The sequence below is a fragment of the Diadema setosum genome, chromosome 22, assembly GCF_964275005.1.
Source record: "Diadema setosum chromosome 22, eeDiaSeto1, whole genome shotgun sequence".
In the NCBI taxonomy this organism is placed as follows: Eukaryota; Metazoa; Echinodermata; class Echinoidea; order Diadematoida; family Diadematidae; genus Diadema; species Diadema setosum.
The window spans coordinates 293,403-437,581 of NC_092706.1; the positions used below are offsets into that span (position 1 = coordinate 293,403).

The window sequence follows — 144,179 nt, forward strand, 5'->3', positions numbered from 1 at the left end:
TCTGAATAGGACCAATGAAAGTCAATGCTTCGGGCAGGCATGGGTCTTTCTTCCGCTTGAGTCTCCTCTCTGGTATGGTATTTGAATTTGGTGTACACTTTGTGTACACATGACTGTGAAGGGCGTGCACATAGATGCCGTAGTGCATGTCCCTGATGAGTTTAGCTCCCATTCTGTTTTGTTGAGTTTCGAGTGGAAAATCGATGTTCTTTCACGAGATCAACGTATATCGGCCCAGACCCTCCCTGGATAGGTCCCCGAACGGCTCCGGTGATGAGGATGAGCGTGAAAGGTCTGGACGGGATTCATTCATGGTAATGGTATCTTCTCGTGTAGTCAATATCTATCTTAACCCGTTGAACGGTAATCCCGATGACACTGTGGCAGGTGTATTTGTGAAGTGCACGGTACAGGAGATTCTGCTTGTCCTCAACGGGTTATGGGTGTTTTGGTAATAATGAATTCGTAAGGAAGCATTCCTTCTGTCTGTTACGTTTGATCTTACATAATCCACGTGGAAAGACCTGCCTGCTAATGCATGCAGTGTATAGAATATAGAAAACATTTGTTTATTTGCATTTTTCTGATTCTGGAGCCTTAAATAATAAAGGCACATAATGTTTATGGGTACTACGGGGTTTTCTAGTAGAAAGCTCCTATAGAGCCTGATCTAAGAATAAAGCTACATGTAACTATTATGCAGACGTCTGGACGTGATGCTGATGACAACGATGTCCGGTCAACTTTCTGAAGATTCTGAGGACGGACGAAGTGTGTGCATAGAATTTGACATGTAACGCTCCTAGGAAGATTGCTATACGTACATGACTGTTTATTGTTTGTTGATTGCACTGATGCCAAGTTTTTTTTTTGTTGCAAACTTTGCCCCAGTGAGATGTTGCACTTAACTGATTGATGTAGAAACTCAACCGAAGTCATGCCGATGATGATTTTGAGGGTGTGTTTTTGCTTTCGTATCACGTTGCTACATGTATAATCAGTGATAGTACAAAGGCCTTTTGTTCAAGACTCTTTATCTCCTGCTATATAACGTGTCAAAGGCATTCTTCATAATATGTGAATACTCTTTATATAGAAAGAATAATGACATGAATGATACTTCTCACACTGCGTACAAAATCCTGCACGTTTAGGAGACGTCGCCAAGTCGCCTGTTGCCTCATACTCACTTGCGTACATTTATTTGTTCACATGCCTTGTGGAGTTAACAAAAATCATACTGAAAAGTAATATGACGTCACATCTTGTTAGGCAGGGAAAACACACAACTCTGACATGTGGCACTCTTTGAGCATCTGCTCTTCTCTTCACCTTGTTACACTCTGTGTAATTTTGACTAGATCAAACTTTATACATGTATTACCAGATCCATCTTTCTTTATTGGTACAATACTATGAAGTTTATTTTCAGTTCCATAGTTTCTTCCAAATTAATGTGTGATCAGAGTATCAGGAAAATGTACTATGGGCTAGAAAAATATATCATGGGTATAACCATCCTGAATAGTCCTTTTGATTGATGCATTCAGCCAAATGTATGTCATATGTCCAATCAGTTCTAACTATACAAACCTGTATACAATGTATGTCATATGTCCAATCAGTTCTAACTATACAAACCTGCATACAATTAGTATTTAAAATAAACTTCCTTGAAAAAAAGGACGGACCCGTGGATGCCAGAGATCTCCCTCCTCGTCGGCTATTCCCATCATCACTTACATGTATATCCACCTCAAAATGGATCAGTACGGATCGATTATGGAATTAGCGATCAAAGAGGATTGGTGAATTTGCCATCGAAACGAACTGTGATGAATGAAAAAATATATATTAGTAGAGCTGAAATGAAAGTAGATTTCATCCTATCTTTTCCTCCAACAGGGACGGGGATTGCTCCAAGAGAGTCCGGTCACCAGTCGAATCAGGAGGACAAAGGGCAACATGAACGGCCCAGCAGCAGAAGACGATGTGGTGGTCGATGCCGGGGCAGTGCGAGGTCGACCTGTCGACGACTCGGCGATTTCCAGTGAGTTACCTCCTTGGTGTAACGCTCGCTCTTTTCTTTCTTTCTTTCTTTCTTTCTTTCTTTCTTTCTTTCTTTCTTTCTCTCTCTCTCTCTCTCTTTATATATATATACATATATATATATATATATATATATATATATATATATATATATATATATATATATATACATATATTCGTCTGCCGTCAGTATTGCCTTACTCTGTTGTTTCGAAAGTTGTAGAATAAAAAAAGAATATCATAATACCAGTGTTGTTGGAAGAGCAAATTTGTCATCTCACTTCAAAAAGGTACCTGTACTGTGGTTTGTAGTTATATCATATGGTGTTTAATTATAAGACAAATGTTTACGAAAGGTGTCTTTGTGTGTTTGTGTAATCGTTTCTTTAAATTAGATATTGCGGAGGGGAGGGAGGTTTAGGAGAAGAAGAAGAAGTAGATCGTTTCCATGACAAACACACACACACACACACACACACACACACACACACTGAAAGGAATTCTCAAGACTTGAATATTTTTTTACGTCCGAGCGAAAATTATTTTATAAAATTTGTAATAATTCTTTCTTAGGTCATAATCTTATTATGTGAACGGAAAAACTAAGAAGTGTTAGGACATGCTGATAAGGAATGGCATGACAAGAACCAATTTCAATGTGATGTATATTCTATACTACTGATGCAACTTTTATGGAAGCATTCAATTTGTATTATCATTCCTGATTGGTCACTGCATATCCGCTGGCATGGTAATGATAGTTTGCCGCGGATCATTTAACACTCTCATTGCGCGACCCGTGGCTCAATTTCTCTGGAACCTCACCCCAGCCCCTCTACATGCATACTATGTCTAATGGTTTCGTTATTTATACTTTCCATTTGCTCCCCCTTTCTCGGAAATACTTTGTGAAGAATCCTCTCATTAACCATAGCAACATCAGCACCTGGCCACGATTTCATCCTTAATCACTTGTAGATTAGAAGTCGTGGCGATAATCCCACCAAGCACCGCCCACTGAGATTAGCTTGGAGACGCGATTACACTTGAAAGCCCCGCCTAGTTTTAGAAGCTGTCGCAAACTAGCCTATGTACAATTCGCTTTCAAACTGAAGTCCATTCTGATTTGTACTACGGAACACTATTAGCGTAGGATTTGGAGTTCCGGCAAGTCATTTTCAAGAACGGCTCTCTTTATTCTGCCTTGTGTTTTCACTCCTTTTCAATTCTTTTGTTGTTACCATTCGAAGTTATAAATCCACGCACTTACTGATCTGGACCATCTTACTGAACGGCAAAGGCAGCATACATGGCAAAAAAAAATTATGTGTGGGACTGTTATTTTTAAAGCTTGCTCAACCTACCGAATGGTTGGTTCGGCCCTAATGGATATCCGCTGTCGATGGATAAAAAATATATCAAAAGAGGAAGGAAATATGCCAACTATAACAAAAGTACCATAACTATGACTTTACAACCACCAACAGCGAAAATTCACCAGAAGAAACAAAGGGGGTAATAGGCACTTTGATGAACAGTTAGAACTCAACTCGTGTGTTCGTAGAATTGAACGCGTAATATCATACACCAACTTCCTCTTTGTCGTATGTGAACGTTGAGCACGTTGCATATTTCATTGTTACATCATCCTACAGAAGTTGGTGCATGAGATTTTAGCCTTTGTCAAAACCTGTCGAAGACAACTAAGTAATTCAAAGTAAAGTCCTGATTCTCTTAGAGATAGATCAGGTAATATCATCAGCTGTCTATGGTATCTGAATTTGTTTTTCATTTCACAACTGCAATGTTGCAGCATGGACTTTTCCAAGGACGTTAATTCTGGAGCACATGAGATGTGACATAATTACAACACAATGCATATTTTAGAAGCTTATTATTCATAATTCTATGATTAAGGTTAGATGAAGGAGGAGGAGGAGGAGGGATCAACTTTAATGAAGAAATGAACATTCGTATTTGGGCTCTTAAAGGGAAGGTAAACCCAAAAAGCAATGTGGATTGAGTGAAAGCAGCAACATTAGTAGAACACATCAGTGAAAGTTTGAGGAAAATCGGACAATCGATGCAAAAGTTATGAATTTTTAAAGTTTTGGTGTTGAAACCGCTGGATGAGGAGACTACTAGAGGATATGACGTATGAGTGGACAACAATTCAAAGAAAATATAAAGGAAATTCAACAAAAATTCACTTTTCTAGAATTATGAAAGAGCAATGGACCAACCTCTTTCAGAAAGCAGGGGGAATAATTGCTACCCCTAACATATGTCAATATCAAGTTGATGGAATTTGTAATTTTCATGAAAAATGAATTTTTGTAGAATTTTCTTTGTATTTTCTTGGTATCGTTGTCCACTCATACGTCATAACCTCTAGTAGTCTCCTCGTCCAGCAGTTCCAACACCAAAACTTTAAAAATTCATAACTTTTGCATCGATTGTCCGATTTTCTTCAAACTTTCACTGATGTGTTCTACTAATGTTGCTGCTTTCACTCAATCCACATTGCTCATGGGGTTTATCTTCCCTTTAAGAAAATACATACAGCTGTATATTGATGTTGATATCAATGCTGGAAACCTGCAAATGTCCATACAGTATAAGGTTATGATCGTCAGGGTAAGAAGAATGGAAAGCTACTGAAGGTCATGTAGGCTAAAACGTAGTCAACACAGCTGCGGATAGATGGATCTGATTACTGGCATGTCTTTAACCATATTCTTTCATAAAAGCGTCAAAAGAAAGCACAGAATCATACGCTCTGATGATGATACTCATATTAGTTGATATCTATTGCATTTTACACTGGATACAAAGCGCCTAGAATATTTTTCTCTATACTATAATATAGGTGGGTCCTTTTCAGTCTGAGCCCATTAGTGAGTTTCAGACCGCAGCAGGATAATATGATTTCCATTTCTTTTCACTTGTCGCAAATCATTCAGACAGCGATGACACTAAGAAACAGGGGATAAGGGAGAAACAAGGAGTAATTCAAGCCACCTGTATTACCTGTTTCTTTGTTTTGAGCTTCCCTGTAGAGACGTTCGCACTGTTTTCGATATGCTCAATTTTAAAAATAGTGAGGCAGCGGCGACTGCACCGAGCGGTCCGGTAGCGGCGCATGACGCCAGAGGTTTCCCGTTGTGAGTCACCTATTAACGCTTGCATCCTGTCGACCAACCTTCCTTGCACGATGCGTTTTTGTTTTTTGTTTTTTTGCGAGCATGCATGTCCAAATACTCACCAGGAGAGGGCGATTTTTACGTTATTGCGCATGAGAGGGAAGATTTGTCGCTGAACTTGTCAACCATAATTCTGTGACTAGCTGTAGCTTCTAAAATCTAAATAATTGATCTTGTAGCCAATATACATTTAAAAGAAGAAAAAAAAAGGAGTAGATGCACTGAACCCGATTCGGTCTGTCCAGTGGCTTATGGGAATCTACATGTGAAATTTAAGATAGTATCACTGTACCACAGGAGAGCCTTTATAACGTTAGGGATGCAGGTTGCATTTTTGCCCGTTATGTCGTCAAATTTCCTTATTATCCATACTAATCGATAAGACTTTTAGTAACAGAACTGACTGTGGATACTGAATCATAAGCGACCTTTGGCATACATATCAACGGCGACGTACATTATAAAGGTGGCACCAGCTGATTGTCGAGATGATTGTGGTAATTATCTCTGATTATAACATCATTATTGCGCGTAATGGCTGTTAACCATAGTCAGATTTACATTAATCACGGTTAGTCAGTGCAGCGCATTGCTTTTGGTATTCAAGCGAGGGCGTTGGTGAAGAAGCACCAAACGGAACGACCGGATACTACGACAGACGTAACGGTATAGCAACTAAGTACACTCCCGCTGAACGTATCGGGTCAGGGTTTCTAGCCCGTGGAGAAGTGAAAAACACGCTAGTTCACGTGCGCACAGCATGACTTCAGAGATGATAGTGTGATGACGGGAAGCCGGCAAGAGGGCAAACGCAACTGACCACTTGACGGCAATTAAAAGTATTTCCTCCAGTAATTCGCGATCGATTGCGGCAGGAGCTCCGGCTGTCAGGGGACATTAGCGAGACGTCTTGACAGTGTGCAAATCAATCCCGTGGCGCAGTAGCGTCAAAGAGGGCGACAACTTGTGTGCAAATAAATTCTCATCGTCTGGTTCACACCTTAGCGTCAGTTGGCAGTCAAAAAGCCCCACACCTTTGCATCGTGACATGACAAATGCCTCACACATAGGTTTACATACAGAAACATGAAATCGCGTATCTTTACAGGAAAACTGTCGATTCAAGCACATATCACTCTATCGTCATGATTCAAGAAAAGAACCCCGTTCCATGTTGTGTCCTAATAGGCCATTGTGCAATTTTAGTAGTACTTCAACATCTACATATGAAAGTATTCAGCATCTTCATGCATTTAATATTTCCGTTCAAACAGAAAGAGTAGTCTCTAGCCTTTTTCTTAGCATGAATTTTGTGTGCCTTTCTCCACTATCAGTTTAATTTCTATCTCTTCAATATCGTGTCTATTTTGGGATTGTCTTGTCTTTTTTTTTGAAAACAACTAAAAATTTGGATATTTTAATTCAGTTATAAAAAAATGCTAGTTATGGTCGTAAAGAAGAGATCCTTTTTAGGTTGATATCGCTATGATTTCATGTACAAGTCATTCGCATGATTTAAAACTAGTTAAGAATGAAACAAACCAATTTCTTGAATTAGTAATAGTTGTATTTTTTTAAAACAGGACATATTTGTTCTATGACATAACCCCTTAAACCTTTCCTTGTGTCTGCCTTTGACGATGTTGATATTGACAGACCTTAATTCAAAATGAGTTGTAAACATTGAAAGACGCAGGAAGATTATTCTAGACCAGACATGAAAAATAGTGGAAAACTATAAAGATTTACATTTTGTTTACATTGTATTACCGTTGAGTATCGCCGCTTACACGACCCTGTCACGAAATGGTGATTAAAACCATATCCTGCTTCGTGACGAACTGGTGAATGTTCACCTGATAACATTTTCGATTTCCAAAGAAGGTCTTCCAACACTTCTGGAAGTAAACTCTTTTTATTGTGGAGCCCCTCCCCTTTTTTTCGAAGAGCCTAGGAAGAAAAGAAAAAAAAATGAGCCTTGTTGCACCCGATAAAAAAATCCGACTCAAATATGAGTAAAAAAAAAATCAACATAAGTCTTAAGTGATTTCATCGCTCTTAATTCCAGAATCCTTTTTTTATTGCCTACATGTATTTACATTTAAAACTCTTTTACATCTGGTCATTGAACTCAAGTAGATTAACTCAATTATAATGGGCATAGTCTGTGTGCACTCTGTTCATCTGATGTATATAAGTTCAACAGCAAGGCAGGAGCAGTTTCTGCTTTCTTTAACATGTTTAAGGTCGCTTCTTCCGATAATCAGAAGGGAGGGATTGCCAATTCGGAGTTAGCTCGTTAAAGACATCTATTTATGGGGGTTTTGGTGAATGCAGTCTGGGCAGAACCGCTATAACCTTTGAGGGTGGTCATGTGGTCGTCACGCAGCCGTTGGTTGAGGAAGCGAGGTCACGCGGCCCGGGCCCGACATTAAATAGGAGTTTTCCTGGGTTGTGTACTCAAGTGCATGTACTCAGTGTCCCGCGCCATAATGTGTTCTCTTCAATCTTTGGGTTATTGATGAGGGCGCTGTCCGTGGCCATTTAGTGTCGACCGTCGACAGTCATACCTGCCTTAGTGGACACATGTCTATGACGGCCACGTGTCTATAGTGGCTACCTGCCGCATATTGCCATTAACCCCCCCCCCCCCCCCCGAAAAGTCATGCTAATAGCCCTTTCTGTAGCGGTCACCTGTCTATAACGGCCGCTTTTATCGTCTCCCTTGGGTAGCCGCTTGCACAGCTTGCACTAGGATGCTTCTCATAGATGTACGTGTTTGAAATTTTGTCACAGAGAAACATGGGAATGTACGTTGGATTAGAAGCAAAATAATTTGTCTGGATTGCCGTAGAGTGTTTTAATTTCCAGTCGTGAAGATTAAGCACACTCATCTCCTGATAATCATTATTGGAGAGCGATACTTACGACTTGATCATCCCAAGAGCTAGACATGACGAAAGGTCCACGAGTCCAGCAACCCATGAACTATTCACCAAGTAAAACAGGCCCATGAACTAGGCATTAGATGAATTAGGCCCATGAGCTTGACACTGGGCAAATAAGGCTCACGAGCTCAACACTACGTACGTTCATACCCGTAATGCAATGTAGAGCTCGTGCCTAGTGTCTAGCTCTTGGACCGTATAGCTCATGGGCCTATTTTAGTTGATGTTAAGCTCATGGGTCTTGTTCTCTTAGTGTCTAGCTCGTGGGTTGTATGACTCTTTGGCCTATGACTCGTGGGCTGTATGGCTCGTGGGCTGTATGGCTCGTGGGTGTCGAGCTCGTGACGTACACCCCTTATGACGGGTACTAAAATCACTCTTGACATCAAGCCTTAACGCAACTGATTTCTCCTAAAAAATGTGCTTCACAGCGATTGTGGCCGCTCAACGTCAGGTAACCATGGTAATCAGCGGTCAGTGGCTAAACAACCAGCGGACATCCTTTCCCCTAACATCTTAGTTACTTGCAGTATCCGCAGAAAGTTTAAATCTTGGCAGATTGGGACGAAAGCAGCAATAGGAAGTCACATGTTGCCAATAAAGATAAAGAAGAAGAAATAGAAGGAAAATTAGAAACATTCTTATCAACTTGAAAGGGAAATTAATATTTTGATTTAACGATACACCTGACAGATCAAAAATAGAAGGGTGGTCACATGTCGGTGATATCTTCGCTCAAGTGGGAATTTTAAATGACAGCTTCTAATCATCTTGACACCATTTGTGGCAAAGCTTGTTCTAAAACGCGTATACCCTCTTGCTCTCTCAATAACGACTGAAGCTACCGACCAGTTGTTCTTGTAGTTTCATATACGGTAGCCTCAAAGCGTCACACCCCAAACAATAACTAGCTGGCTTCCTCTCTCTAAGACACATTTGAACTTTTCACCCCTCTATGTTCATGAGAGGAAAGAAATTGTCGGAGGGGAATGATTGGACGCTTCAAAAGATCGAGACGACGACGCAAAGTTAATGATCGGTATTAACTACAGACGCTACTCGATAGCTTGTCTAATACCTCTCCACTGATATGTTTACTCCGATTGCATGACGAAAGTCCTTTTATATTTGATCTCTCTTTTACTATTATTTTCCTGTTCCTCTATTGAATTAAATGTAGTTCTGTCTACTCAGCAACACTTAGGAGCGACACGGTCTGAAATGGCAAATCAATTTAAACGACGCCTAATTATGTTGACGTCATTCTCATAGTTATGATGTAATGTTGAATTTCCCCCTAGCGTTCTCTCGTTTTATCTTCCATGCGCGCGTCGCGTCGGTCATGTGCGCAACTGTATCTTTCCTGCCCATATTTGGAAGAACGCTTGATTTTGCCGCGCGGAATACGCTGTCGTATTATCGCGGTGTGTCACGATGCGATTCAGTTCCGTCTTATCCACAGGGACGACAAGTGTCTTATCCGTTCTGTCCTTTCGACACATTAACTCTGCCTTCTGTCAAAATGCTGTCAAGCAGAAAGATAACATCGATTCGTCACTTCATTGTGACGTCAATGAGCAAAGAGAAACCAAAAGATGTGTATTACTACCACTTGGCATCCATAATACAAACACATCCAGTCATTCGAATTTGAAAGGACAGTGAAATCGTTCTGTGGCGACCCACCAAGCCCCCTCTTTTAAGAACATCTTATCTACAATTTGTAATGTCATGTCTCCATGGTAACAAGACGAGATGTCCAAAGTTGTTTGCATCTTCTTGCAATGTATCTCCGAGTGAATCTCATAGATCTTCAGAAGGAATTGTCTCTTTGCTATAATTTGCATATTTCCTCTTTGTTAAAATGCTTCTTGACAATTACACATTCTTACTATAAAGGATAGATATGGGTGAACTGAACATACCGCATTTATCATCTAAAATGTAATTGTCAAAATCTCATTCTACTTTAGTAGCAATGCTTTTTGTTATCATTTCGGTACTGAGGACGCACGTAAGAGGTATAATCTCTTGCGCTCATATATTGAAACAGCATCAATCGTAGAAGTGGAGGGGGAGAGAAAAGTCACCCTTTTACGAGTTAGTTTGTCTACTGTACTGAGACGTAGAAGCACGACCTCTACGACCACTCTAAAAGCATTCTTGCGCCGACAAAGCCCCTCTGAAGTAAGCTCTGGATTTCGTTGGTGTTTTTTATTTTTATTTTGGCACTGAGTGAGCAATTCTCTACGCGTAGCCACGTAATGGGAGTCGACTGTTTGTGGTTAGGGAGCAGATAATTATAGACTTTGCAAGTAGCGCGATAAAGTCTCGCTCACATGCTCGTTTGAAGAAAAAAAAATTATGGATGTAGATTTTTTTAAAACCTTGGTTGGAGGCGACTGACAGTCGGATTGCGAAAGAAAAATTGATTGGAGCAGGCATGCGCATGAGAAACAGCAAGTCAGTGGTATTTTGTGCGAATATGTGAGGTATACTAACGTATGGACGTGTAAGAACTGAAAGCCTTATCTACAGCACATAAATAGTTCGACTGTGTACTTATTTACTTATTTTCTATTTAATGTTAAAAAAACATTCGCATTGACTTATGACTCATATTGTCTCTGTTCCAAAATTAGCTTTGATAATATCCATCAAAGTTTATGTGGTGTGATATAATACCAGGTCAACAATACATGGGATACCAATCTAACAGTGAACTGTTCATCAAAGTCAATCTTATATTTATATTTTTATGACCATGTATAGCTATTTTTGTCATTTTTAGATCAGATACCCCTTGGACCCCAACATGCGCCAATGAGTTTATTTAAGCGTCCAACACATGCCGAGTTTAATGTTCCTGAAATAATTTTTCTTAGACTATCTGATTGTGTTTTATGGTAATATTTCCGTGCTATCTTTTTGTTTTATAGCAGGCCTCTAAAAGAGATATTAAAAACTCGGGTGTATCTACAAAGAGGAAAAAAGAAGTGATATGAAGTCTGTTAAAACAGCTGACTAATTCAAGGTGACAGGACGCGGTCTGTTCTCTTCACCTGTATAAAATGATTTACGGGGGTTAATAGGGCAGCACTCCCATCATGTGCAGATAAACTCGTAGCAGAAGATTTCAGAGTGCGGCGTCACGCCAACTGGTGTTGCAGCATTGCATTATGGGCCTTAGCCTGGCGCCACCAATGAAACTTAGGGTACTAAAGTATCCAATGGCTTGACACAACAATCCAACAAGCATAATGTGTATGCTAAGGCAAAACGTCATCTACAGATGGAAATCAAGGAAATCTAGGATTTTTTAAGATTAAAACGAACTACCTTTACAAAGACCTATTCCCTCGAGATTTGTCGACTCAGTCAATGTACATGGTCTGCGGGGAGGAAATGATTGTAGAAGTCCCATATTTTAACGGACTAACAGAGGAAGGATGTCTGTCAGCACTTGGTATAAGTTTGTCTCACGGATGACTTCGATATTTTGATGAGTAACCCTTCCGCTTAAGACATGCCTCGGTTTTTACCTCCTCTAACTTCGTCTCTTTGTCGAGGAGTTTATCGTCCTTGACTTCTATGTAAACTCCAGGGGGATCATAATTGTTAACCTAGCTGCCTACTCAGACAAAGCATCATTCATGTCCTTTCTCTTGGCTTCTTTTGGAAACAACAAAAGATAATAAAATGATGAACTCTCAATTTTCTAGTCTCTGGTCTTCCCTCCCTTGTCATTGCTTGTAGATCTAAATGACGTCATATCTTCTCATTGCTATTACTATTATCATTATCATTATCATTATTTTCTGCCTTAATTCATCAATCCATTCATCATTGCGTTGAACTTTGTTACGCGATATGAAATGAAGATTATGTGATAAGTACAAACAAAATATACGAATAAAAAGGTCGAAATGAAAGATTTCTATATGGCATATTACGTGATGATGTCAAGTTTTGATGTAAATCAATCTAAAGTGTGTGTCATTTTGTGTTTCTTCTCTTTGCAGATGTTTAAACCTTTTTTTAAAATTAGATTTGTCATGTCGTTTTCTGACGTAGTTCAAGCTAACCTCGTGACGAACTTGTGCGACGAACCTTACTTCCGGTTTGCTTAGTCACATAATGACACATAACACATATTTCCCCTGTCAAAATTAATTGATTATGCCGAGTAGGAAAATGCAAATCTTGTTAAGACAATTTTTCCTTTGGTAAAGCTCATACATTATTTTTTTTCCCTTTATTATCCCCTGTTTGACGAGCAGGCTATCCCACAGTCACATGTTTGTACACGACTTGCTGAATTTAACTTTTATTCATCTTCTTACAACACTCGGTATCTTTTAGCGGGCCACGGCTCCTTTCTCCCCCTCGGGTATTGGGGGAAGGGGCCCAGTAGAGATATCCGAAAGTTGTGAGATGACTCACGGGCACGCTTGTCTCGAATTTAGGGCAAAACCATTCAAGTACAAAGTCATCCTGTTGGAAATCATGAACTTGACGGCATGTAGCTAAAAATAAAAGCACGTGGCGTGTGCATGCCTCCTAGGGCGTCCCGTCTCACAACCCCGTAAATAGAAGTTATCTTATTCATTTCTTGTTGTTTCTCACATTCGCAGGTTTTTGGTGTCTTATGTAGATCCGTAATTACTCTGTATGACGTACACTCCTTCCATAACATCGTCATAGTTTATCACAAACTCATGAGGTAGGTTTATGACTTGTAATTAATGATATATAATTTGATTGTTATTTGCGTGTTCTTTTGATACTGGCCTGACTGGCTTATACCCGGCGCGTAGTTCACCCTCGTGTCTATGTTTTTATCTCCTTGCATCGATTCCAACAGACCATAGATCAGGAGAAATGTTCGTTGGTGTCCACATTCCCAATGAAGACGAGCGCAGGCGCAGTAAGAAGGGGCAGCAAAATGGGCACGCCAGCCCCGTCACGAACGGACCCACCACGCCCTCTACGCCCATCAACCACATCATGACCTTTGAGAACGGTACGAAACAAGCAATAAACAAGTACACGTTGTACTATATGTACTTTATTTTTCCCCTTTACATCAACTCTCTTATTCATTCCCTTCCTTTTGTTTTTCATGCTTCTATTTCCTTCATGTTCTCGGAATTTACACACATTGTACACCAATTTGCTTAACGTGCACAGCTAATGCAACCAGCAATAATGATGCCGAATATTTCTAAAACTCTGCATTCCTTTACATTTCGACAGAGCTTGGCGAGACGCCCTCACAGCGAGTACATTTCCTACTGGGCGGAGATGGGGAAGGAGATAAGGTCACGCCCCCTGTGTACTCCGAAATGGAAGAGCTGTTTTACGACCAAGAGGGACGCCTCTTGGAGTGGAAAGAGACCGCAAGGTTTGTGGGCCTTACAGCCTTTCATAGCCAGAGTCCAATCTTATCAAATATTCTGCCATACTGCACGAAGCGAACTGGCACTAAAAGCCTTTCATAGCCAGAGTCCAATCTTATCAAATATTCTGCCATACTGCACGAAGCGACTCGATTTCCATTCACTTTTCAGGCTCGATTATAGCTCTCTACATCCTGGCTGCACAGCAGCATTTGGTGTGGGTTAGGTTTAGTTCTCCATTCAAAGTGGGAGACGAACGACTTTCGACAGCCTTTTGTTTTTAACTTTGCTAAAGTTGTAAACAATCTCATGAAAACGATCTCACAGTAAGAAGAAATGAACGAATCAAGAGAAAACAATCTGAGGAACAATTTGCCGCTGAAATCTATAGTTAAATCGTTAAAGGTAATATGTAAGAATCATAAACAGAGTTAAAGTTAAGTTGTAGTAAAGTCATGAACTTTGACAACCTCTGTTTATGTTCATAGATGGGTGAAGTACGAGGAGAACGTGGACCATGGAGCCGGGAGATGGAGCAAACCTCACGTGGCCACACTATCCCTACACAGTCTCTTTCAACTCAGGAAGTTTATTCGCGATGGTAGCGTGCAGCTCGATATGGAGGCAGAGGATCTGGAGCAGATCATTGGTAAGGTCGCCTCCAAATTGGCAATATAATCATAAGATGTTAGCATGTGTGCTGTTACATTAAAAATGCTGGAATATCTCTTGAACGCCGGGTGGGGGTCGCTATCAATGTAACTTGTTACACATCCATGTCACTCCGCCCCCACCCCCCCCCCCCAAAAAAAAAAAAAATAGCGTTGAAAAGGGTCTGTTTATAGACACACTGCATCGTCGACGTTTTACGGAAAGTGTTATTTTCCGATTAAATTGTAGCGTAAGAAGCATAAGTTCAAACGCCATGTGGGATATTGTAGGCTACTTGATACCATAAAGAAAGAAGCCAATTTTGGATATGCGAAGCCCCTAGAGACGCCATGTAAGGTATACGTTACAGTAGTGATGCCATTTATGGGTGCAAGTTTGATATGCAGTAGTATGCCATTTCTATAAGGTGTTAGAACGCGGATGGTTCCACATTTTCCAGAGAGCTACCCCCCCCCCCCCCCGGCCTTGGATTGACAACATCAGATGGGTTTTCAGCTTGACAGCTCGCGAAAATATGCGACAGAGCTGAACATCCTTATCTATTACATATTAATACACACATCAACTTTATCAATTCGTATGATGAACATCTATTGTGTTCTTGTACACCATGGGTCCGAAATCTTTGAAATATTTTGATTTATTACTTTTCGTGCTATCTGCTGATCCCACTTCATGCAGACCTCACACTGGATAACCTCGTGGCAACGAATGTCCTGGAGGAGGACCAGCGAATCATCGCCCGTGAGGCCCTGCTAACCCGCCATCGACATCACAAACAGAAGAAGAAGAAGGAGCCAGAGAACAAAGCGTACAACAAGGGCCGCAGGAAAAGCAGCATGTTCCCTGGCATGGACCGCACCATGTCAGAGATAGGCCGCAGCCAGTCTACGGGCAACACTGGCGGCAGTATGGAACAAGGTACGTTGAGACAAAATTCAGATCGAGTAGCTTTTCACGTGACAAGCTTTTATTGATAAAGCTTATGTAGTACATTGTAACAGGATGCAGAGGAAGGGGCTTACAGGGGCGTAGCGACAAAACATGAACCCTATTGATGGCAGGAACAGTGCTGAGATTACAGAGTGGGGCTAACACAATAACCGAAGCATGGCTCTTTGCTGCGTGTGTGTGACTGTGTGTGCTAGTGTAGGTGTGGCTGTGTGAATGAGAGATGGAGAGACAGATGACAGACATTTCAAAAACCCTACTGATTGAGGATTGCTATCGAACAATATCACAGATATCATTTGCATCAATAATATATTTAGAAAAGAATACATGTTGTTCTGATCTAACGGTAGGTATCGGACACCGACTATGAAATGTGCGTGCATGATTATTACCTGACAGCATCCGAGGGATGCAATATCGTCAAATTATTATGCTGAGAATGTGTTATCTGTAGGCTATAATCGATACACAAACGTTTTATCAGTTGATGAAGAAATACGTCTAAGGTTATTCTGTGCTGCTTTGTCACACAGACGCTGCAATGAAAGAAGGTGAAATGAGGAAAAACTCCAGCGCCTCTGGTCTGGCCAAGATGTCAGAAACTGCCCGGCAAGATAGCAGAGGCTCGGTCGGTCGCGTCGGAACATCCGACAGCCTGGACCAGAAAGACAAAGAGACGAAATTAGAAAAGGTGAGAAGGAAAGGAAAAGAGTAAAAAGAAGAAGGGTACGAATAAGAGCAGATGGAGAAAATAGGAGGAGGAGGAAGAACAAGAAGGAGAGGAAGATGAGGGTTAGAATGATTAGGAATAAAACAGAGTGTAGGCAGTTTAAAGAATTTTAAAGAAATGCTGTGACAACTGGAAGTGCAATGTAATGTGTCAAGAATGATCTTTAAGGCCTTGACAGCGGTAAACTGAAGACCATAAATTAATGGATGGCAATAATACACAGATATGCACATAACGAATAAGACAAAAAGAAAATAAACTAGGTTATAGCACTGAAGACCGATGGTAGCATTCATGCTAGTACTCTTACATACATTCATTCATGCATTTTGTGGCAACAAGGCTGCGTACTCTGCCACATTGTGCAGTATGCATGTATATTATGGACTGATAAACATTCAATAGTGTCTAGTTTTACAGGCCTACCGCATGGAAATGTCTTTTCTTAAAGAACCGGTTTAATCGTGTGCTTGAATTCAGTAATATATGGTCAAAATACACAGTGAATTTACCTTCATGATAAATGCAACCAGTGTTCTAATTGTTGCTATTTGTCATCCCCAGGCCAAGTTCCTTCGCAAGATCCCTGCCGGTGCCGAGGCGTCCAACGTACTCGTAGGCGAGGTCGACTTTGTCGAGAAGCCGATGGTCGCCTTTGTGCGTCTGTCACAGGGCAAGATCCTGTCGGAAATCACCGAGGTGCCGATCCCTACCCGATTTGTCTTCCTCCTGCTCGGCCCGCCCACGCAGGACAAGAAGAAGTACCGTGAGATCGGTCGTTGCATGGCAACGCTCATGACTGATGATGTGAGTAGAAAACTACGCAAAACAAAGAAAAATGAGAGCTATCTGTGCTGCTATCCCTCGTTTATGTTTATAATCCAGCTGGTTAATATTCTCCTTGAGTTGTTATATTGACTTTTCTTCTCTTATGGAGTATCTGATATCTAATATCTGCTCAAAACATCTCATCATGCAGGTCTTTCACGAAGTGGCTTACAAGGCAAGGAACAGAGAAGATCTCCTAGCTGGTCTCGATGAGTTCTTGGAACAAGTTACCGTCCTCCCACCAGGTGAGATCTGCAGAACCTGACAGATCTTGTTCAAACACAAAAATAGAAAGCAATAAGAAAACAGAAACATGTTTAAACGATTATCAATTTAAGTGTTCCGATGTTTACAAGCATGCAGGCAACACAGTGTTCTCTTACTGTGTCTATCTCTGATAATAGGTGAACGACACCTGCAATTCTCAGATAACCAATAAGACAACATAACGCAGGGATACAGTGAAGTTCTTCTATCAACGACATCAGCCAACTGTAGCTCATACCGCATTTTTCTTTCTTTTTTTTAATACCCTAGGCACATGGGACCCCAACATCCGAATCGAGCCTCCCAAGTCGACTCAGTCTTCCGAGATGAGGAGGCAATCCCAGCACTTCATGCATCCATCGGATCTCATCAAGCACGAGGACGATGCCAAGTTTGAGCTTAAGAGAACCGGCAGGTGAGGACAGGGTCACTATTTTGAGAGGGAAAAGGGATGACAGACAAAATTTAATTGGTCCAATCAGAACAGGCAGATACCGTATCGTTCGATACGGTATGCGAATAGATTTATAGTTTTTGTCGATCAAGTTAGGAAAACGATTTACTGAGTGAGTTCGTAATTTTCCCGCCTTTTCCTCTTCACGTTCCAGACTGTTTGGCGGTCTGATCAACGATATCAAGACGAAGGCGCCATTTTTCCTGAGTGATTACCTTGACGCCCTCAACCTTCAATGTTTGGCCTCTTTCATCTTCATGTACATCGCCTGCATCACACCCATCATCACCTTTGGAGGGTTGCTAGGCGACGCCACGGACGACTACATCGTAAGTTTTTCGGAATTTTGTTAATTACCAACTCCCATGTTGTGTTAATTTTCACCGATTTTATCTTTTCGGTTGTCGTTCTGTGATGCCCTTCTCACGCGTCTACCCTGGTCTCGTTCTTATGCAAGACTTTTTATCAGTTTCTTGAATGGTTTTATCGTTATCTTGGTTGCTAGGCTGCCTTTGAGAGTCTGATTGGAGCAGCCATTTGTGGAGTGATCTACCATCTCTTCTCTGGCCAGCCTCTCACTATCATTGGGAGTACAGGCCCCATCCTCATCTTCGAAACCATCATGTACCAGTTATGCAGGTAGGTCCAGATTCCAGAATATCAAATCTTTCCTGTAATGTCAGATATTAGCCATGTTCTGTATTAGCAGACATATATGAATGAAATGTCGGTTACATCTTTTGCGGTTAGGTTTGTTTTTCTCCTTTTAAGAGGCAGGATTGCACCAGATAAAATGTATTGGAACGGAAGGGCAAGGATTTCTGGTTTATTGAATGATCTACAATGGTTCGTTTAAAAAAAAAAAAAACCAGTAGATTTCTTACGGTAAATAAATGATTAATCGTTTATCGTTCTCATCAGTAACTTCGGAATCGACTACATCTCCTTCCGAGTTTGGATCGGGTTCTGGACCTGTGTGATCTGCGTCATCCTGGTTGCTACGGATGCCAGCGCGCTGGTGCGGTACTTCACTAGGTTCACTGAAGAGGCCTTCTCCTCTCTCATCTCCTTCATCTTCATTGTTGAGGCCTTCGAAAACCTGATCGAGATCAACCACGAGTACCCCTTGAAGACGTGAGTTGCGCAAAGAGAGAGAGAGGAAATTCTAACCATGCTGAATGTGGTGAAGAGATTGCTACTTTGTTACCTATTCTTCCTAAACGTTATTAAGTTTTTACACTAAATACCAAACAAAAATTTCATTTTTCATATTCTACCCTCCTTTTCCGGTCATAAGTAATTTGTGTGTGTGTGTGTCTTCAGTTATTGATTTGTAATACACGCATAGAAGTTTATACATGAAGACACCTCGGTGACGTTCAGTCGCCTTTAATCAGGCTTGCTTGTTGACGATACTCTCGCACTGTCTTCTGCTTTTCAACGCGTACGTGAAGCATAGCTATTGCAGATATACAAGGCTTGTGTAATCCATACCAAACCCATTTTGTCTCACACAGTAACGTTAAGGAAGGTGAATACTTTGTGGTAGACGATCACCACATGGCCAACGTGACCGACTGCGTGTGCGAGGTGGAGAATATGACCGTCGACCCGAACATGTACAACTGGACCGAGATCACCGAGGAAGACTGTAGCGCCATCAACGGTACCCTGTCTGAAGGCTGCAGCCATCACCCCGAGCCCACTCCCGATGTCTTCCTCTTCTCTTGCTGTCTTTTCTTTGGTACCTTCGTGCTTGCCTACGCCCTCAAGAACTTCCGCTTCAGCGATTTCTTCCCAACTAGAGTAAGCCCTCTATTGTAGAGCTATGCCTCTTGATTGCACACAAAGAAACCGGCAAGCCTGGATCCATCGCTGTACATCCATTATGTCTATGACTGACAGTCAAACATAATACTTCAGGAAATGGTTTATCATTTGAACGGTTTCGGCGTAAGGTCTCGGAGTATCTCATTTTGGGACATTGAATTTCTTAATCTGTGTAGAGCCACTGTCTCTGTCACCCGTTTTGAACGTACAAGATTTTTTTTTAACACATGTTATGTATGGACCGCAATCTAAGCACAATGACATTATTATATGCAAGAATGACAAACAATAGCGTCCGTATATGTGAAGACCTCTCTGCATCGCGGACCACAACCCAGTTTTTCAGAGTTCTCGCTAAATCTTGGTCATTCTTTAGCCTCCCAATCTAGCTACGATTTAGTTGCCCCAAATTGTCAGTTTTACCTTAAGCAGGAAATTAGGAACCGGGCATCTGCGATTCCTTTGTACCTTCCGTAAATTCCTTTATATTCATGTTATTGCTGTCACCTACTTTGTAGGTGTTTTGTAATGTGAGTCCCTGACATAGCCTTTTTCTCTGTACGTGCGTAGGTCCGCTACATGATCAGTGACTTCGGTGTCTTTATGGCGTTCATCGTCATGACTGGTATCGATATCTGGATCGGTATCCCGACTCCTAAGCTCACCGTTCCCGAAAACTTCCGCGTAAGTATCGAGGGCGTAAATCTAGTCGTGTTGCCAACCGAAAGAGAAATGATTCAAACCCGTTAAGGCACATCATTGTTTTAATTTATCGGTCAATGTAATCAATACTATGATCCTGCTGCTTATTGGATTGCTAACATTAGAGTGATTGGACTGCAGCAGAGAAAAATATTCTTAGATGTTGGTCACGGTACCTGACAATTGTGGTAAATAACTGCGCTCATCGTCATTCATTCTATTTGTGACACAAACTGATCATGCATAGGGGCAAATCACACAAAACTCAAGGAATCATTCGCAGTTCATTTGTTTTGTTTTTATTAAATATTTGTATCAAAGGTTATGCGTTTGTTAAATCTATTGTATTCCCTGGGCAATCATGTTGTGCGAAGAGTATAAAGAAAGTTATTGTAGAAGAATGCCATTTTTGGAAATGGTGTAAAGCGTATAATGTATTGACCGTTAACAGTAAAAGCCTGCAAAGAAAAAAGAACTCATAGTACATAATAGTTTGTAAAAACACACAAAGCGGTTCCCCTTGTCCTCCAAACAATCATGTATCCACGCTTGTGTCTCAAAACAGCCAACTCGTGAAGACCGAGGCTGGTTGATCCCCTTCTTCACCAACCCCTGGTGGACCTACTTTGCCGCCATCGTCCCGGCCCTTCTCTGCTCCATCCTCATCTTCATGGACCAGCAGATCACCGCCGTCATCGTCAACCGACGCGAGAACAAACTGAAGGTACGAATTCGACGTTGATGAAGCAGGGTGTTTTTTCTTTGCCATATATTTGGTTTTGTGTGTGTGTGCGTGTGTGTGCGCGTGTGTAGTGTTAAGTGACTTAGTAAGTGAATACTGAACAATTTTTGCATTTATAGACACATAAGACAAACAAATTATCCTAAAGGATGACTAAACTACCTCTTTTTTTCCTTTCAATGATAAAAACCCACCAATATTCAAGCTCGACATATTCCTTTTCATGTAATCCTTTACTGTCAATGGTTTGCTCTGTATTTGGTCTTCAGTTATGTGATCATTCTGAGTCATTTTCCCCGTAATCACCATTTGCAGAAAGGATTTGGTTACCATCTGGATCTGCTCGTCATCGCCATCCTGCTTTTCGTCATGTCCGTGCTCGGAATGCCGTGGTTCGTCGCAGCTACCGTCCTCTCCATCAACCACGTGGACAGCTTGCGTGTCATGTCCCAGACCACCATCCCTGGTGAACCGCCAAAGGTCGAAGGTTGCAGGTAATTACAACACAGTTACCTGCAATGGGTCATGGTATGGCTTTTACCGAAGCACGACAGTCAAATTCCACGTCATGACAGCATACATGGAGACATTTCAAGCTGTACTGACACAATCAATTTCGTTATCATCATCACACAATTGCGTCTTGAATGCAAAGATCTTGCACACACAAATGCTACTTGTCTCCTGGAGTAAGTTGTCAAATAGTAAACATAATCTTGCGTCTTACCTTCTACTAAAATTGTACCTCAATGTAAAGCTAAGAAAAATTAGTGATATTCCGAGTCATGTCACATTGAAATGAAATTCAGTGGCAAATGCACGAGCCTGCATAAAGTGTGCATAACATCCGGACGCCATGTTTGAGTATTTGATTTTTAACCTTTGACATGTACTTCCGTTTCTCTCCCAGAGAGCAGCGTGTTACTGGTATCCTCGTCTTCGTCATGATCGGTGTATCCAGTCTGCTGACCACTGTCCTCAAGGTAAGGGGTTACAAAGCTAAAAATAGAATCTGACGTCAAAACCTCTACCGTGTCTCAACCTTCAACATGGCTGTCCTTAAGTGCAGCTAAGTGTTAGCTAGTTTCTTTTAATAATAAAAAAAAAATCTTTACATGGACCAATAAGTGATCTCCACTTCCTTCGCCAATCGTTTGTACTAGCTATCAAAGCTGAAACTAAAAGGTCATAAAAGTGATATGAAGGCGAATTTTTCTTATCTTGTTATAATTTCGTACATAATTACATACATGATTATTCAATTCAATTCAATTCAATTCAATTTATTTCCACAAATCTGATAAAAGAGGCAATTACATTGTACATGACAGCATACAAAGGACATCATAAAGGCAAAAAAAAAAAAAAACAACAACAAAAACATAAAAAACATAGGCGTTATATCAAGAGAAGTGGAGGAATCAACATAGGCTTAAACCAGCCTTTCAAGGTCAATCCCCAAGAAATATACATTCAATGATACATTGACAAGAAAAAACACACATCATAAAAACTTAAACAGAAGACATTACAAAGTACAAAACTGACAAGAAACAAAACAACAAGGCAAGTTAGCGTAATATGTTAATCCTTATACATAATAATTTGATTAAAAATCATACAAAAGCAGAAAAATTATTGACTTAATAAATGTATTTTATATCTTTTCTTAAATAAATTCAAACTGTGGATACACTTTAAGTCATTTGGCAAAGCATTCCATAAAAAAGGACCAGCATAACATATTGTTCGTCTGGAGTGATTATATCTATAATTTGGGATATACAAATGATAAAATTGCCGAGTATTGTATGTATTTCTAGCCTGAGTAAAAGTAAAATAATTACCGAGAAATTTGGGGAAAATATTATTAAGATAAGAGTACATAAAAATACAAACAGCAAATTTATTAATATCATACACTGTTAATAACCTAAACTTTTTAAAAATGGGCTGTGTATGAGTTAAGGGTTGAGATTTTGTAATAATTCTGATTGCACGTTTTTGAAGAACATAAATACGTTTAAGTAGATAATTGGCACAATTTCCCCAAATAATGTTACAATACAAAATATGAGGTAAAATCATAGTATAATACAAATTTAAAAGAACATTTGAAGGTACTTTTCCACTTATTCTATTGATTGCACCAACAGCTCTAGATATCTTACAGCAAACTTCATCTACGTGATTCTTCCAAGTCAAATGATCATCTAGTATTACTCCTAAGAATCTAGCTGAATGTACAATGGGAATAGTAGTGCCTGCAATACATATATTTACATGTTCCGTATCAATTATTCTATTTTTGGTTCTAAAAATCATACATACAGTCTTATCAACATTCAATTTCAGCTTGTTAGCTAAAAACCATTCGTTTACTTTATTCAATTCAGTGTTTAATATTGCACATGTGTCCCTGAAATCTTTCCCAGAAATAAATAAATTGCTATCATCAGCATATAAAATGGCTTCTAAAATGTTACTAGCATATTGCAAATCATTAATGTACAATATAAAAAGCAAAGGGCCTAAATTACATTCTTGATAGTTAATATGTTGTCGAGAAAATGGCTTCATTTGTGCACCTTACCATTCTTGATGATAAAATGACGGTAAACGTTCTTTATCTTTGTTATCAATCTGATTTGTGCTCACAGTTCATCCCCATGCCTGTCTTGTTCGGAGTTTTCCTCTACATGGGTATCTCATCGCTCCGTGGAGTCCAGGTAAGTCCGACAAAAACGACATCCCTCTGAACTCTTGAATAATTCCCTTGTTCAGTCCTATTTATCGTGATTCCAACACCGATGAATTATTTCGTAATAACTATTGCTGTTTCGACGTCAATTTGAACAGCCACTTTAACTTTGTAACTTTGTTAAGATTTCGTTTTACTTTTGCCTACATGGTTTTTTATTTTTCTGTTTTGGTCTTTATAATCCACTGGTTGGCGAACCACCTTACTTACAAAAAAAAATGAACAAAGTGCTGTATGCTCATTAGATATTCTCAAAAACCCTAATTCTATCATACCACATGCACACGCATATGTACAAATAAGAAATATTGTAGTATAGAAGTACCGAGACGGTCATGAGTATATAAATAACACTTTTAGAAGCCAATGATCGATTTTCCAACGTATAATACCAAAACATTTTTTTTTTTAATACAAGTCCTTACTCCTGCGTCTTTTTGTCTTCATCTCCTACGATGTCATATACTGTAATTCTCTAGACGTCCATTGTCATTGGCCATTTCATCAGTCTCCCTTTCATTCTTTTTTCCACTCAGTTTGTTGACCGTATCCTGCTGTACCTGATGCCGACCAAGCACCAGCCAGATTACATCTACCTTCGTCATGTCAAGCTCTGGAGAGTCCATCTCTTTACCCTGGTCCAACTAACATGTCTGGTACTTCTCTGGCTCATCAAGACCTCCAAGGCATCCATCGTCTTCCCACTCATGGTAAGCTCAAAATGACCCTCCTCCCGAACTTTGAACGTTTAGTAACATTTGTTTATATAGGGGCGTCTCTGCATAGACTACTCTAAGAGTTGTGAACAGTTTAGATGTATGTTTGATATGAACTAATTGTAGTTTACCAACCTTATCCAGCATCTTGATGAATTACTTTAAAAATGTAAGAGCTACAAACGTGTACTAGCCGGGAATTTAGGTCAATCGTCGTTCAAGATGTGGGCTAATAGAGGCAGAAATAATGCTTTCATATGCCTTTTAAAAGTATTTTCGTATGTATAATTTCTGTTGATTTCAAATTTGCTTAATGAGCACAGTCACAACACTCATTCTAAAACTTTGACTAAAAGCGAAGTTTCTTGTCAAACTATTCTTGCACACAAGTCATATGTGGCATGTTATTTTTTCTTTTTGCGTGTGTGTTCCTGAGAAATACTTGTACAGCCGATGCTTTTAATTGAATGTTGACTCACGCAACACACCGCTTGTAGGCGACACTACCACTATTTTGTGAATGTTCTCCTGAATTGCTGGTATTTTTCCTCGGTGTCAACCAGGTACTCGCCGTCGTGTTCGTCCGCAAGCTGATGGAGTTCGTCTTCACCCAATACGAGCTCGGTGTCCTCGATGACGTCATCCCTGAGATTCAGAAGCGTGCCAAGGATGACGAGGAGAAGCAACTTGAGGAGGAGCGGGAACAGGTAAGAATCTGAGTCTGGCTGATCCCAGACCTTTCAATGACTGCGAGGATATCTCATGACTTTCATAGAATATGTGACGTCACAAATAAGCATCACAAAGAAGCGACGTCACAAATAAAGGTCAAATAGTCTGCTGCCATTTAAGCGCTTCACAAATCTGATTCAACACAAGTCACTTCTCCTTTCCTGTCTGTGGGACAGAGAAATATCTGTTTTAGGTTAGAATTTCCGTCGTTTTGATTTGATCAATTCAATCGATTTATTTCTTTTTACCAAGGGTTTCCATTGCCATTTTGAATATCTGTAAATATGAAATATGTGAGACAGGAACATAGAATTTAACACTTCCAATTTATATCCACTGAGATGAGCGGTACTTTGACATGAACAATCGCCAGGCATTCATTCAGATTTATTTGACTTTCAGTTATGAGCTGAGCTTGTATCAACTAGCAAGATTTATTTCAAATTTGACTATCCTTTGCCAGTACCATGTGAATTGATTATCCACCTCAAATCCTAATAATAACCAGTGACCAAAAGCTCAAAGTAATTCATATCTACCCTTTTGAATTAGTGTACATAGGCTAAAACGATTGCATTTTTTTTTTCATTGTTTGTCTTACGCCATGGTTGAAACGATAGTACAAGCTGTCTTGCAATGGTTATTGCGAAACATACCAGCCAATTGACAAGCAAAACCTCATCCTGTAAGTAGTCTACAATCTATATGCCCAGACTAACACTACTATTGGTCATCAGAAAATTGTGCGGGTAATGCTAACTGCGCTGATGTTGCCAAAAAGACTAACCCTATGTACTATTGTTTCATGTTTTTATGTACATTGCGATTTGACGCTTTATGTCTTCAAAATTATCATGATGTTACATTTTACTAATAATCACCGTAATAACCTTTGTATGATCAATCTAAACATCTGTTTGTTGCGTTAATGATAAAATGTCGGTCAGAAACGCCAAACTCTGTGATTAAATAGATGCGTTTTGTGCTCTGTGTGTGTGTGTGTATGAGTGTGCGTGAACCTTCTAGGTCAGCGTAGGTGGGAAATTATCAGTACCAGTCTTTTGACAAATCTGAGAAGATGAATAATCGGATTCGATTGAAACATGCAGTATAGATGGCTGTAAAATGAAGCTTAGAAAAAGAAGGGAAAAAAACTACCTTTGTGATAAACACGTCTTTTCATTTACAAGAGACTTATCAGCAGTCATGTCGAATACAAAGTAAATATGTCTGCTTGAGTCTGTTTGGGGAGAACCATTGTTTTTTTTCCATATTTCTATCCTGAATGAAGGAAATATTCTGCAGCATTCTTCAAAAAATATGAGTTAACAGATAGGGTATACATATCGTACCTGAATCCCATTAACCAAAGATGTATGCTACATCAGGTTGGGAGGACATGTTGGCCCATAGGGCAGGATTTCTCCTGAAAATGAAATCAAAATTTGCTTCTACTTCATATAGCCCATAAAAGGACAACCTTGAAGTTCGTCATTATAACACCGATCTCTTTCATAATACAATTAACAAATATAATTGTTGTTGTTGCTGCAAAGGTGTGCAATGATGGAAACGGTAACTGGTTGACTAAGCTGTGACTAATCCATGACTAACTACCTGTGTCTAACCCTTCAGGTGACCCGCGCACGAACGGGTACCCTGACCATCGCACTGGAGAGCGGCCAAACTCTGACTGTGCCTGCTGAGAAGGTGACGTACACACCACGTGACAAGGAGGATAACTCTGAGCTGGAGAACGCCAAAGCCCTCAGCAAACTCAGCGGCTCCCCTCTGCCCACCGTCCGCAATCGGTTAGACAACAACCAAGAAGCATGCGGCATGAAAGTCCTGAAAGAATACCCTTAGCTCCCCAAAACTCAGAGCCCAAAAGCAGTGAGAGTTTAGGCTGGCCTTTTTTTTTTTGGTTTTGTTTTGAATAGCATGATAAAACCAGTGAGGTACATAAAACCAAGAATATAGAGATCAACGAGACACACACAGCCACCTTCATGGCTTTTTTGGCCATGGCGAATTGAGGGCAATTTGTGATTCCGTTTGGTTATATCTGATGACAGCTTGTACGCATGTTACAAAGTGTCATGTCATTCTACATAATAGAAACAATCAAACAAACTAACTAAAATGGACTGAGGATTGCCAGTCTTATTGCACGCTGATCCATGCATATATTGTAGCACATTCCCTTGTATAGCACCCCCTGCATTTTCTGTTTTGTTTTGTGCAATGTTTATAAACTCTTGCGTATGTTTGGTTATGCTAACTCAAGTAATAGTATTTAGTTTTGTGATTCAGATCATACGTGTGGTTATCGTTTAATCTCCCATTTATGCTACTCTTTTAAACACACCTGCATGGTTTCTGTTTTGTGTGTACAATTAATTTTGTCAACACTCATTCTATCTCTTAACCCATCCCTTTACAGTAACCACGTGCGACATGCGTTAAGTTTATGTGAAATGTCCTTTTTTGGTAAAGAGTGAAATTAACTTAGTATTGAAATTAACCTTGATCCGTTGTGATCGATGCGAATCTAGTCAAACCCATTCTTTGCTGTACTCGTGAAACAAGTGTTTGTGTGCCATGTGTATCACCAACAGTTATGGAGGTCTAGCTCATGCCGACAAGGAATGAAACAAAGGCCCCAAAATATCAAATCCATTTCAGTGTGCCTAACAGCAGAGCTGACGAATCATTACCTTTGTCATTCTTCTATATAACGCATGTCAATGCATGATGGAAGTTGGGACGGCTTTTCTCCTCAAAATATTGACCAGCTTTTGAAATCATGAACTAAAAATTTGAGACAGGAGACAAGGTATCACAGTGAATAATAAACATACAGGGTCATTTGTTTAGGAAACAAATATGGTTTGAAGAGCAAATTCAGATAGAAAGAGAAAAAGGCAAAAATAAAAACAAAAACAAAACCACACTGACAACGAAGTGTTTTTAGAATTACAGTATATGGTTTTTTTTGTGTTTTTTTTGTGTTTTTTTTTTAAGGAAGGAATAAGATAACTCATAATGTATCACACGACAATGCACCAGTTCCTTTTTGCGATGATGTGTTGTAAAATGATAACGAAATAGGTCCTAATGTGAGAATAAGTGACATTTGGAGGTAACGAAAGTAAAGATCTTTACACAGAAAGCTTAACTTTGTTAAAATGTTTATTCTACTTCGCTTTATTTTTATTATCATGCTTATTTTGGAACATGTCCACGAAATATTGTTGAGGACAGTGTCCTTTTCGAAAACGATAATCTAGATACGTTTTAGTTTAAGAAAAAAAAAGTATGTCTACTGAAATATCGTAATTTGTTTATTACATGAAATACAAGGGGCTGACAGAGTAGATTAGGCCTATGTACAAATGTAGGTGTCCTACTTGACTAAGTGTTGTATTTTTCGATAAAATCTGTTTTGAATGTGATGTGAATGATATTTAACGTAATATTTAAAATATGATTTTAAATCAAACGCAGTTACAGTTTGCTACCAGACTGGTTGATGATTTATTCACTATAGATTATTAAAAGTATATATCTATAAAATGACATAATCAACCTGCCTCACACAGACTTTAAAATTGTCATTATTAGCACTACTGATAAAAAAACACCACACGAATAAATCAAACTGAAGTAATCACAGTAAGTTTGAAAGGCTCAGAATATTTGAATGAAAGTAGCTTTATGCCCTTTAGAATGAGAAAAAAGAATTAGACAAGTGAGTTATGTATAGGGAAAACTTTACATAGCAACAAGTAGTAGTGTAAGTTGTGCAGAAACTCTCAAGTGTTAATCATTCATGACTTTGCCTAATAAAGAAATACAACATAAAAGAGCACTAACATGAATCTGTTTTCTCATTCTCGTTACCCATTAGTTTTTATCTCAAAATGTATAACAGGGACTACAGGGGCATAATGCTTCCCCCAATATCAACCCATGGCTTGATGCTAGTTGCTCCATATTATAACCTTACGAGAAAAATATCTTGTAGACAACTTTCAAGTTTCTTTCTTTACAGCAACATTTAAAACTAACTTTGTTACAATGAAAAAAACAAACAAACAAACAAGGAATAGCACACGACTTTCTCTCGTACCGTATAATGAAGTCGCGAAAGAGGGAAAAAAGGTATTTTACAGTTTAACCACCTTAACAATAATCCTCACTTCAAAAAGGGAAAACTGTCAGGCGTAAGTATTATACAAGACTTGCTAGAAGAATAAAGTCATTCACTGGGTATTCAAGACGGGATGCCGAATCGTCCTTTGCGACCGGACATTAATACCTTACAAAATATTATGTCCATCCACATCCAACAAAATTAACATCGTAATTGCATGGATTTTGCTTCCATCATCATTGTTGCTGACTAACAAAAACAGTAAAGATTATTAGCTTACTAGCATCATCTCATAAAACCCTTATATTCTTATACTTTGTTTTTCATGACTTGTTGTTTGCATGTTCAAAGGAGACAACGTCCTGAATATATTGTGCCTCAAACTCGGACCTTTCATTCCTATTCTTTCTCTATCTTTCTATCTTTGTTTACGACGTTTGATTTGATTGCGCTGAGACATCCGTGTGTATGTAGCTATGAGATTCATTTACATTTCTTCTCAACTTTATGACCACTCCGACAGTCCTGTAGACTATAGCATTTCAGTCGGGACACACACTAGTTCACAATTCCTTACTAAAACATTGTTTTCACTCCATGTTTTCACTCTTTAGACGCGCCGCGTCCAAAACGAACAAAGACGTTGAGGCAAATCCCGAAGAGGGCATCGAACTCCCAAGCGGCACTACAAGCTTTGGTGTTCAGGCTGACATGGATGTGGACACTCGATTCTAATGGATGAATGCCGATTATCAACTGCAAGGATTGCAGTACCAGCTTCTACTGACCAACTTTAACATCCGTCATCAAGATAACATTGAGCAAAGCCACCTGTTAGTATCTCGACGAAAACATCGATAGTTTAAAAGTCAGGAGCAAGTCAATATAGATGTTAAGAATATTGAATTATTCTCTATTATCGCTCTTCTTTGTAAGAATTGATAGGGAACAAAGAGGATGATAAACTGAATACGCCTTCAGACATTGGACAATATCTAACGATATAGAATTTATTGTATCAAGGAGGGATTGTAAGTTCGTTTTAAAGAGGATTTAAAGGATTTTTCATCATCCTCATTCCTGCTATGAATATTCCATTTTTTTTTTCAGTAAGACAATTCTGACACTATCTGTGTGTTGTATGCTTTGAGAGAAGATATCATAGGTAAAAAAAAAATACTAATTTGACGCAATATCGAGGCTGAAATGTTAATTTGTACAAATTAGATATATTGCCCAGTGAAAGAACACGGGGAAAAACGAGATAATCCAATGATCAAGCAAGGTAGTGACACACACAAGGTTAACGCACACATGTGACTGATATGCTGGGTAGAAGAAGTAAATTCGTTTTTGTTTTCAGTAAGTTGCGAATGGATATGTAACATCCTATTTTGTTTTTTAACGTTAGAAACATGTGTGTAGCTCTAAATGAAGATATATTCTATGCGAGTTTTTTGTACTATGCAAGCTTATGTTTATTTTTATATATATTGAATAAGAATTTAGCACTTTTTGAGTGCATATCATTTGAATGATGTGTGTCTTTCATAAATCTTTCATTCTATGATGCGGATCAATATAGTCTCTCTTATTTAAGACAAATTAGTCGTGTGTGTCTGGAGACGAGTCAAATCAAGTCTTTCATTCTTTAAAACTCGGACTTTCAAATACTTCATGTACAATGTACTTCCCGTAGTCTTTTCAACATTTTGCATTTAATAACTTGCGACGAAGTATTCTACTTTTGAATTGTGTAGCATTTTACAAACAGAAGCGTGCGAAATTACAATGAAGCGCTCGTCGACTGCCTTGTCTCAATGAATCCGTTCATACTGGAATGTTTCGATGTAATGTATTGATAACTGCCATGTCTGTACCATAGTCCCATATGTGTTTCATTCTCTCATCGTGTCCAACGTCACCTTACGAAATAAGACTGAAGACTTATAAAAAAATGTGCACTCGCATATTTTCTAGAGATGGAATGTGTTCGTAGGTAAGAAAAACGAGTGTACATGGATGCACAGATGTGCAGATTGGCATTCTCATCACATAGATCAGCACAAATTGGTACACTATACTTATTTAAATTGTAATAATGGATGACATTGTAATGTTAAGAAGCTATTTTCAGGACAGAAATATTTTCAAAGAAAAAAAAAAGAAGGAGAAAGAAGATAGAAATTCAACAGCATTAATCTCTAAAAGCAACTTGTTTGTGTCTCGTCCGTTGCAGCCATCTATGTTAGATACTAAAAATCTATGCGATGGAATTTTTAATGTAAAACTGAATTATATAATGGACTCAGCCATGGTTATTAAGATATTGCAATGCTCTAGTGCTCTTCGCTTTTTTATCACTTTATGAGTCCATGTGAACAAAGGATTGTTGTATATTACAAATGTTTAAGCATGTATTTTGTAAAAATTATGTAATGTCGCTTGAAATATTGTATTTTAAGACACCCTTTTTTAAGAAGGGACCACACATTTTAGGTGGAAAAAAGTTTAACGTGCATTTTTGACATTTCTTATTGAAAACTTGTTAAACGATATTTGGATATATTCTTGCAGTCAGTGTTCTATATCAGGATTTAAAAAAGAACGGGTTTACCACGGTGATGTCTGAAAACATTCTAATGTGTCCATGTACTCATTTATATGCTTTGATTGTTACATGAGAGTTTAATATCGAGGCCCGAAAAACGGTGTATTTATCTTACACTGCGTAAATGGAAAAGAAAAAACAACAACAACAACATAGAAATGATTAAGCATCTACTCTTACTTCCAAAAAAAAAAAAGACATTATAGACAATTACCTCATAACAACAGGCATTAATTAGCCTACAATGGTGCGAGAACAGCACGGTGTCATTCTTCGACTACGGTGAAGGACTCACTATCTTATCGTAAGAAAACCTGAGCGTGTTTAAGTCAGCGAAGTGACAAGTGATAATCTGTAAGGCACGTGTGATGCATGCAATATAATTGTATTCAAAGAAAATATGTTTTGTTGTTATTATACTTCCGATCATAATGGCATGATTTTTATTCTCTCTTTTATTTCTTAATTAGGCAGTTCTGTTTGCAATGTTGTAAGCGGGGCTTACACCTCATACTCGTCCTTTTTTCAGTGATGAAGCTATGTTTCTCGTTGTCATGCAATAAAATGATTCATTGGTAACAAATAAACGCAAGCTTCGATTGTGTATGTTGTGCAACCTTGAAGATTCCTTATTTATTTTTCTTCTTTTCAATATTCATTCATACATCTAATCTAGAAATAGAATCAATAATCATGTTTCCGATTAGATCAGAGAGAAAACCTGAGAAATATGCATATATATATATATGAATGTATATACGTATATACGTATATATATATATATATATATATATATATATATATACATATATATGTATGTATATATATATATATATATATATATATATATATATATATATATATATATATATATATACAATGTTTGGTAATACTGCGTGTCAGTGATCTCCAAGTTTTTCAATGATTCCACAATCCAATAAAAGTATCTATAATGAATATGCAACACCTTAGAATTCAATGAATATGGAGAGGGGAATGATTTTGTGAAAACAAACAAACATGAAGACGTCCAAGTATATGCTTTGGAGCAAAGAACCGATTTTATTCATATTCTCTCTATGACAACATCTGCATTTTATGCAGAAACATTCTCTAAGAAGCTATCTACGTGTCTACACAATAGTACCATTTACACGTGTACAACCATCTATTTCAACATTGCTAAATGAAATTCACAACTCGTCATCTATATGACCCAATCAATTATTTGAAGTTTGATATTTCTCAAATCTCCACGAGACGGTGATCACACTTGACAATTGTCTGAGCTGATGATGCCATTTTGGCAAAAATTTGGAAGCTTAGCATTTTGTAGTTTAGAAATTATGATTCTTACATCACACTTCACATGTGTATTGAATACAGATGTGAAGTAGATTCATGCCGAGGTTGAGATTTCTTTTCTTTTTCAATTTTTTTAATTCATACAGAATCGAGAGTGGTATCTCATTTGCAACATAGTTCTTTTTTGTTTGATTCTGATGATATTTTCACTCTCATTTATTTGATAATCTTATCTTTTAAATTGAGAAGACTTCAGTAAGCTTGATCATAGTCTGAGCTTCCACTGCAACTTTGAACATAGGTACGCCGAGAGAGTATCAAGACATCTTTCAACGTGCGGTGGAACGAAGAGCCTGTTTGGTCAATATTATCGTTATTCTTACTGTACTTATATCGTGTACAGTATGTTCTTGCGGTTTCTTTCTGTTGCCATACAAATCTAGAGATACGTGTACTTTGTCGAAGAAGTTATAGAGTGAAACGAAGTAATTGGCAAACACAAAGACATCGCAAATTTGAATTTCTTTTATATCTTTTGACGCTAGACCCTTGTCACTGGTAGGAACTGACATAAGTATACACACATTATATATCTTTCTTGTTGAAAAAAGATGGTAATAGGCGATCCCAGGTGATTTTCTGTGTGACTTTGGATGAGTAAACATAGAGTCTCTTATACAGAGCACTGAGTTTCACTGGACGTGTGAAGTAAGTGCCCGTGTGGAAATAAAATGAATAAATGAATGAATGAACGCATGCATAAAAGAATATATAAACTATATGAATGAATGAATGAATGAATGAATGAATGAATGAATGAATGGATTGAGTGAATGAATGAATGGATTGAATGAATGAATGAATGAATGAATGAATGATGAATGAATGAATGAATGAATGAATGAACGATAAATGAATGGATGAATGAATGAATAAATGATGAATGAAATAATGACATTAAATGAATTTGCATATTTGCTGTCGCCATTGATGTCTTGTGAAATGAGTATTGATGTAACCTACAAGACCTAACAACTCGATAACTTTCTGAAGCCCGATTTGCCGTTTTTTGTGTTTGTTTGTTTTTTTTTACTGTTTCCGTCACTAGATTTTAATTACAATGAGCTTCAAAATAGAGTCTATACAGCTTCAATCTCTCAGACATAATGTGACGTGACGGGAAACGAAAACACAATTTGCTCCTTATTTCAGTATAAGCAGAGGTCTTAACCCGACTTTGAACCTTAAACAGTGTCAAGTATCTATCACGTATCACACAATGTATGCCTCAGGAAACAACGTGAATAATTATACTGTTTCGAGTTGACAGAGAGGAATGTAATAAAATGGAATGATAGGAAACATGAATGATTCATAGCAATAAGTTTCAATTGAAAAGTTGTCTTGAATCTTAACAGGTGGCGACACACTGTCCTAAATTGACACAAGATAGCAATACGAATAATGAACTTTAGCAAGCTCTTCGGGCAAATCTTTGGCTTAGAATTTACTAATGATCAGGAAGTTGCAGCCGAAAACTGAAAACTCCTCCAGCGATAATACAAATAGCTTAAGATGCCCTCATGAATGGCTCGATGTTTATACGATCGGAGCCGAATATGAACACTATGTTTTCCTTTATCATGTGTCCAATTTTGGGACAGTGTGGCGCCTGACTTACGAACACATGCTCACACGCATGCATACGCTGGTGCACCATACCAAATATACACACCATGCATACTGTACAGCGCGACTTGGGCTTTTAAGAAAATAATAATACATCACAGTAGTACCCCGTTTTACCATGGAACGTTTCCAAAGAAACAGAAGATTGGTTTCCTCGTTTGGACAATGTACAAAATATACACTTTTGATTAAAACCAACCTGAGATTAAGTCATGTCATCGAACGGATAAAAAAGGTTAAAATTGTAGTCCTTTGCTACTATATGTTTTCTGCCCATATACATAATGAGTGAATTAAGGCAAAACATGGCAATTTCAAATGGAGGAACCTATCTAATAGGTCTTACACACTAAGATGTTTTCCAACCACTCAACACCACCACTAGCGTCACCTGTAGAACGAAAAACGCCATGTGTAAGGGTTTAAGTAATGATCCTCCGCTGTATGGACCACAATACGGGCTGGATGGGTAACGGGCACACTGTAACCACATGATGGTACTGTAGAAAAGAAATCAATAGACAGTGAAATATTCCACTCAATACCCGTACGTACCTAGTTTTTTAATATGTAAAATGAATGAATGATCAAAAGTGTTACATCAAGAAGCGTGAGGTCTGTACAATCAGTACATCATTTAAATTGTTAACAAAATGCAGATAATAATTTATGAACTTTAAAGAGAGCTGAAATAACTGATATTACCTTAACATTCCTTCCTAGGCCTTAATACTTGCCACATATTTTTGCTATTCACAAATGATACACAAACTCTCGGTACAACTTATGCCCAATAGTACGCAAACTGTGATAACAACAAGGGAACTGTTCTGCTGATGTCACTGAGTACACTCAACGCAAAAAATTGTGTAAAGCACGCTGAAATGATTAATTAAACTGCTCCTGAATGATTTCACGTGGGTCCTAACATACATAGGGAAAATGGGAAGGTCTGGTTTCCTTATTCAGCATGTCAAGTTTGATCTATAAATGGAGCATGTATATGCAGTTGTTCTTATTTGATCATGTGTTTTGATTACACCTCTGTTTCATCATGTTCATTGGTACTAATTCTAAACAGAAAAGGGATTGTCTTATACAAAATTTGCATGATTCATTATTACATCTCCGAAAACGGGATACTCGCTGAGAGGCCTACTAGCGTGAGACCTTTACATTTAATGGGAGCTGGAAGTATCCTGGAGCATCGAAAAAAAAATAAATAAACGAAGAGCTTGCTAGCGCCTTTTGGAAGCAAGCTCTTCAAATACTGTACTTAATATTTTATTTTGCAGACGAGTTGTATTCTTAACCAAAAGCAACTACTCGGTGTTGGTCTAAAATAATAAAAGAAACTAGATATATCGCTACGGCGACTGATATGCCTCCGCCATAATGCATGGTTCTCCTAATAGGTCTATAGTACAATGTCTTGACAATGTGTGATGACAGTTTCAAACAATATTATTTGCAAAATATTAAAATGACAGGTTTGACAAAAATGTGCTGAATGTTCACTTTCCTAGAACTAAGTTCAATTGGATGAATGATTAAAATGTCAGAGTGCAGGTATTTGGGGAACTGATGATTTTTACTTGACTTTTGACCCTTTTATAAGTTTATGCATTGAGTAATTTTTCAAGGTATTGAGAAAAAGTATAATTTCAGTATCAAATGGGAAAATAGCATTATCTAAACCCGGCCTTTGACCTTTGACCTCACAGTTCCAAAGAGAATCACTGGTAGGTTGAACATGCATAAATATGTAAGTTTTATGATGATACCTTGAGTTACTTTTGCGATATGGAGGAAAAAGTGCAATTCAGCACTTTCACTTGACCTTTGATCTTTTGACCTTTGACCTTTTGGCAAGAAACCTCCCACAGAATATATATTGGGTAATACATGTATATATCAAGTTAAAAAAAAAACCTTCATTCATTGCATAAATATAAGGAAAGTAGTGATATTTTGAGAAGTTGAACTTGACCTTTGACCCCCCGACCTTTGACCCATGACCCTCAACTTCTCTAAATAATCACTGCCCATCGGTACAAGCATATATACTAAGTTCCATGAAGATACCTTGAACCATTTGCGAGATATGGAGAAAAACATGAAATTTCAATTTTTTTCACATAATAACCTTTGACCTTTGACCCTGTGACCCTAAAATCCACACAAAGTATTATCCCCCAAGGATATACCCTCATACCAAGTTTGATGTAAAACCACCACACGGTTCTTGAGATATCGACAAAAACAAAACGGGACGGACGGACGTACGGACGGACGTACGTACGGACGGACGGACGGACGACCCGAAAACATAATGCCTCTGGCCACTTCGTTGCGGAGGCATAAAAAAAAAAAAAAAACGCCACTAGATATACTTCAGATGTATAGGCGAGTATGATCATTGAATCATCTTCCTTGAAGAGTTACAGGAGTGCTGATGAAATCATAATCGTATATACGATGACACATATTCTCGCCATCAGGTTTATTTTCAATGCGAGTCGCTACAAAGAACTATCTACTGTACTATAGGTGCGTGTGATCTGAAAGCGTTGAGGTGATTCTACAACGGGTTACTACCAGCAAACGTTGAGGGCAGCAAATTGATAACTGCAGACGCCCTTTAAAAAAGCAGAACAAAATCCTAGCGCGTCACTGGTACTTCTGCGTTTACATTATTATTACAGTGAGAAGGACTTGTCACTAAGTCAGTGATTACTTTAATGCAACTGAATGACCCCCCCCCCCCCCCCCCTTTTCGGGCACACATTCCCTAAAACTGCACGCACTAGTAGAAGACGACACTTCCGCATTTAGTTCGGACTATTGTAAGTCCACCATGTTCAACTTTCTTTCAATTTCTGTCAAGTCTAAAACAAGACCCCTGTAGAAACAAGAGCAAAATGTCAACTGCGGAATGAGATAAATTTCTATCAACAATTAATACGAACACCTTTCATTGTAGGTTTAGCATAGATTTATCTACTAAATCACCTTGTGTATACTATGAAAAGTGTCATGGCATCAAAATGTAACTTTCATGGAGTGATATTTTTGGATTGGAGTGACAAAAAGAAAAGGATCCTCTCTTACGAAGCTGGGATGACATGAATACTTACGTCGGGTCTTCTTCACAGGTTTGGTTAAAATTCATCGATGTGAGATGTTCACGTAAGGTGAGCACAGAACCATTTAAACACGTTTCTCGATATCTGATGGTGACATAAAGTGTGAAACGATCCGTGAGTAATACACAAACTTAAGACACAAAATGATATAATTTCATTGATTACTTCATATAAGTTCATATCGATTGTACCCCTCAGCCATCATGGTACTGAAATATGTTTGTGTCTTCTCTTATTTCTCAAATAGCTGTCGGTGATCAAAAGTCATAGATTTTTCCCACCAAAAAAAAAATAAATAAATAAAACGAATAGTGATAATAATAACAATAATGATAATAACAACTGTAATGCTATTAAATCTAAACATATTACAGGAATGTTGCAGCGTATCTCCACACACTATGCTCAATGAATAATACGAATGACAATTTATATTTGAAATAGGATGCTTTAATTGCACCACATCAATGTGACTGTTGACCTCCTAGTATTAGATGCTCCAAGTTAGCAGATAGCCAATGACTTACTGGTTGTTTGGAATTGGCAGCGTGAAGTCCGGGATGAGGTAGATCATGATGTTCGTCACTTTATCAACATTAAGGTTTGGAGCCTCAATCCTTGCGAACACGCTACATCACACAAATGAGATGACAATGAAAGAAATGCGTCACTTTATTACAGTGTTGGGAAAATAGCACATCGAGTGTACCAACTGCGGATAACCACCACATCATTGATATCGTAATATAATACAGATATATCACCACACTTACATAGATGAAATTCATGAAAACTTATATGGTATTGTACGAGACATACCAATAATGATCAATTGAACACAAACAAACAAATCAACCGACAAGTATACCTTCTTCTAGTATACACTTCTATAACGTGTCACAATTAGGCATACCTAGTAGAACCAAACGTGTGCCAGAAAGAGAAACGTACGAAAATGAACAGTAAATCCGACAGCTGATGTGCTAAATCAATGTTTGTGCATTCATGCTGAAAAATGTAATGTGCTGCTCAGCTGTGCATGTTCAAAATATCAAAACAAACAGACAAACAAGTAGGTTCAGTAGATTTCGAATACTAAGTGTATTGCATTAATGTGGCACGTGGTGATTATGTAGATGGCATGCATAGGCTACATCATCTATCTCAGTATCATTAGAACCATAACGTGAGTCACCGACAAGATCGCGGGGCGCACTGTATGAACTTTGTACAGCATTTACCTATCGCCGTTGAAGGCCCCTCCAGTTCGTTGAGCATTCAACACAACAAATACTTGTCCTTCTGCCTGAGTTGCAAGCTGAAGAAAAAGAAGAAATGAATACACCATGATAATCACAACGACAACAAAGCATCAACGAAATAAAGAAATAGGACAGACAAGCAGTACGAAATCATTTCCTTGTCAGAAACGGTGTCCGGAAAAGGGTCTGGGCAATTAACCCCTATTACCCGAACCCTTCCCCTGACCCTAATCCTAACCCTAACCCTAACGCAAACTCTAACCCTAAAACGTAACCTTGTCACTAACGTAACCTTATCACTAACCGGGGTAATTGTCCGGGAGGGGGGGGGGGGGAGGGGAGGGGATACATCCTGATACGCCGCAAAATAATCATTATGTGCAAGACATCATAAAATCCTTGCGTGGTGAAACGATCAATCACCACACGTTTGTTTCCTGTCAAGCAAAGCAGTGTAATCATCCTCAAATGAACACACTCGTTTGAGAGTAATAATACTTTTCACACACAGCAAAAACTAAAAGTTGTGTGAGTATTCAAGTAGGATCACATATAAAGTTAGTATTGTATAGAAGACAAAAACAGTCTCCTATGAAAAAAAAAAACATGTATGCAGAGTTGAAATATTCCGTATAAATGATATCAGGCCAACTACATAGTAATTACATTAACACAATTAAATCAAAGTAATGAACATTCAGTTTGATTTATCTATTCAAATGTCATAATATGTTCGTCACTCACCTCTACTGGACTCTTCAGCGATACCACAAAGCTACTTCCTTCGACATGGGAATATAGTATACGATTCCAGAGTTTAATATAAGTACGTAAATAAATAAAAATGAATAAATATATTTATATATTACAGATAATTGCGGCACTTTGTTTGAACTGATCTCACATAATCTGTGTTGCAGAATATGAGAGAAGGACACAACCTACCCGATATCATCATCATAGGTTAATGATGGATGAGATTCTATCTATAAGTAAAACAAGAAACTTATGCCAAGAAAGCTATGTAAACATGACGTAAGCTACCTTGCTGCACGATGTTTTCAGATATATAAAATTCTTTATAATTTTTTTATTTGCTTTTTTTTTCCATTCTGTCAATGTATGTATGTATGTATTTATATACCTATCTATACATTATATTTATTTATTTATCTATCTATCTGTCTATCTCTCTCTCTCTCTCTCTCTCTCTCTCTCTCTCTATATATATATATATATATATATATATATATCTACATCTATCTATCTAAATACATATGCGCGGGACTAACTCTTTTGGAAGCGCTGTCCCAGAAAGCAGCCTTGGTGTTATTAGGGCAAGTAGAACTCCTCCACGTAGGACAGGCAGTGAAGTTGAGTCCCATCGAACTCGAGTCGTCTGTCGAGCCGCACCACGTGAGGTTTCCCGCCATGTAGCCAGGTAGAGTCTCCTCCAGTACCGTGTGTTGTGATGTCACCTGAGCGACGTCTTGTGGAATGTTGGCGCCTGCCACACCAGACCAGAAAGTCGTCTGCCAGATAAAAACAAAGCAAACTAACGAAATAAAACATAATAAATAGTTCCTTTGTTTGTTTGTGTTTTTTTATTGTTCCAAATTCAATATCTTACAAGGAATCATAACTATAAATTATCAAGGAATTGACTGAGCAAATTGTCGAAAACAACAATTGAGAGAATAGATACAAATAAAATATGAAGAATTTACATAAAAGCATTGAATGATAGCAATAATCAAAAATTATAGGATCTATCATGATAGAGCAACACTGTGAGCAAAAGCCAAAGATAAATTCTACCCACAAACATAACCTCAACCCTAATCCTGACATCAAACTAAACCTAAACCCCATCACAGCCCTAACCCTTAAATAAGTCCTTGGAGAAAACAAGACCGGAGCAATTTACTGCAGGAACAAATGTCGAGTCCCGACAATCGCATAAAAAAAAAATGAATGATCAGTGATGATAGTTTTGGTTTTAAACCCGGGTCACTATATTTATTATGCTCGTACTCTGTTTGTAGATCAGTGCATCTATACATTAAACCCGTATCTAATACGTTTTGGATAGCTGATGATGGGATAAACAAGACCTTATACTCACATCTCTCAATCATTAGGGAATGCATACATACATAGTAATATGCTTAAAATCACTGCTGGTATTATTGAGTTTTCGTCCGAAGAGAGGTACTCGCGGTAACCGAATATTGTGCGGGCACTTTCCCTTTCACCCTTCATAGGTAGCTGGCAAGTCTTCAAGTACAGCTCTAATTACATTCATTTTCTCTTTCCAACCACGTTCAACTTATCAGCGGATTTCCAGTTTTGACCTTCGTCACGTAAGGACGAATATCACACGCTTCTCTACACTTTTTTGTTTGTTTGTTTGTTTGTTCTCGTTAGTATCCAATACTTCAATGAGTCATCTCCAGTTTGGCTACAATACAACCGAGCAAAACGCAAATTGAGAGCGGATTCCATACCTGATTATTAGTACAGACTTTACATGTAAGGAGCTGTTTGTTATTTCGAAGGTTCAGCAGACCGAAAATGAAATATACAGTATACCTTCGGAATGACGAACCTTCGGAAAAAAAGAAACCTCGGAATGACAACCTTTCGAAATAACGAATCTTCGGAATAACGAATCTCCGGACGAACAAGTCCCCGGAATGACGAACCTTCGGAATAACGAACCTTCAGAATAACATACTGTAACCCTTAAGTGCTTGTGAAGCATGCGTCAATAAAGACTTTGCTACAAGACATTAAAAGGTATGATACATACAATGTACGTTTATTCGTTGTTTTCATTTTTAATGTGTGATGATTGTTCAAGTTTGTTTTATTAGTAGTAAGCGTAATTGGGACCCACTTTTTAGTGAAAGGTCATAGTTTAGAGGCAATGATTCAGTGGAACAGGTTCCAGTTATTAAAAGGAAATAAGCAAACAAAAAATATTGTAAGCGCCCAAGCACGACTGAAAAAGGGGGGGGGGGGAAGTGGTCTGAAATGGATGAGCCATTGTTATCTGCGTGTAATTAAACTTTCACTCAGTGATTACAGTATATTTCGTTACCTCACAAATCTCTATATATAGGCTGGTCCATGTATATAAAAGCATAAAAGCATAAAGATCATTAAAACATAGATAAAACCAAAAAAAAAATGTAGGCATATTGTAATAATTCCTAAATTATACAAGTAATAAGAAGTATAATTAGAATTCTATTAGTAATAATGAAGTATAAGTCGAAGAGGTTAGCATTTCCCAGGTGTTTAAGGCAGTGAAGTCACATAATGAAATTCAAAGTAGGTAAAAATTCCAGGCAGTCCCAGTTGGCTATAAATACCCGTGTCAGTGAGCAGTAAGCATCTTTTCAAAGAGAATACGGCTTTAAATAGACAGACCAGCAACACCATGCAGTATTGGGTGCAATGCAGACAATTAGCTCACTGGTCCTTCTCATCATACAGACAAGCAATAAATAAAGCACAATCATTGCTGTTCCAAAGGCACGGAGCATTCTTATACGTATAGACATCTCAAGTCAAGCAATTAAATAGTTTACCATTTGCAGATGAAAGCATTAGTGCTTTAAGATAGTTCTAAAATGTGAGTTAGGAATAGAAACAACCACTGTCAAAATTTGAATCCGTATAATCGATGTTAAGTGTTGTTAAATACACAAAATGTGAACAATAGTTATAATGAAAATGTTTCCAGACTAAACCGTATACAGTTACGGTTTACTGAGAAAAACCCTGATATCTCCTTATATTTTAGGTTTTATTGCAAATATTTAATATGGTAGGATGTTTTATGATACAACAGACCTACACATATGCATCAAATGTGATATCTTGAACATTTTTGAAATCACTGCTCCCAAAGGTAAACTGGACCTTTAAGCAGAACATCAGCATACAGTATAAGGGCCCACCAGTTTTGACTTCTGTACAGTGTTGTAAAGGGAGGGTTCAGAACTGAAGAGTATCGATCAAATGAGATGCTGGGTGGGAACCTCTTCGACTTATACTTCATTATTACTAATAGAATTCTAATTATACTTCTTATTACTTGTATAATTTAGGAATTCTATTACGTAATACTCGTATAAGTCTTCAGAGGTTAGCATGTTCAAAGTTCCGTACAGAAGTCAGTCTAGTGGCATGAGTGAGGGCAAGAGGGCAAGAAGGATGATGGACAGTTTTCACAACAAGGTTGAAACTTTGGTCATGACTCCTCATGCATAGAGAATGTCTATCGATGGTGACACACTTTGTCGCAAACAAGAGAAGAACTCGAGCAGAGTTTGCTTGAGAACCTACTAGTATAAGGTGCAAGGCATAGGTTTTGAGTATGATATCATTTTGATACCTTGCGTGCTTTAACTGGAGCAGGATTAAGCATGATAGCGCACAGACAAATTAATCAAATACGATGGACCTCTTGTACCGATTTTCCAATCAAGACATAATCCTAATCATGTTCCTTAATATTCATGTACATTTGAAGGAAGAATTAGACATTAACCAGTTCATACTCGGCATAGTAATATTGCAGCAATAATTAGAGGCAAGTCCATTGCATTTTGGGTTGATATTAGAGTTTAAATTCATCAGTTTGGTGGACCGAATCTCCTAAACGAGTGGCCGAATAATGTGTCGCCATTTTCCAATGCACAACGTAACGTGATTTATGGTCTTGTGTCTTATCTGACTCGTATTATGACATTGTTCGTAACTGAGATACTAATATATAAAATATACACATACTATCACAATTTACATGTATCTTTCTAACTCAGCAGAACTGAGAATTGTGGTAGAAGTCCCTTCACTACATTTTGTTGTAGAAGTTGAGAGCTCACAAGACCCAAGGCCTCGTGAAGGAGGATCGCCCAAATTTTGCTCTCGATTTTTGGTGTGAGAACTGCTTGGGCATTCGATGGCAATTGAGCATTTGCTTCGCGATTTTATAGAGCACTTGCCTTCTGATATGGGCAGTGTGACTGCCTTCATTAGCAAATCAGCCAATTTTTAAATTTGGCCCAAATGAGATCAGAATTTAAGTTAAAATCAAATTTGGTACCAGGCTTTGAAAGAGTTTGGCTGTAAGGACATGGCATCCGGATCAATTCGGTTGTCAAAATGACCATAACCACAAGGGCAGAGTCAAGGCCACCCATACAGGGCAACGCAATCAGTTTTGCCAGGAAGGAGGCTGACATAAGAATATCGTCGTCTGTTGAGCTGCCGATGGGGATGGCTAGCTCGCTGAAGTCTTCGATGGGCGGGGCAGCGCCCCTGTCCCCGCGGACATGGCTCGCATGTCCGGACTAATCGCCGGGAGGAGAAGCTCTCCTGCACCAGCTGGCATGGCTCGCATGCCGTTTGTCATTACCACGGTGTGCCGCCGCCCTATCCATGAAGCGGGAGAGTATCTCGGTCTCTCTAGTTGAGCTTCAAGGCGGCCTTCCATGCCCTGATCTCCCCGCGGGGATGGGGGCTGAGAGGTAGCGTCGTCTTCCTGATCACTAGACATTGGAGTTTGAGGTGTATAATCAGGGAGGTGTCTCACCTCCCTGGTATAATTCACTGCCGTCACACTTGAAAAAGATGCTTACTGCTCACTGACACGGGTATTTATAGCCAACTGGGACTGCCTGGAATTTTTACCTACTTTGAATTTCATTATGTGACTTCACTGCCTTAAACACCTGGGAAATGCTAACCTCTGAAGACTTATACGAGTATTACGTAATAGAATTGCACCATAAAATTTATCCGCTATTAGAATGTAATGAAAAACAAACCCAACTAAATCATAAAACAGACTTTGAAGAACGTTTATATTCAGCCTTCAATCAAGGCGCTTTAATTACTGGTTGAAGGTAATTCCTGTACAATCTGAAAGCCATTGAGTGTCAGTTACTAGGCAAGTTGCCGACCCTACTGTACAAAAGTATCGTTCAGTGAAAAGTGTATCCTCACTATAGAAGGCAGTAGTTCACGTCCGGTGTACGTGCCATTTCAACACTGTTAATGCTGCCGTTGGTGTCAGCTGTAGGTGGGCGTTGTTGTTTTCATATGGTATCAAACTCAGAAACACATCGATCATGATAGGCGGTAATTATAATGACTTTCCAAAATAGAAGATTCACGCTTCCCTGTGCACTCTGCTGTGATTCGAGATTCTTCTTTCAGAATTTCTCATCATATAGACAATGCCAATAAATCGCCAAGCCTTGTTTATTTTGAGTAAAATGGTTTCATCTTAATACAATTAATTTTAAAAGAGCGATTAGTTTCTACTAACAGCGTTTTAAGGGGGTGCACGTCACGGGTTCGACATCCAGGACTCATGCAGCCCAAGAGTCATACAGCCCATGAGCTCAACACTAAGCAAACAAAGCCCACTATACGGCTAGTAAGTCCCGTATGGTAATGTCGAACTCGTGGGCTGTTTTTAACCTAGTATCAAACCCATGAGCCTTATTTGCTTAGCGTCGAACTCAGGGGATGTTTGACTTACGGACTTTTTTTTTTCAATGTCGAACTCGTGGGTTGTATGACTCGAGGGTGTCGATCTCGTGGGATGACGCCGTTTAGAGCTTCTGATTCTCCAAAAGTTTGGTACCTCACAGTACAATGCGTTTGTTTATAACAAACTGAAATCATGAAACGGTTGTTTGACTGATTTCTTTTTAACCAATGACAATGCAGTGCACATTAATGTGGTAGTGAAATTAAATCACGAAGTCTATCATAGTCTGTCTGTGTGTGTGTCTTGTATTTCAGTCTATCTATTCTTGTATTATAATTCTTTATCTCATGTCCTTGAGACACGTGATCATGCAGTCGTCTTGCCATGGCTTAAAAAAAAAATGGCGGAGTGGGTGTACATTAAACGGAAGTGTTATGAGGTCACGTTCTGTTAGAGTAGCCTGGAGATTAAGGATGTCCCGCAAGCTAAACAAAGGAAATTAACAGGAAGTGTAACCTATCTATCATTTTTTTTTTTTTACCTTCATACAGCATGTAATGAACTGTTCCACCTGCCATTAAAAGATAAACAACAACCCTAGAATTTGATGTATACTTCAAATGAATAGCTCTTGTCATTGGACTTATAGTTCAAAAGACAAAGCTTCCGCTGTTATTTTTTCCGGATATGCACTTCAGCAGAAGGCTCTTTGTTTCTTTTGTCCTACAAGTTTTATCCGAGTGCGATATATAACCGAGAAAGTGTTAAAACTTTCAACTTTCAACAGATTTTAACCAAACATTGGCATTGCTCGCGAACTTGATGTAAATTATACAATGTCAGCACATCCCATTTCTTGTCCATGAATATGTGAGTCTCTCAAAGTCAAACTTTTGATGATTAACTCAACATCTACCACAAGCCCTTACACCAACAAGGAAATGTAGAAATTACGTGGTGCGTAATATATGTCCCCGCCAGAAGTAGCATTTTATAACAAAATGTGCAATATAGGTAAAAATCAAGGTCAAAGGTCAAAGAAGTCAAAGGTCAAAATTCTGTGTAGAAGTTTTGAAGCCCTCACCTAGTGCCATCACATAAAGCAAATGGAATCGAAATTGGGTTAGAAATGGCAAAGGAGTAGCATTTTGTAGCCAATGTACAATATAGGGCAAAAATCAAGGTCAAAGGTCAAAGAAGACAAGGTCAAAATTCTGTGTAGAAGTAATGAAGCCCTCACCTAGTGCTATCACATAAAATAAACGGAATCGAAATCGGGTTAGAAATAGCGAAGGAGTAGCATTTTGTAGCAAAATGCACAATATAGGTCAAAAATCAAGGTCAAAGGTCAAAGAAGTCAAAGGTCAAATTCTGTGTAGAAGTTTTGAAGCCCTCAACTAGTGCCATCATATAAAGCAAACGGAATCGAAATCGGGTTAGAAATGGCGAAGGAGTAGCATTTTGTAGCAAAATGTACAATACAGGTCAAAAATCAAGGTCAAAGGTCAAAGAAGTCAAAGGTCAAAATTCTGTGTAGAAGTTTTGAAGCCCTCACCTAGTGCCATCACATAGAGCAAACGGAATCGAAATCGGGTTAGAAATGGCGAAGGAGTATCATTTTGTAGCAAAATGTACAATATAGGTCAAAGGTCAAGGTCAAAGGTCACAACTGAAATTCTGTGTAGAAGTTTTAAAGCTCCCATGTAGTGATATCATATAAAGCAAACAGAATTAAAATTGGCTCATAAATGACAGAGAAGTAGCAAATTGAACATTTTGATCACACACGGACGGACGCACGGACGGACGGACACACAGACACACACACGTACGGAGCCCGTTTCATAGTCCCCTGCTCGAACTCGTTCGGCGGGGACGAAGAGTCATTGTTACTCATTATTCGAATGTAATACTAATATTTCGTGGTAAAGATAACTTCAAAAACCTAATTTGGTGAAGATTTCTGGGACAGTCACTTGGAGACATATAAGGTACTGTGACATCGCTTTATCTGATTTGCATACGTGGTTCGATTCAACATCAAGTATGCCTGAAAAACGTGCTATACTTTAAAATCCTAGGCCTTTTCTATTTTTGTTACCTCATTTATTAAAACTAAAAACTTGTTTGATTTGACAAAATCTACCTCTCAGTAGTCACCTACACAATAGGTGGCATTAGACCTGAAATGCCTCAGCCATCCCAGCTTCCAACAGTATCCTGCCCGCGATTTTTTTTTCCGTAACCCTAACGCGTCGAAATTGCCAATTGTGGCACTTGAGCAAAGACTATCAGAGTACTAGTTGGTTGCGATACTTGTGTTGCTTTCTTGTATACAGTACCATGGTCCTCTGCCAACCACAGAATCAGATTAGAATGTGAGAATGGCACGCCGCCTTGTGAACTGTCATAACAACGGCTTTGTGTGTGTGTGTGTGTGTGTGTGTGTGTGTGTGTGTGTGTGTGTGTGTGTGTGTATGTGTGTGTGTGTGTGTGTGTGTGTGTTGTGTATATGTGCGTTTTTCATTTCGCCATCGGCATCGCGTTCTGCTTTGCCGTCTGCTGCATGGTATTCCTGTGGTTTTGTTCGCCGTCTGCTGACTCTTTCCCTTTTGTCTCGCAAGACTTGCGTTGTTAATGATAATAATAAATATCATTTATAAAGCGCTTATTACAATGTTTCTAAGCGCTGAGCGTCTCGATGAAACATTAGAAAAGAGAAATTCAGTCATGGAGTACAAGATGCAAATCGAAGTTTTCATCAATATCTTGCAAAAGTAAATTGGAAATCTAAGCTTGGAATGAATTATGATATAAGTATTATATAGGCCTATGTAGGCGTACAACTGCAGCAATTGCTATTGTTAACTTTGATCATGTTTATTAAGCCACGCAGAATCAGATTCGAAGTGGGCATTATGTCTAATTGGGTAACATGAATACACTACTTGGTTAATTTGGGTTTATACTTCTCCAACCTCACGATAATTGTGCTTTAAAAAGAAATGATTCAGAAAGGCGTAGTATAGGCTCCTTTTTAGTTCAGGTTCATGTAGATCAAGATATGATTAAATTCTCATGCACTAACATCCAAGATGAAGATGGGGGAGGGAAGAGAAGGTGGGGGAGAGTAATCATTGATTTCGATCGATAAAATCTCTATATGATATATTAATTCAATCAGCTTTATAAAGGCATTTTGAAACAGCATTTATAAAGCAAACAGCAACTCACTTTCATTTAAAATTCTAATATCACGTACGGTTTGAATTGATCTATCAATATAAATATATAGGTCTATATTTTTGGATGTTCACTTTATCATTGCCAACCCTATAGTTCTCCTCATCAAGTGCCTCGTTACCTCTACCAAAACGACCATCAGTGAAGGAAACCCAAACCCAAAGAGAAATGTGGATTGAGTGAAAGCCGCAACATTAGTAAAACACATCCGTGACAGTTAAAATCGCACAATATTGTAAAAAGTTAAAATCGCACAATATTGTAAAAGATGCAAAGTGATGTTGGTACAACTGGATAAGGGGATACTTGAGTTCATTTTATGTGTGGACAACAACATAAAGAAAATATAAAGAAAATCATAAAACATGTTTTCACTTTTCTTGCGTAATGAAAGAACATTTGACCATAAAAACCGCTTTCAGAAAGTAGGGGGAATGATTACTGCCTTTAACATAACTTATGTCAGTATCAGTTAAGTTGATGGAATGTGTAATTTTCATGAAAAATGATTTCTTTGTAGAATTCTCTTCATGTTTTCTTTACATTGTTGTCCACACATGACGTCATGGACTCTAGTAGTCTCCTAATATCCAGTGATTACAACACCAAAACTAGAAAAAGGAATAATTTTTGCATCGGTTGTCGGATTTTCCTCAAACTTTTACTAATGTTGCTGCGTTCACTCAATCCATATTTCTCTTTTGGGTTTTGGTTTCCTTTAATATCAAGCAATCATCACGACCATCATTGCTTCAATTAGATTATAAAACTGAGGGATCGATCACAGAAAAGAGTTCTGTGGGATCGACCATAAACATCATTACTATCATTTCACAACTGGATGTCATCTTATCATCATCATCATCACCATGATTGCTACTCGTATTACCATCGCATACATATTTCCACAAGCAATTATATCCTCCACCATATTGCACTATCAATACTTTTTTTTTTCATGTCACCAATCCATCAACAACTTCACGAAATCTCTTGCATATTTTCAGCTTCATCATTATTATCAGTCTAAAAAGCATTGCGACTATCAATATATCCTACTCGATCCCTCCCTTTAATGCCCACATGGCCTAGCACCCTTATTGTAAGTCGATTCAATGAAATGATGAAGATAATTCATGATTGAATATTAAAACACTGATTTGTTTGTTTATTTGTTTGTTTGTTTGTAAGAACACTAGCCGCATTCACACGTGTTAGCTGGTTACCGAGCGCGCTCCAAAACTCGAGTTCTTGTTATACTCGTAACGTTTTATGAAACTTCATGATCGATATATTATAGAAACAATCACCTGGCATTAACTGGTATCAGATTCCCAGGTGGGTTCATGAGTTTATGAGTAATAATACACATTTGTGGAAGCGACTTGAAACGATCGTTTTATAATGTGTTGTTATTTCGCACAAAATTAATTAATTTCATTTATTCTAATGGTGAAGGATAACCAAAAGAAAATTAATCTACCCGATATTAGCCAAATTTAAGGTCTTTTCATTAAGTTGGAACATCAAGCATCTGTTCAGAGTCACAGACGCTACTTACGCGTTATATGCATTTATAGGAAACTGATATACGTTTAAACGATGATAGCCATCATATTATGGTCACCTATATAGCTCCATACCAAGCCTGGACAAAAGTACGGAATCTATCAGCAATGTTGCAATGTGTGTGTGTGTGTTTTCTTTGCACCGAAAACTCGAGGGCGGGCGCCTGAAAGTGCAATGATTGCACCTTCCATGCACTTTGTGTGTGTGTCTTTGTGTGTATGTGCGAGTGCGTGCAATGTGTGTTTGTGTGTTTATGTGTTTGTGTGGGTGTGGTAGGTGTGCAGTATATCGTTACTTGCAAAGTTTTGTGTATGCTAACGTAAAAAAACGTATGATAATCAAGAGTTATTCTGAAAGAAATTGAAAGCGAGGTCACAGCTGGTCGTTGTTCACGTCTGAAAAAGTAAACATTCTGGTCATAATCATTAAAGTGTCAGAAATTGTGCACTCTATTGTTAAAAAATGTTTGTTATTCAAACTTCAGCGTGATATTTATATATTTCAAGATTGAGCCTGCTGTGACCTAGTTTAGTAACCATGTCATAAAGCATTACATATTTTTTCCCTTAAACGTGATACAACAGTGCTAGCAACTATATATGAATAGGTGGTAGACGTAGATGTAAGGCTTAGGACATTTGCAGGAGTAGGGTAGGTTAGATTTTTATCATGATTGTACCTTGAGGTGCTCACAAGCGCTTTATTAGATCTTAAACTGAAATACTGATAAACCAACTGGCCACGACTTCAAAATGACGTCAAAATCACGTCCATTTCCCTTGTTCTTGAAGAAAAGGCGTCTTTCAGATGTATTCCTTGTTTTCTTTTCCAATATACGTTAAAAAGTCATGAATTGACGTGTAAACGACGTGCTCATGACGTTCTGACGTACATCTTGTCTTTAGAATTGTGATTTACACGTCATTAAGACGACTCTTATATGACCACCAATGACGTCTTTTGGACAACTTCCATTTGAGCAAAAATACGACATATTGACGTCAGTTTGAAACGTTTATATGACATCCAGTATCTTTGTTTATTTTCGTCTAAAAGACTTTTTTTTGACGTCAGTCTCGTCTTTAAATTAGTAATTTACACGTCTTTATGACGTCTTTGTATAACAACCCAGACGTCAGAAAGACGTCACAAATATGTCGTCTTTTAGACGTCATCCATTAGAGCAGAAATACGACTTTCTGGCATCAGTTTAAGACGTCTAAATGATGTCTGCTTTCTTTGCTTATTTACGTTAAACAAACGACAATTATTGCGCCTTTCTGAAGTCTAAATAATGACGTCATTTTTATATCTTCCATTTGAACAAAAATTCTTCTTATTGTTGACAGTTTCGACGTCTTTCTGACGACAGTAATGACGTGAAAATGTCGTCATTCTGACGACAGTATGTCGCATAGCAAACTGATATAACTCTATAAAACTCTAAAATTAGTAGGCCTAACTATATGACGTTATAAAGACGTCGAAAAACTTACGTAAATATAACGTTAATATGTCGCTTATATATAATAACGTCATAAATACGTCGCAAAACAACGTAAATTTAACGTCATAATAGTCATTAATATAACGTGATAAATACGTTGCAAAACAAACTGATATAACTACAAAACTATAATTCGTAGACCTAATTATATGACGTCATGAAGACGTCGCAAAACTGATGTGAACATAACGCTCACATGTCGTTGATATAACGTCATCAATACGTCGCAAAACAACATAAATTTAACGTTATAATACGTCATTAATGTGACGTGATAGATACGTTGCAAAACAAACTGATATAACTACAAAACTATAATTCGTAGGCCTAATTATATGACGTCATGAAGACGTCGCAAAACTGACGTGAACATAACGCTCACATGTCGTTGATATAACGTCATCAATACGTCGCAAAACAACATAAATTTAACGTTATAATACGTCATTAATATGACGTGATAAATACGTTGCAAAACAAACTGATATAACTACAAAACTATAATTCGTAGGCCTAATTATATGACGTCATGAAGACGTCGCAAAATTGACGTGAACATAACGTTAATATGTCGCTAATGCAACGTTATAGATACGTCGCAAAACAACGTAAATTTAAAGTTACAATACGTCATTAATATGACGTGATAAACACGTTGCAAAGCAAACTGATATAACTATAAAACTCTATAATTCGTAGGCCTAATTTTATGACGTCACGAAGACGTCGCAAACTGACGGGAACATAACGTTCACATGTCGCTAATATAACGTCATATATACGTCCCAAAACAGTGTAGCCTAAATTTCACGTTATAATACGTCATTAATATGATGTGATAAATACGTTGCAAAGCAACGTAAATTTTACTTCACTTATGCGTCGTAAATAAGACGTGAATAATACGTCACAAAATTGGCTTGAATTTTACGTCTTTAGTTCGTCGCTAATATGACGTCATAAATACGTCTCAAAACTGAAGAATATTTCACGTTAATACGTCGCTCATATGACGTCATAAATGCGTTGTAAAACAAAGTATATATTACGGTATTAAGACGTCATTTAGATAACGTTATGAATACGTTGCAAACCAACGTAGATTGCGTCATTAATACGTGTTTATGACGTAAAAATTACGTCGCAAAATTGACGTAAATTTTACGTCATCAATATGTCACCAATATTAGGTAATAAATATGTCGGAAAACTGACGTAACACATCAGGAGGTCCATAACATGACGTGATAAATTCGTTTCAAAGAGACGTTGAAATCACGTCATTTTCTGGTCATTTTAAGACTTGCGACAACTTTGACCATGTAGTTGCAACCTTTTTGCTGATCTGAGATACAACGTCAAACGTTGAAATAGATGAATTTACATGTCTGTGTTTGAAACCTAAAGTAAGGGGAAGTCCAAACTAAAGATAACTTCTTAAAAAAAAAAAAAAAAAAAAACCTTGGCAAATAAGAAAATATTATTGGTTAAAGATTGAGGAAAACTTTCTTAAGAAAGGCATCATTCTAAATTTCAACAAATTATAATCGATCAAGAAAATCAGGCAATCTGTGACGTTTCCAGCGACTTCCCATACAAGAGAATAGAAAAAAAGTACATGTATGCAAAATTTCATATTCTAACGTAAAGGTATCATTTCCTTTTGCATATGAAACAAAAACCCAGCATTGGCGCTTCAAAATAGTTCTTAAATGTGCGTTAGGGATAGAAACAACCAATGTAAATATTTGAACCATTATCATCGATGTTATGTATTTTTAGATATACAAAATGTGTACAATAGTTATAATAAAAACGTTTCCAGATTAAACCGTCTACAGTTATGGTTTAGTGAGAAAAATAGTGATATCTCCTTATATTTCATGCTTTATTGAAAACGTTTTATATGGTGGGATGTTTTGTGATACAACGAAATGACCTACACATAATATGCATCAAAAATGATATCTTGAACATTTTTTAAATCACTGTTCTCAACGGTAAACAGGACCTTTAAAATACATGTTTGTATTCCACTATAGTAATCACTCCAAATATTTTACAAATAACCTCTGTGACATCAGTTCTATTACTTCATCAAAACATCATGGAAAATACATTTCAAATAAATTTCTCAATGATTTCTTTACAAATTATCAAAATACTCTTCATAAATTAAGTGACGAGCACATCAAAACACCACTTTTCTGCGGGGGAGGGGGGCAGAATGAATTTTTGAACACTGTGTAGGTGATTAATTCCTAGTGGAGTCAACATCTTGGTTTCGAACCAATGTTGGCTCAACCTTATACATGCACATAGTTATGTCGTGCCACGCTGGACTTACCATTCATGTAAACGTCACATGGATCGATGTTGGCACAATGTTTTACTGAATACTGTTATTGCTTTTAACATCTTTAAACCGTAGATTTTTGATGTTATACAACATAATGCTATCCTATACACTAACCCTTCACAGACAGCTGTTAACGCCATCCTAACAGTCGACTAGCAAATTACTATATCATACAGCATCATAGCTGTTGTAAAACAAAAGCAAAAGAACAATCGTATGGATGTTATACCCCTTTCAGGTAATCGTGGATGCGGATAATAGGAGCACAAAGTCGTAAAATTTCGATTACATGAACGGGAGAGGAGTAGAAAAGTGCGCATTATTTTGGTGCTGCTATTATGCGCATAATTGCAGCATAAGGAGCAGATCGAGAATACATGAACGCGTTTTACGACTTATCCGCACTAACATTCCACAGTTCGGTCAAAGGTCACTCGATTTCCCGCACAACCGCTGATTGCTGAGCTTGAGCGCGCGAGAGGTGTGCATACACGTGAGGATATTCACCGGAAACATTACGTCATTATAGAGGCGTGCGCCGTAACCATGACAAATAACTCCGTCCTTCTCACCATTATATGAACGGGTGCTCGTAAAAGTAGTGCGCACTTCATGGGATATATGAACGCGATTTTGACTACTTCATCCGCATTATTTGGATGCGGATAATTGAACCGCGATTACCTGAAAGGGGTATAATTTATACAGTTTTGTCAAAAAACATAGACTTACATTTTTGTACGTTCACACACGTATACACATATACACGCACACACACGCACATAAATAGCCTTCGAGATTTTTAATACCATCACTTATTTAGACGTAAAGATGTATTGATTTATATTGTTCAAAAGTTTTATATAGTTATTATAAATCTGATACATGTTTACACACTTGTGTATGTTAATGCACACCACACCCAACAGAACGTTGATTTATACAGATTAATATTTCTTTAATGTTATATATTTCTGACAATGACATTGACATTGTATTGCTGTATATCTCTTGCGTGTTTATCATGACATTGTGTATCCATGTTAAACGTGTGCTCTGTATATTGTATGTATCGATGTAACTTGTATGCATGCTAACAAAACAAATTTCCAGAAACGGACAATAAAATCGAATTGAATTGAATTGAAATGAAATTTCTTTTACCTCACGGCCTATGTACACATCATTATATCAAGCAGCACTATTATCCTACTCCTCCCCCCCCCCCCCCCCACAAAAAAAAATAAAAAAAATCATTCGTGGCTTGTCAATGGACACCACCTGAAGCTCACTCCACTTTCGAGGCTGCGCCGCGTAAGGCAGCCCATAAATAATCTGAACACAAGTGAGCGCTGTCAGTGAAAGTGACCAGTGATTTGTAACTTTGATTGAAAAAGGCACCCTCCCGTGTACCAGGGAGGTGAGAGAATTTTAGTCTCACCTCCCTGCTAATATACCAGCAAGGTGAGTCACCTCCCTGCTTATGTTGTACACGATATACCGAGTGCTGAGTTTTGTAAAATGATATACTTGCTAAACGGCTTGCTCATGTGAAACGTCTTCGAATAAAGCTCCAATTTACCATGTACGACTTGTGTCCTCACTTCTCATTTTCGTCTGGAACTTCGATTAATGGGAACGTGTTACTGTTGAGTGTATACTTGCAGTGCCAACAGAATAATACACCTAAAAACTTTAAAAAAAATTATATTCTTTATTAGAATTTCATCGATATCAGGCCCATGTTTACAATGAAATTAATTTGAACAAAAATAAGCAGCTGAATTCTTATCTCTTGTGCTTCTAAATCATATTTTTCTCACACACAGTATACAATATAGGCCTATATATACAAATCATACCATGCGTAGCGTGTTACTTGACATTCTGCATGAATATCTCAGAAAAGGCTTTCTGATTACTTAGTAACTTCAAGCCAATCCATATCTGCCTTACGCACACACTTGTGCTACTGAATCACCTTCTTTTTTAAACACACACACACACACACATACGCACACACACATACACACACACACACACGCACACACACACACACACACACACACACACACACACACAAACCCGTTATGTTTGAAGGGCGTGCCATTCACATTCGAATCTGATTCTGTGTTAGCAGACGACCATGCCACTGGTATATGTGTACATACTGTATAGCAGTACAGTATGCATAACGAAGTCCAAGCGCATGCGTACAAAACCAACCACCACACTGATAGTCTTTGCTCAAGTGACACAATAGGCAATTTCGACGCGTTAGGGTTACGGAAAAAAAAATCGCATCCTGCCCTTACAGTGCATCAAGGAAGTCTTAAACACGGGTACACCACACATGGTAAACATTGCCGAACGGACACAAACTCTACTAACCGCACACTGTGCACACTTCCGTTTTCCGTTTGGAGAAAACAATGTGAAAATATTGAAGTAACCTAAATAACTTAATTTAGCAGAATCCAATAGATATATCATTACTTGTTTATTTCTCCCCAATTTATTTGAATTTCTTTTCTCTGTTTATGTTAGTTTTGCCTTCAAGTTGATAGCTTGAAGGTAAAACGTCGAAATTCGTCATTCTATCCCAGACTGCATTTGGCTGTCTGTATCCCACTAAGACGTCTTGTTTTGGAAGTTAAAAGAAGTCGTCTTTTCGCCCTCCACCTGGTCCTACATCAGAAGTCGTCGCCTTTTCGTCCAATTGGACTAGTTACAACAAACCGTCGTACCCACCTTTATAGACTAAACCAGGGAGGAGAGATCTTGAGCTACTAGCGCTGCATGGCTTCTGCCGATCAAACTTGTAAATTCTCATCTAGACTCAATTCACTCACTTTGTCTCTCCTTGTTTGAGGAGGAGCCATGTCCAGAAACGTCTCGTAAGCATCAGGTGGTGTTGCACATGGGTCCACACTCTGGATGCCGCTCATGAACGAGTTCACGATGGACTCACATTTCAGGTTAGGGCTGGGGAGTGATCAGAAGAAGAAGAAGATGAGGAAGAAAACGAAGAAGAAGAAGAAGAAGAAGAAGAAGAAGAAGAAGAAGAAGAAGAGGAGGAGGAGGAGGACTAAGAAGAAGAAAGATCCACATAATTGGGTTTTACACAATTCTGCTGTTTCTGTCTTCTTGTAAGAAAAAGAAAAAGAAATGAAAACAGCGGAAGTGAATTCACCACACCCTCACTTACATCAAAATGATTTTAAGTAAACATAAGATTTTTTTCTCCCTTGTTCCCTAAATTGATACAGGGCCTAATTAGAATAGCTCTAAAAATGGAAATGGTGAGACAATAATATGAAGAATGATAACAATACTCTCACTACTACTACTATTACTTTTCCTTATATTGTACTACTTTTGATGATGGCGGAAAAAGTTCAATCGCCAAACGCTTGCGCAGATTTCGATTTTTTTCCTTTGCTTGCTTATTATTTTTGTGGAGAATTTTATTCGTCGATCTATTTTTGCTCTATTCATTTTACAAATAGGGAATAACACCTGTACAGTGAATAAAGTTGCCACATGTTAAGTTTCAGCATTGTATAGAAAGAAATAATGACATCAGTACTGCATGTTTCAACTTTTGGCACGTCCCTTGACTTCTGATATGAGTTACTTTCTTGTCATTTTCTTCAGTGCTTGGTAAATGTCAATATAGCGGCATGCAGTGACGGCGAAACGAGTGTGTGTGTGTGTGTGTGTGTGTGTGTGTGTGTGTGTGTCCATGTATGTGTGTGTGAGCATGGGGGTTAGTGCTTATGGTTGTTTGGGTCAAAGGTCAAGGGTCAGACATTTTAGGCATCCCTTCACAGTCAATGACTTTCCTGCTTTTTTTCAACACTTTTTCCTCTTGTTTGGCCAAAAATGTGCGTGTACAACTCAGACATTGCTGTGACAGATCCTTTGTTTAATGATCCCCTCTTCAGTTTTATCCATGTTATGTATAGCGTAGATAGAATAAAATTTATACCTCTATTTCTTTTGTCTGTAATGGTGTGATAAGGGACAACCTTAGTGCTGTGCCTAGTTACTTACTAATTTGGTAGACATGGCTCTCCCCGTAAACACTCCCTGTACTCTTGACATCTTCCAAGGAGGATGTCAGTAATGTTGGGCGTGGTCCCTGGTCCGACATTGGAGTAGGTAAGGCTCTCGATCGTTCCCACCAGAACGACGACCAAGAGAAGAGCGAAAAGGGTGCGAAGGGGCTCCATTATTCTCAAATGTCCAAGTGATGACACTGCAGGTATTAGATTTACCTACATAAAAGGCATAGCTCATTATTACGATTGTTTTTTACTCAGCGGACTTGTATAATGCGTGTACTGAAAACACAAACATAATTATCTCTTCATGCTCTTCTTGAGATATTTTCCCTGCATCCTCCGCTGCCGATGAAGTGTGTGGTGCTAAGCTGTCCTTATCTACAAAATACAAGTTCAGCATGGAATATTTTCTTAATTAATGCCTTTCGTGTGTGTGTGTGTGTGTGTGTGTGTGTGTGTGTGTGCCTAAGTGTGTGTATTTGCACGTACATATGCTTACACGTATGCGTGTGGTACACGCAGAGAAAAAATAAACTGCAGACAATTAAGATACAATTATAGCTTCGACAATTGTGAACGAAAATATCTAAGTTCCTAAACAAAATCACAGGAGAGGAACCAGCGTGAAAAATACGCTACCAGATCCGGATTTATGGGGTCAAAGTGCATTTGCCTCAAAGTTCGCCTCTAGCTACTTGGCTGCCAAGTTTTGTTGTTTATCCTACGATACTTAACCGTATCTCTGGGGTTCCCCGCTTTATTGCAAGGTATATTGCACACAGCACGACGCTGTTTGCTAGCATTGAGAAATACTCTATACCACACCACGCACACCACGCTGAACACGCTGTGTATATGCTTTCAATTCAATTCAATCATAGTTTATTTCCAATCAACGAAAATCCAAAAAGAAAAACATAGTACAAAGTATACATGTGATGAAATATTGTTCAAACGTTTGCAAAAGATTCATGTAATATATATACGAGACAAGTTATAGAACAACATATAACATGTAGAATATTTAGGAAAACACTGTATAAATACTTCGTGGGAGAGCGGAAAATGAATTCGATTATGGAAAATAGTGATCCACTAAAAAGCATAGCTTGTCGGACGTGGATCGCTAGACAAATAATGAGTAAATTATATACTATTCTATAACAATATACATGTAATTATTTTGAGATACACCGGTTGGGAAAAAATATAGAATACCAATGCTAGTGCCCGGACACTGCTCACTGAACCACGTGTACCGGGAAAATATGACAAGGACAATACGTTCGTACACACATTCGATTACCCACACGTATACACTGTAAGACGCGAGACAGTACCGAGAGGAGAGAAGACGGTAACAATACAAGTCTACGAGGAACAAAAGACAGGAAAGGAAGAGGAGAGAAGAAAGAAGAGAAGTCTGCACACAGAACACGCCAAGTGCTGCGACATCAGGACAGGTGAAGGCTCAAGCATGAATCAAAACAATTTAAATTATCTAAGATTATAAGTAGAGAGTAAATATTTTCTGAGTTTGTATTTAAATGTAACAAATTTGGGGGAATCTTTTAAACTATTATCTAAGTTATTCCAAAGTCTGGGTCCGGTATAAAGAAATGTATTTTGGGCATGTGCGGTTCTCATTAGTGGAAGATGAAATTCGTCGGATCGTCGCGTGGGATAGTTATGAACATGACTATTTCGATGAAATGAATCATGGAATATTTTAGGTAAAAAGTTACTGTTGTAATTAAACATAAACTGGCCAAGTTGAAACACATACAAATCATTTACTTTTAATATTTTATGGTCAGAAAACAAAGCATCTGTATGTTCTCGGGTATGTAAATTAAAAACAATTCTAAGCGCTTTCTTTTGCAGTAAAAGAAGTTTATCAAGTAACATCTGATAAGTATTTCCCCAAGCAAGAATCCCGTAGTTTAAATAAGGTAATATCAAACTAGAATAAAGAGTTAATAATGCAGATGAAGGAAGATAATATTTTAATCTATTCATTACGCCAATGTTACGTGATATAATTGTACATATGTTATCAATATGATTCCTCCATGAAAGCTTGTTATCGACGCAAACACCAAGAAATTTAAAGGAAGAAACTTCTTCTAAGGGAGTAGTATCAAATGTTATTTTGCCTGGGAGGCTATCTAAAGAATTACTAAAAAGCATAACTTTTGTTTTTTGAATATTTAATGACAATTTATTTGCGTATATCCATTGTATAACCTTTTCCAGTTCTTCATTGACTGTTCTTATTAAAATGTTTGGGTCAGGGTGAGAAAAAAAAAGGTTAGAGTCATCCGCGAATAATATGAATGATAGTTTCTCCGAGGATCTATGAAAATCATTAATATAAATAATGAATAACAATGGGCCTAATAAACTCCCTTGTGGAACACCAGATGCAATTGTTTTACTTTGAGAGTCAAAGCCGTTAACATATACAAATTGGGATCTTTCTGATAGGTAACTCGTGAACCACTCCAAGGCCTTTCCACGTATTCCATAATGAGACAGTTTGGCGAGAAGTATTCCGTGGTTAATCGTGTCAAAGGCCTTGGAGAAGTCCAAGAAGATACCTATTGTGTGTGAATGTGTGTCGAGTGCTTGTGTGACTTTGTCGATGAGGGCAAGTAGTGCGTGTGTTGTGCTGTGATTTTCCCTGAATCCAAATTGAAAGTTTGAGAATATGTCGCAGGTTTTAAGAAAACGTACTGTCCTGATATAAACTATTCTTTCAAGAATCTTAGAAATAGAAGATAATAAAGATATGGGTCTATAGTTATTGACATCATCCTTCTCCCCTTTCTTGTAAATAGGAATTACTTTCGCAATTTTCATGCTATTTGGCACATGGCCAGTTGTAAGTGATGAGTTGATAATGTGTACTAAGGGATCCACTATTTGAGGAATTATGTTTTTTATCAAATAATTGTCAATTCCGTCATGGCCAGGACTTTTTCCTTCTTTCAAATTAGCAACAATCTTTATTATTTCTTCTTTATATGTTGGGTCAAAAAATATAGTTTTGGAGTTAGGTGTATCTAAAAAATCATTAAAAGATTTACTAGAAAGAGGAATATTTTGAGAAAGATTTTTTCCAATTGAAGAGAAAAAGTCATTGAAAATTTCCGCCATGCCAGCGGGAGTGTTGCTGGAGGCATTGCCCCACCGAATTTCAGAAATATTAGATGAATTGTTAGATGTATTCATAGCATTCTTTAATGTTTTCCATGTGTTTTTAATATCATTTTTGTATTTGCTTATCTGATTCACATAAAACATTTTCTTCTGCGTACGTAATAATTTGGTGAGTGTGTTTTTGTATGAAACATATTTTTTCTTATTTTTTTCAGTGGGATTACATCTATATTTATAAAACAAATTATTTTTCCTGTTTATAGATCGTAATATAGACTGGGTTATCCACGGGAGTCTTGGAATTTGCTTATATCTATTTTTTATATTACGCAGGGGAATATGGTTATCGATTTCGGAGGTAAGAGTAGATATGAAATAATCATAAGACAAGTTGACATCTGTAGTGTTGTATACAGAAGACCAGTCGATTTCTTTTAAACTGTTTTGAAGACTTATAAGATTATCTGCAGTAATCTTACGACGCTTATAATAATTATTTTGTTTATTCAGTTTAATTGGTACCTGAGCAAATATAGGAAAATGGTCAGTGATGTCTGAGAGGACGATACCAGACTCAGGAAGTGGAAAAACATTACAAAAAATGTTGTCTATGAGGGTAGCCGATTGGCTGGCGACACGGGTAGGCTTGGAGATTAATGGTAAAAACGAAGCAGACATTAATGTTTCTACAAATTCTTTTGAAGTGTTTTGGGAGTTACATTTCATGAGATCGATATTAAAATCGCCCATCAAAAATGTATCTTTATTAAGTATCATGGGATTTTGTACTAAATCCTGCAAAACAGTCAAAAAATCATTTAAATTCGAACGAGGGGGCCTGTAAATTACGCCAATCATAATATTTTTTCCATGTGGATTTATCAATTCAATAAAAAGGGATTCAAGTACATCGCTCATAACACTAAGCTCCTCATGTATAATATATTTAAATTTTTTCGAGATGTACAAACCAACTCCACCACCAACTCTCTCGCTTCTATTTCTAAATACAAATTCGAATCCGGGTAAAGAAAATAAATGACTGATATTAGAGTTCAGCCATGTTTCTGTTAACCCTATGATGGAGCAAGATTTATGATCTGGGTTTTCTAAGAGTAAGCGCAACTTATCAAAATTTTTGTTGATACTGCGTATGTTAAAGTGAGCTAACAAAAATTTTTCACCAACTGTATTCGTGATCCGATTTTTATACTGATTTTCGGTAAAATAAACACACGATGGACTCTGGACTGGATCATTTGAGTCAAAGTTATATTCAAATTCTTGTGCTGAGGTATTGTATTTATCGGATATGTAATCTTCATATACACTGGAAATAATATTTACATGATCAGATTCAGAGTGCCTTACTGTGTTATAGAATTCATCACTATTCAAAGAATTAAAAGCAAAATTTGTTGCGTTAGCCATGGGTTAAAATATAAAACATTCGGGAATTAATAGCTGGCTTCCAGTCTGGTCCTAGCTCAGCAGCTACGTGGGGGTATGCAGACCTAAAAGAAGAAAGGAAACCGAAATGCGTACAGAGAAACATGAAACACACACAAAACAGGGAAACGAACATGAACACAGATGACACAGAATCAACATCGTTGCGGATGGTACACAAGGCCATGGCCTCGTGTACAATGCCTAACATGAACTTATTCAATAAGCAAGGACGTGTGCTACACGTACTAGGCAGTGGAGAGTGGAAGTGGACAGAGCTCCCACTGACAAGAAAAAAATGTAAACAATCAGCTATTTACCGATATACATTTGTTTGGCAGGAAAAGAAATCATCCATATCACTGAATTATTCTTCAAACATATCAAACATTTACATGTATATGCATATATAACTATCTCGCAATCAATAATCACTAAACACCTCCGGTCTCCTACCGGCGTCACAGAAATCCCAAAGGGGGGGGGGGCAGTAGCCCATAGTCATTTCATACGTTTCGGAAAGTACAACAATCTCTGCTTTGTAATTTCCCTCATGGAAAACAAGAGCAAAGAGACAAGCTAAGATACAGCTAACTGAGACGCAACTTGGTATATTAAAATTAACCTAGGGATAAATACCAGTCGGATACCTCATAAGAGGTGAGCACCCTCTGAAAGGGTGAAACTTTGCAGCCGCATGTGCAAAAGATTGAACTGAGCAACTTTGAATAGTAAGGCAACGACCAGCCAACCATAAATGAATAACAATGATGTGTTTTACGTAAGACTTCGTTGCCAGAAGATATACCGTATAAAATATGTTGGGCACGTTGACTCTCACTTTTCGAATAGATTTGTAAATGGCGCGAGTCATTGATTTGAGTTTTTCTATCGAGGCCAGGATGTTACGTACATAATGCCCCAAACGAAAACTGGCCTGTAGCACGTGATATGACAAAGATGAAGAATGTTTCGTGTCGACGACCGTGCGTTCGGAGTAGCAAAAGAATAATGTAATATAACAGCTAAAACCAGGGAGCTGGCCAAACAACTTGTTAGCTGTCAAACAACAATGCTTTGTTACGTAATATTACGATGACACGTGTCCCCATTTGAGCACACAATAGTAATGTTCGCTACAATAAACGAAATTCACGTTTGAATCGCAAACGTTTCGCTCTTGGAGCCGGGGTAGCAAAACTCAAAAGATTGTTACGTAAAAGACTCTTCGTGGTGTTCAAGCCAGTTTTTACACGTTTCAGAACGAATAAACAGCATTGAAATTAACGAGGGAAGTGGAGCAATAACCCGTCAACTCTAAGTCATTGAGTCTATTTTTACGTAAATTACAGTGAGCGTCTTTATAATGTTTGTGGAAGAATAGCCAACAGCTTTTACAGCTTAGAGGCTATTATTTATGAGTGGCGGGAAATGAAAATAAAGGGATCAGATTAAAACAAAACAAAACAAAACAACGACTTCAAGGAACGTGACCGTCGAAAGAAGCAATACAGTCTATGGAGGACGGTTGGGGCGAAGACCATTAACTTCTATAATAGCTATGCTATATATCGTGATTCATTAGCAAGTTTTAGAATAACCCACATAGAATTACTTAATAAAATGGCTGAAATGAAATGATTTTGAGTGGCTAATAAAAAATAATTGTTTCTTTTATAAAACAAGCATTCAATTGTTTAACAGGAGTAGCATTGGAAAAAAAACTGTTCTACTGTAAAATTTCCTTATCATAGTTCATTTCGATGTATATATATATATATATATATATATACATATATAATAGAATTCATTCACAAAATCAAAGACTTTATACTATGAGTAATAGTAGCTATATGGCAACGATCAACCTGACTGTGAGCGACGATGGTGTCTTACGTAAGACTTTATTGCCAAAAGATACTATGAGGTATTGTTGTACACATTGACTCTCACTTTCCAAATAGATTTATAAATAACGAGAGTCCTTGATTTAAGCTTTTCTATCGAGGCCAAGATATTGTGCGTACATAATGCCCCAAAAGAATACAGACCTGTAGCACGTGACATGACAAAGATAATAAAATGGTTCGTATCAACGACCATGTGTTATGCAGAGTAACAAAAGAACAAAATAGTGTAACAGCAGAAGCCAAGGAGCAGGCAAAAGAACCTGTTAGCTATCATACAACAATAATGCGTTACATAATATTACGATGACACGTGTCCCCATTTCAACACACAATAGTAATGTTCCAAAGAATAAAATTCACCTTTAAATTACAAACTTTTCACTCTTGGAGCCGGGGTGGCAAAACTCAAAAGAATGTGACGTAAGGGATTCTTCATAGTGCTCACGCCAGTTGTTACTTCAGGTTTTAGAACCTGCTTTTAGAACCTGCTTTAGAACCTGCTTTAGGGTACTTATAAGAGCATTACCAAAACAGTATTTGGCATATCAATCTCAATTTTCGTTCCGGTAAGAATTTTTTCCAAACTCACCAGTGTGCCAGAAACAAAACGGTGGCAGCAATGTATGTTACACACGAGTCATGAATATATGATAGATGTACAGCTAGATGAGTAGGGGTGAGATCAAGGGGGAAGGAAAGAGAGATAGGGAGGGCTTGAAAGTTTAGGGAAGAGAGGGAGAGAGAGACAAAAAAAAAACTTTGCTTACACGATCCTTCAGTGAATCTCTTTGACCACTAAGGCCAATGTTTAAGCATACAGATCAAAAGTAGGCTAAGCGCACTCAGAAAGAGAGACTCGGGCATGAAAACTCACATTAGTCACGCTACCGCAGAATTTGATCGGCAAGCCGCCAGTTTTCCAACACACAGGCAAACACATTACGCCTGTACTTCGACATGAAAGTGACACGTAGCAAAGAATAGCAATGTGTGTCCCTAGTGACAATGAAATAAAGTATATGGAATAGGGCAATTATCATCATACCTCTACGTGATGGGCGCCGAATCTACGGAGTCGTACGGGGTGCAAAGTTCTGTCACGCCTGTACAGGTGTTTCGCGGGGAGTTGGAGCCACCACTTTTTAGAGCCCAGTGAGCAACGGAGGGAAGTTCACACTATGCGTCGAGATCTCTGCTACTGAGCTAGGTACCTGGCGGCTTGGATCCTGTTATGAAGGTCGCGCAGTGATAAGTGAGTGGGTAATTATTACGGCGAGTGGCGCAACGTCTGCTCTCTTAATTTCCTCATATAGTACCAACCACACGAAGCATTACACCGTAATGCAAAGTATATTCACTTTGGGGACAGCTTGCCCAACGACTAGAGCCAGCCGTGAATTTTATTCAGGTTACTTTCTCGCGTTTACACAGACGGGCTTTCATGTACTTCGGCCCAGGGTTAAAAACCAGAGGTAAAAAACTCAACGAGACAAAAAATTCTCTGGAAAACCTTTGACCTCACAATACTCTAACTCCGAAAATCTTCTGTATAGATATACATGTTCTGGAGTGATACCGTTGAAATGATTGTATGACAGTCGACTCTATTCGGGAACCAACACATGTTGAATTAAAATCATAAACGTATAAGTCTGAACGAGTTGAAGGCGCAAGCTAGAATAACTGACGAGCCTCACGCCCTCGAATACCGCTACCACACCCATTGTACTCAAAACGCATCATTTCTGCATAATTACATGCAAATTCCCACATTCCCACATTTAATGTATGCAATAGAATTCTCATTAATGATTCCAGACAACTTTTGCCTGCTATACGGTGTACCGCAGGCAAATAATAGTCTGCTCTCTTAATTTCCTCATATAGTACCAACCACACGAAGCATTACACCGTAATGCAAAGTATATTCACTTTGGGGACAGCTTGCCCAACGACTAGAACACAAAGAACGGGTGGTTGCGTCTAGTTCATGAAGAGTATGAATAAACATAGAGAAGAGTCTTTCCTCCTCTTTTTTTTTTTTTTAACACAAAGTGATAAAACGTGTACCTCGGGATCTGTGATGGATTCGTTCATTAAGTTTTTTTTTTTTTTTTTTTGTACAATGTTACGATGCTCCAAACTTCAAACGTTCTTTCCGCCTTTGTTAGCGACAACTGACTTCAAACATTACTGACTTCATATCAGTTCTTATTGTAGAATGTGGGTATTCTGACTTATAAACATGCTCCTTGTCGGTTACACTTTGGGTATAATCTAACAAATTCAAATTCAACTGTTCTACTTCTTGGAAGCTTACCATGCTTACAACTTTCACACGATTAAACTGTTTGTGTCTATAAACGGAGAGCTTTGCTAACTGACAACAAATGCTCTAAACTCTCCTCCACATAACCATCTTTCGCCTTTTCACTCCTCCACCTCCCATGACGTTTCCAAAGCCTATCTGGCAATGCAGATTTAGCAGCTGCAGATGCACCCCCTGCTCTTAGCGAATGCAGTCCTAGGTTTGGTTTACAAGAGACCTCCTTCAACCGAGCTACGACTGTCTCTCGAGCTCTAGTGTAACTGAGCTTCTTATTCATCCTAACAAGGCTCCTCGCCCCTTTTGTACAAAAGGCTGGTCTGAATATGAATTGATCGGAACCAACATTAATACCTGCTTTTTCCATGTAGTTCTTTAATACTCTCAGAGGACAAGCGCTTGACTCTCCTCTGCTTAACACTACTGCACTGCCCTTACGGTACTGGTCCGTCTTACTCTTGTTCAATTGTAAGGACATGTGATCATCATAAAAACAAATATCTGACGCCCTCAGCGACTGCATCTCGTTGAATCTCAGAAAACCGGCAAAACTAATGACGATGTATGCCAAATCTCGCAATACCAAAAGATCCTAGGATCCATCATACTTCTCACACAACTGGATGATTTCGTCCGAAGAAATTATATCTCTCCTCTTGACATCCTTAGATGGGCGTCTCTTTGCGCTCTCGAGAAGATTTTTCACAAACGCATTATCTGTCGGATCAGGTAAACCTCTGACTCCATGAGCCCACTTAACGGCGTATATCGCTGACTGAATTACACTTAATGAAGCGCCCTCTTTCAAGAGACTGGTTATGTAGACCGCGACATGTATTGGCTCAGCTGGAATAGCATTCCCTCCTTCCGAACTGATGAAAGCCTCCCATTTTTGGAAAGCCGAAAAATACTTCCTCGTCGTGTTGTCACTCCTTGCTCCCACCAGGTGCTCCGCCATGTCGCCGGCCAGGCTGTAGAACTTGGTCGACGGCAATCCGGCGTTGTCTAGCGCATGGCGGACAGCCGACTCGATGCCTAGGCCTGTCGTGACAATGAATAATGCATTAGAATCTTATCTTCAAGGCAACAAGCTTAAATGTACTCTTCTCGTCTCCAAAGATACCATTTCTCCCCTTTCCCCTCATTACGAACTGACAGGAAATAACCTCCCAGTCACTGACAAAGTCTCTAAACTTTTGACCGTCCCAAACCTTTGACCAAAAAGGAGCTGACCTCCACATGGGAATTATCAATGTCCCTCTTGCCCGTTCTCGTTTCATTTTTTCTATGACATTTCCGACCAGTCTCGGAGGAGGTACACACCAATTCGTCACCCCTTCCCATCTCTGGGACATAGCATCAATGCCACTGGTACCTGTACACCACTGTCTAGAATTGAACTTCTCGCATTTCGCGTTATGGTGACATGCGAATCTATCTACCTCATGGGGCCCCCATTTGCTTTCCAGCCACTTGAATACCTTCCAACTCACGAACCAATCATCCTTGTCTGTCTTTCTGCTCAATTCATCTGCCCTCTTATTCTCCTTCCTTGGTATCCACACAGGACTTACTTGTACCTTACTCTTCTCACACAATCTCTGTATGTTCATTGCTTTCTCTTGCAACTCTGTTTTGTCACTACCCTTCTTTATGATCGAAATCACGTTTCTGTTATCTGTGTACCACCTCACTGTTCGCCCAGTTAGGCTTGGCTCAATAGCCCGGGCCATTCTTACAACCGCTTCCAACTCCCTCCAAGTGGAGCTCTGGAGCATTTCTGACTCTGACCAGACTCCGGAAAACTCCAAGTCTTCCCTTCCGTCCACGAATCCACCATAGCCTACCCCCGAGGCGTCAGTATAAACTGAATAGTCATATGACGTCGGCTCCGTAAGACGGTTGCCATTCAAACGGTTTACGTTTTCGGACCAAAATGTCAGTTCCTCGCGAGCTTTCTGAGTGATCTTAATAGGGGCCTTCCAACTGGCTCTTGAGTTTACACATTTAAAGCACTCCCTGGTTCGTAATTGAATCAGCGGTCCCATGACAGAGTGCATGGACACTATCTTGCCCACCACTTTCGCCAAAGATCTAACCTGCACTAAGGTCTTTCCGGTTCTTGTCATATCCAACAGGTGTGAAATATCGGATTTGAGATCCTCGACTCTTCTGCTGGTTATCAGAACTCTGTCTTCGCCAAATTCCCAATCTAAACCAAGCCAGGTTGCCCTGGGCTGTGGCTCCCACTGACACTTCTCTTCTGCTAACAAAAATCCCAATCTTTTGAGATCACGCTGTACCTCTTCACTAAAGCGCTTTTTGCCAAGTCTAAGCTCTTATGCCCAGCAATTCCGTCATCGAGAAACATTATGACCTTCTGACCCTGACCCCGCCAATATCCGACCACTGCCTTCATGAGCTTGGAAAACACGTATCCTGCGGTAGAAATACCGAATGGCAACACGTTAAAAACGTAGTACCTTTTGACCCCGTTATCGACCCAAGCGAATCCCAAATATTTCCGGTGCGCCTCGTGAATTTCAATGTGATGGTAGGCGGACTTTAAGTCGAATGTGAATACGGAATCTCCGCTCTCAAAAATTTGCCTTGCCACAACAGCATCTTCGTACTTGAATTTGTACTTGAACAAATGTGGGTTAACATGCCGACAATCAAGGACCATTCTGAGTTTCCCTTTGTTATTTGATACAGTCAATGGGTTCACGACAGACAGAGGTTCTGACACCTCCGACACGCATCCCTTCTGGACTAATTTTGCTATCTCGCTAACAACAAAATCGGTATGCTCCATGGCGGAACGATTGCTTCGTAATTCGACATTCTCTGGCATAGAAAGAAAAGGCAACATATAACCGCGCTGAATCATGTCTAAAACGGCTTTATTTGCTCCGATTTCCTCCCAGATTTCGTACTGCGGCCACCCCCTTATCATTACGTAAGCTGGCGTGCTCGACATCGCCATCTACATCTAGAGCTAGGTATATTACTCCAGAAATCAAGGGGGTACTTATCTTGTTTCCACCTTCAAATCTCGCCTCTGGGCACTCTGCTCTCCAGTGTCCCGTCTTTCCGCATGCGAAGCATGATCCTGGCTTCCTGTTCCTGGTGTAGCTCCGTTGCGGCTCCGACGTCGCTGGTCCGCCTGCGTACTGAGACGAAGTGTACTCCGCGCCCCTTATCGTTGTCGTGCCTACCCGCTGATACGGGCTGAACCTCCTGCCATACTTCAGTTTGTTGGCTGAAGCTTTCTCTTTCCTCTTTTTCTGCGCCCTAGACTCCGCTCTCATGATCCGCTTCTCATCGTCGGAATCCTCGGCTAAAGAGTTCTTCGTGTACTCGTCTACGGTCAGCCAACCAGACTCCGAACTGTCAGCCATCTTAATCAATTTCTGTCTCTGATCAATAATCTGGATACCTTCATTTATTCGCTGCTTTGCTTCAGCTACCGCCGACTCTCCTTCTTCTTCTAAGATGATGTCAGCCTCTTTTAACTTCCTTGCAAGCTTTACGTTGACTTTATTACTGTTCTTCGTTTCCGCGCTTCCGGAACTTGTATTCATCCTTGCTCATCTCCTCTATCTTGGCTATCTGAACGTCGCTAAGCTCTCGCTGGTTGTCGTTGATTTTCTGTTGAAATGAGCCCAACTTAGAAGTTATCATGGCATCCAATTGATTTAGTAAACTTCTTTGGCTCTCACGAATCCTCGCGTCAATGATCTGGTTAACGTCGGCCGGCTCCATGTCTGAACGAGTTGAAGGCGCAAGCTAGAATAACTGACGAGCCTCACGCCCTCGAATACCGCTACCACACCCACTGTACTCAAAACGCATCATTTCTGCATGATTACATGCAAATTCCCACATTCCCACATTTAATGTATGCAATAGAATTCTCATTAATGATTCAAGACAACTTTTGCCTGCTATACGGTGTACCGCAGGCAAATAATAATAACTGGCTTCGATCCTGATGTCATTTCTGTCGTTCGGACGATGGGACTAGTTTCAGCCAAACACATTGATGCGTTGGTGCATTCATATCAATGTGCAAACTTTATATGTATTCAATCCTGTGTACGTGTGTGTCTGTCCTTTGTTTCTTACCTTCTTTTATGGCACATTTGATTTTAATTTAAGGTGTATCACTTAATACATTCATATATCCGCATCTCCTGAAGAGCATGTCGATAAAATCGCTGTGGGCGTGGCCGCCGAAAAAGAGGGCGTGGTCAGGATAAATTGTTTAGTGTGTCAACATGTAATTGCAGGAACAAAAAACAAACAAACAAACAAATGCGTTGCGTAAATACAAAATATCTTGCAATTATAATTTGTCATCAGAAATATCATATGGTTATTCCTTGTGATTATATTTAGAGTCAGTACCCCTTCAACAGGTCGGCCTGTTGTTAGTTTGTAGACGTAAGAAAGGGTCAATCACACAGGCCCAATACCACTCTTCTCCCCGTCCTTCTATGTCTGTCTTGTTAATTGCTTTTCTTTCGTTCTGCATTTGCAATCAAAGTGTCGAGAGAATACAGTTTTCAAATTTTCACTCCATCCATCGAATCCTATTGCATTGTTTGTTTGTTTATTTCTTTACGAAACGACATAAAGCATATCGATCCTTCACGCCTTAAAATTCTACTCAGTTATACTCCACGGCTGATTTGAGACATGCCAATCTACCCGGCTATTATTCGGGCGAAAAGAAATTGTCGTTCTTGGTTGGTGACCACAATGGAATTTTACTGATATTGAATTGAAGCGAACTATGATAAAATTGGCTTCTTTAATTCTTATTCAACCTCATAGTGTAGGGGGGGGGGTAGGGTGTAGTTTATCTGATACATTAGTTTCCACTCATTACCTGCGGCAACTAAGGAGGAGCACTCAATGTTTCGGCAGAAATAGCTTCACAAGGTTTATCATATTTGACTGACATGATAACTAAAAGTGCAATCTTTATACTACGGAATAAAAATCAGTGGTTTCATCCAGCTCAGGCGTACATTAGGAAAATTATGGGATTTCAAAACACTGCATGTTTTCACTAATAACATTGTGTTAGCATCAACAACAAATGCAAATGAGATAATCTAATGATGTCATTAACTTACTTAACTTACCAACTGACCTACATGAAGCTATTACATTTCTTTGCTTGAATGGAATGGCAAAAGAAAACTTTGTACAATTCCCATCTAACTTTTGTGTTGTGATAGCTAAACAGTCATGGCTTTTGAAGTGAAGTGTCATTCCAGATAGTAAAGCTGACTATAAATCCAATTACGTAAGGCGTAGTAACATCAAACATGTTTAAAGTTCGATCAAGTCGGCAACAAGATGACTTGAGGCCTATAGATTTCTAGTTTCACACTTCTTCTTTTTTTAATAGAAATAGTGAAGTTGACTCTAACCATGTCTGCAACAACTGTGATTTGCAAAAGGAATCAGATGTGTATATTTAACATCTAATCTTTGAAATGTGTGCGTGTGTATGTGTGCGTGTAGGTAGGTAGGTAGATAGATATTGTTACAATCATTACATCTTTACAATGATGTCGTGTGGTGGCGTGAGTTTGACATTCATATTAAAAAGAAAACAAAAACTAACGCACACACAAATATACCACAGATACAGATACAAAGACGAATCATATCCAGGTTCCCTGCGAACTTGTATTCATGTAAATCATATTTATTTTCATGATAATTCTGTAGATCCAACATAAATATACAATTAATGTTACAAATGAGAAAAACATAATAATACTCTCATGGCTTTGGGAGCAGTACATTTGAGGGTTCGTTTTTATTCTCTAACAAAAAAAAAAGATGAATTGAATGGCGTACAAAAGTACTACTATATAGGCCTATCTGTATCATAATGCGACGCGTTTTTATCTTTTTATCCATGAAAATAATTGTGTGTTGACTTCTTGTCTGATCGGTCACTTTTGTCATTTGACAAATCGTGAATACAATGAAACAACATATCTGTGAAACGAATCATTTTCGAGTCAAGAGATTTTACTTTGGCGTTCGGTTCTCGGGAAAAGATTGGACAGCATATTTGGAGCGTTTACCGCCGCGATTGTAGATTATTAAGCATTAACACAACTGAATACTTTTTTTCTTGTTTAATTTCAAAAGTCATCATGGCTAAGTACATGACTGCAGGAAATGTTGACACTGGATCATGGCATGAAGAACCCTGATATGGAACAGCGTACCATTATCTCCTTACCGATTTGACCTGACGTACTCATGATCATGTAAAATAATGAACCACAAACCACCAAAATCTTCATAACATACATCTTGTAACACAGACAGAAGTCACGCTGCACTATTGTAAAAACCAGGGAGGTGGTAAAACAAACCACTATTCTTTTTAACTCTGAGGTACATTTCCTTTTCGTGGCGTGAAGGGGAATTTAACTTGACTGCAGACCAGTGTCTAGCACTATCAGTGATACACATTTATTCCAACAAGCATTAAGATGTTCCCTACTAAATTCTGAAATCCCCATAGACATAATACACAGGCTACCAGGTTCCCAGGTTCCCGTATAAGGAACGGGTTAAGTTGTTAGTGTTCCTCCAAAGATGGGGCCACATCAGAATGTCGACTAAGACATCAGCCTCGAAAAATAGAAGACAAAATGACCATAATGTTTATCTCTATACAGTATTTATGTACACACGAGTCTAACTTATGTACAGTTCCTATAACATGGTTGGTTCAAGTAATAGACTTAACAATAATACTGAAGGGACAAGACACTCTCTTGGTATAAATGCCAACTGCTAATTTATATGATATAACGTTTGCTTACCTCCTACTTTAACCGTGATTGCTGAGGAGATTTCAGCATGAACACCCACACACGTCTCTAATACACATACGGAACGATGGGAAACGGAAATGGAGCAGCGATCACATTATACAGACATTCTGATACAAAGAGAAACGATAACATAAACTGAAAAAAAAACACATATCCACACACAGTCATAAGAATGTTGTCAACGATGATAACATTCTGTCGTGTTCAAAGAAACCATTCGAGCAGGAGACAAACGCACTATTTGGAGACAGAACGTGACTAGGCTCGCTTTGTTACAGGCACTTCGTTCTCTTCCCTAAAAATCCCCATCCAAAGGAAACTATCATATGCCACACATGTATGCAATAAAGCATGAAAATGTATGAAAAACATCTTGCCATATTTGTCGTTAGTTATGATGAAAAATCTACACAAGTTGGTGCAGACTGTGAATGTATTGTTACTGTCCCGCCCTGACTCCCTCAAAGGAAAAAAAAAAAAAAAAAGAAGTATGAACTACCTGTTACAAAACAAAGTTCAGTTTTGGTAGGGAGAGAAAGAGAATGACAAAATCACAATCATTTATCATTAAAAAAAAAATAATTTCTCATAACAAAATAATGCAGTTGTATGTAGAGTCATGTGATTTCGAGCGCGAGAGAATCACAACTCGGAATTGGCAGCAGAGTGAGCAGACGGTCTGGTTGAAAACTTTGTAGGGGAATGCCCGCAATCGAAACAGTATCAAGCTCTTTCCCTACTGTGTGACAAAACACTTAATTACATTCAAGCACACTCCAGTCAATATCATAACCGTATCCACAATTATCTATTCAGTGCTGCACTACAAAAATGAGTGGGTTCTTCTGTTCAAAGCAATGTGCTCAGCATGACAAGGTAACGTATGACATCACAATATGCTATCATTCAATGTTAAGCTGGAATATACACTACTCTTACTACTTGATCTACATTACACCTACGGCGACCAACAAACCACGTGCACCCTATGATGAAGTTGTAGCCTTAAAAAAAAAAAAAAAATCATGTATAGCATTTGGCTACCAGTCAGAGAGCAGGATAGGATTACAAAGACATACAATCACAAATTTTCTGGCACACATACACAGACTGATATAGTACACGGGGGACAACAGATCATTGAAACCTGTGGAAACTGAGAATGATGCATGGCAATGATGATGTACAAGCACTTATCACCAGCTGTAGAAGCTGTAATTATAAAGCCCTGTTTAAACATTTACTTTCATCCTAATTGGGTGGGGTGCAAAGTTTATTCAAGGTTAGAAATATTGGTCTAACCACTCATTTTCCTCAATTATTTTTCCCCTTCTATATCATGTATGACTTGATCCCGATTAATTTCTGTTGTGTGTCCCACGTTCTGGAGCAGATAGCAGGTTGGTAGAAAGTCAAAGAAGACCAAACAAAAGAAGAAGATAATTGGACACAAATACAAAAGCTTACTGTAAAGTATTCTTCTCTTTGCATCCATCTCCTACAAATGGACACAAGGGCAAAGTTGAGGGCATTTTGAAACATAGGACAATACCAGACAAAGCATGCAAAACAAAAACAGACAAACAAAAAACTAAGAGGTGCGGGTTAGCGAAAGACAGCTAAACATGAAGTTTTAACATGCCTTGAGTCTAAAGTCAAAAGTGAAAATAAATAAGTCACAGATCAAAAGAAAACTAACCAAGATACAAATTAGACCTCATTTCTCTCGTTTCTACCAACAAGCAACTCACAAAGGTATGAAGTGTCATCCTACAATGTTTGACATTAACCATAAGAAGAAATATAATAGAAAATGGCTAGATGGATAGGGAGTAAAGTACAGATCTCATTTCAAATTACTCACAATTTTTTTAGAGATAATTGAATCAATATATTCTAACATTCAAATTTTCTTAGGATCCATCCATGACAAAAAATTAATGGCAACATTATCTCCCTGTCTCACACTAAACCCTGGGTATAATATCACAATACACTGTACTGCTCAAGAATGTGCAATATAACTCCACAATTTAGCTTACTGAGTCAAAACATTGTGAAAGAGTTGGTACCTTACACTAATCATCATTAATTCTCATAATCAGATGTATGGGTGCGTGGTGATAAAGAAAATAATAACACAAGGGACTGGTATATAGAGACTTTACATTGTTTATAGATGCGTTGAATATGTGCAGTACTCAGAAAAAAAAAATGATTCCATTTCTTCACCTGTAATACTAAATCTCTATGAGATACAAATTATTGTCACTTCTATTGTTCTGTCTTCTATCTTTTGTAAAGTTATCTAAAGCATCTAGCATGACTAAACTTAGGGAAAGAAAATTGCATAATTTTGAATTGCATAATTACATTTTCACACACTCATATGCTCTTTCTAAGCAAACATGCAATTGGTGTTTTTAAGTATTCGGTAATGAAAATGTTGGATTTCAAAAAGAAAAACCCACAGTATTCACAATACAAGGAATTTACATCAATTAATTTTGAAATGGCCATTCATGTTATCTGTCAAGGTTCAGTTGATATGATCTATGATTTTTTTTTTTTCATTAAAAATCATGACAGTATATATCCACATAATTTGCAGCAAAAGAATGATGTTGATAATCTGCTATTCAAGCATGTGTGAAGTAACACATCATCCCAAACATGTGCACCTATATCTAACTCTACAGGTGCAAAAGGTTTTATACAGCATGGCTTGGGGTGATTTTTGAAATAGATCTGGAAAAAAAAATCAGGATACCAAGTCCCTTGTGCTGAGTGGCTGTGCTGCACAGGCCTGAAATCTTCTAGAACACTGCCGTCACTGCTGGGTATTTAAGGGAGTGAAACCCATTGACTTTAGTTTTCCTCTTCAAATAATGGGTAAAGAAAAAACTATTTTAGCAGAACAGGCCTTCAAAAAGAAGTATTATTTTTGGATATAAAAGCAAACAACACTGATGAGAATATCTGCTTTTCCTATATTCACCAAGTTCAGGGTTGGTGAAAAGGATAAGCAATATGGACCATCTCTGCTTATCATTTCCTGTGTTCTTTTTGAGATAGCTGTTCCGAGGGATGTCTTTCCTGTTTAATCCACAAGATACCATGTGCGTAGAGATATCCATATGATAACAGGCCATGGTCATATCTACAAGCAAACAACTCAGTTCACCCGGAAATGAAAGCCCTTAGCTTATAGTCTTATTAATTCAGTAGTTTGCTGAGCCCTGCAGCCCTGTAAAAAGGTTGTTATTGTGTACTCAATAAGTGTCACCAATTTGTTCAATGCCTCTTGCTGAGCATTTGATGTCTAAGCCATCTGTAGCTACCTGCCTCAAATGGGTCTGGGACAATTACCCCTTTGGCAATTAGCCCAGACCCTTCCCCTGACCCTAACTGCAATCCTAATCTTGAACATAATCCTAACCCTAACCCAAACTCTTACCCTAAACCCAACCCTAAACCTAATCTTTACCCGAACCTTATCATTAACCAGTATTTAGCCAGGGGGTAATCAATGCCCTTTCCATTTGTGTGTATGTATGTGTGTGTGGGGGGGGGGGGGGAGGAGCTGGTGTGTGGGTGTGTGGGTGTGTGCTGATCTATCTTTGCACAGTTCATCCATGTACCATCCCACTCCTGCCAATTAAGCCTCAATAATGACACACACTTTATAACTCCCTGCTGTGAGCACATGTTGATATTGCAATAATTGTCTAATGGTGCCAAATGTTGTTTTTTAGTGTATGGATTGCATTGAGTGGATTCTTGGTTGAATGCCTCTTTCTTTTTCCACACGTTGGTAACTTCACAATCGACTGAACTTTACTGCTGGTCTTTAGACAGCTGTCCATACTATGCTTCAAACTAAACCTTGCAAAGAAGGATTGGACATACATTGTAATTGCACAACATTAAATATGCTCCTTAAGGTTATTTAGATATAGGAATTCCTATAAATTGATTACAGAGTGATTGTTGAACTGTGATAGATTACTGCCTGTCTATTAATACAGAAATGTTGAAATGTGAATGAAGAGTATAGAGATCACTATATTTCATACATGTACTGATGTTTTCCACTGAGAATGAGCCTTAACTATAAAATAAAATATCTGGAGATTTCTGGCTTCAACTGTTTTTTCTGGTCCTAAACTAATCTTACTAGACTATTTTGTTATACCTTTTTGACTCATCATGGATAGTGATCACTAACAATCAGAGGAGTTAATGAAGTACAAACTCTGAATACTTCATTGTGATGTTCACATCCTTCAAAACAAATCTATGGCATCAAAATGCAGTTTATAAAAAAAGGGACAGGATATTATGGTCATTAAATCTTAACTCATTGAGGATGGTTTGATTTTGGTACAACACACATTTACCATAGATGCTTGCCTGAGTATACTCGAGACTCGTCCTCAACGGGTTAACATAATCACCATGTTTAACACAAAGGCTGGAAAGGCACACTTCTACAGACCTCGGCAAAACCAATCCTTTTTCCTCACAAATGACAATCCATGTACACCCATCCTATTTCACCAAGCTCTAGTTCAGAACTGATTACCTGTCAAGCATTAATTTCATACGACAGGACAAAGTCCACCGGTTTCAAGAAATAGAAATCTGAGTACTGCATTCAAAATGAGACAAGATATACACAGCAACAGTACGTTATCAAAACACTCACAGCCATACTCTCACTCATGAAAGTGATAAACCAATCAAAACCAGGAAATGGCCCCCACATTCAACATCCTCAAAACACATTAGACAGCCTGTACTATGAATGAGGGTGTCAGATTTTAGCAGTGTACTGTAGTGTTAGAGTCCCATAGCGATTGCCCTTTTCGGATTTTAAGAAAATTTCACCCTTATTTCACATTTTTTTGAGGAGATTTAATGTAGCAGCGTAGGTAAATGCCCCGATACCAAATACCAATTGTGAGGCATGCTGCTTAGCAGGTGAATTTAACCACCTGGGTACTGATATGTGAGATCGTCTTACACTTTCTATTTCAAGTACCATATCACTGTTAATGTGCCTGTGCATTTGGCTTCCTCTAGCTCTCATCATCTTCAATGCTTCCTTTTGAAGAAAAAAAAAACCCAGGAAAGTCTGATGTAATGCCTTTTCAAGCAACAGTGAGTGTTGAATAGCAATCATTAGTCCTTAATCATTGGTCCCTTTCATGACTGGAAAAAAGTTTACCAGGAAAATTGTTGTGCACATCAATATGGAAAATCATGTGTCTTGCAAAGATGATATAGAGATAATACACATAATCACCTACAAATTCTATAAACATACATGTATTTCTCTATGAACACTATAAAACAGTGACAAAAAATGATACAGCTATTAAAAAAAAATTGAACCATTTTGTATCAATTTTCCCCATGGTTTCATGCACAGACATACCCAACAGTAAATTGAATTCCCCTGTTCATATACTCTTGCATTATCAAAGCATACAAGGGAAAGACTTTAATAACAGCATTATAGATTCTTTGGCAGCTGTATAATTCAAACTGCATTTAGAATGCAGTTTAGCACACACGAAGCATTAGTATAATGTACAAGAAAATACACTCAATAGGATATAATATACCATCATAATGAAACAAGAACACAAATCTTGGGATTAACATACAAACTAATATTTAGTTCCCACTGAAATATCAAAAATTTGGAAAGAGAAGCACTGATTTTTTTTTTTCAGGGGTGGATTCATGAAAACATTGAACAAATGAACAAGCGAAAAGAAACAACACAAGCAAAAACAAATCCATATCTGACACATCCATGTGATTTGTTCTTTTTAGTTTTCATGGCATTGGCAAGTTTCATCTTCTTCTCTTTCTTTCTTTCTTTCTTTCTTTCTTTCTTTCTTTCTTTCTCTCTTTCTTTCTTTATGTTTCTTACCCTCTGGTAAAGGAAGTTACTTTCATGGTTTGTGTATGTCACTTTATGTACAAAACATTTTGATATAAAACTATTTTAATTCCAGTCAAACAAGAAAGGTTCAAATGGAGAAGGGAGAGGGCTCGTGCCTACAACTGACATGTTACAGAACTTGTTTGTTTTTGTCAGATAATAACATTAGTGAAGGGTGATGAAAGAACAAAATCAATTTATCATCCAAGTACTGCTGATAAATAGGCCTAAACAGACATAGGCCCTACTGCAATTCTAATGCAGAATGCAACATTCATTCCAATTAAAATCAGAAAATGACTCTGTCAAACAGATGCTAGCTACCACTGATACTCTTTCTAATCTCCCATAATGAAACCATCTCATATGATCTTTTGGGGAGTTTTTCTTACCAAACTACAACTTCAATTATAAGCAGGCACCTACACAAGCACATCAACCACAGGGAATCATGCTAAATTAGGCCTTTTTCTCATAGCCAACATTTTGCCTCAGCTCCTTATCATTAATGTGCTGAAGTTAAGCTATCCGGTCCAATTCATTTTCCCAGGGTTAAAGATTTACCCCTTGTTTATTTTCATTTGCCTCAATGAGAGAGGGTTGACCCTGTAAATGTCAAAGTCCAGGACTATCTAGCACTCTTATTGGGAAAAGTTTGTCATGATTGCAGTGCCTGGCCACTAAAGTCTTGGTGTACCAGTGGGAGCAAAAATCAGAAGTCTGGAGCTAACTGGTGCACGATTTAGCAGTTCTCCGGTATTTCCTTTTCTAGCTCCCATGTCTAGTTGGACATTGTCAAGTGTTTGGTTTGCTTGATAGCCCAACATTGTCCCTTCTGTACAGAGCATATATCTCATGAATATGCTGCTGGGTAAAGAGAATTTTGAGAGTATGGACAGGGTGATGACAATTATCATGTTTCAGAGATAACATGGGACCAAGGGTAATGAGGAAAGGTCTAAAGAATATCTTGGGTCAAGAAAAAAATATGAGACTACGAAAAAGCCGTGAGAAAATGGCTTTTCATTTCATCAATACATGTCAATGACAAGTACACTCAACACAATGTATGCAGTCCATTTTGGTAGAGCTTTAGGACAATATACAGTTGAGTGTATGAAGAGGTTAATATAGGCCATCAGTTCCCATGCATGTATAACTTTACAGGTGGAGTGTAGTCAAACTTGCACCACTGTGCTCCTCTCAAGGCACTTTTCTTCTGGTAGTACCCCTGACTGCTAACATGGTGTTGCCTCTCCCATCATTCATAGACATCTAGGACTCTCTTCAGGGCCTTCTTAGGACTGTTGTCATGACAATGTTGAACCAGGTAGGTTTCTGGATAAAATGTTAAAAGAAACAAAACAATGCATATTCATCAATTTGCTTTACATCCTCAGTGACCACATCATTACCCAATCTTTCCATAGTTTTAACACAATTACTACCACCTACCACAAAACAATGATGTAGATATTGCACGTTTGAGTGGACATGTAAAAGTGTGTATAGACCCAGTAGCATGGAGGTACAATGCAATGGGAAGGTTGGCCAGACTCGGATAGGCCTATATTTGGGAATCCCCACAATAGATTGTGTACAGCTCTATCACTGATCTGTATGTATAAGTACACACACAGTTGACAAATCTTGACTGGAGTTTAATGTTACCGATGAAAATATGCTCTGATGCACATATTCGCTGACACAGTGAAACCCCATTATAACGAGTTCGCTTATAACGAGGAACCGCTTTTAATGAGGTAATCACGTAGGTCCCATATTTCTTTGAGTGTAAACCTATGGTAAAATGGATCGGTTACAACGAGTTCGGTTATAATGAGATTCCAGTTATAACAAGGACATCTTCGGTGCGTCATGATAAAGAAACACATAAGCAATTTGATCGGATACAACGAGGTTCCATTTCTTGACCTGCTGTGATGTGCACACTACGTAAAAAATTGCAGCCGAAATAATTAATGAAATCATCGTGATGTTCATTATTATTTCAAACTGTATTTTACAAATGAATAATTTAATTCTTTCAGAATGGTCCATTATAATGAGGAAGAGATAGGCATAAAAAGGATCATGAATTCAACCATGTCGTGTACCTTTCAAGAACGCATGTACAAAATGAGAAGAGATTTGGGGGAGAAAAATACAAAATGCATTTTCAACCCCTGCTGGTGCAAACATCATGGAATTAAATAATTAATGTAATCATCGTGATCCCGCTGGGCCCACACAGCATAAGATAAGTTGAATAATGCATGTTACTCTGCTTGCACCCATGTTCAGAAAAAAAAACAAACAAACGTTTTTAATACAATGTGATTTTGTTTATTAATTTTATACTGTGTTTCACAAACGATATTTTCATTCTTTCAGAATAGTTCACTAAATAGGTGTAGAAAGGATTACGAATTCAACCCTGCCGTGCACTTTTCAAGAATGCATGCACATCACACGCGAAGAGATTTTTCAGAAGAAAAACAAAGAATGTGTTTTCAACCTCTTCTTTTTTTCTAATTTCTTTTGGTGTCAACTCACAAATGATTCCTTTTTATACTTTCTCAGTAATAATGATCCATTCACTTGTGTAATAACAACACAAAGACTGCTCATAAGTTTGATTGATTGGTTTGTGATTCCATGCTTATGTTTTTCTTTGTGTTTAGTGCGTACGGTTATAATGAGGAACCGGTTATAACGAGGCAATATCGGCAGTCCCACGGACCTCGTTATAACGGGGTTTCATTGTAGCAATTCTATCCAGCAGGCCTGTGCTAGGTGTGTTTTTTTTATGTACATTGGTGGACATTGAATGGAGATCAATTCATTAAGGTTTACCCTCTCTCCTCAGACTACCAGGTATTGAAACGTTGCTGACGTCATGCAGCATGCTGAGAGCACAAGTGACCACACACAAATGCTGTAACTCATTTTTAATATACACCACCATCATATCATTTCGCTGGAGGAGGGCAGATCCCAGATTCACCTTGTCATTGATACAGCTCTAGCTGAAATTTTTCTTTGGAACCAGGAGATTCATGCTGATGTATTTCAGAGTGCTTTACTTATTTAGCAAATTTTTGCAAGTTGATCAATATTTGAAAAACTACAATGTAACAACATCACAAAGAATATCGCCTCTTCTTCACACAAATGCATTGTATAGCATCTCAACATCAGTAAATCTTTACCATGAAGTCCAGGTGATTTTACCTGTTTGGAAGTTTCTGAAGAGTGGAACTGTCCACTGAAATCAACCTTCTGGCTCGGCCCGGTCTTGTTCTTCTCATCTCTTCAACATGCTGACCGGTCTCTGGGGTATGATGTCCAGTAGGTTTGACCCCATGGGTGGACACACGCTGTCTGGTATCACATGTCTTGGGTCTCTTTGAAGGCTGGAAGATCAATCACCATCGGTAACACATCTTACATAATTAAAACGGTCACATGATAACAGCAGCAGAAATTAATACACACACTGCTGGCAGTTTCCATTCTCACACTGGCAACAAAACACCACAAAACAATATATTGGTTAATTCTTTCTTCAAGCTACCTAGGCATATCTGACATATAATATTTATCAAGAAAGAGTTCTGTTTACACAATGTATATTCTTGTGGGCATATCCTTTGATTTCACCTCATAGAAATCCAACCACTGATATTGATTGTTTATACCCATACATCTTGCCTGTGGTCTTGAGCTTGATACATATTTCAAGGAGTGTTTACAGGTGCATAATTGTAAATTCAGTGGAAAGTTGGGTGCTGATGTGGTTTGAATTAGCTTTTGTGTGTGCACCATGGCATGGCAGTCTGAATAAATTGCTAGCTCCCTTGGGAGTAGAGCGTGAGAATTATTACAGTCATTGGTTTAATTCCACTGACTAGGGTAGTAATGCACTTTGAGCACCAGAATATATTGCAAGTGTGCAATATAAGATATATCAATATATCATTATGCTATCACTATGGAAAACATACAACCCAATCATGTCTAAAACATGTAAAATTGAACTGATGAACAACAAGTGGATCATGGGGGGGGGGGGGCAGGGAGGACACAGAATTTACAAAATGCATAGTTGACATCCAGTTAACCTTATATAAGTCAATTAATCACCTATTAAAGTAGAAGGTCTTTTCAAGTCCTCTTCTCTTTATATTCTATTGATTCTAATCCCTCATAAGTTGATTTTTTTTTCTCTAAATTGAAGCTATTTCTTCAGTCCAAATAGATTTGACTTGGGCAAGGTTGACTGTATTTACTGTTTCCTCTTGGTACATTATTAATGCAAACTGAGCATCTCTCTTACACAAGTCTGCCATCTGAAGAGTGATCACTAGACCATTTTATGCAAATTGTCTCGAAACATACTTCCAAGGTCAAAATTGCTCAATGTGGAACATCCCTGCATTGTTTGTACTGAGCCTGCACTGAGTGCAGACTGTGTTTACACCCCTCACAATCTCTTGAGTTTAGCTCATGGACACTGGTTCACAACGGTTAATATTTGTCTGAATGCAGCTGGGCATGTTTCCTACCTTTCTATTGATAACTGTCATCACTTCATTCACAGGAACAAAGACGCCATGGTTCCTTGGGCACCAAAAGTATCTTCTGCCATGCACAGTGCCGTCATGTTTACCAACTGAAATAGAAACAGAGTCAAACTTGTTGAAGTGCCATTACTGGTTAAAGCTTCATACACAGATAAACATCACTGTCGCCAATGCATAATCAGAAGAAACTAGGAAGTAAGATCTTTGTCCCCAGTAAGTGATAGCCTCGATCAAAAGAGGTCAGATATTGAGGCATTCATATTCCACACCAAGTTCTGTAAATGAGCCTAAACATAACATTCTAAATTGTACACACTTAAATATTGATAAGCTCATACTGTGTATTCAATTAACTTAACCCATTAAGAACGGACTGGTTTTGCTACAACATGCATTTTCCATAGACACCTGCCTGAGTATACTCGGAACTCACCCTCAACGGGAGTGTTTTTTTCATCCACTGATGCAGATATCTGGAAACTTACTATCTATGAAATACAGATCATCCTAATCCCCTTAATCCCTTATAGCCTTAATGTTGGATTGACTGAGGCACATTGCTATACCAAAGTGGGCTGGCTAACTTTACAATTGCAAGGTCAAGTTTGGATGTTTGAATTTTTAATTCAAGAGTTTGAAAGCAAAAGAAAAAGCTCATTAATATACTGTATATGCCATATATTTCACGAGTCTGAATTTTCGCGAATCGGGAATTCCCAACGATTTTGCGAGTGGTTAAATTCGCGATTGTGGAGTCTTGTACTGAACGCAGAAGTGTACACGCCTACGTCACATTCACATCGGGATAAGAGTCAATATTTTCATGTGTCTTTAATTTCGCGAATAGCGCCTAACTCGCAAAATTTGCGAAAATAAAAACCTCGCAAAGTATTCAGCGTATACAGTATGTGGTATCAATCGAAGACAATATTTAATACTACATCACATTGAAAACTAACACTGTCCTTCCTGAGATACGAGAAGTGACATTACCACTGCCAATATCGACAAACATCACTCTGGCCATCTGGAGCAGTGATCTCATAGACTGTGCAAACTGAATGCATATGAATAATCTATAATCTTCAGGGGCGGATCCAGGAATTCTGTAAAGGGGAGGTGCCTTTGCAAAATCAAAGGGGGGTGCACGCCCCCAATTTTTTCTTTTTATTTCTTTTGTTTTAACCAAAAATAAAGAGGGGGCGCACACCCCGTGCACCCCTCTCTGGATCCGCCACTGATCTTCACCATGAAGGGGCATAGAGAAAGGCAGTGTATGGATTAAGTCTCACCAGGAGCATCAAGGTGTATTCCAACGTAGACAGTACCAGGCGAAGAGCTGCGGTCAAGATGACCAATATACCTCACATGTCCAGTTCTCTCTCCCTTTATTAAGACATGATCATCCAGTCGAATGGTGAGACTGTAAGCAAACAAGAGAACATGAAATATGGAATTTACTACATCATTCCCATTAAAATAGTACATAATATGTTCATATCTGGCTCACCCTGACAATGAGAAGAAAAGCATTTCAACATCATGTGGGGATATGAGCCTGCACGAGTGGATTCAAACTAAGAAATAAGGTCAATGCCGACATACCAATTATCCATCTCACTGCTAAATAGAGGGAGACATACCATGTGCAAAGACAGTGTTGATTGCCTCATGAAAGGTATAATCAGATCACTTTTGAACAGATTGTAGAATTTTCCTCAGACTTCACTAACATGTATGGTCCTACTAATGTGTATCCCTTTACTGAATCCACTTGGGGGTAAATTTCCCTCTAAAGCACTCATATGTATTTGAAATAGCACGAAAGTAAATTACAAACTAGTTGTGATTTCATAATAAAACAAAGGGTGACTCGCTGATACAAATCATAGGGCATAAAATGTCAAGACAACATACTTCCTTCCAAACAAACATTTGAAACTTTAGTCTCTTGTACCAATGTTTGTTTTTTCCTGTGTATTCTTGAGCACATATTGTCTCTAAAAATGCTTTATTTGTAATTTTTGGATTTTTTTTGTTTCCACGATGACTACATGTACCAAATGGACGCCGCACAGTCATTCTGAACAGTCTCCAACCAGGTTCCTTCTACATTTTCATTGACAGCATTCTTGTCTAAAGTACTGCAGATGACCTGCAAACAGAGTTTGTAGTTGGAGTAGGATTTGGAGCATGACTGTTTAAATGCTTCTGATGAACATATCTTGAAACATCATAGCATGGCAATGACAGATTTCAAGAAGAGTTCATACTTTTCGTCTTTCATGGCACTGGACTCCGATGACCCTTCACCCCTACTGCTGGTTGAGCTGAGGTCAGAATTCCTTGGGCTGATACGAGAATTGGGAATGGCAGGTAGGCTAAGGAGATACAAAGAAGATTGTGAAGACTTTAAAGGTCCTGTTTACCTTTGGGAACAGTGATTTTAAAAAAATTCAAGATATGACATTTAATGCATATGTGTAGGTCTGTTGTACCACAAAACATGCTACCATACAATACCATACAAAATTTTTGCGATAAAGCCTAAGTTAAATATAAGGAGATATTAATCTTTATTTTTCTCAATAAACTGTAACTGTAGACAGTTAAGTCTGGAAACATTTTTATCATAACTATTGTTCACATTTTGTATATTTAACAATAATTCACATCCATTTTACCGATTCAAATTTTTACAGTGATTGTTTGCATCCCTAACTCACATTTAAGAATTATTTTAAAGCAAGAATGCTGGGTTTTTGTTTCATCTGCAAATGGTAAATTATGCCTTTAACTCTTTATGTGCCACGTTCGCACGTCCCACTCAGTCGACGGCGTGCCAACTTCGCATATTCCGCTCAAACGCACAAACCCGCCCAAACCGATCCATTAATCGCCAAATGCCACAGTACAATGAAAGCGTTTCATGCAATCCCGTTCCTTCCGTCTATAGCTTGCATTTTATGTGGTGAATGACTAACAAGCAATAGTAAATTCATCAATTTCCAAATATGTAAGGCAGGGCTCAATATTAACATTTTTCTCTGGTGGCCTGAAAAAGCAATGTAATGAAAGGAATATAGAAAAGAATTTTGAATTTCAGCTCCCAATCCGGTCACCAAAAAATAACCTTTTTAGAAATTTGGTGGCCCGACATCAATTTTTAGTAGCCCCTGGCCACCAGGCCACCACGAATGTTGAACCCTGTATAAGGTAATTTTCTATTGGCATCCCATGATGTTAAATGAGGGTGATGTAGAATTTTGACTGACTCCAAACCAGAACATTTGACATGATACTGTAATATGCATAATCACTTCAAAATGCTATCAACTTGTAAACCATGAAACATTTGCTGTGACTTCTCTACTTCTAATTATAATTCTTGATCAGTGACAATGGACCTAAATTTGGTTGGAATGCTGGCATTAGCAGACATACATCAAAACAAACTTTCTCAAGAGCTGAGTAGGTAAGTTTGTCTCCTTACCCCTGGGTAAAGTTAGCATCATGTTGTGTTTGTGAGAGGGGGGAATGGGGGAGTTCTGTAACCTCTTGGACACTATGACTCCGCCCCCTCTTTAAGGCGTGGGTGGAGGCTGTCTCATTTTCTACCAGAACTTCACACATTGCAGGTGTCTGAAAGAAATGAGAAAGCTTTTCTTGGTCAGGAACTAATATAAGAAGACAAAGAAGAAGAAGAAGAAAAAAATGCTTTCAATACGATGACAAAATTAAAGAGTATCAATACCCTGGAAATCAAATTTGTGTACAGCTAGAGTACACAAAAGAAAAGTCATAATGCACCTGTAATAGCCCCAGAGTGTATACATGTACATTCAATAATCATATATGATCATATATCACATGATAGGGGACCGCTTATATGCTTTTCTCATGGGAGAACATTTATGAGTTAGCAAAATGCAAATGAGGGAAGTGGTGCTATTATCAAAATAAGGACATGATCTCTTGGAATGCATTGCATTCAAAGATGTACAAAGACGCATATATTTCATAAAGTGTGTATCTATACAAACTTACAGTTGTGCATATAGCTACTTGAGTTTGTCAATTATTCACTTGTTTGTGATGCTGCTGTGTGAAGATAGTCACCATGGAAAATTTAAGATGAAAATTTGCATCAACCTAAAAGTACATTGCCTTACCCATAGCATGACAGATTAATGACTTTTGCTGTTAGCATCAAATAGAATGTTCTACTAAGTTTAAATTCTCTTCTGGGGGGATCATAAGTCTCTAGATGAAGTTAAGGGACTTAAAACATCTATTTATATCACTAAAAAGCCTTAAGATGAAACAGTCTGAATGTTCCATTCCACGCTATGCGGTGGATGATACACAATTTGTAAAACAGAAATGAAAAAAAAAACACAAAAACATGCAAGCACTTAAAAAATGAATCAAACATGAACCAGGTGGGTTCAGAAGATAGCTGCAGGGATTTACAGCTCAGAGGACATGGGAGACAAATAGTCAGAACATCAAGCATAATACACTCACATGTCTTGACATTTACTCCATTAAATCTTTGTCATACGTCTGTCTGTATGATAAATTGTATGATCATGTTACCTCTGGTATGCATCTCTCTACATGCAGTTCTCACCTTGTTTTCACCAGCTGAACATGGGTTGACCCTTGACCCTAACCTGACCTGCTCCAGCTCTGACCTCAATCTCTGAAGTTCTAGTTCCAAAGCAGCTCTTGCTTCACAGGCTGTTAGGAGGAGAGGAATAGAGGGAAAGAGAGATAGAATGAGATGATAAAACAGCCAGTACTTAAGGAGTCAAACAGATGTCAGTGAAACCTAATACTCCCAATGTGCACAACTGCCACATTCAGTGAACTTTCTGCAGTTTAGAAGGCATCTCTTACCCTGCAATATGCTTTACTTGATGAACAATTCTTCCATAGTTAAGCTTTCATGAAAACAAGAAAATCTGCCATTAAGTGGTAACTTTATCTAGATAGTGCGGATAAAATGACATCTGAGCAAAAAGACTTGTCTTCTTTGGAAAAAAAAAAAGAAGACCTATGAAATGACTAACACCAGGAAGAATATAAAATATCAGAATAATCAATAACATAGATCTCATCTTTGACAAGTGTTAATACTTATTACCATGCTCTCTACTTTGAAAAGAGTACCGCAGTTTTGATTTGTTGATGCTGCATTTTTTTTTTCTGCAAGTGACAAGTCTGAGGGATGTGAACTTTTATTGAACTTCCAACATTCTTTTGAGTGCTCTGACACTTTCCAGAGAGCACTGCAAACTAAGGACAGGTGATCCAGTGGCACATATGTGACAGTGACTGGCATACAACAACTCACAAATATATTTTATGCAGCCATACTAGGCGGGAACAGCTGTTCTGTGGTATGACTTATCAATAAAACATGCAGAAGCTTGCTGGTGGCTGGAGCCAGAAGTCTGACAGTTGGTCTAGCAGACGACTTTTGTGCTTGCAGACCAACGTCAACCTAAAATTTGACTTGTCCTTGCAAACTTAATATAATTCCCAAGCAATGCCCTACTAGGTTTAGGATTAACTGTCTGAGCATTCCCTCACTTCATTCACTCTAATGCAAAGAATTTTCTTTATTAGCTTATCCTACAAGAAATGTATTCTCCCATTAAAAAACTGCTGTACTTACAGCATTTCACAGTTGCAGTTATACGCACTAAGGTTCAATGAATATAGTTCAATAATTAATATCTCAACAGATTTCCATTTTGCTTTCTTTATTTTTAGTATGAACTGAGACCGCTATTCATTATGTGAAAGGGGAATACAAAGTTCTACCAACTTGCATTAGCTGTTTAGCAACCACTTCTGTCACGATTCGGTATACGAGACCTAATTCCTCTATCCACGACCCTCACGTCTGGCCTCAAACAATGGCCGCTGGATGAAAAGATTTCTTCTTAGAAGCCATAATGCCGTGCCTTATCCTATTTGGCTCTAGCCACACTGAGATAAGCCAGCCTGTCCTTCACTTCTGGGTATTTGACCACATATCCTGGCAAGATTGTGTGAATCTTTCAAACATCGCTTCACTGTTTTGACCACCAGTGGCACAATTTTGCAGGACTCTTCTACAAATTAACATCCCTGCTTCTATAATATGATCACTCTCCATAGAATTAAATCATCAAAGGTTTCAAATCAATAATTTGTTTATGAAAGTTACTGCATCCAAAGCCTTTTTTATACTTGGTAATGACTGGATATTTTTTAACCCATTGAGGACGGACTGATTTTGCTACTACAACACACATTCCCTATAGACAACTGCCTGAGTTAACTCCTCCTCAACAGGTTAATACTTGATGTTGCCGTACACTTGTCCTCATCTAGGATGTGGCACATAATTTAATAGTTTACATGAAGTAATATAATTATTTATCAACATTTTAAGCATTAAATCATAGAACTCTTTGTATTATGACGTATGTGCATGTTACGTGCATTCTCCACATGCAAACTTTGGTACGGTTTTGGTCTGGTTTTGGAGCACATCATGAAGTGGTCCACTTTAGGAGAATTTGAGCACTCCTCTGCAACAAGTATGGTATGGTTAGATTTGCATTATGAGAGCGTTTCAATGCACCTGAAGAGAAATTTCTGAAGTGAAGCCTTACTTTCTTGATAGATGATAAAGGTCCAGTCTCTAAGGAAATCTATGCAAAAATATTCAACTTCAGTCGAGGTGAAGAACAGGTCCAGTCTTTCGTAGAATCATGACATTGATGCCTTATTTTCTTGGTTAAAAAAAAAAAATATTGGTCATGTCTTAGAGATTTTAAACAATGATTCCTTACTTTCTCAGTGAATAATCAAGGCCCAATCTCTTGGGGAATATTGTACAGTGGTGACTCATTTTCTTGGCACAAAATTAGTTCAAGATGTTGAAAAATTAAAAAAGTGTATGATGCATCAATTTCATTGCAGATATGCCGGTCCTCGACGGTCCGGTCTCTTATCTTATACAGTGACGTCTTACCTTCTTGGTACTGGTTATGAAGCCTTGTTTGGCAGCCTTCCTGGTCCAGGGAACACTGTGTCTGAACAGACCGAGTCTCGTGCGCCGAGTGGTTTGCAGGGTTTGATGCTATGCTGGCCTGTAATACCAAATAATGAATGGAGAATGAGTCAAGCTTAAACTTTTGAAGATTAAAACACAATACTGTAATGAAATGATTCTCACAGACTGTACATTTATAATGTATAATACGACATGTAAATACAGGCTCCAGTGGAGAGAGGATGAGAATGAACACATGGTGACCTACACATGTGACATGCTTACTCATCACTGAGATTCAGCTATCATGGGGATCAGATGCAGGTCAGATCAGGCAGGTGGCTGGGGAAGGCAGCAGCCTGCCTCTGACATTTTGTTTTCACAGTCCATACCCACAGCTTCATAGATGAGTTGTTAAGTTGACTTTGTAGCCCCTCAGCTACCCACCACCCTACCCCTCTCAAAACAAAAACTGATGTGTCCACAAGAGCTCTTTATATGTAAGTGTTTGAGTGTGAATATAGCATGCTGTATGTGAAAATGAGTGTGTTTCATTGCCTAATTCAAATCATCCTTGCTTAACCATGTTTTTGCAATCTATTTTCAATGAATACACAATAGACTTTTCTTGCAAAACTGAATGACACTAGAATTGGAAGTTACACAGATCTTTTCGGTGTTACAAAGTTGACCCGTTGCAGACTAGTCCTGAGTATACACAATCAGGCGTTTATGGAAAATGCTAGTTGTAGCAAAATCAGCTTGTCCTCAATGTTAAGGTACAAAAGATTCTTGTACCTTAAAGGTATTATTCTCCACAGGTACACTCCTGAGGAGGTCGAGCCTTCTCTCTTCACTCTCCTTACTCTCTTCTGGTTCACAGTCCTTTTCAGGACTCACACATTTTCAAGAAAGAATACCTCAACTCTCACTTACTCTCTCTTGTCACTCCTTTTCTCACCTCTCCTTCTTCACTTATCTACTATCTCCTCTTCCAACAGTTCTTTTCAGGACTTACCACATGGTGAACAGTAAACCCATCTTATGGTACAAGTAGCCTACCTGTAAGCTGGCAGCACTGGCCACCCGATGTACCTCTGCCGTCACAAGATGCTGGTTAGGCAAGAGGGATGACACTGATACGGCTGATGTCTCCCCTGGTTTGGGGGAGGAAGGTGGGTGTGGCTCCACTGGCAAGGCGGGGTCCATGGAGCCACAGGAGGCACTGGATATCTCCAGAGAGTTGGGGAGTGGTGGAGAGGGGGATCGGGGTGAGGAACATGGGCTACATGGAGAGCTCAGCTGGGGTGATGCTGGCTGCTTCTGTAAATAATGTCAAAAAAAGAATACATCGGTATCATTTACTTTTCAAGCTGCTAGTAACATACACCTGTACATGGTTTTATGACAGACAAAAAAAAAAAATGGCTGTCATGAGCCTCATCTCTGCACACATGCTAAGATGGACCCAAATCTACTCTAATACTTTTCCATCACTATGAACTATAATTGCAAAATCACCTTAAAACAAACAACCATCAGGGGAATGTTATCAATTTCTTGCCTGGTTATGTATTCCAATACACAGATACCTTTAAAAAAAGAAACCAAACAAACAAAACAGAGATATTGTTGAGTAACCACACATGTGGTAGATGCAAACTCTTCATTCTGAGAAGCACCTAGGAAAATTCTTACTGACCTTTAACCTCCGATTTCCCTGTCTCGATATCAACTGCCCATCTTTGAAAGGGATGGTTGGGCTAGTAGAACGACTTGTCCGACCACTCAAGCTAGAGACATGTGTCACCTCCCCATTTCTTAGTCTTTGAATTTCAGCACGTTGTTTGCTGATTGTCCGTTCAAGTCTGTATGGGAAAAAGAAAATGACATAAGATGACAGAAAAAACAGTGATTAAAATATTACGCCAACATAAAGTTTGAATCACTTAATCCAATCCCTGCAAGATTCTCAACTTCAACCAGACTTTGTACAAGAGTCACTACATGTAGCTTCCCATGGGTGATGGAGAAACATCACATACTGCACTCAAAAGTTTAGAAACACACACAAACACTGTATGGATCATACATAATAATGTTTTTAACCTGGAAGGAAACATGTGCTTTTTAGATGTATCTTTATGTCAACTGATTTATTTGTCCAACATAGGAAGCAGCTGGATAGCCCTGTTAAGTGCCCCAATCTTGTAAAGAGCTGGTCTGCTCAGGAATCCAGTAATTATGAAAAGACAACAATTCATTGACAAAGAGATTATATTCAAGTAATACTGGCCACTTATTGCCTAAATCAACCTGCACGGAATATAGTCATTATTGTAAAAATATCTGTTGTAAAATGATTAAAAAAATCTGAATATTGCAAATTAGCATGCCAGTTTGATCTTTATTATTGGATTCTATCTAAGCACAGATGGCTAAAATATTGTTGAACACCATGTACGCTAGAGAACAAGAATGCCATGAAGGAGTATAATGGCGAGTATGATTTTTCAAATATTACACAGGAAATTCTTCGTCACTCCGATCTTTGGAAAGTTTCACGAAGTTTACTAGCAGAAATGTGTTCTGGTTTAAAGAAGAGTTCAGTTTTTACTTGGTGGGATTTTCAGACATGACTTGGGAATCAAAGTTTTTGATTTGTTAATCTCCCCTTTTCCAGTCCATTTTGTTGGAGCAATGTAGAGAAAGGGAGAGATACCTCTCTGTATGAGACAAAAATATAAAATCTGGCAACACAAAAAAAAAAAAAAAAAAAATCACTGTGAGCCTGTTTGAGGAAATTACAGTGTTTACACACTTGATGGTTGAAAGTGTATCAACATGATTGCAAATACTTCAAAAGAAACCTCGGCTTTTCACATTAAAGAGACCATTCTCTTCAACTGGTTCCCCATAAAGTGGGTCATATTAAATGTATGCAAACAAGATCACAAATACAGGATACAACTACAATGCTACACTGCTATGCTATACCATTAAGACACTGAACAGAGGGAAAAAGTGCACGAAAATGTTATTTTGTTGGTTTATTGGATTAGGGAAAAATATTTTTTGTTATTTCCAGTTTACCCAGTCTTCACTCACTTTCTTTAGTTGTGTTTAATTTAGTTTAGTTGTGTTTCTAAACAGGCAATATGGTGGGCCAGCTGAGTGATTGTAAATACAATCTACTCGCCCTTCAGCAAAGTTCGGTTGCCCATGGTAGGAGGGCATATGGACTCTCCAGCACCCAGCTTTCAAACACATCATATTCTATACTCTCAACAGTCCTACTTTACATTGTGCTCTGACATAATGTTCAGTACACATGGGGGCCTCATCCTTACTTAGAGTAGAATACAAAGCATAGAGCAAGGATACATAATGGAGGCTAGGTGAGTTGTTACACTCCCTACATCACTTCAGCATCCTAAAACAAGTATTCTTTCTCCCTCTCTTCCTTTTTTCAAACTTATGGAGTCCATGTGTTTTGAAAGCTCGTATTTGTCTTTTCCACCCCGAAAGCTGGAGCAGCAAGAAGTAGCCTCCACTAAGCCTCTCAGTAAATAACAGTTGATGAGATTGCTAGAGGACGGTAGCATCTTGTTTTGGAGGCCCGACAACTGCAGCTCAAGCATTTTTTCCCCCTTACAGGGTCGAATAATACCAACCAAAGTAGGCTTAAAGGTTGTAGCCCCTCTTGGTATTGAAAGCCATTGGAGTGCACACTATCACATACATAAATGTACAGTAGATGCAGGCCTTGTAGATCTGTAAAACAAGGAATGTTTATGTGCATTTTAATTTCACGAATTTCACAAGAGCCATCACTCGCAAAATTAAAGTGCATGTGAAAGCTCTTGCCTGCAATACGTGTATTTATATGCATTGAAAGCCAATGGCATTTCATGAAAATTTCATGCTGATGCTGCGGAAAAGGCTGTTGGCTCCAATATGAGAAGAAAAAAAAAATGTCACATATAATCATGCTCAGTATGTAGGTAAAGAGTGGCAAAATGTGACATTAAGATATTTCAATCTGACCATATCTGTTATTTGAAGCAGTGAAACCCAAAAACCTTTGCTTCATTTTTGTCATCTCTTTTTCACAATTTGCTTATAAATAAATCATGACTTGAGTTATATGCACATAATTTTGTAGGACACAGAGTTTATTTTACCACACAAAAGAAAAATCAGAGGCTGATGAAGTCAAAGAAACAATTGGCAGATGTGAGTTAAAACAACAGGCATGTCATCTGGATATTTAAAATAGATTTTGTTTGTTTGTTTGTTTGATTTTTTTTTTTTTTTTTTTACTCATGCCAACTCTTTGAACAAGTACTAGATTTCTCATTGATTCTATTGAGTTTCAGATGCTCAAAGGGTACTTTATACAACAACAACAACAAAAAATTGTTATGGTATGTTAAAAATTACTTGAGAGCATTTGGACATACCCAAATGAGAAAATCAATGTTTAGCATGGGTTCTCCAATAACACACAGGTTTCCCTTAAAGAGAATAACTCATATTGCTTGAAGACTATAGGTGCCAACTTGATGGAGACTCAGTCTCACTGGTTGCAAAGATGTCTCTGCAGTGTCAAAAATGAAGTTATGTTTTCAGAGACTTTTTTGAGTTTTTAGCTGGTATCAGGGACATCTCCACAACATCCCCTTTAGTTGCAGCCATGTTGCAGAGACTAATTTTGTCTGTGACTGAGAGGATCTCTTGTTTGGAGCCCGCTGAGACTTTGCCTTCGTGAGACTGCAAGCCACTCTTTTGTCTTTCAAGTCAAATGACTTGCAGCAGTCATGGCAACATCTTCTCCAGTGAGATAGGCCCTTTTCTTGGAACTCCGAACAGCAATTTGTGGTGTCAAAATAGGGAACCGCTATGAAATGATTTCATTCATACTCTTCATGCATAAACCATGACAAACTCGTAAGGAGATTGCAGTTTGTCTTATATCTACTTTGCATTTTGGGTCCAATATCAGTGCATGGAACACCACATTCTAGAACTTTCAGGTGTTTTTTGTTTAAACAATAAAGAACCCTATCAAAACTTCCTGCTTGAATCACATGACTTTTTTTATGTCAATTAGAATAAGGAGTAATGTTCCACTTTAAATCCAATGACTTCATACCATGTGATCATCCCTCTTGTGCTAATAAAGTTGTCTCTAACCCACTGAGGACAACTCCCAAGTATACTTGGCAGGTGTCTACGGAAAATGTGTGTTGTAGCAAACTCAGTCCATCCTCAGCGGGTTAAGTGTTCACAAATGATGAGCTAGACCAGCACATGGCTCATCACATACTGACAGGGCCAAAGGTCAACTGAACTGTAGTATAGTCACAGTACTCTTCAGACTGGTATGGTGCTTGCAGAGGGTTCCTTCTTCTGAATCAAGACCCATTGAGGAACAAGTGGGTGGTACAAAAATGGGATAACAATTGGCTGTACCAAGTTTTACATGTGTGTCAAAGGCAGAGGGGGCGGGAGACTGGGCAGTAGGACCCTTTGGTCACTTCATTTCCTTTGACCGTTGTATGCAGGAATGCCTGGTGCAACAAAACTCAACAAACAAGACTAACACAAACCCTTTTCCACCTCAGCAGCATAAGCCACAGTGGCTAAACTCTTTCCATCTGAGTTTTTCCCCCTTTAAATCTTCCTTCTCCCTTTCTCTTCAAAATGCAGCAAATTCTTCATCCCACATGGGTGTGAATTTTCTGCCTCCTAGCAAGAGCTGGTGAAATGTCACTTTGGTCTGCACACCATACAGCTCATTGCAAGCAACACTAATGGCTGCATTTAGGTTCTGCATTTATGGGCCTGAAAGAGTGCTCTGAGCTGAAAGAAAATGCATCTACTTGTAATTTTTAGGGTGATTTTCCTGTTCAAATAGATGCCAAACCAATTACGAACCATTCAGATCTACTATCTGACTGTCATAGTGACAATATGATATTTTTTCTATGGCAGTTGAGAGCTTGTAGAGAACACAGATTTATGCATCACCAGCTGACCTGACTTGTGTAATCAAATCACAGCTTTTTACTGAACTCTTTTAAAGGCCTAATTTACCATTTGCAGATTAAACAAAAACCCAACATTAGTACTTAAAAATAGTTCTAAAATGTGAGTTAGGGATAGAAACAGCCAATGTAAAAATTTGAATCAGTATAATCCATGTTAAGTTTGTATACAAAATGTGAACAATAGATATGATAAAAATGTTTTCAGACTAAACCGTCCATGGTTTATTGAAAAAATAGTGATATCTCTTTATATTTTAGGCCTTATTTTGAAAATTTTGTATGGTAGGATATTTTGTAATACTGACCTACTGACCTACACAGGCATCAAATGTGATATCTTGAACATTTTCAAAATCACTGCTCCCTAACGTAAAGAGGACCTTTAATGGTTTATTTGACAACGTTGATCACACATTGTCATCAACTAGAAGACATTGAAGGCTGTGGACCTCTTTTATACTGACAGAGACCTACAACAGAGATAGACTGCTTATGTGAAATATACTTAATAGATTTGTGGATTCATCAAAGATACTAGTATTTGCCTGCAGTAATGATGGCAAAATCAACATTGACACAGCAATTGACAATCTTTTATAGCATAATGCAGTCTTTCTTGTTCTTTTAATTCTTCAATAGATGCGTAAATGGATAAATTAATCATTTTTTATTATCATCACAATTATCAATGGAAGATATCTACCAGTACTACAAAATATGAAACTTACAAGCACATCACAATAGAAAACAATCAGATTACATTGTTTTAAGAAAAAAGAGAGGAATGATTCAATTTTGGGTTTTATACAGGGCTGAAAATCATTTAATATGCATGTATGTACACAGTTTTCTGAATGCATGTATGTTTGTATGTATGTCAGCACATGTATGTGTATGTATGTATAGTATAAATGCATATTTGTATGTATTGGTAAGTCTGTATACTATCTGCATGCATCACATTGTATGCATTCCTGATGTCTTTAATTAAATCTTGATAAAACAAAAAGAAGTATTTATGGCAATTTTCATCAAAGGCTTATATATAAAGAAATATAGCTTGATACGGAAAATGTTTAAAACCCATCATAACATGAAGGTTTATCTGGACTGAGAGGAAAGGTCTTGATCTTGTAATGGGCTTTAAATTCAAACTGATAATCAAACTAGTTTGAGAATATATCTATCACAACTTTCCCTTCTGGACTATTGACAAGGGAGGTTTCACATCGTGGGCTTCAGGAATCTGGCTTGGAGATGAAACAACTGACTGAGTTCAACTAAAACGAAAGCTTGTCTAATGATCTTTTGATCTGAAGATATGAAACTTTGATGTTCAAAGGTATTTCTGTAAAGTTACAGTGCAAAATTATGCTATCACTGCCATTGATCTAAAGATTATTTTAAGTAGAATATGATTCCTGGCTACATGAGCTTTAAAACAAGTTGTTGATTTCATGACATTTAAATTCCTCATAGACTCCGTACAGGCATGCCTAGGCATGCCTACTGTAGTTAGTGTCTGCGGCACGTTAACCCTGTCTATGCTTTGAGAGTTGACTGGCACAGATAACCCCATAGCACTGTACACACAGTTCAAAGTCCCTTGCACAGAAAGAGATAACTTTCACACAAGACATACTTTGGTATGTTTCTGTGGAGAACTTGCTACTGTATAGCCATGACTTTCAGACAATACCAACCTGAGCTTGTTTCTCAGTAGAGAAGCTACATCAGCACATAGGTGAACGATGCCTCGTCGACTGCCGTTGACAACAAAGGCCACTGCCTTCGCTGCTACATCCTTGTCTTGCACAAGGTCTGTTAGTCCTGCAAGGGATCCTGTCAAAGAAAACAACAACAAAAATATCATTCTTAGGAAGTGTTACATGGCCCTGAATCAATTGTGACAATTAGTATGAACTTAGCTATGATCATAGTGGATTTGGAGTACTAGTATCAGAGTATTTCACCCATCCATCATTGACTGTAGAGGGCTCTTCTGGAATAAAAGGGTGCATCTATCAACTTTCAGGGAATTTTGGGCAGTTTAAAGTTGAGTGTTGCTCTACCAGGGCTGATCAACGTATACCATCAAGATCAAGACAACATGTGCTACACTGTGCTGAAGTAGTATGCTAATTTGGAATTGGTGTGTTACGTACTTTGGTGCCGATGTGTGTGTGTGTGTGTGTGTGTGTGTGTGTGTTTGTGTGTGTGTGTGCATGTGGCTGCCATGTACCTACCATGTTGTTCTTGGCAATTACAAAGTACAATGTATTACAATAGAGATGCCATATGAAAATCAATGTCTTTCCAATTTCTATACACACAATCATATGTGTACACAAAATACTCTAGAGCATTTTATTGACTTACTAAGAGAGGGTTTACATACATGTACATCAAAGCTTGGCAACCACAGCCAAGATTTATCTATTCTATTAGGTTATCTCTAACTTTTGATATATTTTCTATCGGAGGTATGCAAAATAGCATGCCATAAAGACAGAACTTTCCAATAAGTATCAGATAGCTGCATTAAAGCATTCAGAAGAAAAAAAAATAATCATACAATTTTTGAGATGTGTTATATGGCCTTAAAATGGGGTAAAAGAACCAGTGAGCTCAGTTGCAATACTTGGATTGTGCTTGCAATCATGCTATTTCATGCCACATTCACTGTCAAACTGCAAATTAATGTCACAAAAGTTACGTACACTCTATGGCAACCATCATAATAACCTGTTGAAGACTACAAATTGTAGTCCTGAATATACTCAGGCAGGTATCTATGGGAAATGTGTGTTACAGCAAGATCAGCTCATCCCAAACAGGTTAATTTAGGCAGTGTGACAACATCATTCATTTGTTTGTAATTTGGACCAGCTGTAGAGGATGCACTATAACATATACTCCATGATCAGAATGATGATGTTCAAAAGTATACAATTTCAGTAACAGTGCAATAATTATAAAAGTACAACATTGAAAATGCCAGACTTAATCTGATATTAATACTTACGATAATTCTACTACTGGTGATGATGATAACAATAACCATTATCAGTCTTTATCACTATCTTTGAATTATTTAGGTCTATACAGCTATCTTTCTGAATATTACAGAATATGTGTATCACTGCAATAACCATTATCATTTTCGAATTATATAATTTCAACTATTGATCGCTACTTATGAGCACTGCTATACTATAATAAGTGATAATAGAAGAGCTATATTCATTAAAAGTTTGTATCAATAGTAACACACTTTTCACAATAAGATTATAGGATGGGAGGTTATTGAACTAGAGGGGTTTGTTCTGAAGAATCATTCATCAGGAGTAAGATGTTATGAGTAAGATAAACATGACATCCTTCTTCCTTCTTAATGAGGAGGATGATGGATGATGTCAGGTTGGGTCAACAAGCTATCATCGCCATGACAACGATATCATCGACAGGTGCCACAGGATAACACAAAGTCTTCCTGCCATGTGTGGTAAATACAAATAATACACAATTCACATGCATGCCCACTCACATGGCTTGGGCTGAACGTTAATACTTTGGAGCAAAACAACATTTTAAATGTACAATCTCTTTAAAGTAATGCTCATGTAGTTGACAACAGCTTATTGTAGATATTGGGGTCTATGGGTGGTACAACAGACATTAAAAAAGGTGCGGTAAGGAAAAATCTTACATCAAGTAATTGTTAAACGACACCAATTTTCTGTCATTTATCTCATAAAATCTCTCTCACCATTAAGTTGAATGCCTTCTATACTTTGGGTTTACCAATAATACCAACTCTCTCCGCACTATGCATAATGCATTTTGGGATAGTAGGCACTGAAAGGATGCATTTTGGTGCAATTTGACCATTTTATAGGTAACATCATTTTTCTTATGGGGTTATAGTTTATTCAGATTTCAAATTTCATTTCAGTTCTATCTTTAAGGTCAACTTTGGCATAGTGCCGAGTTTCCCTGCAAACAATACTGTGCAATGACATTTGCACCAGCTATTCAAAATAGTAGCATAAGAATTGGATAGAAAGTGACTCTGCATAGTTAACAACTTTGTTCACACCTTGTTCTTGCTGTTATTGTGAGGTGAGGCTGGGAGAGCCCCTTTCTCTCTTGTGGTCAGGATTACTGAATGACCGTACATGGTGCAGAAAGTATGTCGGCTACAGAGGTTGGGCCTTTCCACCTAGCCCAGCGGGAGGTTTCCAAGTCTACACTGCCATCACAGGTTTTGGCACAAAAGTTGTTTTTCATCAATCCTGAAAGGATTGGTATTGTGGCTTTGACTTTCCTTGAAGGTCTTGTGTAATAACTCAGACTGTGGGGGAACTTTTGTGGCCTCATCCTATTTCTTCAGGCAAGTTTGTGTGGTGACTATTCTTTTCATGCCCTGTAAACAAGGCGTACTCTAAACTTCACAAGTTATGAATGCATAGGGCAGAAAAAAAAATGCATGTAGATTATGGACAAATAATTGCTTTGATATGAATCATTGCCAATTACTTTGCATTTGTTATAATACAAACAGCTGTTATCTGAGTGACTTTTACCATGTAATGATACCCTACACCTAGATGTCAACAATCTTAACGAACTCAGCCTACCATAAGATTGTTACCAAAAAAAAAAGATAGATAATATTATAATTTTTTTTTTTTTTTTGCTTTTTATTTCATTCAATAGCACCCACTTTAAATACGAGTCATAAAGTATGAATACTTTAGAATGATATTCAGAAAACTATTTCTGTGACTTGTTAGGTAATTCAACTTTTTTGTATCAGGTTGCATATATTTTTCTTGTTTTTAATAACATAGACTTGCATGTCGAGGGATACAGAGGCAAGCCATATAAAAGACTGGATTTTGTTAAGTCACTTGTAAATGTGTTTGATATCCGTTACCTGAGCTGTTTTGGCAGGCCATGTCATTCACAGGAATAACTTTAACTCATTGAATCCTAGTTGTTTTGTTCAATGCAACATTCTGTTTATCACATCCCTACTGCTACACCACAAACTGATCATTCTCTGCACTAGATAGGTTAAGTAAATTTTGACTATAGGGATTTACGCTCTGGCCAAGTGAGGGCGAATAAGCTTAGGGCTTGCTTAAAATCCTCTAACAAGGCTATAAAAGAGAAGTTTTTAGGTCAGAGAAAGAAAAAGAAGAGCTTTGATATTTTTTTCTTTGTGACTCCATGCCATACAAGCTCAGCAGAGCGTATGATACAAGATGGTTTGGAGGGCTAACCAAGGCTTAGTGAAAAGAAGGGAACAAAGCTAGAGGCACAGTTGGAGCAAGGCAGAGATAATGCTGGCTGAGATTTAAATAGCGTTTTTCTTTTCCCGTTCTCTTTCAGCTGCTTTCCAATAGCCACCTCTTGCTCAATATGGTAAATCCTTACAACTACAGAGGCAAGAATGCTGTCGTCTCTGTGTGGCGTAATCTTTTTCTCCTGAGCTCTACAAACTGTGTTTGGTAGGGAATCTGTCCACAGAGAAGTCCGCATGACAGAACATGGAAAAGAAATGTGCACATTTGATGTACTAACAGATTTAACTCATCCCACACTGCACAATGGCTTAAAAATTGAGTTATAAAATGAAAATTGTACCCCATTTTGTGTGGATAACAGAATTGACATTCCATCCCAAATACAAATTGACTTCAGGTACAGAGTGATATTAGACTATTAAAGGGAATGGTTTCATAATATTAGACACACACGAGGGAAAGAAATAAATGAAAATGTAAAGCTGAGGTTTTATCTCATTCATCTTACAAGTACTTTATTCAAATACGTTCAAAACTACTGAACACTGCAGTCAGAGACCCCTTTCCTTCAAAATTAACAAGTCATAATCTTCTATTTAATTTACTTTGATCATTTTTACAATGTCTCTTCATGGATATATTTTCGCCTTTCCCTGCACAAGAGCATCTATTCATGATGGATATCAGTGCATTACAAGTGTTCATATTATTATTACTCAATTTTAAATATCTTTTCAATATCATTATAAAACTAGAAAATGAAACAGTTCAAATGTTTCATGAAGAATGCTATATGCTTTATCTCCCTAGACATCATTCCAATGGGGAATTCCAGACAATTTTCATAACTTCACATTAGGCAGTATAAATCAATATTACTATAGATTTGTGGAATTTATCATGGTTCTTGAGAAGATGAACCAATACTTTCAAAAACCCAAAACAATTACACTGAACAAGGACAATGACATAGGAGGCTCAAATATTCCATCATGTAGGAATGTAATTTATTACCATACCACTTGTTTATCAACCTGTTGAGGACAAGTCCCAAGTATTATATTCAGGAAAGTGTGTATGGGAAATGCGTGTTGTGGTAAAATTTCCCCTGTGTAGAATAATTATGCATGCTTTCTTCTTTTGTTCTGCTTCCCTGAGTATCAAATCATGCATTCTTACGCATATACGATGTGAAAATGCTGCTATGTCATCATCATTGTTCATTCTGACTTTTCATGAATTTTGAAAACATTCTTATTCCTTGTTGCAATTACTATAAATTCTGAAACTCTGTACCCAGTATACCTGCTTTATAGTTGTCCAAATGCAAAAGTCTGAAAATTATCCAAAAGTCTCATTTAACTTCTGCCAATAAGAGCAGGCTGCTTCTAGACAATATGAATTCTCTTACAGTGTACATGTTGCAATACTTATTCTTACCCACAAGGACCAAATGAAGACCATTGGATGGTATGCCCAAGTATTCATTACACACTATGTAGCAATTCTAAAGCAGACTCGCAAATTGTGACATTGTTTTCCATTCGATATTCTCAAGGTTTTCTTCTGAAACACAATTATCTTGCCAATCTCAAAATGTACTGTGCGTACCACCTTAGAGCTAGTATCTAAAATGATGTATAAACTTAGAAAGTTGTGCTCTTTTCACATTTTAAAGTAGACCATCTTAATACTATCAATGTATTTTCAAAGTGAACTATAATACACAGGGTTAGTAAAATGTTCATACTCTCCCTTTCAAAAGACAAGATCGCAAACAATCTTTCCTTTTAATCAATACCAATCAGTGGTAAATATGTTTAGCTTTCTATTTGAAGTTCTAAATCTTCGGGGGTTTACCATTTTGTGTCAGTAACAAGTTTCTACACATATCATGTGGCACAGTTTCCTGGTTTTCACCAATTGTTGTCGTCTCTAATATGTTTGTTTTTCCTCTCCATGAGCTGTTGTAATATATAGCAACTTCTTCCACATAGCTCTAACATCCATTATATAGCTAAATATCGATAGAACTATGAATCAATCTGTTCATATGCACATTTCTATACATTTGATGAATAAATGTTATAAATTACAAAATACAGAAAGCTAAATAGAGGGGTGTATTGACAGAAAAACAGCTACCTGAATCTGAACTGAGCTTTCTACCATGACCATGACCAACCACCCACAACAGGTACATTATCTCACATGTATGATCTTTTATTTGCCCTCTTTCCAATGCAAGGCACACTAGTTGTAATAGTGAATATGATGTGATTTACTCATTTTAGTCTTCCATAGCAGGAAATACTCAAGTAACCCCTTTACACTCATTCAGTGGTGCAGGTAATATGAATTACTCTGGGACAATAGTGATGAGCCATGGCTAATTGGAAATGACTGGAACATATGATTGTGATGTGTACAGCAAATCATATAACAAGACATAATTTGTAATCATATATAAACATGCATATTAAGAAACCTTATGCACCCAGTGTTTACCATGGCTCTTTGAAACTGGTCTGGACAAGTTTTGGAAGAATGAATCTATCAGGTTTAAGTTTGACCTCATTCCATCTAGCAATGACAGGGCCAACTTAAAACATTGACTAAATCTGGATATGAATATAGAGGCTAAGGCCTAAGCCTCTGTTCAGAGTTATCTACAGGTATCCATCCAGGTAGGTAAGGCATCCAAATTCCTATAAAATTCTAATGAGCATTTAAAAGATATGATACCATATAAGACTCCAAGGTCTGACAATCATATCTCTACATATCTCCTGTACTCACTTTGTCTTTGAACTCTTTGTACTTAGCATCCTGAAATTAATTGTAATGGAATTGAGAATTTAGGAGGAAAGGATGGTCACAGCTTGATATGTAAAAGATGTCTCTATACCTAGAAATTTGAAATGATCACCTCATATTTACTTTCCATTGGTTCTTTCTTTGACCTCAGGTTGACACCTTTTTGCTTATAGCATTTTGATTGGTTGGTGTAGTCTATGATTAAAATATGCAAATGGAAAGAACCCAGTGGGTTCTGAATAAGAACAGCCTACCACAGGAACTCACTGAGAGAGGACCTCCTTCTTCTACCTCTCCCTTTTGCTCTGAATGTTTGTTGGAGGTTGACTAAATGCTGCCCAGCTTGTCGAGTGACTTTAAGCTGATGATGATTTTGGACACCAGAATGAGTGTTACACTACTGTTATTTTACTTGACAGTGAGATAAGATAAAGGATATGAGCTGACCTACATCCATGTTTTATATACAAGTTGTATATACAAATATAAATATCTATTATATATATTTATATTTATATATATATATATATATATATATATATATATATATATAATATACCTATGGATAACGCATATTATAAAGCAACAAAGTTGAAGTTAATTCTATTATGTTGAGACCGGAATACTACAGGACCAGTCCTCTACTTCTGTATCAGATGTGATGTGATGTGATGTGATGTGATGTGATGTGATGTGAAGTCAGCTGTCATTATGCACAATAATGATGATGATGATGATGATGATGCATTCAAAAGGCAAGGGGGTAATATACTGATAACTACATACCTATTTCTGCAGATTTCAAAATTATCTAAGTTCACTGACCTTTTGGCACGTTCAACAAACTTTACACTCTTTTATGACTTGTCCATTAATTATTAAATTACAGTGGGATTATACCTGTCTTTAAATACCAGTAGCAGATTCCTATATGTTGCACATCTTTGCATAAGATGCAGATTTGCTTTGCATACAATGTGCAGAGGTGGGAAGAGGTTTACCAACACATGGCCACATATTCTACCCTTCATATTCAGTGTGCACTGTAAACCATGAATCCAGGTCTGGTCTGAACGAGTAATGTACAGCTTACAGACTAATTTCAGCACAAGTTGGGGCAGTGGTGGGACCCGAGTGTGTAGTTCTACGGGAACTGCATTTCTGTTGCACCTGTTTCAACTGAAAGTACATTTCGTATGTAACGTTTGCTATAGATGCTATGCGACTTACCGTCTTTGAGGCCCAGTAACAATGATGCCTCTGTCCCCCAAATCTTGGGGAACGATCCATCTGGGCTACCTACAGAACCTGAGCTTTGTTCCGAGCCAGATAGATCCATTTCTTCCCTGTCGTCACTAAGATTGTTCCCGTCCACCATCATCGCCAATTTCCTAACTTTGCCATCACCAACACAAAGCCCTGTACACACGATCCAACTGTTCAACTTGACTTCTTCCACTCCCCTTGGCCACGAATACTGTCTGCTGTCATCTTCCTTCACAACCAGCTTTTGACATGACAACTTGGATTTCTGCTAGCTGAATACACACACTACACGCCAAACACACACACACGGTGTTCAACTGTTCGATCCACAGCAGACTACCGGTATAGTCCTTGTAATCGATCCTCAAACTACTTTCACAGTGCTCATCGCCCGTCTCTGCTCGTATTTCTGTTTCTTCCTTGTCTCTCCCTCTTCCTCTCTCTCTCTCTCTCTCCCTCTGATGATATTCGTGGCATGCGTTTCAGGACAGCCGTTAAATTTTCCTATTCAGAAGAGTCGATGTTTTGTTACAAGTCAAGTTCACTCTGTGAAATTTGACAGTAATTTGATCAGAAGAAATTGAGCTGGTTGCACACCTTGGAAGTTCTGACTCCGAGGGAAAAAAACAAGATCACGGATCGAGGAGAGCAAGTGTAAAATGGTCGATCGTTCACCCACTTGTTCTTCTTTTTAGAGCATTACAATCCAAGAATAGCAGTGCAATGTTTCGCACAAACGGCTAAGAGAGGGGATAGCCATGCTCGGGTGCGCATAAGAAGCCAAAGGGAGAAAAAGCAACGTTTTTACCCCTCATCTTTTGTTCGGGAGCAAATATTTGCTGGGGCCCCTTCCCTTTGTTCGGGAAAAACTCTTTTGGATGACTGGAAGTCGTCATTCCCTTCCTCAAAGAGGGAAAAAATAAGAAGGAATAAAATACGAATGGGAGAAAGAGAGATGGGGGTTGGAGAACTTTGGTTATCCTTGCCAGCCTTTCTTTTCTTTTTCTTTCTTGTCGCAAGATAAAAAGAAACCTACATAGGAAAGTATACTATGAAGCCCCGGTGCGTTTCGTTTGATTACTGTAAGCTTCTTACACAGGGGAGCCCCTGGTGATAACTTCCCTACATGCTCGGGTTTTAATGAGCGTTAATGCTTATAAAGTGATACGAGTAAGAATTATAATCACTTACCCACATCCAAAAATAACAGCTGCATTATCAAAGGCAGAAATACGAGACGATTATCAACAACGAAGCGATTTTGAAGGTAAGTATAAGGGACGGGTGTATTAAATCCGCTCATTCAGGGCCGCAGTTTATATATCACAGACAACAGCGACAACTAAGACAGTAGGACTATATCAGCCCTTGGGTAAACTGCTATGTACAGGTCTTACGCATGAGAATATTTTGAAAGGGATAAAAAAAAATCCTACTATTTTTTTTTTTAAAACGAAAGTCCGTTAAATGAACCGTGAGAGTCATTTGGCTGTCTTTTTCCGTATCACACTGAATCTGATTCATTCGACCCTAATGGGCCGGGTGCACGTCACGAGACCGACACCCACGAGTCATGGAGCCCACGAGTCATACAGCTCACGAGTCATAAAGCCCATGAGTTATTTAGCCCACGAGTTATACAGCTCACGAGTCATACAGCCCATGAGTTATTTAGCCCACGAGTTATACAGCTCACGAGTCATACAGCCCATGAATTCGACACTGGAGAGCAAACAAGGCCTACGAGACCGACACATTGAGCCCCGTGTTGTATCTGTCAAACTCTTGGGTTGTTTTTACCTAGTGTCGAACTCATGGGTTGTATGACTTGTGAGCTGTAATATGACTCATGGACCTTCTTTCAACGTCGAACTCGTGGGCTGTAGGACTCGTGGGTGTCGGTTTAGTGGGATGACCCAGATGGGCCATCTACCAAACATTGCACCTTAATATTCCAAGACTCATTACATCGAACATGACGTCACACAATGTTGTAGCTTTCTCATCCAGCGATGGTCGCACCGAAACTGTAAAAATTCATAACTGTTCCACTGATTGTCCAATTTTTGCTGATGTGTTCTACTAATATTGGTGCATTTACTCAATCAACATACATTTTGGGGTTTTATTTCTCTTTGTGATGACATGTTGAGCGTTTCACATAATCGACCTCTTATGCAGGCGTTGATACCGACGTATTCTTTTTAAGAGAGATAATGGCTGTATTTTAATGAGATTTGGTGTTTAGTTGATATAATGTTTGTAAGCTTGCCTCGCCGGTGATCTTAAATACATTGGGGTTTGTTTGTTTGGTTGTTTGTTTGTTTTTTGAAGGATTATTATCAGATGGAGCTTAGGAGGATGACATTGTTAACTTTTATTTGTTGTTGTTGTTGTTGTTGTTGTTTTTTGCATTATGTGAAAATTGGGACCCATTGGGACCTACGCTCAACAAGCTCGCTTTTAAGTAGGTTCCTTCATATTTCTTTAGCATTCTTTCACAGATTCTAAACCTCATAGATCGACCACTATATGTTTTATATATTTGCAATATTTCATGTATGTTTCCAGCTTGATATCATGTACTTCATTTAATTTTGTTATATTTGATGTATTTTTTCATCGAGAAATATGAAAATAAATTGAAAATTGAAATTGAAATTGAAAATTGAAACTGTAATGTCACTGGCGGGAAGATTTGTGACTAATGACAACTGCTTTACTATGTTATATTGGTAAAACTTTCAAGAATATGTTTGATTCTATACTCCTAGTGAAGTCTACGGGTTATTTCTACAGTTTTTTTTTTATTTCATTGATGAAAGACAATTTAAATGTAAAGTGACTTGTCATTTCAAGTAATCTCGATAAATCATTTATATTCAGTCGTATATACACTTAGTTCCTTCTTTAAACATCAAAACGTGTGCGACTGTTGAGTCTGTTTCCGCAAAACATTGATAATATTGGTTGTAACAACATAGAAATAAGATGTGACTATCTCCACTAAATTTCTTTGTCTTATTAAGTCACTAAAATGTTTAGTGTCTTTTATAATAAGTTATTGTAGCGTTGTATAAGCACAAATGAGTTTCTCTGGGAAGGTCTTGTAGCTTCTAAATCATTCACCGAGAACATGATTTCTTGATATTTATATGCGTGGATCGTTTTTAATCTTCTCCCATCCCAATTCCTTTGGTTCAAGTTCTCTATTTTACAAGAGTCAACTCACTTTCAAGGGTAAAATTACAGCAAAGAAAAGGAAACAGTCTCACATATGACTTTCATTAATACATGATTTATTTATCTGTGTATCTAGCTTTATGGTTATACAGTCATCTAATCGATAGATAAAGGGCGTACAGACACCAAACTTTGGAGCATTCACTGTTGTTATAGTAATATCAGTCAACCACGTATTATAATCAAGTGACTGCAACTTCCATGTTACTGTTTTGTTCCTTTTATCAAGAAAAAGTACTCATTAAAAAAGAATGTGTCAACGTTACAATTACGAAATATCCAAATGCACTAAATACATTTACGTAGGTTTATTTCATATGACTGCGTGAGAGGACATGGAGATGACTGTATTTTGATGGTCAATAAAACTTATTTCAAACACTCAGTATGGCAGGAGAGCTTACAGATAGAGAAAGCCATTATTTAGGATCGTTTGAGGGAATCGGAGTCAAAGAAATGAAATGAAATGAGAATGGGTGAAACACAGGAGAGAGACCTGTGTACGTCTTTCATTATGAGCTGTGTGGAGGATAATGTGTCTCGAAGGGACAGTCAACATTATCATAATTATTATTATTGTGTACACATGTCATATACATAACATGTACATGACAAGACTGTCCACACGCCTCATGCAGCCACTGATTAAACCATACGTCAATATCAATGATAAATAAACGAATGCACATTTAAATCCTGCGAATCGTGGGTCTGGGCTGTTCAACCCTTCGTCCTTTCCTTTGCTCAATGCTAGATTCTCTGATAGTAGCACAAGTTGATAAGGATTTCTCCAGTGGAAGAGATAGCGCCCTCAAACGGATACTCGCCAGACACGGAGTCGGAGTTATTATTGTCTTCCGTGTCGAAGAATAGATATTCACTCGTCACTGTCATCCCATGGACCTGTGATAGTCGTAAAAAGAAGCATTTTTGTTTTACAGATATTGCCCACCATGACATAGAATCGAAATATCCGAAGGTACCTCACTTGACCTTAAGATAATGAAATTATCTTATGTATATCATATTTCATGTATATGTATATTATGTATATTAACAATATCTTTGCATACCTACACACAGATTCCAAAAATCGTAGTTGTCTTAGAAATGATAATAATGGTCAGAATTTGCCAATTTTCCAGCTTCCTGCATGCTTCCATGGTTACATCAAATATTGTAAGCTGCAATACTCATAAAGTTTCTAACTTGAGGAGCCAAGACGCAATTATCATTAATTTGTTGTGCGCCTTGAGTAGGATTTGACAGTGAGTTGCGTCTGTCAGATAAAATCCGGGAACTACAAAACGAAATGATTTGAGAATAGCATTTCGATAGAGGTCGAATTGTTCTTTTGAAAAGGCTTTAATCTGACAAGTAACTGGAGAATATTAAGAAAGAGTAGAGCAAGAAGTAGAAGGAGAAGAACTTGGAGAAGAAGGGAGAGAAGGAGGAGGAGGAGGAGAAGAAGAAGAAGAAGAGGAGGAGCGACATAAAGAGAGGGAGAGGGAGATGTGGTGCTCTACGTACCTCTTGACAGTGATCGAAGCGTGGGAAGAGGAAGAAGTTGTCCCGAGTCGGGAGATAGATGGCGCTAGTCGGTCTTCCGTCATGACGGCAGCAATAATCAAGCCTGGTGTTGGTGTTGTAGATCCCATCGGGAAGGACTCCTCGACGGGAGTTCGAATTTTGATCGTCCTCATCGTCCCAGAAAATCGAACCTTGGGTAAATCCTGGCCACAGAGGTTGTACAAGGGAGAGGATTGTCCATTTATATAATTTGTAAATCAGTTTTTCTGTTACAGGAAGTTGTTTCATATTATTACAACATAGTCGACAAAACCACTTTCATTCTACATTGTATTTCTCATTATAACTAACCAGTGGGAAAGCTACTCTACCTCCTACAGATTGTCTATATGTACATGTATCTGATTTTGATCTAATGGAACATAGAAAGAAGGATTAAATATTGATTTTGTATGAATTATTTCTTAAAGGGGTTATTACTAATATCAAACAATATCTGAGCACATGGATAATTTCCTACATTAAACAGAAACAAAATTTCTGATGTCTGGATGTTTTCTTTCCGGGTATGTTAAATACAGGGGCCGCGGAACCGCGGGCTTCCACCTCCCCCCCCCCCCCCATGTTTTTTGGTGTGGAGAAAGATCGACAAACAAAGAAAAATCAACAACAATCGGGCAAAAACACAACACCATGTCTTCACGGATGTTCCATCCTGAGATTTCAAGGGGGGGGGGGGGTCCCCCACCCATGGCCCCAGGAATACTGATAGTCTGTACCATAATTATGATAACTATCCTTTCATAGGAATGTTTTATGATTTTAGTGGCATACATTTCAGAAGAATTATTATATTGTGCTTGTAACAAAGAGTGAGATAGGCAATCAAAACGGAAACAGCGATTATCTCCGTGGTTCATCGCAAACTTTACCTGAAGGACAGTTTCCGCGTTTGTAGATACAATAAGTTCCGGGTTGAAATATCCACGGATCATCACTCATCTCTGCAACAGTCTTAATGCAGAATTGTTGTTCGATGTTTTCATTGGAGACGCTACCCGCGAGATCGAGGGGGTCGCTCCATTCGTTCGCGTTGTTGCTATTTTCCGTGTCGTGTCTCCGTCGACCCTCACTCCATCGAATCGCGGAGTTCGGGCACCCGTCGCGTGCCTTGGGAAGCCCGTAGGTGCCTTCTGGCCAACTGAGTTCAATGCTAATGGGCGCCTCTATATAAAACAGAAAATCATATCATATCATCTTCTGAAGGCTGGTAACTAGCTTTTCTACCGACGGGTAACCAATATGGATAGTAGAAGAAAAAAGAGAAGTAATAACGATTATTATAACGATAACTATGATACATCGATGACTTAACAACGATAATATTGATAACAGCAGAATATGAATAGTACAGGCCTACGTGATTATTATGACAACAATAGACATGATTATGCTATAACTCATAATTGAGCTAGTACTATGTTAAAAAAAGATAACCATCATGGTGAATATAATAGATATGACAATGATTATGGGCGTATTTACCCCCAAATAAGTATATTATGTGGTACGTTTTCCCAGACGGCCCTGCCATGCTGCAAGGTATAACTCGTCAGGCACAAATTTCTACACAGTTTATTAGAGGATTCTCGAATATATCCGAGCCGGGCCAGTTCTCCCACTCCATGGTAACCCCATGCTATGCCGGGTCATAATTAAAACAAAACAACAACAACAACGACGACGACGACGACGACGACGACGACAACAACAACAACAACAGCAACACTACTTAATACAAAAACTATAGGGCGCTGTATTACTATACCTCTAATGAGCTGGATCTGTCGGTAGGCGGGGTAGTTCTGCAGCGCAGCCAACATTGCTGTGCGGACACTAGGTATCAGCCAGTTGAAATGGCGTTCGCTGTACGTGTTGAGGCCGTACCAGTAGTCATACTGGAATACCTCACTCATCAGCATTAAGGTCAGTTTGATTGGTTCGGCTGCATGTAGAATCAAGGGATGAAAAGGTAGACGTTGCAATACCTCATCTGTTTAAGATTGATTGTTTAGAATATTTTGCGCTCCTAACTCACCTTGGGGTAAAGATATTTTAAGTTTGTTGATTGTTTTTCCCCATCTTCCTCCTTTTTGTTTCATCATTTATTTTACTAATTGTCATCACGTTATCTCTGATCAATATTAGCAGCAAAGACGGCTCATTGCAATCAAGACACGATTAGATACAATTTAATTTTAATGAAGAAAACTAAAATAATGAGAATAATGATCAAGACAGTGGTTCACGAGTTGTACTCGTACTGTAGTACCAAATGATAACAACAATTAGCATGATGACCACTAATAATAAGTCTGATTTTAAAATGTGATAATTTACACGACAAAATATTCGAAACTGAATAGGGACTTGTTATAGAGGAACATAAGCATCCAAAGAATATAGATTATTAACTTAACTACGATCAATGAGAGCGCCATCCCCCAATAATAATAATAATAATAATAATAATAATAATAATAATAATAATAATAATAATAATAATAATGATAATAATAATAATAATAATAATACAAAAAGAATGTCTTCCGAAATAATAACATTTACCGCTTATCTCCTCTGCACCCACAACGTAGGTGGAATACTCGCTCCCAAAGGTCATCTCGCTTTCGAGATTGTGGTTGAACTCGTCAATATCCACAGTCAAAGTGTCATTCACAGCAGACAAAGTATCCGGCATCTATATCATGTATATCATATGGAAGAAATCATTTTATTTTAAATCACTGATGACAATAATGATAATGAATTGGTCTTCTTTAACAAGGGCAGCCTCTTAGTGTTCATTTATACACCTGGGTAGATAGAGACATGGTGGGTAAAAAAGAAAAAAAAAAGAAAAAAATCTTGTCCAAGAACGCAGGTACTTGACGGGATATCCGACTGAAAAGTCAAGAGTATTATCCACTAATACCACGTTGCACCCATTTGTAAGACGATTATGAGTGACTCATTTTTTTTTTTTTACAATTTCAGCAGCAAAATTCGCATAAACAAACATGAAAAACATAACAGCTCAGACATCAAGTGGTCAGATGTGAGACAAATAACACAAGTATGACAGATTAAAAAACATAATTGATAATAATAATTGTGGTAGAACAGGCAATGACCACAATGACGCCTATCAAAGCTTATCGCATGTAGATTGACGTCAAGGAAATAGGTATATCATAGAGACAGAATTATACGAAAGTCAAAAAACGAAGAGGTAAAATACCCAAAGTGGTAAAGATTGTATTAAATGTCACCCTTCGCTTCTTCCATTGCCTAAATCGGACCCTGCCAAATTATCAGTAAGACCAGGATGACATAATTTCTTGTCAGAAACTTGTATCACTCCTTTGATTATAAGAGTCAAAGAGTCAAAACTCTCGTCAGCTCACTGCACTGGGGAAGTCGGATAATCACGGATAATCACAGAGTCCCTCATAACGAAGCAAATTTAAAAATCATTAACTTAAACATTCCAAATTGAAAAATTGCAACTAATATTGTCATTCAACCACTATTTTTTTTTTTTTGTTTCTATTAATATGGAAACGGTATACGTGTTACCTGCTATTAGCAAGATATCTGTCAAAATAATGTGTTATTTGGATGTTCGGATGACAACATTATTTTACTCCTTAGACCGCTTCCGAACTGAGCGTATACCGGTCTAGATGGATAATTCGTAATTATAAATCCTGTCCACAATTCAAACTGAAGTCAAGTCCGAGACGTCTCCGTAACCCTTTCCCCTAACCTGTCACTCCCAAAACTCACCTCAGACGCGGCGTACTGTACAAATTCAGAAGGAGTCGCTTCCCTGATGGTTCCAGTTCTTGTTCCAAACTCAGCCCCGATTATCACATGCTGATTAGGAATTTAGAAAATGGGGAAACATTCTTGTATTCAAGGAAGACCTTTTTGTTAATACATCTTTCGAATTACTTTTGAGACCGGGACAACATTGCCATTCATGACATTATCATTATAACCTATTATTTATCAAGGATAAATTTAACAAAACCATCTTAAAATTATACCAATTCTAAAATTTTGGAATTAATTAGTATAGTGGGGTGTTGGGCACATCTCTTGAGCAACGTTCAGAATGTCCCTTCGCAACAATCACCGTACTTTTACACGTACCAAGGAGGTTCAAGAGAATGGAGTCACAACTGTCGTATTTCCTTTGAAGTCACGTTTGATGCCGCCACTCGAAAGTATTTGAAGCATGTGGCAAACTGGACCTGCCGCGCAGATAGGAAGACAATTGACTCATGCCTCATTGCATAATCATCAGCCACTTTCTAACGAAAACATGTCTTTGTGATGGTAATTACTTTTCGCCATCCCTACTTATAAAAGATAGGTGGTATATAGTGGTAAAGACACGGGATGCGCGAATAGAAATTGCGCAAAAAATGATGAAATGAAAATGAAAATTACTCGACTGGCCGTGCCCGGCCACTAATCTGATATATCTATTAATATAGAAGTATACTCGAAGATTATTCCATATCAGTTTTGTTTGGAGGAATTAAGTGGAAAAGTGATAAAACCGGCTTTCCGGGAGGGTACAGTTTTAAACACTTTCACATGATACAGCTCTGATTTACACTTTTGCACATATTTCTTGAAGGGATTGACCTTTGTTTAATGAGCTTTATCATAAAGTGAGATTTCGTTTCATTTAATAGATAAACAAGCAAAATATAGCCAACATTAAGTTAACGTTCAAAATGAATCTTCAGATTGCTCAGCAAGACGGCGGCATCAAACCCCGTCACCAAAGGCACATGATGCACCTGTGGAATTCTTTTGTACATCAATAGAAAAGTGACAACTGTTTGAATAATTACAGCCAGTTGGAACTCCATCTCTTAAACCTCCTTGCACGTGCCAACAGTAAATGCTGAATTACAAACACGATTGCAATTGCGAATCGAATCATCGTTCGTTCACACGACCGAAGGAGGCTTCAATGATTCTGCGGGTTTGAATTTCAGGGCGAAGAAGAGAGGTTTTGCTTCTTTCCACGTTTCTATCAATCATTCTTGAGCCATCTTTCTGCGGGAGTGATTGTAAGATCACCGTAATCTCCGCCCCAAAACACGATTGGAATTCAGCAACGTTCACATGGTCGTTTCGTTACTTCATTATGGCGAAACGTGATTGAGGTCTGAACAGTCATTTTAGATACGATTGAAATCACATTTCAAATCAACTTCCACGATTCTCTATAGTGATGCTTCACTACAATTGTGCTTCCAATTAAAATCTCTGAGGGTGTGAAAGCTAGGTTCAGAACCATGCGGGTGATATACGATACAAATAAGTCTCCTCAAACTGTGACTCATCCCACTCACGCCTTGCCAAGAGAGGTCAACATGGCACTCACAACACCACTCGTATTAAAAACCACTATCATTCTCTTCTACTCTGTCAAGTCTGTATTCCCTGTAAAGTATATAAATGATAATTTTATACAGTCACTACCGTTGTTGGCATCCATATTGTCTCATCAATTTGTTGGTCATCATCATTTTATGAAGAGCAGCTCCAAGTGATGATCTCCTGTATTTTCAACTTTTCTCTTCAAGATTACAATATTATATGCCGATGTTCCGAATATTTATATTCTCTTGCTGTTAATGCAGTTTATTGCCTCATTTTAAAAGAATATTGGCCACGAAAACGAGACATAATGCAATTGTCATGCAGGGCCTACAACGCAACACAAATATGCACTATGTAAGATCGTGTTTTATAATAAAACATTTTGTTTATGTAAAGGGATGCTTGAAATGAATGTACATTTATCGGATATCGTTTCTTAATTGTGTGCGTGTGTACATATCGGATTGACCAGAATAATGGTGCATGTATGATGTGAAAGAAAAGAAGTCACATCTAAGTGGACTCTTTCCTTTCACATCGAGGCATTATGGTTGCAACAGCATTCTTAAAGTACGCGGCACACGATCATGACATCTACACCGTCCGCCTTTGTTATAAGTCTCACTGAGATGCACACCTTTAGTCCATGGGCCAAGAGCCGAAAAATGGGTTGTTGGTACCATCCGAGGTGGCAAAACCTTTTTGGTGTCATTTTGTTTGTCGGACATAGATACGCTTATCAAGCTATGATAGCATTTCCAAATGAGTAGCTTAGTCATAATAAATGAATTTTTAACCAATTTGGTCTCGTTTTTATATCCCTATACTTCTGAATCGAAACTAACCGCTATACAAAGACGAGCACTGCCTTCTGTATGTCCATGGAGCTAACAGAGCTCCATGGTATGTCCACAGGTGTTCTGTTGTAAACGCGGTGCGCTTAGTCTTTATTCAAGGCAGCGAAGGGAATATCCACAGGGTTGTGATGTCCACAGCTGTCACGCGGTGCGCTTAGTCTTTATCTAGACCAATGTACCGTTATCATATCTAAAGTTCCTAATAAAAGGGATTATCTACACTGTTTTTATACCACCCTCTCAACAAATACATCAGTTTTAAACAAAAATCACTCTGTTCATTTCCAACATTATTAATTATAATGTATTGTAGTGTACCGGTACATTGTTTTTGCATAATCTTTCATTGTTGGATGGAAATAAAGCGACATTGGCGTGGTATTAGCGTTTTCACCGTAGCGTTTTCACCGGAAAATGATAAATAATTGAAAAATACGCTAAAATTCACGAGAAATTGCTTTTTTGTTGTTGTTGTTTTTAGATAAAAGGATATACACTGTATTATAAGCTTTGAATATTCCCTTCGCCGTCTTGAATATTAGACTAAGCGCTGTGGACATCATAACCCTTGGATATTCCCTTCGCTGCCTTGAATAAAGACTAAGCGCACCGCGTTTACAACAGAACACCTGTGAACATACAGAAGACAGTGCTCTTCTTTGTATAGCGGTTGGTCTCGATTCAGAAGTACAGGGATATAACAGCGAGACCAAATTTGTTTAAAATTCATTTACTATGACTAAGCTACTCATTTGGAAATGCTATCATAGCTTGATAAGCATATCTATGCCCGACAAACAAAATGACACCAAAAAGGTTTTGCCACCTCAGATGGTACCAATATCTGGCCTGGCCCATGGACTACTAATTTGTTTATATAGACCTATTCGGTTTTAAAACAATGTATATGTCGGGGGGGGGGGGAGGGGGCTTTCAAAATAGGAAGAAAAGATTATTCCGTGGATATGGAATGAGTCAGGTGCATTGCTAGTGCATATCAACTATTGTTAGGCATGCTATTAAAGCCCCCTAGTGATGTTTGAAATACACTAAACGTCCTGTTTACCTTTGGGATCAGTGATTAAAAAAGATTTTCAAGATATGACATTTCACTTAATGCATAAAATATATGTGTAGATGTGTTGTACCACAAAACGTCCTATCATTATCATAAAAAATCGCAATAACTCCTAAAATATACGGAGATATTTGTATTTTTCTCAATAAACGGTAACAGTAGATAGTTTAGTCTGGAAACATTTTTAACTATTGTTCACAGTTTGTATATTTAAATATACTTAACATCGATTTTACCGATTCAAATGTTTACAGTGGTTGTTTCTATCGCAAACTCACATTTTGGAACTATTTCAAAGCACTAATGCTGGGTTTTTGTTTCATTTGCAGCTGGTAAATTACCTTTCACCTACAGCCCCAAACCAAACAGGTGTAATACACCGTTTATGCAATGTATCATATCACTTCTTTCTATTCTTTTAATCCTACATCCGAGTAACATAAGCGTTGCATTCACCTGCATGCTCCATCCGATTTAGGCAGGAATTCACCTAGATATTGCTATAGGTGTCCCTAGGGCAAGCATCTGGCACGCTTTGTGGCTGACAACTTTCGCGAAAAAAAGTATGCACGGAATTTGAATAGTTACAAAACAGCCTCACACATTATGATGCTTGACCTTTGTTTACAATGTGTGGGAGAGACACGGCATGTTACTGCTATTATAGTCGCCAAATTCTGATAAACTTTGGGGTTCGCTTGTACATGTTGAACATTGGTATTTCACTACGTTAGATTATGCAAACAGCATCCAAAAATTATGATTAATAGGCTGTTCGCTTCGTAAGCAGATAGATATAGAACACAATTGGGGTATAGAATTTAAAATAAAAAACACTGCGTTTTTGACACTGCGTGCGCGTGTTTGACACAGACCTGGTTTTCCAGATTCCCGTTTTATTAGCTACGCCCCCGTATTTTGTTATCGTTTCTGTTTAGTCTTGCTCATGATTCATCCAACCAGATTTTGTCACTTTAGCATAATTATACTGTTTAATTTTTCTGGTGGCTTTGTTTTATATTGGAATGCCTGATATCACCCCTGTACGTATTTAATTTCTCATGGACTTCTGGTTACTTGCATGTCCGCTGTTTAGATTCCAGAATTACAGTTTGTTTGTTTTTTTCATTGTGCCATATCGTTTGGGCGCCGTTACTCTGGCGAGGATCCATTACATGTTTGGATGGTTTTTGACATAAAGTCAGATTGATCATTGATATGACTTTTTATATCTAAGCAATGGGTCCCTTCACATGCAAGAATTTCTATTGAGGGGGGAAGAGGAGCAAGCATTTTTTATATTGATACATGGACAATAAAGATAAGATTTATCGTGTTGCTAGGTCTGGATCTGGATCTGGATCTGGATGAATTCGCTGAAAAACTCTGGATATAGAGTATCACTCAGCACTGTGGTGTGATGTGCAGCTAATCACAACGGAGGTGACGCTGGAGCGCTTCTTTAAATGTGTCAAATTTATGAATCTGCTTTATATTACTCGGCAGATTATTCCAATCCTTCGCTGTTCTATGGAAGGAGGAGTTGGCGAGAGCAGTTGAAGAACCGTGTGAAGTAGAATAATTATCGGGATGATAACTTCGGGTTGTCATACCTCTCGGTGCTTGAGCGGGGCTATCGACTTCTCGTATGGTACAAGCTCTTGTCTTGCGAATGATGTTAACAAGACAATGTCCAAACTTTTTTTCGTCTTGGGTTGCTAAATCCTATCTACTTCTGCTGCACCTGTTTCGATTCCCCGTTTCCGGATGTCATAATGGCGCTGAATGAAATTGGCGGGAAATTCGAATCTGTTGGCTTAGTAAGTAGATAAAAGCTATCAATTACACGGTGCATGCAGAGCAAGATGATGGAAATGTTTCCTTACCTTCAAAATACAAGCTGAGAGCGAACGTCAAAATCTTGAAACCGTTCTCACAGTCCAAATGAGGTTTAACATTTTAAATTACAATACCAGAAAATGGAGAAACTGTAGTAAAATTGTCCACCACCACGTCACCACTGTTACCACTGCTCTTAGCCCACAATCTATTTCCACTTGCATAGACTAAATTTCAGACTGTTCTTCAGTTTTATTTCCGCTTCAAGTATTGAAGTGCGTGTTGCGCTATGACGGAATGACAATGTATTTTTTTTTAAGTCCTTAAAAAAGGCTATACCTCACAAAGCAACAGCAAGTAGTCGTCACTGCTATCACGTTATATGAACTCATCACATTTTGTTCCGAGATCACAGTGTCGTCTCTCCCATTATTCATCGGCTCTACGCACTCATCAAGTTTACAGCAAAAGAATACCGTATTTCTCACATATCCACTCATTTTTTCCTCGTTTATTACTTCATTGATTCCGCTCGGAATCAAGTTTACAGCATAAGAATGCCCATATTCTCACCTTTGCTCTCACTGCCCCCCTTTACCCTAATATTTAATAGTTCCGCTCGGAATTAATTTTACTGCAAAAGAATACTTTATTTCTCACCTTTCCACTCATCTCTCGTATTTTACCACTTTGTTCATTCCGCTTGGAATCAATTTTACAGCAAAAGAATATCACTATTTCTCACATTTCCATTCATCCCATGCATATCCTCTTTCGTCGCTTGTTTGATTCCGCTCAGAATTAATTTTACAGGAAAAGAATACCTCTATATCTCACCATTCCACTCATTTTTCCTCTTTTATAACTTGATTCATTCCGCTCCTAATTCAATTTACACTACAGGAAAGGAATGCTCTTATTTCTCACCTTTCCACTCATCTCTCGTCTTTTATCACTTTATTAGTTCCACTCAAAATCAATTTCACGTAACAGCAAAAGAATACCCCATTTCTCACCTTTCTACTCATCCTGTATCCTCTTTCATCACTTCATTTATTCTACTCGGAATTGATTATACAGCAAAAGAATACCCCTTATTCTCAAATTTCATAACTCGGAATCCATTTTATCATGTTTATTGCACAAGAATGCCTTATTTTCCATATTTTCACTTATCTGTTCTCTATTTTCCCGCCAATATCACTCAGCGCCAATAAGGCTTCCGGAGACCGGGATTCAAAAGCAGGTGCAGCAGACAAAAGCTACCCCAGACGAAAAAGTTTGGACATTCATGCCTTGTAAACATATTCGCAAATGTGACAAAAGCGTGCAATACGTGAAGTGCATTCTCGACGTCGAAGGCCCATACAAGGCAACTCTTATGTCTATTATTATGATTATGGGCCAAACTTTAATATAAAAACGTTTTGCTCCCCCTTCCACCTAAAACCTTCAATAGAAAATCTCACATGTCAAAGGACCCAGAGAAATCCCTTAGATATCATAGGTCATACCAATCTGACCATATATATATATATATATATATATATATATATATATATATATGATATATAAATAAATCCAAACATATCACTGGATTACCGCGCCATGACGACCTGGTATAATGAAAAACAACAGTCAAGGACAGTAATTCTTTGAACTTTCTTTGAAGCAAGTATAAATCCCAGAGAAATTAGATACGCAAAAGGGTCATATCCGGCATTCCAATCTACACATAGCGATCATAAAATTCAAACAGAACTAAAGTGAACAAATCCGATTAATGACAAATGAATCACGAGCAAGACAAAAAAACAAAACATACACACACAAAAAAAACAACAACAACAACAACAACACAACAGCAACAGGGGAGGGCGGAGCTGAATCGGAATCTATCTAATAAGCCAGTTCGGGGTTCCACTTTGAGCATGAGCAGAAAAGGGTCATCTGTACCAGCAGAGCATGGAGGTTTTTAAATTCACTGAGATAAGCATCTGTGATGTAATGATTATTCAAGTGATCCCTAGTGCTTGTCAGCACATCCACCTGACAGCAAAAGCGGTATCTGACAATATCAATAGAAAGAGATTGTTAATGCATTCAATGCAAAATAATGAAATGGATGCTTTCCAAAATGCCAATGGAAGGATCATTCTGGTCACCTGGTCTACGCAAGTTCATCCTTTGTTTGAACATGATGACTGATGAGTTCCATTTATTGTTACGTTGGGCGAGCTTATGCCTTCTGTCGCTTGAAACTAGTGGAGTGCCTAATCAACTGAGAAAGGTGTACCCATATGTGCCCATGTAATGAGCTAACCCCGAACTGGCTTATTGGAAAACCTAAACTGGATGGAGCAGGCGAACGCAATTCTTATGCTACTCGGATGTAGGTTGTAGGAAAAGAAACACATGTAGCATGAGTAATTACTCTGATGTATTACAGGAACGGTCTACTGAAATATTTGCATCAGGACTTATAGACCTGTTCGGTTTGGAGGCTATCTATTATGTTAATGTCCATCACTCCATAGGGGACTTCAGTACGCCTACACATTTGTTGATTCATGCACTGACATAACAATGCACCTGACTCATTACTGTATAACCCATGCGCTATTTCACGACTAGTTCACGAAGTAGACCAAGATTTTGGAGGAAATTTTCCCGATCAAATAGCGCGCTATTTGCGTCTTCACTACAGAGATAGCGCGCAATTTTGACATCGGACTATAGTTTGGTAACCGCAAGACAGCGCGCTATTTTGAAACTTCGGGCTGATGAAGACATCTTTTCTTCTTATTTGAAAGCCCCCCACCCCCTATGGCCGACATGTGATAGGATACATGGGTCTAATACAGGTGTGTATTTCAGGGACAGGTGCTAAAATGGCGAACGGCAAAGAATCTATCCCATTGATTTATACTGTAAAGTGAGTCGTGGCTCTTCTTTGAGTGTTCAATTTATGCTGTTTTTGTTTTTGTTTTTCGTTTTTGCTATTAAGCAAGTCTTGAGACATTATCGAAAAATTATATTTATATTTTGTTTTTTACAGATTATTTCATATACAGTTTCTGCTTTCTTGGCAATAATTTGATTTGTGTAGTACCGTAAAAAAAAAGAAAAAAAAATAGGCCTATTATGGAGTGAATAGATGCAGCAATATTAAGAGGATGCATCAGCGAGATTTGAGAAAAAAGTTACTTTCAACCAAATGTTGATTCCGTTTGTGTTCCTTATAATGCAGCGTCACATAACCAATTATCATTTCTTGTCAGCTAGAACTGTTCTGAATAATGTCAACACTTGAACTTAACATCTTGAATTAAGTATCAAAAATGTAAGTTTTTCTTTAAAAATGAATACAAAGTAATGAAAATTAAAAGTAGAAAATACTAGTATTGATCGCCTCCAACTCTCTGAAAGCATGGTCCAGAATGCAATTGATATTTGTGACTGAAAGCCGAATAGATAATAATAATAATAATGATAATAATAATAATAATGATAATAATAATAAAAGAAGAAGAATTTAGGTATGCGTCTCAGACTGAATAATTTACGTTAAATCGGCGAGAACTATTGTTAAAGTTCCGAACATGCTTTTAAAGGTATCATTTACCATCGGGAGCAGTGATTTACAAAACGTTCGAGTTATCACATCGATGCATGTGTAGGCCAATTGTATCACAAAACATCCTACCATATAAAAATTTCTCAAGAAAACTACAAGGAGATCTTACTAATTTTCTCAGTAAACCTTAACTGTACACGGTTTATTCCATAGAAACAATATTTCATTATAACTATAGTTCGCATTTTGTGTATTTAACATTACCATACTTAACACTGATTATAATGATTAACATTTTTACATCGGAGCACTTAAACGGGGTTTTTGTGTCATCTGCAAATGGTAAATAATACTTATAAGAACAAACGCCACATCGTCACTGAACCTGCTTGAAAAAGCTCTTTCTATCAATCTCCTACTCTCGAAGTAATCGACATTGACGACTCACCGTGCCCCATGTATCGAAGAAGTTCATGAATCTGTTGTGACTGTAGTTGTTCGGGTCGTAGGAGGTCGGGAGACGGAGGGCAGCGAGGACAAAGTCCCGCTCTAACTCGTAGTCATTGCCCGAAGCTACCTCTGTCTTGTAGCGGGCGTATCCTATGCGGGACGACGTCTCCGTGTAGTAGTACACAGATCCACGGGTTCGAAAACGCGATGCAAAGCTTTCGTAGACTTTAAGAGGAGCCGGGGAGAGAGAGAGAGAGAGAGAGAGAGAGAGGGGGGGGGGGGGGGTGGGGGTGGGGATGGACATAGACAGACAGAAAGGGGATGGGGATTAGGGAATTTAAAAAATATATGTGAAAGCTCCGCTTATACATTTTGAAGGGATGAGGTTTCAGTAAGCACTGACTTAAACTCGATACTATATAGTGCACTCTATATGTGTTATTATTTCACGTGCGATTTTAGTTTGGTGCTTTCAATATCCTTTTATTTCATATTTTTGTTTTCTAATCGGATACCAAAAGCGTTCCCAAGGCGTTTTATCTCATAAAAGCTATTCAACTAATCCATTAATCTGTGACAATGTCAAGCATCTGTGGGAATAATACTACGTCAATAGCTACCCTTCCGACCTTCATGATTTCTTCTCCTTTTGTTGATGCTATTTGATATGATATCGATGAGGAAACATTTAATCCGTATCCAATCTTTGTTGTGTTACCATAATTATGATACTGCCTGTTAGGAGGGAGTGTTCAAAACAGGTAACTAATCAATCTGTTCAATCTGAGCTCAAACTGACACGGCCGGGACCAGAGTTAATGTTTCGTGCAATCATCTCCCTGGTGTAATCAGCTGGGCACTAGCTAGTGAAACGTTAACATCCGACAGTACTTGACACGTCCGATTTTGAGGATACTCGTACCATTCTGCTCTGTTGCCCTCTTATAATACCTACCCTGTCTTGGATCAGTTTTGATTTTAATTTAGTTCCTGCGTGGCGAAAATGAAATAAAAACCTGAACAAAATTGATGCATGCACATGACGCGATTACACACATAACGCAGTATATACTTACGATAGCTATCAACGAACATCAGATCTTGGAAGACTCCGCTGTTTAAACCTAGACAAGAAAAAAGAAAAGATCATTTGAAAACATATTTTGAATGAAGTAACCCACGTCCGAAGAGGAAATGAAATAGATGAACCCTTTAAATTCAACACACAAAAGACTACTTCAACCGAGACTTACATTCAACTAACCATCACCGTATCGTGTAAGGACCTCATACCACAACACTTACAGTGTGTGACCACTGGTTCAAGTTCTCTATTAAAATGAAATGTTTCATTCTGAATCGCATTCGAAATTTTTCCTTCGATTTCGAACCCCCCCCCCCCCCTCAAAAAATAAAAAAATAAAAAAAATAAAGAAAAAGCAAACAAACCTGCATCCAACACAGGCACATGGGCCTACTCAGGGATAATAGTTTTAGATAGGGTTGGGGTTTTTTTTTCGATCGAAGAAAGCAAACGGATGCATTTCCAATTCATATCAAAAACATCAATCCTTCATTGTATTGATGCTTCTTCTTCTCCTTTTTTTTTTTTTTTTTTTTTGTCGGAGAAGTGATTTTGATGATAGTTGAGCTCAAGTAATAAGGACTGTGAGATATCTATTCATGATGGGATACCAGGAAATCCAATGGCATCTTCTCTTGCTCTTGACTCTTTTATCTTTATACATCCTGTTCATTGGAAGAACATGACATTAGCGTGTAGATAGGGTGGAGTCATAATAATATACCATTGATCTCTATATTTGACGCGAGCTTTGCAGCGTAGCTCGGATAGTCGTGGAATGTCCCTTGACTAGACGTGACGTAGGGTCGGTCCGTGGTGTGGAAGCTGAGCTCGCGAGGATAACGGACGCCTCCTGGGTAAGTCAGCTGAAAGATGGGGTTCCCCTTGATGCCTGGGTCGGTACCACCCTCATCACCACCTTCCGGGTTGCCGCTGAGCAGATCGTAACCACGACCGATGAAACCCAACCCGGTATTCGGCCGAGTCTGGGCGCAAACATCTCCGCGGTTCCGAAGCAGCGCCAGGACGCATGTGAGGATGAGAAATCGCATTTTCTCCATCGCTGATCTGAAAAGGAAGAAGTCAAAGAAAAAACATTCAAAGAAAGAAATACGAGATGGTGGTATTAAAATAAAGATATCATTTGAACATAAGTTTATGATTTATCATTACAGTTCAGATATAATATGAAGAAAATGATCCTACTGATGTAGTGTACGACCGACACCTAGTCCGTCATAGGTTCTGACACCGTGTGGACGTGGAGTCTAATTGCGATTTAAGTACTGATATTGAAATGACAGTTGCGAAGTTTTCATGGGCAGTACAATGATTTTATGGAATAGATGACATCATCAATTTCTCTTACTTTCAAAGAGTGGACACTTCTAACAATACACGAACTCTGGGCATTGGTTTGAAGCAGCACGAATCTTTCCCCGACTATCGACGTACATAGAATCTGAATGAAATGCCTGGCCAAATTAGTGGAAAGTTACGGTTAGATAAACACTTATGCAGTCAGCTCGAGCCACCGCCCACCAGCAGTGGTCAGATTTACCATCATAAGTTTTGAAGTGATTTCAATGCGTCGATATCGTTTTGAATTACTAGCTACCTTGAAGGAAAGTGCTATACTACAACTGTAGAAGGGCATCGAACCAATGACAAGTGAATAAATTAATACAGGAATAGATTAAAATAGACATAGGTCCTTATAGCTGAATGAATACCGGTAACCGATAACAGATTCATAAAGATTTGAAAAAAAGTAAACTGATCTGCAATGAATATGTGGAATGAGAAAAAAAAAAAACCCAAACAAGAATACTACATGGGAGTAATGAATTATCGTATTTCATTTCCTGTTACCGGAAAGAAAGGGGCAATTATATTAATTTACACTCTCAAATCAAATGCTGGTATGCTTAAATCAGCTGCCTGCTGATCGTGAGAATGTACGTATTTAGGAACGTCGTGCTTTCCGGAGATTATATCTACAGCGTGTCCCAGAAGAAACCGAGTTTCTTGCAACTTTTACGATCTAATCATTAATTTGCTTCGTGAGATGTACATGAATGGAAAATTATGATTTTCTGCTTTTATTTGATGCACAACTCAATGTTTATAGTGAGTTGGAACAATGGGCAGTATGGTGTATATCAAATTCTCATTTGCACGCGCAAATGGTGACGTTGAGTGGATTTGTCAGACTTCCACCTTTATGTTCTTGAAAAAGTTCATAACCCAAACATCCATGTGTTCTTCTTTTATATGATAACTTATGCGTCAATGGATAACTCGTGCTATAGAAAAAGTTGCATGAAAACATGTTTCATTTCTACAGATTCTCCGGATAGCCGAAAAACAAGCGAGCTTTCCCGACTAAGCACTAGACAATGGACTCATGATCTGCTCGACTGAATGGGGGGGGGGGGGGTATTAAAAGAGAATGCTGTATGGGGACGGAAAGCCTTTTGTTGTAATTTACTTGAAATAACCTATGAGACTTGGGAAATTGAAGACTAATATTGTGAGTATTTTCAGGCTGTATTGAGTCCAAAGAGCTAAGAGAAATCAACGTAACAATAATGGAACAAATTTCTATGATTCTGTATTTCGAACTTCTCTCAATGTTTCCATGTCTCACTCCATTTCACAGGCAAGCGTGGTTCATTGGTCCTTGATTATCCTTGATACGATTCTGAAGTTTTTGAAGGGGCAGGCGAAGCAGAAAGGGGGTTGGTAATGATGATGATAATAATAATAATAATAATAATAATGATAATAATAATAATAATGATAATAATAATAGTAATAATAATGATAATAATCATAATGATAATAATAATGATAATTATAATGATAATAATAATAGTAATAATAATGATAATAATCATAATGATAATAATAATGATAATAATAATAATAATAGTAATGATGATAATAATGATAATGATAATAATAACGATAATAATAATAATAATAATAATAATAATAATAATAATAATAATAATAATAACTGCATTTATATGGCGCTTCATACTGGTTGTTTCTAAGCGCACTGGTGCTATTCAAACAAAAAGACTAAAAAACACAATAGCATTAGCAAAACCAGCATGACAGTAACAAAAGAAGAAGAAAAAATGGTACATCACCTTTTAATCACTGAACTTGCACTTCTAATTTTTCAAAGGTACAAGCGCATGGCAGAAAGTCTTCTTTTTAGCTCGGAAGGCTTTTTTGGTAAGCTCATGATCATGTGCTAAATAAATTTACAATGCTTTCCACAACCAAACCGTCTGTAAGGTCCCCTTCCATCCCTCCCCTCCCCCCCCCCCCCCCCCCATGTTTGCCTAAATTCGTTGAAGTATGATCGCGACAGTCCACTCATCGCGAGTCGACAAACCGCTGGTGCCCCCGAAAAAAAAGGGGGAAAAAAAAAAAAGAGTCCCGACGAAATTGGCAAACATGAGTGGAACCGTTTACAATGGTTGGCGCACCGCGCAAAGTCATGGTCAAAGAGGTTCTATTAACATGTAATAGAGTGCGCGCTCGCATACAGAAGCGGGCCAAATTGAAAACCACCCGCCGCCATTTTCAAAGAGGCAGAAAGGTACAGTGTATGCTCTTTGGTATGGGAGTACTGATTTCACATATTACACGTATATGTCACTTAGAAACATCAGACCACATACAACACACACTCCCACACACATACAACACACATTCCCACAAACACCCACACACATACGCACACACATGTACACACCAAACCACATTTTTCAAATTCCTACATACACACACAAAACACACTGGGTGTGTTGTGTGTGTGTGTGTGTATGTATGTGTGTTGGAATTTGAAAAAAATGTGGTTTGGCGTGTACATGTGTGTTTGTTGTGAGTGTGTGTGTGTGTGTGTGTTTGTTGTCAGGTGTGTGTGTGTGTGGGAGTGTGTGCTGTATGCGTGTGGGAGTGTGTGTTGTATGTGTGTCTGATGTTAGTGACGTATACTAGTATTATGTGAAATCAGTACTCCCATACCAAAGAGTATACACTGTACCTTTCTGCAGTCTTTATTATGTAGTATGAATGCATGAATGCCTGTTTGGCATTTTTGGCTTTAATATTTAACACATTAGAGCAAGTCCTTTTTTCATCAAAACACGTATACTGTGTTGAGAATGTATCTCACTTATAAAATCCGGAGGCATATGGACAAATATTGATTTTCCTTAAAATTAGAATGATTTTTCCAACCCAACCCCATGTTCGAAGCTACTTTACGTGTATTACTATAGGCGCTTCCGGGTTCGGGCTTCTGGTAGTCGACCTCTTTCGTGCGCGCGCGCCACTGTTCAATTGGCCCCGTTTTCATTTGTATGCACTGAATGGTGAGCGCTTACTCCATTACATATACTGTAGAACCTCTTTGGTCATGGTGCATAATGCTCGAGGTCGTTCCGATGTCAACTGACAGCTGATCGACCCACTTCCTAGGCCTGCATTATGTCGCGCGTGTGTACCGTGTATTATACGTAAGGCCTAATCTGTTTATGTACGGTATTGCCACAGCTTCGGGGATCTCTCTCTCTCTCTCTCTCTTTCCACCTCCCCGGTATACCGTACATGCCCTCACCGACTTTATTTCCGTGTGGGATGTTGCTAGTACACACTACAGCAAGGCAGGCCTGGAGTGGACCAGGGAGGTGAGACAAAACAAGACTACCTCAAAATGGCGTGCTCTCATAATACAGGTAGATGCAGTAGCATTTGATATTGGTTATGAAATAACAACGACGGCCATGGTGGTGAGGTAAGGGTTAGGGTAAGGTGTCTGCTGATGGTTGGTGCGTTGCAGATGTCTAGTCCTAATTCTCTAGCAGCCAAGCGCATGACAGTGCTAGAATACGGAAAAAATATCTTTATCGTAATACATAGAGTGCTGCAAGAAGTTGTTGTTGTTGTTGTGGTGGTGGTGGTTTAAGCAGGAACTATTTTCCAAACAGCATAGGCCTACATCACATAATTTTTTTAGGTCATGTCGCACCACAGGTACAGGATGCATTTGAATGTCAGTAGTCGTACGTGAATAGTACGCACTCTAGTTAAAGCATCTTGCATGCTCTGTGCTTTTATCACTCACAGCAGACAGAATTCCTGAGAATGGTCTGCCCATCTTTTCATCTGATGTTCCTCCAGGTGTAAAGGAGACATGTTATGAATATCGAGGTGTGGTTGTACCTAACCACATGACCCCTCGCGCCTTAGCGGCTTTGGAAAATTTCGAAGTTCGACCCGACGACACGTTTGTCATAACTTATCCGAAGTCAGGTGAGTCATGGGGGAGGGGGATGTATACACGTACGTCTCTGCTGATATTCACCAGATACCAAAATACTACGGTGGACCTGTATTTCTGTTGTTACTTCTATTAATGCATACACAGTAAAGGGGGCGGATCAGGAATTTCGTAAGGAGTTGGTGTAAACAATATTTCTGGTGCTATACTTCCGGGTTTCATCTCATTTTTCCTTTTCATTTCTTTTGTTTTAACAAAAAATAAAGAGGGGTGCACACCCGGTGCGGCCCCCTCTGCCTCTGGATCTGGAGTCGACAGTAGGCACGCACCTACACGTGTATCAAAAAGCCCATCTGTGAGTGTTTTGCTTAGAATTTAAAGCGTATTCCAGATATGATGTCCTTCGTAATCGACTGTGACAATAAACAAGCACCTTTATTAAAACAACACAACATAGCAATCATACTCTAATTCAACATGATTATGAGAAGATTCCCAGTCAACTCAGCTCAGGAGGGGCGCGTTATTGTGTCATTTTGTGGAAATACACGTGTATACTTGGTTATTAATCTAACGAGGAGACGCATCTAGTTTTCCTAATTTTCGAACAAACTTTCAAACATGGATAAACCATTGCTTAACTTAATTAGACTATAATTGTGTATATTAAAGCACTATAACTGTTTGATTTGTACTATATCTCTATCTCTTTGTTTTCTTATTTTTGTTGTATGTGTGTGTGTAACAAATGTTTTCTAATATAACACTTTATATATCTTTTTCCACCAGGTACCACGTGGATGCAGCTGATAATGCTGCTCGTTCTTAACGAGGGAAACGTTGCAAAATTAGAAGGGAGACATGTAATGCTCATGGTTCCTTTTCTGGATATAGTCGACGTATCGAATTTTACTGATGTAAGTATCGTTCTTAATGTCTTCATATTAGCGTTATTAGATTTTTTATCTGTTGGATAACAGACCCTCATACACATCATCTTTCTTAAAAGTCAAACGCGTTGAGCAGAAAGTGAAAAATCACGGAAACAGGAGAATTAGGTGCATACAGTTATTAGAAGACTTTGAAAAAATAGTACGCAGATCTCAAATGTTTTCATAAAAAAACCCGAAAAGATTAATAATAATATCTGCGCACTTTAGATTTGTTGAAACCTTTTAACACGTATTAGCCTTGGCTTGTCGATCTGATATCATTTATCAACCAATAATTCCTCAACTATTTTCTGAGATCTGATTTATCCATTATGCTACTGTTTCTCATATACTGTGAACCGATGTTTTTCATTACTGAAGAACTTTCATTAATTTTGCTTTTTACAATACTTTTCCTCAGCTCAGCAAAGCTCCGCCACTGGCTGACTATGCGAAAGACATGCCATCCCCACGGATTTTAAAGACCCACTGTCTTCCCGACTGGCTGCCTGTGGCTATTAGGTCCGACAACCCCAAAGTAAAAGTCATCTACGTTGCAAGGAATCCAAAGGACTCCGCGGTATCTCTCTACCATTTCTGTCAATCGTTGCGGTATATGCCGTCCTACGAGTCTTGGGATGAATTCTTTGAGCTGTTCATCGCTGGAAGAGGTTAGACGTATAGGTCTAGGGGTTAGTACAACAGAAACATTATACACTCATGAAATCAGTAGCATGCTAACGAAGCTGCAAAACATGATTCCAACTGGAAGTGTAGAATTATAGCCATGAGATCCATTAATCAATTAATTAATTATCTTATGAATTAATCAATTAATTTCTTAATTAGATCATTTATTTATCTATCTATATATTTGTTTATAATTCATTAATTCATTCATTTATTCTGTCTTTTTTAAAAGCAGGGTTGTCTAATTCCGTGCTACAAGCAAATCCTTTACTTAACAAAGTGTGCACAAAAGGAAGTGAACATAGACATGATACAAAAAAAAGCATAAAAAAAAACGAATGATACTATGGTATCTAACTACCTATAGCTAGTGCCATGGGTGTAATTTCATATCAAATTAGAAATCAGTGTTGTCGCATACGTCTCTTAAATGTCTTCAATGCGGAGGCTGATCGAGTAAATATGAATGACGTATGGAATAGTTATACTTGCAGCATATGAAAAGGAGTATTTCTTATATTCAATACTGTGTTTGGGTATGTGTCATTGGCAAGAAAAGGGCATGTGAGGGAGAGATAATGAACTGGATGACGTACTAATAACATCATCTATATAAAAATAATCTTTTTTTTTTTAACTTGCAGCCAATGTTAAGAAATGGCGAGTTAGTGATATGGAATTAGACATTTTTAGTAAAAGTTAAAAAACGGGCAGCATAATTTTGCAGTTGTTGAAGTTTTTGGACATCTTTATTTAGACAGCGAATTTCAAAAATCAAAATGAGAAAAAATCAAAGCATGGATTAGCATCTCAGCTGCGGAGTTGGAAAAACAAGAAACTTTCGTATGAAACGTAATTTTGCAAGGAATATCTAACATTCCGTTGAACTTGAGTTATATGACCTCAAAAAGACGTTTTCTGGTAATTTTAATTTACACCCTCATTACGAGCTGTTTTTAATGAAAGGATATATTGTTTGAAACCAATATCGACATGAAATGATTGATAATCGACCTTACTTAACACGTGCTTTGAACCCAACGACAAAATCTTAGATCATCATCATTTAGGTTATGGTCACTGGATACAAGCCAAATTTTCGGGGATTACAGTGGAGACATGATAGCTTAAATAGACAGATATAGAGTTGTTGTTGTTGTTTGTCATCTAGATATGAATCATTCCTGTGTCTTTTCAAACAAAAATAGTTAACTACACCAACAGTACACCTTCCTTATATACAAACATCAGTAATCTCAGTATATCTGTAAGCTCATGAGTGGGGTCTGTTTTGCTTTTTACGCACATTAAATTATTTTCCTACCAAGTACAGACACATGACTATGGTACTGAGCTTATGTTCTTTTTTCTTATACCTTTCTTTCATAATCTCGCTTGGTTCCTTCTCTGTTTTCCCTGTTTGTTTATCTATGATGTAATCGCTTTATATTTAAATGTATTATAAATTTTTTGGAAATTGAAAGATTGATTTGAATTGAATTGAATCTACAGTGTTGATTTTTTTTTTTTTTTTTTTTTGTAGTATGAATATTTTGTGGAACATTGTACATAGTACCTGAATAGTGCAATTCTCAATCTTTGGCTGAACATTCTGTATGCAGTCCGCAATATCTAAATATTTTGGAGCGAAATGAGAAATAATGAAGGTAATTTATCTATCTTTTCTAACCGTATCGTTGCAAACAATTTGATGGTAAATGTTGTTATTCAGGGCCAGTCGGATCCTGGTTTGAAAACGTCCTGCCTTGGTGGAGAAGAAGAAATCATCCCAATGTTCTCTTCCTCAAGTACGAAGATATGAAGAAGGTATAATAATTATACATGGCTTTATAACACAATACAACGATACATGTACCGTACAAGCTAATCATTGAAAGTATACAGTTTTCATTCAATCGAATCGGATGGTTACATGAAGTATACGCTTTCACACATACACATACACATACACACACACACACATACACATACACACACACACACGCACACACATACACATACACACACACATAAACACAAGTACACACACATACACATACCCACACACACGCACGTACACACACATGTATGCATCCACATACATTGTGCACACACAGAAGAGAGTAGGGAAAGAGAGAGAGGGAGGGGGGGGGGGGGAGTAGAGAGAGCGAAGGGCAGGTCAGCATTCTCGATGCAGGGTGAAGAAAAAAGAACAACAATTCCAAACAGTCAAACTAATCATGGGGTGCATATGAGCTAATCAAATATTTCTTTAGATTACTAGAGAATGATTTCAGACTAATAGAATCTTTTACATTTTTCTCGAGGGAATTCCAAAATTTTGGGCCAAGTGATACTCTTCTGTTTGACGAGTGGGGTATTTAATTGAATATTGAATATTTGTATTCTTATTAAACATATTTTCAAAAACTAAAGGAAGTGAATTATTATGCAAACTGTACATAAATTGACCAAGGTAATAATAATACAAATCCCTTACTTTCAAAACCTTATTCTCCACAAATAATCCGTCAGCATGGGAATATCATTTTGGAGGTATTACATATTACTCGAAGTGCTTTTTTTTTTGTAACAAAAATAATCTATCCAAATAAGTTGAATGTGTATTTCCCCATACTATAATTCCATACATTAAATGAGGTAAAATTAACGTTGAATATAACATTAACAACGTTTTAACAGGAAAACAAAACTTTACTTTATTAATTACACCTATGTTACTGGAAATTGTGCGGCATATACAATCTATATGTTGTTCCCAAGAAAGCTTACTGTCTACAGTTACACCAAGAAATCTAACGGAATAAACCTGTTTTACCACTTCATTTTCAAAAATTATATCATGTGGCAATTTATCAAGAGTATTACTAAATAACATCACATTTGTTTTCTGCAAATTAAGCGATAATCTATTTGCTCTTAGCCATTACATTATCTTGTTCAAATCTACATTCATAATATCAACTAATGTATGAGGATTTGAATGAGAAAAGAAAAGATTAGAATCATCTGCAAATAATATAAAAGAAAGAACATTTGAAGATTTTGGAAAATCATTGATGTAGATAATAAAAAGTAACGGCCCTAGTATACTTCCTTGTGGAACTCCACAATCAGCTGAAGATTTTTCATTGTTTATACAAACAAATTGTTTTCTGTCTTTCAAATAGCTTCTGAACCACTCCAAGGCCTTCCCACGTATGCCATAATGATTAAGTTTATAAAGAATAATAATAATAATAATAATAATACACAACATTTATATAGCGCGTTATTACATAAAATGTCTCTAAGCGCTATGGGAAAAAGAAAACAATAGAATGGGAAGAAGAGGAAAGGAAAGAGAGAAAGAAGAAGAAAGTACAGTTTCAGTAACGGTATAAGACATGAGACACAGTCATAATACTACTCAATAAACAAATACGTTTTTAACATTGATTTAAATTTGTCTACTGAGTTTGTTTGTTTCAAGCATTCAGGTAAACTGTTCCAGAGTTGAGGTGATGCTGACTGAAAAGCTCTAGAACCATAAGATTGTGTATTGACAGGAGGAGGTATTAAGAGGAGGTATAAAGAAGAATGTCGTGGTTAATCGTGTCGAAGGCCTTGGAGAGGTCCAGGAAGATTCCTGCAGTATGTTGAAACTTATCAATGGCTCGAGATACTTTTTCAGTGAAAGATAATATTGCATGTGCTGTGCTATGTTTCTTGCGAAATCCAAATTGATATTTTGACAAAATGTCATTTCTATTTAAGAATTCTATAACTCAAGAATATATTATCTTTTCTAATATTTTAGATATATTAGGCAAAAGAGAAATAGGTCTGTAATTATTCGATTCTTCCTTATTACCCTTTAAAAAATATTTATGTTTTCATATAAACTGATAATACATATCTTATTACATAAGATATGTATTCTTTAAAATATCATTTAGTGCAAAGAGAACGATGTTTGAATAAGCGTGGATAAGCGTTGATGGTTCCCATGTATTTGTATGGCTTTATTTAGGTACTTTTTTTTTAACCATTCATTTCTATTACTACCTGCACTTCCCACAACAGCATCACATAGTCGTGTTTTTTATCTATGCAAATGTTTCTGGCATTTTGTGTGTGTGTGTGTGTGTGTGTGTTGCAATGAATGAAAAGACATATTTGTGTATATTGTTCAACTGAAGTGTAACAGGAGGATGGTATTAACAGGTGGAATAAGGATACAAATGATCTGGAAGATTTAGCGCACAACAGGTTGCAGAAAAAAAGATAAAAATGTTTTTTAAAAATATGATGCTTATTTTCTTGAAGTATTTAGTAATTTGGTTAAATACAGACCAAAAGGCATCAACAGAGGTGAACGTACATTTGGATTGGACCCTTTTATAGTATGTAATAGGTAACTTTGCATCACATATCAAACAAACAAGATGAAAAGATAAGTGTAAGAGAAGTGCTACGAGCTTTCCATATTGAAAACCAATCATTATATTCATAATCATGATTGTTTCTCTTAGAATTTCTAAGTACTATCAAGGAGGCAGGTGGTTCATAATATTCTCGACTCTTTCTTGAGAAACAGCCCTCTCGAATGACGTGGAAAATAGACTGCGTTCTGATATAGCATGTTCCTTTGACGTAATTAGACGTAGAGGTCGTATATTCTGGTATTATCAATTTTGTCAGGAGTATTGCTACGATTTACATTATAACTTGTAATTTCAGGATCATCGTGGGGCGGTAGAACAGGTGGCAAGCTTCATGGGGAAGTCCCTCTCAGATGACGTCATAGACCGTATCGTTGAGGCCTCCACCTTCAGTGCAATGAAGAAGAGCAAGAGTGCCAATCCTGACTGGCATTATATTCCAGCTGGCCTGACTACGAGAGACAGTAGCACCAAAGTTGGATCGTCATTCATGAGGAAAGGTACGCCAGCTGTAGAATGGTTGCACATGTAATGATTCCAAAACCTTTAGACAAAATATCTTTTTCTCATTTCGCCAAGGCGGGCATTTCATGTGCGCCTGCATCATGAAGATAAAAATTACACCTTTACCTTTCCGACTATACTAGCAATCAATTAACTAAAGCTGGTATCCTCACATAAAAGGTAAACTGGAGTAACGCAACTGATTTATACTCCATGAACGATCGCACCTGTTGAGTCTTTGTGACATTTCATCTAAAACTCGTATACATTCCAGCGTGCATTGTCGACGCATATCACAGTTTGTGGGAGTAAGATCTTTTCAGGTGTATTTAGCTTCACATTTTCTTTTTTTGGGGTTAAAAACAATTTTTTCTGGTTTAAAGTTATTGTTCAAGTTGGTTAAAATGTTGTGATCTAGCTAAATACGTATGCTTTTTCATAAAGTAAAAGTACAATTGTACATGTAGTTACAAATCACCCTGCTTTCAAAGAAAGGATTATAAGGAATGAAGGATATCACTGAAAGTCAAAAGGAATAAAAAATAAATAAACAAGAGAGTAACAAATTGGGGCACAGTGCTAGTGACAAGAAAATTACATGCAGTTTTTGTTATTCGTTATGCTGCGTGGGATACCATAACGAAAGAAATGTAGAAATGATACCCTGCTTTAGTAAGAATTATTACATTGGAAAATAAAATATAAAAAAATATCAGTAGTAGTGTTATCGTTTCTATCTTATGACCATACGGTGATAAAACTTTGAAGTAGCATGTTGCACTGCTGTTTTAGTTTCTGTTTGATTTGTTTGTTTGTTTGTGTTTTTTTTTTGTTGTTGTTGATGCTACTGGGAACATCAGTGTTGTGAAGGGGAAAGGCACCAGTGTCCCTACAAAAACTTGATATTTCTCGATAATCTTATGCGACTGCTGGTGATAGAGGGATGCACGATGTTTGTAAATTTGTCCTCTGTTGTAAGTGGCATCTTCAAAGTTAAATGATAATTGTAAATTACTTGTGATATACATGTTTATCTTTTTTTTTTTTTACAGGCGTCATCGGAGACTGGAAGAATTATTTCACAGATGAACAGAACCGCCGATATGACGAACTCTACGCCAAGGAAATGGCTGACTCAGGGCTCGAATTTCAATTTGAATAAACTTTATCGTTGATATTTCTCTTTTCATCAAGGCTGTCAACGCTTCTTTTATGATACCATTGTCGTGTTTATATACGTTTTAATTAGGTTCTCAGAATTGGGTGACATTAATGCGAATTTGTGTTCGACAATTGTTTCGAACTTTGGACATGTATACACTGTATTTGTTAAACGGCATCCATAGCCTGTCGATGCAACCATTGAACGCCACCGTGTATTTCGTAAATTGGTTAATTTGAATGGTACGTTGATAAACATTGTATGCTCATGGAACATATATCTATATTCTATACGAAAATATAGAAGACATTATGCAAATTCATTGGAACAGCATGAAAATGGCCTCTTCCGAGATACTTAACTTACAATGATTGTTATCATTAACCCCATCCCTATCCCGAATACTGAGGAAAGCCTATGGAAGTTCATATTACAATGAGAAATGGGGAGGAATGGACAATAAACTATTACTCAAATGAATAAAATTTCAACTGAACACTAGACTGAATCCCATGTCCTATCTAATAATACATGTGACACCAAACTTCGCCATGTATGGTACACGTATGTGCCACGGTAGTTTGTCTTCATGAGAAACCCGGTAAATTCGAAATCATTTCGAAGCGCCCTTGTCAAAATTTATTTTCCTTATGCTTGTTTTCTCCATATACAGTTCAAATCAAACACAAATGTTGCATCAGTCTAAAATGCGTTAAATGGTTAAAGTTAAACGACATTTCAAAATCAGTAACTGACTTTCATCCGCCCTCCTACACACATACACACACACACACACACACACACACAAAGACATACACTCACACTTGACTTGACCAAAGAGAAACAAGCCAACAAAACTTGGAAGAGAACCAAATGGTTTGAAAAAAAAACCCCCAACTATTTAACAATATTTCGCAGAGAAGCAAACCATCCAACTGACACGATGAAGGCGACTGTTAAATGACACAAATTTATCATTTTTGTTTTAGGCAACTTTATGAAGGTTACGCCCTGGTATATACTGCGTAGTTTACCATGAAAACTATTAAAGGAGAAATCCAGACCCAATATAAGTGGGTCTGATAAGAAAAAGTAAAATATTACGAGCTCAATGGTACAATTTTGAGCTAAATTGGATGAAAAATAAGAAAGTTATGACATTTTGGAGTTTCGCTAATTTTTGAGGAAACAGTTCTTGAAAAGTCGATATGAATATGCACATGGCAAAGTGAGCATGTCATCCCCTCACAACTTGCCATATAGTTTGTAAATAAAATTTTGAAATTTCCAGTTTTTCATTCAGATGTAATTATGCCCAAGGCTCAAATCCTGATATATCTAACTGATCACTATTCTGAAGTTACTCAACCAGGAATAACATAATGTCTCAGACTTCAATGACAGAAACATTGATTTTTTTTTTCTTTTTTTTTTTTTTACACGATCAATGGAAAATTGTGAGGGTATGACATGTCAGCTCACTCATTTGCATATTCATATCCACTGCACAAGAACTGTTTTGCAGAAATTAACGAAACTTCAAAATTTCATAACTTTTTTATTTTTCATCCGATTTCAGTCAAAACTTATCGTAAGATTTTACTCTTTCTTATCAGACTAACTTATTTTTAGACTGGACATCCTCTTTAAAGTTACCTTCCTTAATCTTCAAATTTATTTTGTTTTCTGCACATTTTGATCTGCACCTATTAGTCAACTAACTAATGTTTTACAGCAAACAATTACACAATATTCTCATGTCAAATAATGCAGTCCCTACCAAAACCGAATGTGTACTACTATATCAAGAAGTATAAACAATAGTTACAATGTAGAATATTTGTCAATTAGCGGTAGTTAGAAATTGTGAAAAGTGATATATGCCAATTAGTCAGAACTGGTGAAATTGTGCATATTTTGCAATCATAATGTTAAAACAGCATGCAATTATACAACATTCAATGAATTGTAATTCACTTTTAATGGTATCATTCACACCAAACCAAACGTCTTCTGTTATATTGAACTTATCGTATATGGTAAAATGGCAGTGTTCATGATAACAATGTGCCAAGTAGTCAGATATGGTAAAATAAAGGCATATTTTTGCAATCACTACTTTTAAACACGAGTCAAAACACCCAATACTCAATAAAATTACAGTCAAACCTGCCTTAGTGTCGACCTGTCTATAGCGGTCACCTGTCATATGCGATCATTGACAAATCCCCTCTGAGAAAAGCCATGTAAAAGACGCTGTGTATAGCGTCCACTAATTCTGTTTCCCGCTGCAGACTTTAAGCTGTCTATAGCGGCCACAGACCTCTAGGGAACCACAGCCGAGTCAGCAACTAAGCATGCTATTCTACTTTGCAGCCGTGCCGGTCATTTTTGGGTAAAGTTCAGTACAACGCGACAACATTGAAATATAAGCATTGTTTAGTGCACAAAACCCACTTCTGCATACGCTCAGATACATGTAAAGATGCAAGTATTAAAGACATATACAACAATGATAAATGTACATGAAGGCAATGCACAAAAATGTCGGATAACCTGTCTACAACGGCCACTTTTTTTTCATCTCCCTTGAGCGTTCGCTATAGACAGGTTTGACTGTACTTTCTCAAAGTCACATTCTTGCACGCTGTTATTTACAAATTATGATTACCAAATTTACGTCCCTAAATCTACAAAGTTGTTTGTTTTTCTGCAGCCTCGTAACTATGGGGTCATCCCACGAGCTAAACACCCACGAGTCATACGGTCCACGAGCTCTAATTTAATAAGGTCATGAGTCATACACCAATTAGTTAACCAGCCCATGGGTCGAAATGACCGTATGACTCGTGAGTGTCCACGAGCTGGACACCCACGAGTCATACAGTCCACGAGCTATAAATTGAAAATAGGGTCACGAGTCATGCATCAAGTAGTTATACAGCCCACGAGCCATGTAGCCCACGAGTAAGGCGCCAAGCAAAGCAGCCCGACGAGTTCGATACTATAACAGGTCCACAGGCACGACGCTTTAGACAAAGAACAACAAGAAACAAACAAACAAACAAAACAAAAAGAAACACCAAGTCAAGAACTCGAGCTTGATAGTACGTAATCAAGTCCATGAAGTATGGAAAGTCCATAATATACGCTCGAGCTTGTGGGCATGTATTTTGTTGCCCAGTGCCGAGCTCGTGTTCAGTATTTGCCTAATGTTTAGCTCGTGAACCGCGTAGGTCGTCGTGGGCCTTGGTCACTGGTTGGCTGTATGACTCGTTAACTATACCTTAATGATGTAGCGAATGACAAGCTAATGTACAACGGCAGAGAATGTCACAATATTCTATGAAATGCATTGCTAGAATAAGTTCCTGAAGTATACAGGCAGTATATAATGATAGGCCTATTCATAATAATAAGATATTGCCATAATATATAATCAAAAATGTTAAAATATAAGCTTATTTTGCATCATTGTTCTTAAAGAGTATATAGACCACACACAATGTTCAATAAAATACAATTCAAGTCAAATAAGAGAATACAGGTACAACAAACGCTAATCCAAATGTCTACGGTTATAGCAAATAAGATACAGTAGTAGTACTTGTATAAATAAGTTTTACATGTTATACAAGCTTATTTTGCATCATTATATCTCAATAGTAGACAACACGCAATATTGAAGTATTAAATACAATTTGTGTCAAATAATACACAAAGCAAATCAAGTGACATCTTTTGCTTAGTCAGAAATGATAGAAGAAAGGCACTGCAGTCATTATCTTTAAACAGCAAACAATAACAAAATAATCAATAAGAATGCAAATCACGTCAAATGACACAATTCACTCTAAAGCATACTGTATAAGATCAGTTGTTGCGTAACATAATTTTCCTTTTATATTCATGATGTAGTATATTTGCAAAATAGTTGGAAATGTAAAAAATGGCAGATAAACTGTAATCTTTCTTCTTAAGCTAGTCTAAGGACCACAAGATTTCGTCTTATTATATTCGTATAAAGAAGAAGTAAAAGATATGCCTTATGTGGCCATGATGATTTAAAGTTACGTTTGTGTATCTTATTAAAGTTACGTTTCTTAATCTTCTAATTTTCCTTGTTTTTCTGCACTCTTTTTTTTTTCAATTATAAGCTAATGTTCCACAGCAAGCAATAACACAATATTTGATAAAATGCAATTCACGCCAAATAATGCAGTTCACACCAAGACCAAATATGTACCACTATACATGTATCAAGTAATATTTTTATAATGTCGGATATTTACAAGTTTAGTTAGTCAGTAATGGTGAAAATGATATTTGCCACAATTAGTCAGAAATGGTGAAAATTTTGCATATTTTTCAATAATGATTTGAAAGCAGCAGGCAATTACACAACATTTAATAAGTTGTTATTCACTTCTAATGGTAAAATTCACTCCATACCAAACGCCTATCGCTACAGCAAATTGTACTTACAGTAATTGTATAGTAAGCCTATAGTGCATGATTGTATTCATAATGTACAATAATTATGTTAGTCAGATATGGTAAAATCTAGGCATATCTTGCAATCATCACTTATACACACAAGACAAAACACACAATACTCAATAAATTTCACTTACAGTCAAACCTGCTTTAGCGGCCATCTGCCGTATGTGGCTGTTGAACCCCCCCCCCCCCCCACACACACACACACACACAGAAAAGCCAGGTTAAGCTATGAAGGGACTGCATTCTTGATACAAGCTAGCCTTTTTAGCAGTCCCCTCCGTTCCCGACTCTTTTTCTTTGTTATGATTCAGTTACAGTTTACCCATGCAT

At 38.0% G+C, this 144,179-nt stretch overlaps 5 protein-coding genes and 2 pseudogenes across 5 annotated transcripts; 2 read left to right on the forward strand and 5 right to left on the reverse strand.

The window, feature by feature from the left end:
* Positions 1-203: 203 nt before the first annotated feature.
* LOC140245525 (electroneutral sodium bicarbonate exchanger 1-like) lies at positions 204-29,986 on the forward strand. Its single transcript, XM_072325089.1, has 23 exons — positions 204-314; positions 1,906-2,050; positions 13,065-13,223; positions 13,457-13,604; positions 14,088-14,248; positions 14,953-15,192; positions 15,759-15,916; positions 16,520-16,762; positions 16,935-17,028; positions 17,321-17,465; positions 17,659-17,833; positions 18,010-18,143; positions 18,426-18,638; positions 19,022-19,310; positions 19,905-20,018; positions 20,602-20,760; positions 21,094-21,272; positions 21,689-21,761; positions 23,439-23,507; positions 24,076-24,249; positions 24,819-24,962; positions 26,623-26,798; positions 29,758-29,986. Exons 1-23 carry the CDS (start codon positions 204-206, stop codon positions 29,876-29,878), a joined length of 3,624 nt encoding a protein of 1,207 aa, XP_072181190.1. The 3' UTR covers positions 29,879-29,986.
* A 4,161-nt stretch (positions 29,987-34,147) lies between these two features.
* On the reverse strand, positions 34,148-66,105 carry LOC140245316 (ADP-ribosyl cyclase/cyclic ADP-ribose hydrolase 1-like). The gene is made up of 8 exons (XM_072324899.1): positions 65,982-66,105; positions 58,405-58,609; positions 57,201-57,333; positions 40,449-40,688; positions 39,136-39,212; positions 38,422-38,523; positions 37,886-37,978; positions 34,148-35,248 (listed from the first exon to the last, which is right to left on the reverse strand). Exons 2-8 carry the CDS (start codon positions 58,581-58,583, stop codon positions 35,098-35,100), a joined length of 975 nt encoding a protein of 324 aa, XP_072181000.1. The 5' UTR covers positions 58,584-58,609; positions 65,982-66,105; the 3' UTR covers positions 34,148-35,097.
* Positions 66,106-67,293: 1,188 nt separating this feature from the next.
* LOC140245324 (integrase/recombinase xerD homolog) lies at positions 67,294-68,220 on the reverse strand (annotated as a pseudogene).
* Positions 68,221-68,326: 106 nt separating this feature from the next.
* On the reverse strand, positions 68,327-71,027 carry LOC140245322 (uncharacterized; annotated as a pseudogene).
* A 9,969-nt stretch (positions 71,028-80,996) lies between these two features.
* LOC140245526 (uncharacterized) lies at positions 80,997-107,322 on the reverse strand. Its single transcript, XM_072325090.1, has 12 exons — positions 107,149-107,322; positions 99,493-99,631; positions 93,439-93,604; positions 92,799-93,059; positions 91,716-91,833; positions 89,316-89,425; positions 88,176-88,324; positions 86,956-87,063; positions 85,975-86,105; positions 84,665-84,771; positions 83,331-83,512; positions 80,997-81,434 (listed from the first exon to the last, which is right to left on the reverse strand). The coding sequence occupies exons 1-12, from the start codon at positions 107,297-107,299 to the stop codon at positions 81,407-81,409; spliced, it is 1,650 nt and encodes a 549-aa protein (XP_072181191.1). The 5' UTR covers positions 107,300-107,322; the 3' UTR covers positions 80,997-81,406.
* A 3,794-nt stretch (positions 107,323-111,116) lies between these two features.
* Positions 111,117-127,372, reverse strand: LOC140245528 (uncharacterized). Its single transcript, XM_072325091.1, has 9 exons — positions 127,036-127,372; positions 126,304-126,351; positions 125,226-125,452; positions 115,807-115,896; positions 114,586-114,718; positions 113,786-113,962; positions 112,890-113,183; positions 111,958-112,160; positions 111,117-111,330 (listed from the first exon to the last, which is right to left on the reverse strand). Exons 1-9 carry the CDS (start codon positions 127,370-127,372, stop codon positions 111,178-111,180), a joined length of 1,662 nt encoding a protein of 553 aa, XP_072181192.1. The 3' UTR covers positions 111,117-111,177.
* A 4,196-nt stretch (positions 127,373-131,568) lies between these two features.
* Positions 131,569-139,346, forward strand: LOC140245093 (sulfotransferase 1C4-like). The gene is made up of 6 exons (XM_072324691.1): positions 131,569-131,645; positions 132,403-132,530; positions 132,967-133,216; positions 134,968-135,062; positions 137,979-138,180; positions 139,237-139,346. The coding sequence occupies exons 2-6, from the start codon at positions 132,414-132,416 to the stop codon at positions 139,344-139,346; spliced, it is 774 nt and encodes a 257-aa protein (XP_072180792.1). The 5' UTR covers positions 131,569-131,645; positions 132,403-132,413.
* The last annotated feature ends 4,833 nt before the right edge of the window (positions 139,347-144,179 follow it).

Excerpts from the sequence above, each read along its gene's own strand:
- LOC140245526 (XM_072325090.1), bottom strand. The coding sequence starts at position 107,299 with ATGATGGTGGACGGGAACAATCTTAGTGACGACAGGGAAGAAATGGAT. Across the intron at positions 88,325-89,315 it reads GTTCAGCTGGTGAAAACAAG|ACACCTGCAATGTGTGAAGT; the intron begins GTGAGAACTGCA and ends CATTTCTTTCAG. Across the intron at positions 86,106-86,955 it reads AGTGCCATGAAAGACGAAAA|TCTCACCATTCGACTGGATG; the intron begins GTATGAACTCTT and ends GTTTGCTTACAG.
- LOC140245528 (XM_072325091.1), bottom strand. The coding sequence starts at position 127,372 with ATGGAGAAAATGCGATTTCTCATCCTCACATGCGTCCTGGCGCTGCTT. Across the intron at positions 125,453-126,303 it reads GATGTTCGTTGATAGCTATC|TCTACGAAAGCTTTGCATCG; the intron begins GTAAGTATATAC and ends CTCCTCTTAAAG. Across the intron at positions 114,719-115,806 it reads TACAGTACGCCGCGTCTGAG|ATGCCGGATACTTTGTCTGC; the intron begins GTGAGTTTTGGG and ends TACATGATATAG.
- LOC140245525 (XM_072325089.1), top strand. The coding sequence starts at position 204 with ATGTTCTTTCACGAGATCAACGTATATCGGCCCAGACCCTCCCTGGAT. Across the intron at positions 13,224-13,456 it reads CATCATGACCTTTGAGAACG|AGCTTGGCGAGACGCCCTCA; the intron begins GTACGAAACAAG and ends ACATTTCGACAG. Across the intron at positions 19,311-19,904 it reads GCGATTTCTTCCCAACTAGA|GTCCGCTACATGATCAGTGA; the intron begins GTAAGCCCTCTA and ends GTACGTGCGTAG.
- LOC140245093 (XM_072324691.1), top strand. The coding sequence starts at position 132,414 with ATGCAGCTGATAATGCTGCTCGTTCTTAACGAGGGAAACGTTGCAAAA. Across the intron at positions 132,531-132,966 it reads ACGTATCGAATTTTACTGAT|CTCAGCAAAGCTCCGCCACT; the intron begins GTAAGTATCGTT and ends ACTTTTCCTCAG. Across the intron at positions 138,181-139,236 it reads ATCGTCATTCATGAGGAAAG|GCGTCATCGGAGACTGGAAG; the intron begins GTACGCCAGCTG and ends TTTTTTTTACAG.
- LOC140245316 (XM_072324899.1), bottom strand. The coding sequence starts at position 58,583 with ATGGAGCCCCTTCGCACCCTTTTCGCTCTTCTCTTGGTCGTCGTTCTG. Across the intron at positions 57,334-58,404 it reads GAGCCATGTCTACCAAATTA|CCCTAACCTGAAATGTGAGT; the intron begins GTAAGTAACTAG and ends ATCACTCCCCAG. Across the intron at positions 38,524-39,135 it reads GGGGCCTTCAACGGCGATAG|CGTGTTCGCAAGGATTGAGG; the intron begins GTAAATGCTGTA and ends TGTGTGATGTAG.